The sequence below is a fragment of the Suncus etruscus genome, chromosome 17 (genome assembly GCF_024139225.1).
Source record: "Suncus etruscus isolate mSunEtr1 chromosome 17, mSunEtr1.pri.cur, whole genome shotgun sequence".
In the NCBI taxonomy this organism is placed as follows: Eukaryota; Metazoa; Chordata; class Mammalia; order Eulipotyphla; family Soricidae; genus Suncus; species Suncus etruscus.
This window is the reverse complement of record NC_064864.1, coordinates 44,660,179-44,798,899: the sequence shown is the minus strand read 5'-3', so window position 1 is coordinate 44,798,899 and position 138,721 is coordinate 44,660,179. Positions and strand designations below refer to the sequence as shown.

The 138,721-nt window shown below is 50.6% G+C and overlaps 7 protein-coding genes and 1 non-coding gene across 10 annotated transcripts; 3 read left to right on the top strand and 5 right to left on the bottom strand.

Annotated features, from left to right (window-relative positions):
• Positions 1-22,096: 22,096 nt before the first annotated feature.
• KAZALD1 (Kazal type serine peptidase inhibitor domain 1) lies at positions 22,097-24,593 on the bottom strand. Its single transcript, XM_049764398.1, has 5 exons — positions 24,049-24,593; positions 22,894-23,054; positions 22,667-22,814; positions 22,452-22,546; positions 22,097-22,272 (listed from the first exon to the last, which is right to left on the bottom strand). Exons 1-4 carry the CDS (start codon positions 24,554-24,556, stop codon positions 22,452-22,454), a joined length of 912 nt encoding a protein of 303 aa, XP_049620355.1. The 5' UTR covers positions 24,557-24,593; the 3' UTR covers positions 22,097-22,272.
• A 29,307-nt stretch (positions 24,594-53,900) lies between these two features.
• SFXN3 (sideroflexin 3) lies at positions 53,901-62,335 on the bottom strand. 2 transcript variants are annotated; one of them, XM_049764319.1, is made up of 11 exons: positions 62,248-62,335; positions 60,914-61,077; positions 59,389-59,563; positions 59,012-59,106; positions 58,616-58,691; positions 58,379-58,464; positions 57,646-57,773; positions 57,434-57,483; positions 56,110-56,159; positions 55,358-55,405; positions 53,901-55,098 (listed from the first exon to the last, which is right to left on the bottom strand). In XM_049764319.1, exons 2-11 carry the CDS (start codon positions 61,072-61,074, stop codon positions 55,002-55,004), a joined length of 966 nt encoding a protein of 321 aa, XP_049620276.1. In that variant the 5' UTR covers positions 61,075-61,077; positions 62,248-62,335; the 3' UTR covers positions 53,901-55,001. The 2 variants fall into 2 exon arrangements, with proteins under 2 accessions (XP_049620276.1, XP_049620275.1); XM_049764318.1 differs by having other exon boundaries at positions 62,252-62,319.
• A 2,140-nt stretch (positions 62,336-64,475) lies between these two features.
• PDZD7 (PDZ domain containing 7) lies at positions 64,476-92,608 on the top strand. Its single transcript, XM_049790831.1, has 16 exons — positions 64,476-64,779; positions 74,817-74,957; positions 75,291-75,465; positions 77,178-77,354; positions 77,459-77,606; positions 78,929-78,989; positions 79,281-79,673; positions 80,202-80,399; positions 82,707-82,757; positions 83,513-83,688; positions 88,737-88,828; positions 88,945-89,036; positions 89,122-89,193; positions 90,690-91,286; positions 91,597-91,697; positions 92,016-92,608. Exons 1-16 carry the CDS (start codon positions 64,557-64,559, stop codon positions 92,229-92,231), a joined length of 2,913 nt encoding a protein of 970 aa, XP_049646788.1. The 5' UTR covers positions 64,476-64,556; the 3' UTR covers positions 92,232-92,608.
• A 793-nt stretch (positions 92,609-93,401) lies between these two features.
• Positions 93,402-104,209, bottom strand: LZTS2 (leucine zipper tumor suppressor 2). Of its 2 annotated transcripts, none has more exons than XM_049790856.1 (5): positions 104,118-104,209; positions 97,133-97,582; positions 95,909-96,568; positions 94,715-94,972; positions 93,402-94,154 (listed from the first exon to the last, which is right to left on the bottom strand). In XM_049790856.1, the coding sequence occupies exons 2-5, from the start codon at positions 97,538-97,540 to the stop codon at positions 93,471-93,473; spliced, it is 2,010 nt and encodes a 669-aa protein (XP_049646813.1). In that variant the 5' UTR covers positions 97,541-97,582; positions 104,118-104,209; the 3' UTR covers positions 93,402-93,470. The 2 variants fall into 2 exon arrangements, with proteins under 2 accessions (XP_049646813.1, XP_049646814.1); XM_049790857.1 differs by lacking the exon at positions 104,118-104,209 and adding an exon at positions 101,547-101,635.
• Positions 104,210-108,483: 4,274 nt separating this feature from the next.
• Positions 108,484-108,616, top strand: LOC125995568 (small nucleolar RNA SNORA51). Its single transcript, XR_007491067.1, has one exon. It is a non-coding gene; the product is annotated as a small nucleolar RNA SNORA51 (small nucleolar RNA).
• Positions 108,617-108,623: 7 nt separating this feature from the next.
• TWNK (twinkle mtDNA helicase) lies at positions 108,624-113,647 on the bottom strand. The gene is made up of 6 exons (XM_049790855.1): positions 113,618-113,647; positions 111,681-112,925; positions 111,277-111,517; positions 111,011-111,118; positions 110,632-110,773; positions 108,624-109,261 (listed from the first exon to the last, which is right to left on the bottom strand). Exons 2-6 carry the CDS (start codon positions 112,921-112,923, stop codon positions 108,965-108,967), a joined length of 2,031 nt encoding a protein of 676 aa, XP_049646812.1. The 5' UTR covers positions 112,924-112,925; positions 113,618-113,647; the 3' UTR covers positions 108,624-108,964.
• Positions 113,648-113,750: 103 nt separating this feature from the next.
• Positions 113,751-114,725, top strand: MRPL43 (mitochondrial ribosomal protein L43). The gene is made up of 3 exons (XM_049764360.1): positions 113,751-113,921; positions 114,005-114,111; positions 114,207-114,725. The coding sequence occupies exons 1-3, from the start codon at positions 113,791-113,793 to the stop codon at positions 114,437-114,439; spliced, it is 471 nt and encodes a 156-aa protein (XP_049620317.1). The 5' UTR covers positions 113,751-113,790; the 3' UTR covers positions 114,440-114,725.
• A 578-nt stretch (positions 114,726-115,303) lies between these two features.
• On the bottom strand, positions 115,304-128,850 carry SEMA4G (semaphorin 4G). The gene is made up of 16 exons (XM_049790834.1): positions 128,752-128,850; positions 125,661-126,108; positions 125,420-125,568; positions 125,121-125,183; positions 123,156-123,254; positions 122,951-123,044; positions 122,689-122,802; positions 122,333-122,511; positions 122,081-122,250; positions 121,475-121,619; positions 121,159-121,381; positions 120,729-120,844; positions 120,423-120,601; positions 120,216-120,277; positions 116,468-117,564; positions 115,304-116,320 (listed from the first exon to the last, which is right to left on the bottom strand). Exons 2-15 carry the CDS (start codon positions 125,782-125,784, stop codon positions 116,696-116,698), a joined length of 2,586 nt encoding a protein of 861 aa, XP_049646791.1. The 5' UTR covers positions 125,785-126,108; positions 128,752-128,850; the 3' UTR covers positions 115,304-116,320; positions 116,468-116,695.
• Positions 128,851-138,721: the final 9,871 nt, after the last annotated feature.

The window sequence follows — 138,721 nt, the reverse complement described above, 5'->3', positions numbered from 1 at the left end:
ATTCCTCTTGTGGGTATCTACCCCCAGAACTTAGAAAGACATTCATCTAAAAGGATGTATGCACACTGCTATTCACTGCAGCATTAAGTACAATAGCTAAGACTTGGAATCAACCTAGATGTCCAACAACAGATAATTGGATGTGGTAATATATGCAATGGAATACTACATAATTGTAAGAAATGATGCGGGGCCGGCGAGGTGGCACTAGAGGTAAGGTGTCTGCCTTGCAAACACTAGCCAAGGAAGGACCGCGGTTCGATCCCCTGGCATCCCATACGGTCCCCCCCAAGCCAGAGGCAATTTCTGAGCACTTAGCCAGGAGTAACCCCTGAGCATCAAATGGGTGTGGCCCGAAAAACCAAAAAAAAAAAAAAAAAGAAATGATGCAATCATGCAACTTACATCAACATATTTGGAATTGCAAGATATTATATTAAATGAAATAAGCCCGAAGAAGGATAAATACAGAATGCTATCACTTATATGTAGTATTTAGAATATTTGCATGAAGAAAAACAATGGTCTAAATGGTAGTTGTCCCAAACACTGTTGGCTCCGGAGTATATCGAGGAGAAGGAAAGAAACTGAGTGGGAGAGGAGAACACAAATATGAAAGTATGGGGGTCAGAGGCTAAGTGGTTTCAGGTGCATCCATAGTGTTAAAAGAAGAACAAAATTAAATATCCAAGCCAAAGGCAATGGAATCAAGAAACCCAAACTTTAATACTCTAAACTTAAAATGGGACTGTTATACTGGCAGGCTGGGTGGTAAGAGGGTGGTATAAAATGCACCTGGGGAACATTTGTAGAGGGAGGTCTACACTGGTGGTGGACATAGCCCTTGATTCTTTGTATGTCTAAAACCCAACTATGTAGAACTTTATTTATTTTGTTTTGTTTTGTTTTTTGGCCACACCCAGCGGTACTCAGGGGTTACTCCTGGCTCTGCATTCAGAAATCGCTCCTGGCAGGCACAGGGGACCATATGGGATGCTGGGATTTGAACCAACATCAGTCCTGGGTCAGCTGCTTGCAAGGTAAATGCCCTACTGCTGTGCTATCTTTCTGGCCCCCATATTAGAACTTTCTAAATCACAATGGTTTCAATAAAATAAAATAAAAAAGGGCCCGGAGAGATAGCACAGCGGTGTTTGCCTTGCAAGCAGCCGATCCAGAACCAAAGGTGGATGGTTCGAATCCCGGTGTCCCATATGGTCCCCCGTGCCTGCCAGGAGCTATTTCTGAGCAGACAGCCAGGAGTAACCCCTGAGCACCGCCGGGTGTGACCCAAAAACCAAAAAAAAAATAAAATAAAATAAAATAAAATAAAATAAAAAAACTATGGTATGGCAGAAAAGACTGCTCACAGGCCTAAAGAACAGGATTTGTATGTGGAAGCCCTGAGTTCAATCCCCATTATCACATGGTCGGACTGAGCACATCCATGTATTGCCCCAAAACAAAGTCAAAACAAAATAAAATATAAAGTATAAAGTAAAATATATAAAGTATAAAATATAAAGTAAAAATGCAAAAGACCAAGGAAACACATTGTTCACATGGGTTCACTTGGATTCCAGGAAAGGGGGAAGATGGGTTTTTTTTTTTCTTTTCATGCTATGCTCATTCAAATTGTCTGAGGCCAGTTTTAATTTATAGAAGCACTTTTATATTTTTGTTTGCTTGTATTTTTTTTAAAAGGATATACTAGTAGTACTCAGAGCTTACTCTTGGCACTGTGCTCAGGGTTCACTCCTGGTGGTGCCTGGTGGGCCTCATGGAGTGCTGGGGATGAAACACGTGTCAGCTGAGGGCAAGAAAACTGCCCTACCTACTGTACTATCTCTCTAGCCTCAAAAGCACACTTTTGAAGTGAAGAACGAGAAAAAGACTTTTTAAAAGATGAATTAGAAAGAGTCTGAGAGGGGCCGGAGAGATAGCATAGAGGTAAGGCGTTTACCTTTCATGCAGAAGGTCATCAGTTCGAATCCCGGCGTCCCATATGGTCCCCCGTGCCTGCCAGGAGCAATTTCTGAGCACGGAGCCAAGAAAAACCCCTGAGCACTGCCGGGTGAGACCCAAAAACCACACACACACAAAAAAAGAGTCTGAGGATGGGGCATGGGGTTTGGGGAGACCCCATGTGGAAGGCCTTTTTCCTAACTTGGGTGCGCTGGGAGCCTTGATAGGCCCCCAGCCTTCCCCGCTTCTGCCCCCGGGCTCCAGGACTTCTGGGGTGGCAGCCCAGGCGGCCAGACAAGGTGGGTGTTGGGGGGGTCCCTCCTGGATGGGGTGCCAAGCTTTCCCCGCCCTTCCCCCAGCTCTAGGTGGGAAGGGCACAGGGTGTAGGGTGGACAGATCCTGGCTTCCGGCTCTCTATCCATCCTCTCTTGAGCTGGAGGCTAGCTCTAGCCTGCATGGGGTTTGGGGAGACCCCATGTGGAAGGTCTTCTCCCTAACTTGGGTGCGCTGGGAGCCTTGATAGGCTCCCAGCCTTTTTCTCTTCTGCCCCCGGCCTCCAGGCCTTCTGGGGTGGCAGCCCAGGAGGCCAGAAATGGTTGGTCCTAACTTGGGGTGTGCTGAGATTTGCTCGGTTGCGCTAAGTTTGTCACTGGCAATTTCTGACCACTCTGCCTATGGAAAACCACTCGGGGGCTAGTGCCCCCGTGCGCACTGCATGTATTAAGAGTATTTCTTTTTTTTTTTTTTTTTTTTGGTTTTTGGGTCACACCTGGCAGTGCTCAGGGGTTATTCCTGGCTCCAGGCTCAGAAATTGCTCCTGGCAGGCACAGGGGACCATATGGGGCGCCGGGATTCGAACTGATGACCTCCTGCATGAAAGGCAAACGCCTTACCTCCATGCTATCTCTCCGGCCCGTATTAAGAGTATTTCTTATCTTTATGTTATATTTTGCGTATCCAGAATGTCCATTTTGTATTCTGCTTTTTCCCACACCCCTACAAAGCTCATTTTTACTCCTTAACTCTCTCACCCCCCCAAACATCACTAACCCACATTACTCTTTTTAACTTCAGTACTGACAATCCTAATCACAGACCAAAACCGTTTATTGTGTGTAACAACCCCAAACTGTTTCAAAAGACATAAAATGGACACGTATTTCTTTAAAATATTTTGTGTTTTTTTCTCTGACAGCTATAAGTCTTACTAAATATTCTCTTATAGTGACGATTCTAACCATTTTTTATCTTCTCTTTATGAGCTGTTCAACAAGGAATTTTGGTGAAAGAGTCCCCAGTTTAATGCTTATTATTGAACCATGTCATAGGAATTGTTGGACTTGTTCTTATGGCCCCCATATGCACCAATAACACCACGTGGCATTGCTCCTTTTTTGCATAGGCACATTAAAATGGAAAAATACTATACATACAAATAAGATCCTATCTAATGCAGATTGGAACACACAAATCTTGTAGTGCAAAGGGACCTTACACCCTGAACATTGACATAATGACCTGGCACAGGCCTCAGAAGAAAAGGCATTTTCCATTCACCCCTGAACCAGGGAAGCCATCCATGAAACATCCAGGTTTGTTTTTAACATCACCTGGAAGCAATCCTCTACCACGGAAGATCCTACCACTGTTCAGACATCGACCTGCTCAAAAGAGACTTCTGTTAACACTGAGAAGACTTAACAACAATGACCTGCTTACAGGACAGGGCTCTCTGCATTGCCCTTTAATGGTGAGGTGAAACGAGAGGACGCTCCACATCCTGACTTCAATGTAGGATACGCAGATTCCAGGATCTTTAATACAGAAACATGATACCAACAACAGAGACTGTGTGAAAAGTGTGTTGGCACTACAGACAATGTCTTGGATTGGACGATCTAGCTTGCCTGGCGCCTAGAGTTGGTCTTATGCCAGGAAACTTCAGGGGTAGGGTCTCTTTGTATTTAGGCCAAGGTTATTCCTTTCCATGCCCCTCATATTTTGGTGGGCCTATCCAAACAACAATTGCCACTCTAACACCATTTTTACTGTGCTCCTTTGACTCTAATTCTTAAAAAAAAAAAAAACACTTAAAATTTGAGGTTAACTTAAGCTAATATGCATGTACATGGAAATGTAAAAAATACTATGCCTCTAATGTTTAAGGAGTTACGTAAGTTTTATGGCTTTAGATTGCCTTGTGTGCTGTTAAGAAATATTATGTGTTACAATCTGGGGACTTGAGGGACAAAATAATTGTACATGGATTCTGTTTTATTTATCTTAATGTTCTTTGGCTGAAAGTTCAAAGTTAAGATATCAGCAAGGGGACTTCTTCTGAGAATTATGTTATGGGTGATTGTCCTTCCACTGTCACTTTACCTTGTCCTCTTTCTTTGCATCTTTGTTCTCATAATTAAAAATTAAAAATAAAAAAATTTAAAATAAAATGGAAAATAAGTAATAGGCCCTTAAAAGACAAGGGAAAAAATGATAACAAATGAATAGCAGTACTTTGCATAGGTGCATCAAAAGGGAAAATGGAAAGAAAAAACTTCAGGCCTAAAAACAGGGTGTCCTTACCCAAAGAGTCAAAGAACCAACTACAGGCTCCAGACAAGATAATGTTATAATCCCCCAAGTTAATTTTTTAAAGTTCCCAAAAGGTTTGCCTTTGTAGTATAGATGACATAGCCGGAATTCAGAGATCAAGATTGTACGAGACAATCTGAGTGTCACAAAGTAGTTTCCAGTCAGAGATCTTTTTTTTTTTTTTTTTTTTTTTTTTTTTTAATTTTTATTTTTATTTATGAGAACAAGGGTGCAAAGTAAGAGGACAAGGTAAAGTTACAGTGGAAGGACAATCACCCATAACATAATTCTCAGAAGTCCCCTTGCTGATATATTAACTTTGAAATTTCAGCCAAAGAACATTAAGATAAATAAGACAGAATCCATGTACAATTACTTTGTCCCTCAAGTCCCCAGATTGTAACACATTATAATATTTCTTAACAGTACACAAGGCAATCTAAAGCCATAAAACTTACGTAACTCCTTAAACATTACAGGCATAGTATTTTCTTACATTTCCATATACATGCATATTAGCTTAAGTTAACCTCAAATTTTAAGTGAGTTTTTTTAAGGATTAGAGTCAAAGGAGCACAGTAAGAATGGTGTTAGAGTGGCAATTGTTGTTTGCATAGGCCCACCAAAATATGAGGGACATGGAAAGAAATAACCTTGGCCTAAGTACAAAGAGACCAGACCCCTGAAGTTTCCTGGCACAAGACCAAGTCTAGGCTCCAAGCAAGCTAGATCGTCCAATCCAATACATTGTCTGTAGTGCCAGCACACTTTTATTTTTCACACAGTCTCTGTTGTTGGTATCATGTTTCTGTATTAAAGATCCTGGAATCTGCATATCTTACATTGAAGTCAGGACGTGGAGCATCCTCTCCTTTCACCTCACAATCAAAGGGCAACACAGGGAGCCCTGTCCTGTAAGCAGGTCGTTGTTGTTGTTAAGTCTTCTCAGTGTTAAGGGAAGTCTCTTTTGAGCAGGTCGAAGTCTGAGCAGTGTAGGTCTTCCGTGGTAGAGGATTGCTTCCAGGTGATGTTATAGACCAGCCTGGATGTTTCGTGGATGGCTTTCCTGGTTCAGGGGAGAATGGAATATGCCCTTTCTTCTGAGGTCTGTGCCAGGTCGTTATGTCAATGTTCAGGGTGTAAGGTCCCTTTGCACTACAAGGTTTGTGTGTTCCAATCTCTATTAGATAGGATCTTATTTGTATTTATACTATTTTCCCATTTTAATGTGCCTATGCAAATAAGAAGCAATGCCACATGGTGTTATTGGCGCATATGGGGGCCATAAGAACAATTACAATGATTCCATTAACATGATTCAATCATAAGCATTAAACTGGGGGACTCTTCCACCAAAATTCCTTGTTAAACAGCTCAAAAAGAGAAGATAAAAAGTGGTTAGAATCATCACTGTATAAGACAACATTTAGTAAGAATTATAGCTGTCAGAGAAAAAACACAAAATATTCTAAAGAAATACGTGTCCATTTTATGTATCTTGAAACAGTTTGGGGTTGTCACACACAATGCACAGCTTTGGACTGTGATTACGATTCTACACTACTGAAGTTAAAAAGAGTAAACTAGGTTAGTGATGTTTGAGAAGGGGTTAGAGAGTTAAGGAGTAAAAAAGAGCTTTGTAGGGGTGTGGGAAAGCGGAGAATAAAAAATAAACAATCTGTATACGGAAAACATAACATAAGAATAAGGAATATTCTGAATATATGAAATACATAAAGTACGCGCGGGGGCGTAAGCCCCCGCGCGGTTCTGTAGTTTTTGGATGCCTAGGAAGAAATCTCTCACCCCCTCCTCCCAGGGCCGGATTAACCAGGCGTGGCCCTGAAGACCCGCCCGGTGTGGGGGGAATCATGCTCTCCTGGACAAAGTGGTCAGCCCAGGGTCCTATGGCTAGCTGTCCTGCCCAGAGCCCCCATCATACCAGTCAAAAGCCCACGAAGTCCTGGCATGTGGAGTGCTCTGGTCCCAGCCGAGCCTCTGCAGTTGTTGGCTGCCCAGGGAGGAATTTCTCACCCCCTCCCCCCAGGGCCCGATTAACCAGGCGTGGCCCTGAAGACCCGCCTGATGTGGGGGAATCTTGTTCCCCTGGACTAAGTGGCCAGCCCAGGGGTCCTATGGCTAGCTGTCCTGCCCAGAGCCCCCAACATACCAGGCAAACACACCAAGAAATCCTGGCATTCGGAGTGTTCTGGGCCCAGCTGAGCCTCTGTAGTTTTTGGATGCCTAGGAAGAAATCTCTCACCCCCTCCTCCCAGGGCCGGATTAACCAGGCGTGGCCCTGAAGACCCGCCCGGTGTGGGGGGAATCATGCTCTCCTGGACAAAGTGGTCAGCCCAGGGTCCTATGGCTAGCTGTCCTGCCCAGAGCCCCCATCATACCAGTCAAAAGCCCACGAAGTCCTGGCATGTGGAGTGCTCTGGTCCCAGCCGAGCCTCTGCAGTTGTTGGCTGCCCAGGGAGGAATTTCTCACCCCCTCCCCCCAGGGCCCGATTAACCAGGCGTGGCCCTGAAGACCCGCCTGATGTGGGGGAATCTTGTTCCCCTGGACTAAGTGGCCAGCCCAGGGGTCCTATGGCTAGCTGTCCTGCCCAGAGCCCCCAACATACCAGGCAAACACACCAAGAAATAATAGTTATAATCCCCCAAGTTAATTTTTTAAAGTTCCCAAAAGGTTTGCCTTTGTAGTATAGATGACATAGCCGGAATTCAGAGATCAAGATTGTACGAGACAATCTGAGTGTCACAAAGTAGTTTCCAGTCAGAGATCTTTTTTTTTTTTTTTTTTTTTTTTTTTTTTTTTTGTGGTTTTTGGGTCACACCCGGCAGTGCTCAGGGGTTACTCCTGGCTCCATGCTCAGAAATTGCTCCTGGCAGGCACAGGGGACCATATGGGACGCTGGGATTCGAACCGATGACCTCTTGCATGAAAGGCAAACGCTTTACCTCCATGCTATCTCTCCAGCCCCCCCAGTCAGAGATCTTAAGGAGGTGATGCAAGGAAGTCTGCCTTGCAGGCAGGATGAAGTCAACTTCCAAGTTAGAACCAGGATGGCAAGAAATCCCATTTTAGGGCAAGAAGATGTCACAGTTCTGAGCCCTTTCCTGGAAGATGGTTAATTCTTGGAGAAAATGCAGATCACCATGACAGATCTGAAAATAAGGTACAAAATTCAGGGGTATTCGATTTCTGAGAAATGGGAGTTTAAATCAAATGACCAAGACAAGATGTTTCAGGTGGAGAACTTCCCTGTTTCAAGAAAAATTTGAGGTTCTATTCTTAATGAATAGAAACTCCTTTCTGTACCTATAATTTTTCTGATTTAATGCATCCAGGCAAAAACCTTGCCATAAAATACAAAGGAGACTAAATGAGAAAATGATGACAAATCAATAAGTAATAATAATTACAAGAGTATTTTAAGACTTGGATTGCCCTTATACTGAGCTGTGCATGTGTATACCTCTTACACTTCAGTGATGATTATTAAATCTGTTGAAGTTTTCTCTAAAAAAAAAAAAAAAAGAGTTTGAGGATGGGGGCCAAAGAGATAGCATGGAGATAGGGCATTTGCCTTTTATGCAGAAGGATGCAGTGGTTCGAATCCCAGCATCCCATATGGCTGCCAGGAGCAATTTTTGAGTGTAGAGTCAGGAGGAACCCCTGAGAGCTGCCAGATGTGACAAAGAAAGAAAGAAAGAAGAAAGAAAGAAAGAGAGAGAGAGAGAGAGAGAGAGAGAGAGAGAGAGAGAGAGAGAGAGAGAGAAAGGGGGGCCGGGAAGGTGGCGCTAGAGATAAGGTGTCTGCCTTGCAAGCGCTAGGGTAGGACGGACCGAGGTTCGATCCCCTGGCATCCCATATGGTCCCCCCAAGCCAGAGGCAATTTCTGAGCGCATAGCCAGGAGTAACCCCTGAGTGTCAAATGGGTGTGGCGAAAGAAAGAAAGAAAGAAAGAAAGAAAGAAAGAAAGAAAGAAAGAAAGAAAGAAAGAAAGAAAGAAAGAAAGAAAGAAAGAAAGGAAAGAAAGAAAGAAAGAAAGAAAGAAAGAAAGAAAGAAAGAAAGAAAGAAAGAAAGAAAGAAAGAAAGAAAGAAAGAAAGAAAGAAAGAAAGAAAGAAAAAGAAAAGAGAGTCTGAGGAGGTAGTTCAACAATAGGGCACTTGCCTTGTCCATACGAGGCCCTGGGGTTCAACCCTGGCACTACAGAGATAGAGGAGAGAGGGGGGGAGAGAGAGAGAGGTTAGATAGGAGACCAGGGTGATCATATAGTGACCATAGAGTGACTATACGGTGATGGAAATCTTGCCTTGCATGTCATAAACCCAGGTTAGATCCCTGGCATGCCTGAACCCACCAAGAGTGACCCTTGAGTGCAGAACCAGACATAAGCTCTGAGCATCACTGGATATGACCCAAAAACCAAACAAGCAAACAAAAACCCTAGAGGATTCTCTTCAACTTTTTTTTTTTGGCCCTTGATTTTGTGTTGCTGGGGGTGGACCCCCAGGGCCTCAGATGTGCAGGGCAAGAGCACTGAATCACCTCCTTGTCCTGGTCATGGAAGTTCTCTTTTGAAGGAGGAAGCAGGTAGAAGTGGAATGGGGAGGTGAGGGTGGAAAGAGACAAAGGGGGAGCCAACTGAGTTGGGTTCCTGCTTCTGCACAAGGTGAAGAAGTTCTGGCCCAGAGCTGTTTAGGATGGAGAGATCAGAGGACAAACTTACACCACCAAGAGATGCTTTCCAACTGGGTAGGATGTGGGCCCTCAGAGGGGACTCCCTGGTGGGGCTGTCTGTTCCTTCACTCCGCCCTCTCCCTCCCTGTCAGGGGGCTTCTGGTCCTTTCTCCCTCATCCCTCTCACAACACCCTACTCCTGGCATACCACTCCCTGCACCCTGCTTGATGGGTACTTTCTTTTTTTTAGTTTTTGGTTTTTGGGTCACACCCTGCAGTGCTCAGGGGTTCCTCCTGGCTCTACACTCAGAAATCGCTCCATCAGGCTCAGGGACCATATGGGATGCTCGGATTCAAACCACCATTCCTCTGCATGCAAGACAAATGCCTTACCTCCACTCTCTCTCTCTCTCTCTCTCTCTCTCTCTCTCTCTCTCTCTCTCTCTCTCTCTCTCTCTGGCCCCTGGTGGGTCCTTTTTTGGGGACTAACTTTGGGCCATCATACACTCCTCCCACTTCTGGCTTTTTTTTTTTTTTTGCTTTCTTTTTTTTGCGGGGGGCTTTGGATTTTTAGGCCACACTTGGTAGTGCTCAGAGATTACTCCTAGCTCTGACCTCAGAAATCACTCCTGGCAGGCTTGGGGGACCATATGGGATGCTGGGAATCAAATCTGGATTCATCCTGGTTTGGCCACATGTAAGGCAAATGCCCTAATGCTGTGCTATCACTCCGGCCTCTGGCTTCTTTTTCTTGTAACCAAAATCTATAGTCAGCCTTTCGTTTGGGGTACCCTGGCTCCCAGTGTCTAGATGATTGGGTTCTAGAGAGGCTCCACACGAGGGTGGGAGGTATGTGTTTGAGTGTGTGGTGAGTGTACAAAAGTGGGGCGAGCAGGTGTGTATCTGAGTGTGTGATGAGAGCGCAATGGGAGTATTGTGTGTGTAAGACTATGGTGTGTAGATGTATGTTCGTGTGCATAGTGCACCCTGGTGTGCAGTATTTCCCCTCCTCCCTACCGTTTGTATGGCTTCCCTGCCCAGGTCCCTGGCCCAGGCCTTCTGCCTCCTGCACTCCTCAGACCTGCAGACAGGCCCCTTGGTCAGACCCTGAGGCTGACGGCTGACAGATCTGACGAAGCTTCTTGACGAGATGACGAAAGAGAGGTTGCTGTTTTCTGCTGCCCAGGGGACAGGCAGAGCCGGTCTCTGCACCCCCAGCCCTTCCCCATGATGACAGCACCATGACCAGAAATCCTCAGGCTCCTCCCCAGCTGTCTCAGCCCAGAATTTTGTCTCCAGGCTCTAAGCCCACCGCACCCCACTCTACACCATGCCAGTCACTCCCTCTACTGTGTAGACACGTCCTCTGGTCCCACGTCAGTCTGGACTGTTCAAGTCCAATGAGCCTTGGGTCACTTGCCTTCTGCAGGTGCTGCACAGCCCTGGCACCCCACTGTTGAGTGGTAGAAAGCTAAAGCCCAGCAATGTGCTGGCATTTGCCAAATTGTCATTCGCAGCAGCAGCCCCCACAGCCCCCTTGCCCACAGTGATGCAACACTAGAAAAATCTCACTCCGCCAGCCACTGTCCCCCCACCCAAACACATGCCCAAGGCAGCTACAGGACAGCACTCCCAGTGTAGCCTGCTGGCCCCTTCCCCAGAAAGAGGAAGAGGTGGGGGAAGGAGAACGTGGGGGGGGGGCTTTCATCTCTGCTCCTGCCTTTCCCTCCTCTCCCACTTCCTTTTCCCTACTCCCCTCCCCCTTCTCTCCGCAGCCCTGGCTGAGGCTTCCAGCTTTGGGGGGAGGCAGGAGAGGTTAATTATTGCTCCCCGCCCCCACGCCCCCCCACAAGATGTATCTGACTGTCAGGAGGGGTGACAGATGAAGACAAAGTACAGGTACAGCTCGGCTCCGGGAACCGGCCTCCTTGTACCAGCCAGGGTGGGAGTGGAGGGGCGAGCAGCTGAGTTTAACCCCTCCAGTTCCCGCGCTGCCACATTCGGAGAAGGCTGAGAAGACCAGGATCACACCTGAGTCCCAGTCCAGAGCCTGGGGGTGGGGAGGACCTGTTGGCTCCAGCCCTCTGGGGCAAGAGGGGGTGGTATCTGACCCAGCTGCAGAGCCAAGGTTGATCTGTGGCCAGGGGACAGGCAGGCCAGCAAGATACAGGCAGCTTGGGAGGAGTGAGGTGAGGAGAGGGGTTCAGGGTGTATTCCTGATCCCTCCACTTTGTCCAGTACAAGCCCCTTCCCCAGTTTGCTGACCCTGTTTCTAGGGTGCCTGTGTGTGAGGATGTAGCAAAGTGGAACCTGGGTGCCTGTGGTGATGGAACTCAAAGAACTTGAACCAGGAGGTGTACAGGTGTATAGGTGGGGATGAGGGGGACACAAGGGTCCACCAGAGGGCCTGACTTGAGAGTGGCAGCACTTAGGAGAGAGCCAGAAGCACTTACAAGAGAGCCAGGGCCTGAATAGGGTGTCTGCATACAAGCAGTGAGGAGGCTAGAAGTGGAAGGTGCAGACAGGGTGCGTCTTCCTGCGGGCCCCTCGAGGGCCAGAGCACTGGTGTGTGAAAATGATGCTGGTGTGAGCGTGAAGATAACTGTGAGAAGTGTCCGTGCACATGTGCGCCTGTGTGTGCATGTTGTGTTGGGAATGTGTGGGTATGAACTAAAGGTATATACCTTTAGTGGGCTGTGTGGGTATATACGGATTGTGTGTTATTATGTGGGACTGTGCAATGTGGGTGTATGCATTGTGGAGCGTGTGTGGCGTGTATTGTGTGGCATGTGATTGCGGGTGTACGTATTATGGGGTATGCATTGCAATTGTGCAGTAGGTGACTGCACACTTAGGGTGTACACATTGTGGGATGATTGGGGTGTGGGTTGGGGGTGTATGCATTGGTGGGTTTATATTGTGGGAGCTTGTTGCAAGTGTATGCATTATGGGGTGTGTGTTGTGGATTGTGTGTCTTAGGTGTATGCATTGTGGGTGGGTGTTGTGCATTGTGTGTTGCAGATTTATGCATTGCGGGGTGCATATTGTAGGCTCGTGTTGCAGGTATATGCATTGTGGGGGTGTATATCGTGAGCTGTACATTGTGAATGTACGCATTGTGTGGGTGTTGTGGGCTGTGCGTTGAGGTGTGCACCGTGGCAGCTGTGCCCTTGATATGCTCACATGTACCCGCCGAGTCTGCTGCCTCTCCCTCTCCCTGGCATCCCTCCCTTTCCTGACTCTTCTCTCTCCATAAGCAAACGAGGTGAAATAATTACTTTTCCATTTAAATGCCCCATGTTCAAGCCAGAATGAAAACAAAGTGATTTAATAAAATTGTCTTTAAAAGGGAAAAGAGGAAAATAAACGTCTGCTCTGCTCCTCTCCCTGGCGTTCAGGGAGGCCCCGAGCCCTTCAAAGTTAATTAAAACAGGAACTAAAATCACAGAATCGCTTACCAGCCCTTTTCCCTGTCTTGGCCTTAAAAGGTACCACAGCCTGGAGCAGCCCTGCCTCCTGCAGGCCCGGCCTGGGGCCCCTCGGTTCTCCGGCTTAGCTTCTCCCTGCAACCACCCCTCCGGGCCTGCTGGGTGCCCTGGCCTCAGAGCTGCCACATCTGAAGGGAAGCCGCCCCGCTCCTCCCAGTCATTAGAGGCCAGGACTGACCATTTGAAGTCCTTGATGGATACCGCGCCCTTCAGACGCTTCCGGCCTCAGCCCTGCCGCCCCTCGGGTCTCCTGAGTCCGCAGCTGCTCTGAGCTTTATCTGTCTTCACTGACCCCCGGCCCGGTGCTCAGCCCCGGCCCCGCGCAGTTCCGGAGGCTTCCGCCTGGCCTGTCTCTGTTCCCCATCACAGGCCCCACTGGAGCTTTGGCCCTTCAGCAGCCCAGATAAAAGAGATGGATGAAGGTGAGTTTGGGGGGCGTCCCTCACGCAAGCCCAAAGTCCTGGGTTCTGACAGGGTCTCCCCCAGAAGAGTTGGGGTGAGGGTGTTGCTGGACCAGCTCTCTAGACGCTCCACCCTGCTTGTCCCCAGGTTTGTTCCCTGGAAGCTCAGTCCTACGTAGCCCAGCCCAGCATCAGCAGCTCAGGCAGAGAGATGGAAAAATCCTTCACTTGTTGAACGCGATTGTGCTGCAGACCTTTACCTACAAGACCTCAGATCCTTCCACCCAGAGCTTTGTCCTGTTAGCCAAAGACTAAGGGCAGGGGAGAAGGAAGCTGTGAGGCTTGCCCTGGGCTGCATGTAAAAGGCAGTATAACAGATATGAGCTTGTACAGCAAATGCACACCTCTTATCCGGAACCCCAGAGTCCTATTTCTGCCCCCAAAGACCATCTGGGCCCCACAGAGACTCTGCCTCCAGCACCACTGTACCCAGAATTTAACCACTTTTGCTACTGGGTCACATTGATGGACCGCATGGGGGAACTGGAAGCTGGAGGGCAAAGCTGGGTCCCCAGAGGGCCCTGTAGGACTCAGCCAGTGAGCTGAGAAGGGGAGGCAGGAGACATCCCTACTGTCCTCACTCCCCCTCCTCCGTGTCAGAAGAAGGTTCCATGCAATCCCATTAATAACCTGGCTTCCCCTCCCCTCCCATTTTGAGACCCTTCCAAGAATCCTTGAGTTCTTCCTTCCTCCCCAGCTGCAGTACTAATGGGGCAGACATGGTAATGGGCTAACATGCCACTGAAACTGACTGCACAACTGGCCACCTCATTCAGATCATTCAGGGACCCTAAAGGTGTGGAATGTTAATAATAAATCCTGCTTGGGGGATGGAGAATGCAGCAGCATCCATGGCCCTCAAGCATTGGAAACAACCCCTGGGCCAAAAGCACTGGGCTAGGAGTAGCTCCGAAGCATTACCTAGGACTGTCTCAAGAACAATTTTTTAAAACCAGTCAAAGGGACTAGAGCAATTGTACAGTGGGTAGGGCACTTGCCTTCCACCAGTGAACCTGGATTCAATCCATGTCTCTATATGTCCCTCTGACTCCTAAGCACAGAGCCAGGAATAACCCCTGAGCTCTGGTGAATGTGGTCCAAAATAATCACACACACACACACACACACACACACACACACAAATGGGGGATGAAGTAATAGATCAACAGGTAGGGTGTTTGTTTGGCAAACACCAACCCAGGTATGATCCCTGCCATCCCAAATGGTCTCCCGAGCACCACCACAAATAATTCTTGAGCACAAAGCCAGGAGTGATCCCTAAACATCTTTGGGTGTGGCCCAAAAGCAAACAAATAAATATATCATCAAAGATTCCAGTGGGGAAGAGGGGGTTTCACAGAAGAGAAATCAGTGGTCTGAGCACATTCTTCTTTATTCTAAGGAATTACTTTATTTAAATACTGTGGTTACAAGGTTGTTCATAACACAGTTGGGTTTGTTTTTTTTTTTTACAATTTCAAAGTTGTTCATGATTGAGTTTCAGTCAAACAAAGTACAACACCCTTCACCAGTGAACATATCCTACCATCAATGTCCCAAGTTTCCCTCATACTCTCCCACCTTTCTGCCTTCTGGGGCAGATATTTTTCTTCTCTCTCTCTCTCTCTGTCTCTCTCCCTCTTCCTCTCTCTTTTCTTTATCTTTCTTTTGGACACTGTGGTTACTGAAGAGGTATATATATATATATATACCTTGTATCCAATATATATATATATATATATATATATTAGTACCCAGTTCTTGTCCAGAGTGATCACTTTATTGTAATTGTCATTGTCATAGTAATCCCTTCTCTGCCCTAACTGCACTACCCTGCTATTTGTGGCAAGATTCCTTCCATGGACTGGTCATCCTTGCCCTCTTTTCTATTGTTTCTGGATACTATTACCAACTATAGTATGCATCTTATTTTTTAATATCCTACAATGGAGTGCGATCATTCTATGTCTGTCCCTCTCCCTCTGACTCATTTCATTCAGCATAATAATCTCCAAATACATCCATGGATTAGCAAGTTTCCTGAGTTTATTTTCCTAACAGCTGCATAGTATTTCATTGTGTAGATGTACCACAGTTTCTTTAGCCACTCATCTGTTCTCGGGCACTTGGGTTGTTTCCAGATTCTGGCTATTGTGAATAGTGAGCACATTCTTTACGTGCAGGAGTCTTGGGTTCAATCCTTGGTACAACATGGCATCCTGAGTACTGAGCCAGGAGTAGCTCCTCCGCTCTCATCACCCCACCACACAAAAGGGGAAAAAAGCAGAGAGAACAAAGTCATTGAGAGAACTGAAGAAATTAGCAAACTGGATGCTGAAAGGTACAAAGGCCAATCTCTAGCCTCCTTCCATCAACTACCTGTACTATTAAAATAGGAGCCCATGAAACAGAACCTAAGCAGTTAAGCCCATAACCAGGGAATCTCTAAATTCATCAGAGAAGGACTGAAGCCTCTCTACCTCTCCTTCCAAAACACAGACATGACCACATCACCTAATAAACACACATCAGAAACTTCTAGAAGGATTAATATATCCCAGATACCTTGTATCCAATGTATTGTATATTGAATATATTGTATCCAACTTGTATTCCAAGTTTTTTTTTAACAGTTTAAGCCCTACAAGATAAGGGGCATGTTTTTCTGTGCCCCCACCCTTCAATTCTATTGTACATTAAAAGAACAACATTTGTTGGGGGTCTGGAGAGATGGAAAAGCAAGTAGGGTGTTCGCCTTACACACAGCCAGCCCAGATTTAATCTCTGACATGGCTTATCACCTGAACACTACCAGGAGTATCCCAAGTACAGAGCCAGGAGTAACCCCTGAGCATTATTGGATGTGGCCCCAAAACAAACAAACAAACAACAAAGGTTGGGCTGGAGTGCTAGTAGGTAAGGTGTTTGCCTTGTCCTGCAACAGTCAACCTCTTGTACAGTCAACCTGTACAGTCAATCCTGGGCACCACTTATGCTGCACCTAATTTACCAGGAGTGGTCCAGGAACACAGAACCAGGAGTCAGGCCTGAGCACCACTGGTATGGGCCAAATAAATCAACAACAAAAATTATGTGGGACTGGAGCAATAACATAGCAGGTAGGTGTTTGCTTTGCACACAGTCAACCGGGTTCGATCCCCAGCATCCCATATGGTACTTCGAGCCTGCCAGGAATCATTTCTGAGCTTGGGGTCAAGAGTAACCCCTGGGGCCAGCAAGGTGGTGCTAGAGGTAAGGTGTCTGCCTTGCAAGCGCTAGCCAAGGAAGGACCGCTGTTCGATCCCCTGGCATCCCATATGGTCCCCCCAAGCCAGGGGCAATTTCTGAGCGCTTAGCCAGGAGTAATCCCTGAGCATCAAATGGATGTGGCCCGAAAAACCAAAAAAAAAAAAAAAAAGAGTAACCCCTGAGTGCCACCTAGTGTGGTCCAAAAACAAAAAATTACATTGGGCAAAGGAGGTAGTTGTTCAGGTTAAACAGACCACATGCCTCCATGCCTGATTCCTGCTATCATATGCCTCCACACCAGAGCACTACCAGTATCTATCTAATTATCTCTGGTAGTTCCTGAGTACCACTTAGAGGCAAATTGTTGTTGTTGTTGTTGTTGTTGGCCCATACCTGACTTGCTCAAGGCTTACTCTGGGCTCTGGACTCAGGGCTCACTCCTGGTGGGACTCAGGGGTGCTGGGGATAGAACCTGGGTCATCTTTGTGCAAGGCAAATGCCCTACCTGCTATACTATCATTTCAGTCTCAAGGCAAAAAAAATTTTTTTTTTGGTTTTTGGGTCACATCCAACAGTGCTCAGGGGTTACTCCTGGCTCCACACTCAGAAATTGCTCCTGGCAGGCTCAGGGGACCATACGGGATGCCAGAATTCAAACCACCGTCCTTCTGCATGCAAGGCAAACACCTTACCTCCATGTTATCTCTCTGGCCCCAAGGCAAATATTTTTTTAAAGGGAAATAATTTGGGACTGAGTGATAGTACAGTGAGTAGGGATCTTGCCTTGCACACAGCCAACCAGGGCTCAATACCTGGCACCCAATAAGGACTCGTAAGTTTAGGAGTGATTCCTGAGTGCAGAGCCAGGAATAAACCCCGAGCACTGATGGGTGTGACCCCAAGACTAAATTTAATAAAATAATTAATTTTAAATAAAAGGGAAATGTGTTGAAACAATGACAAATAATGGAATGTATACATGCAAATAAGCCTAAGAATATTGAGATCTATACATGTAACATTAGAGTCATATCTGCAGGTGCATGTCTAGTCTCATACACATATACATATTATATATATATATATATGCAACTGGATAATACACATAGGTAGCCAATATTGAAAAGTACCTACAAAACCAGTACATCCATGTCATGAACAGTTGAACAGATGTGTATAGCTACTGTGAACGTTATGGAAACCACATATAAATATGGAAAACACATATAGATATCACACTGATATGTCACATAGAGACTGCACTCACGTGTGCTCCGTCACAAATGTAAGTGAATCAAAGAGCCTTTTTTTTTGGGGGGGGAGAGGATCACACCCGGCAGCACCCAGGGGTTACTCCTGGCTCTATGCTCAGAAATCGCCCCTGGCAGGCTCGGTGAACCATATGGAATGCCGGGATTCGAACCACCGACCTTCTGCATGCAAGGCAAACGCCTTACCTCCCTGCTATCTCTCCGGCCCAGAGAATCTTTTTTTACTTAAATTTCCCAGTCGGTTTAACAGTCCCAGAGCACCTGGCCCAGGCCTGATGACACACCCCAAACTCTCCACCAGATGGCACTCTTCCGCCACTCCCTCCCTGTAGTACCCCGAATTGCCAGAAATGTCGCTTCTTTCGGCCCGGGAGCTCGACTTGCGGAGCCGAGAGCACCTTAGCGGAGCAACCTCCGCCTACCAGCCTGCCACAGAGCGATGAGCGTGTCCTAGATCCTCAGAGTCTGCAGTAGATCTCGACTTTTCCAGGTGCCAGGCCCGGCCCTCTGGCTTCCAGGTCGAGGGGGCTGACTGCCTTTCGGGGCTCTAATTAAGACTCTGCAGCGCCCGCTACAGCCGCTGCTCAGCGAGCGGTGCTCGGAGTCCCCTTCCCCACGACGGTCGGGCCTGGAGGTCCCTGGCGCGTCCGCACACACGTGGCTCCTTTCCACCCGGCCACGCGTGGTCCTCTCCGGTGAGCCGCACCAGGGCCAGGGCTGCAAAAAGACAGGAGGACCCTCGTGGTAAACTGCACGGTGGGAGACTGATCCGGCTGTGTGTGTGTGGGTGGGGGGGGGGGGAATTGAGCCCCGCGGGGCACCATAACACTTCCTACCCCGGTCTGATCGTGACCCGTTTCTGGCTCCGAAGAAAGTGCATTGGCTGGGGCTGGAGAGATAGCATGGAGGTAAGGCGTTTGCCTTCCATGCAGAAGGACGGTGGTTGGAATCCCGGCATCCCATATGGTCCCCTGAGCCTGCCAGGAGTGATTTCTGAGCGTAGAGCCAGGAGTAACGCCTGAGTGCTGCCGGGTGTGACCCCCCCCCCAAAAAAAAAGAAAAAAAAAAGAGCATTGGCTCATCCTCAGGACACTTTACTTTATATTATTTTATTATTTTATATTATTTATTATTATTATTATTATTTATATATTGGTTTGGGATCACACCCAGCAGTGCTCAGGGGTTACTCCTGGCTCTAGGCTCAGAAATCACTCCTGGAGGGTTGGAGAGGTAGCATGGAGGTAATATGTTTGCCTTGCATGCAGAAGGTTGGTGGTTCAAATTCCGGCATCCCATATGGTCCCCTGAGCCTGCCAGGAGCGATTTCTGAGCGTGGAGCCAGGAGTAACCCCTGAGTGCTGCCGGGTGTGACCCAAAAAAAAAAAAAAAAAAAAAAAAAAGGAAAGGAAAGAAGGAAGGAAGCAAAGAAGGAAGGAAGGAAGGAAGGAAGGAAGGAAGGGAGGAGGAGGGGAGGGAGGGAGGGAGGAGGGGAGGGGAGGGAGGAGGGAGAGAGAGAAAGAAAGAAAGAAAGAAAGAAAGAAAGAAAGAAAGAAAGAAAGAAAGAAAGAAAGAAGGAAGGAAGGAAGGAAGGAAGAAAGAAAGAAAGAAAGAAAGAAAGAAAGAAAGAAAGAAAGAAAGAAAGAAAGAAAGAAAGAAAGAAAGAAAGAAAGAAAGAAAGAAAGAAAGAAAGAAAGAAAGAAATCACTCCTGGCAGGCTCGAGGGACCATATGGGATGCGGGAATCGAACCACCGTCCTTCTGCATGCAAGGCGAACGCCCTACCTCCGTGCTATCTCTCCGACCCCAAATATTATTTTTTTTCTTTTTTTCTTTTTCTGGTTTTGGGTCATACCCGGCAGCGCTCAGGCGTTACTCCCAGCTCTGCGCTCAGAAATCGACCTGGCAGGCTCGGGGGGACCATATGGGATGCCGGGATTCGAACCACCGTCCTTCTGCATGCAAGGCGAACGCCCAACCTCCGGCACAGGACACTATTTACAATCCCAGGGTGGGAGGAAGAAGAGGGAGAGGGAACCGGACCTCCCCCGCCACCGGGCCCGGGCCACCCGGATCTGCTGTCCGGAACAACCTCGCGTCGCCGTCGGGTGCGGGTGCGAGCGACGACCAGCGCGGGGAAGGCTCGGAAAGCCGTGGGGAGGCGAGGCCGGGAGCTCCGGCAGCGGCTCGGCCCGGCCCGGCCCCCGCGCCTCCTCCCTTCGCCTCCCGCGGGAGCGGCGGGAAATTATTTATTAAAACGCCGCCCGCGCTCTCATTTATTTGCGGTGAATAATCCTCGGCATCTCAGCGCGTTTATTAAACCTTTCCCGTCCCCGCATTACTTTAATAATAAATCGCGTGTCACTTTCCAGCGATGTTATTAAAGCCGTCCGCGGGAGTGGAGGGGAGAGAAGGGAGGACTCGGAATCGGCTCCGCCTCTGCCGGCTGCGGGGGCCTTGATGCGGCGGGTGGGGGCCGCGGAGCGGGAAACTGAGGCTAAGCGGAGACTGCGTGCTGACAGTCCTGCAAGGCCGGCTGGCGGGATGCTCTGGGACGCGGTGGAGAGTCGGCTCCGCAGGTGGGTGCGGGAGAAGAGGCCTGCCCGCCAGGGGGCACCCCCGAGCCTAGTGGGGCGGTAGGCACAAGAGAGCCAACATCCAACACATGCCAACTGCGGGGACCCAGACACATTCCCCCTTTCTCTTATATTTCCACAACACCGCCCACATCTGTGTTCCTACTTCTGAGGTCACCTTGGAAATTTGCTCTAAGAAACCACCTGGCTAGGGGGCCAGAGAGGCACTAGGAAGGCACTTGCCTTGCATGCATGTGACCAGGGTTCCATTCCCAGCACCACATATGGTCCCTCCAGGTCCTGCCTGGCAAGAGTGATTCCTGTGCAAAGAGCCAGGAGTAAGCCCTGAGCACAGCAAGGTGTGACCTTTCTCCAAAATAGAGTCCACTTAAGAAGTGGGGTGCTGCTGGAATGCCAGGATGGGTTCTCCTCCACCTTAGCCACAGACATTGTCAAGGTGCCGCGGTTCCTGGCTATTCCCTTCCAAATTGGCCCAGGACAAGCTCAGACACTCAGCCAACTACCATTTCTGCCAGGTGGCACCAGCTCTATCCCCATGGGCCCACAGGTGCTGGGTCTGGGCACTTCAGCTCCAGATTCCTGAGTAAAAGGACACCGCCATACCCCAGTCCCAGAGTTCAGTCAAGAGTGCGTGGAACCTTTACTATATTTTTTCACTCTTATCCTTTAAGAAAAAAAAAATACAACTTACTGAACTTAAAAACAAATAATTGTAGTAGAATGCCTGTCTCGAATATAGGCAGGGGATGGGAAGGGGGGAGGGGTAATGTTACACTGGTGAAGGGGGGTGTTCTTTTTTTTTTTTTTTTGGGCCACATCCGGCAATGCTCAGGGGTTACTCCTGGCTGTCTGCTCAGAAATAGCTCCTGGCAGGCACGAGGGACCATATGGGACACTGGGATTCAAACCAAGCACCTTAGGTCCTGGATCGGCTGCTTGCAAGGCAAACGCCGCTGTGCTATCTCTCTGGGCCCGGGGGGGGGGGGTGTTCTTGTTATGACTGTAACCCAATTATGATCATGTTACTTAAATAAAAAATATATTTCAAAAAAAAAAGAGTGTGTGGAAACTCAGCAGAGCAAAACAATGCAGCTCTAGGTCTCCCAGTCCTCACCACTGGAGGGGTCCCAATTGGGTCAGGTGAGGAAATGACTCACTGCCCAAGATTTGGGGTTTCAGAGGGAAAATGAGTAGATTACTAAGAGGACCCTAGGGGGAGCTTGCATGTAAGCAAACCCAACTCCATCTGCTTTTATATTCTTAGATGGGATTCTCTTAGATGGATCCCCCCAATCTACTTGTGGAAAGGACCAGTGTGATATGAACATAGAACGGCAGGTTCATCTCCAGACCAACAGCATCTGGGAGGGGATCCAGCTTCCCAGGCACCTGGTAGGCACCTGATAAGAGTAGGACCTGAAAGTTCTGGAAACCTAGAAGGGAAGCGAAATGCAGCCTTCAGTACACACCTCTATGAAACATGCATATCCATGGGTCTGTATACTGAGCTCTTTATTAGGTGCTACTGTGCCTCATCCCAGGCAAGTCACTGTCCCTGAGAGTCCCAGTATCAGATGAGGGGCTTGGCTTAGGCCCCTTCCCCAAGGGCAGCAGAACAGATCAATGGTGAACCACACTCTAAAAGGTTGTGCTCTGCGGTGCACTCCTGGAGTGGTAACAATCAGAGAGGGATGAAGTTAGGAAAATGTGGTCTCTGGGGAGAGGAGAAATTTCTAGAAAATGAGTTTTGAGGAAGGGTACACTGAAAATGGGCAAAATTAGGGATTTTTCAGGAGCTCTGGGGAAGGCAGTTGGAGGGCTAGCTGAGTGGGGATTGTACTCAGGGCAAACAGAGAAATGAGGAATTCCCTCTGCAGCTCCTCCAGTCTCTACCAGCCTAGCACCTACAGTAGCTGTGGCATTCAAGCCACTGGTCTGCTCAGTTTCTGCAAGACACCTGTGAACAAGGCATCTTTTGTTCAGTCCCTTTGACATATCACTACCATTTATGCCTCTTTTCTCACGCCATCCAACTTGTTTCCCCACCACCACCTCCATGAGCTCCCCTAAAGCCACTAAAGTGATCTGGGAAGGGGCCTTTCAGGGTGAATACTGGCGCTCTCACCCAGCTCTGACCTAGTAGTAGTCCTCGCCTTCTTCACTCTCTGCTGCCTCCTCAGGAAACAGGTGTGGATGGAGCCTCTGGGGAAGACTTGTGGAGTTCAGCTGGTCTGCAAACAGATGGACCAAAGGGAGCAGGCAACATCAGGGCTGGCAATGCCCACCTGAGGGAAAGGCATGCCTGTGGGCCCAACACCAGCTCCTCATTTCAACCTTGAGGTGCCACTTACCTGGGGTGAGCACTGTCAGGCTGGCAGAAGCCTCAATCTGGCCCAGGGTATTTCGAGCAAGACAACGATAGGTGCCCTCATCAATGGGCCGCACAGCCTGGATCTGAAGCCATCCGGTCACCTCAAACCTCTGAGGGCCCCCCCTAAACTGGAGCCAGAGGAGTCAGTCAGGCTCTTCTTGAAGGGTGGGCCAGGCTTCCTGGGGAAGCTCTGATTTCTATTCCTACCTGCACAGAGACGTGGGGGTCATCCCCAGGCAGTGGGATGTCCAAGCCGTCCTTTCTCCACTCGATGGTGGCCATGGGATAGGCAAACACTTCACAGCCGAACATCACATCCTGCCCGGTCATATTCCAAATGTCATAGGGAGGTGACAGGATCTGGGGCTCTGGGGTTGGGAAAAGTAGGAGGCCTGAGAACAGGGCAACACACCCTGCCCTCCCTACAAACACCTCATATTGAACCATGGGAAAGGTGTCAGGGAAGAGAGAGTGGACAAGGTAAACATATGGTCATAAACACAACCTGTACCACAAATTTGGAGACTTGCAGGTAAGTTACACAAACACTCAGTTATAGCTATAAGCAAGCAGCCACAGTGTCCCTACCTGCCCCGGTGTCCTCACTCAGCCCTCCAGCCCCCTCACACTCCCCATCCTGAGCGTCTGTAACCCACACCTCCTTCCTTTCACCTAGCCAGTCCCCAGAGGCCCCCAGAGCTGGCTCCCCTCCCCACCCATGGAGCTTCCACGTGGCAAAGACCAAACCTGAAACCTGACCAACCGACTGGGCAGCAGGCTGAAAGCCTGGTGGAGCTGAGCCAAGTGTGGGGGAACCCCAAAGAGTGTTTGTTTTCCTCCCACCCCACTCCACTCACCCCACAGTCCAGCCAAACCAGACACTCCAGGGGGGTCAGGAAGTGGGTTACAAATTGCCAAAGAAAACCTGAGGCCTGAGCAGCCTGCAGCTCCCTGGGGTGGAGGTAGGAGCTGGAGTCCCCTCCTTGGCTTCCCCTCCCTGCCCCAGCAGAAGGGGGGGGGGGCCTCTTCGGGAAAACGGCTTGCTCTGCAGGATTGTCTTTCACAGGAACCCGAGTTTCCCTGCCCGGCCTCCAGCGACTGGGGAGTCTGGGAGTCGCTTCCAGCTCTAAGCTGTGAGGCCAACCTTACTGGCGCCAGGCCAGCCCCCCAAAAGCTCGCTCTCTGCCAGAGGGAGGGGGTGGCTCCTGCGTGCCTTGGCGACAAAGCCCAGGACCCACGAGCCTCTGTCATTGGGCTCCTCTTCCTTAACCTCGTAGGTCATCGATGCCGTCGAGGGGGAATACAGCCTCCGAGCACTCCAGAAAGCAAGCAGAAGAGCCCCCCCCCCCCGGATGTGCGTACCGGATTCACAGGGCCCGGGATGCGCCACCGTGAGGTTGGCGTCGGGCCGAGCGCGGGCCGCCTCCTGCAAGCGGCAGATCTGCGCGTAGGTGCGGCCGTCGGAGCCGCAGAGCGGGCGCTGGGAGCGGCAGGCGCACAGCGGCTCGGGCACCTCTCCGCGGCTCAGGTCCCCGCCGGCGTCCAGCCGGCACTCCAGCTGCTCGCCACAGCGCCCGTAGAAGTGGGCGCTGGGGTCCAGGTCGCACAGCTGGCCCTCGAGGTTGGCGCATTCCCAGCAGCAGCCGCACGCGTCGCGCACCCGGCCGGCCAGGCAGCCCCGGGGCGCGGCGCACTCCTCGGGCCGGCAGGGCGCGCAGCCCTCGCCCTCCGCCAGCAGCCGCAGCCAGCCCCGCCGCAGGTACTCCGGGCCCGGGGACGGCCGGGCGCCGGCCGGGGGCGGCGTTGGCACCGCCAGCAGAAGCAGCAGTAGCGGCGGCAGCACGGAGGCAGCGGCGCGCGGCTGTGGCATGGTCAGCTGGCAGCTCTGCGAGCAATCGGGGCATCGGCGAGTGGGTGGCACTGCAGGAGGGAAGCCAGGTCAGGGGGGGTCGGAAGCGCCTCATTACGCACGACCTTAGTATTGCTCTCGCCCCTGCTCTCCAGGCCTCAAGAAGACAATCACGGTGAAGAAAGGAAGACCCTCGAGGGGGGCATCCCGTTATGCTAGGTGACAATTTTGGGGGGGTGTTGGGTCACCCCCGGCAGCGCTCAATTAGGGGTTCCTCCTGGCTCTATGCTCAGAAATTGCTCCTGGCAGGCTCGGGGGACTATACAGGATGCCGGGATTCGAACCACCATCCTTCTGCATGCAAGGCAAATGCCCCACCTCCATGCTAACTCTCCGGCCCCGCTAGGTGACAATTGATTGGAGATGTTCTGGGGGACCAGGTTAGGGGAAGGTGAGAGGAAAGAGGAGTAAAACACGCTCAGGAACTGCTCGAACCCCATCCACCCCCAAAGCCACCACTGCCACCGCACGTCTTCCTAAGTGATGCTTCCTGCCCTCGAGGTGCATGGGAATAGATGGAGAAGCAAAGACTCGAGATTGTTCCTGGGAGGCAGGAAAGTGGGGTGACTGACACCTCAGGCCCAGGGTGCTCACCTAAGTGTCCAGAACTAAGCCTGGTGAACAGCCGGAATGTCCAATCCGCAAAAGCAAGATGTGGGGCAAGCGGAGGGGAAAGAGTCGGCGGGCCCGCCCGCCCGCCCACCAGGCCACCCCAACCCTGCTTCGAGGATCTTTAAGAACCCCCTGAACTAGACCTGAACTAGAAAGCGGCTCCTTCGCCCTGCCTTCTCCCCGCCCCTCGAAATCGCCCCACCTCCCTTTCCCTAGTCCCCAAGACTGCCAATTTTATCTCAGACCTCCCCGCAGCCTGGGCCCGAGTCACTGAGAGAGCCGAGATGCCGAGATGCCGTAACCGGACACCCAGGCTGGGAGTGGGGAGGGGTGCAAGGAACCCAGAGAGAGTTTGGGGCGAGGGGGGTGGAAAGCTTCAAGAGCGCGGCCTGGTCCCCCAACTTCTTAATGCTCCCAGGGGCCTGCAAAAGGAAGGAGTCCTAGATCGACACCATCTCCCAGCAAAAACTAGCGTTGCTGGAGGCAATTGCATGTTTGTCCATCCAACTTGCCCACCAAGGCGCCGGCTAGAGACTCGATGCTTACATCTGTCTCCCCACATCTGGCTCTTCCTCCTCTCTCTCCCCCATATCCGGCAGGTGCCTCAAACCCACAGAAGAGGGAGGTAATTATAGAGGTTCGGCCTGAGCAGCAGCTGCAGGGAGAGGCGGGGAGAAGGGGGGAGAGTTGGGATTATAGGTTGGGGTTCTGCTAGGCCGGCAGTGCCAGAGGCATTGGGTTTTGCGGCCACCAGAGCCACCGTGGCACTTTCTGCACGAGTGGGGGCGGAGAGCATTCCTGGAGGCCCGCCCAACCAAACGGGGGGATCCGCCAGACTCCGCCTAGCCGGCCCCAAGAGTTAAAGCAAAGCCACACACCAAGGCCCCAAGATTGCCAAGAGGCAGCCGAGGAGGGGCATGGCCTCTCCTGGCCCCGCCCAGAAGGGCTCGCGGCCTCCAGGCACCGGAAGCGGAAGGCGGGGCCTCCTCGGCCTCGGGAGTGCAGAGGTGGAGGGTCGGCTGCACGCGCGCTCGATCCTGACCGAACGGAAACCTCACGCGAAGTCTCGCATCTGTCGCGATAATCAGAAACAGGAAGTCTGGGAACGGGAAAAGTCGGAAAAAGAATGGGCGGGGCTACCTGATTGATTGATAGGTGCGGGCCAGCTCTGGTCCTTGTCTTTGGGGGCCTGGTTTAAGTGGCCTTGGGGACAAAGTGATCATGAGAGAATTGATGAAGAGGGATTTGCAATGACCGCTCTTAAGAGAGCAATCTCTGACTCATGCTTATAAAAATGCCTTAGATTCATCGATGATTCAATCATTTTCAAAACTATACTTGCTTGCTGCAAGTATATTGCAGCAAGGGGCTTTCTTTTGAGAATTCTGTTTATGGGTGATTGTCTTCCTACTGTAACTTCACCTTGTCCTCTTTCTTTGCATCTTTGTCTCCATAAATAATATATATATACTTGCTACTGAACTTTTGCTTCTTTTTTTTCATCTCTTTAGTTTGTCTTTCTATTCTTTTAATAACTGCCTTTTTTTTCTTCCTGAAACAAATGTATTAGGATCAATTGTAGCAACTGTGTGACGTATTTTCTTTAAATTAAAAAATATATGCCTTGGGGCCGGAGAGATTACGTGAAGATAAGGCGTTTGCCTTGCATGCAGAAGGTTGGTGGTTCGAATCTGGGCATCCCATATGGTCCCCCGAGCCTGCCAGGGGCGATTTCTGAGCATAGAGCCAGGAGTAACCCCTGAGCGCTGCCAGGAGTGACCCAAAAATCTATATATATATATATATATATATATATATATATATATATATATATATATAAAAACATATATATATATATGTATATATGTATATATATGCCTTGTTGGGGCCAGAGCGGTGGCTCAAGCCGTAAGGCGTCTGCCTTGCACTTGCTAGCCCTGGACAGACCTTGGTTCGATTCCCCGGCATCCCATAGAGTCCCCCAAGCCAGAAGCGATTTCTGAGCACATAGCCAGGAGTAACCACTGAGCATCACTGGGTGTGGCCATAAAAATAAAAATAAAATGCCTTGGAGATAGTGGATACTGGATTCCAGAGCAGCCCAGGAGTTCCACGAGTTGTTACTGTCTTCTAAAGCTGGGGCCCAGTCTTTGAACCGGCGGCTCCACAAACCTATAACTTAATTGTTCACTTAATTTATTTAAGTGTAGCCACTGTTTACTTTCAGTCTTTGCTATACTTAAGCATCTGGTATTATGAATCGTGCCCAAATCACGACTTGTAGCTTGTGCATACAGCCCTGCGTCTAGCAGCCTATGAATTCTCGGTAAATATTTGTGGATTCAATGTGAAAGGCTTAATGTGAAAGTCAAGTTTAATCTGGATTTTCTGAGTCGCTGATGGAGAAAGCTGAATAGACAAGGAAAGAGTGCCCTCTGGTGGGCTTGTGGGTAGTAACGAGCCGGTGACAAGGAACAGGTAAACTGATGTCGTCTTCAGGAAATCTGCTCTTATGTTTGTTCTTTTTTCTGTTTTTTCTTTTTTTTTGGGGGGGGGCCACACCCAGTGACGCTCAGGGGTTACTCCGGGCTATGAGCTCAGAAGTTGCTCCTGGCTTGGGGGACCATATGGGACGCCGGGGGATCGAACCGAGGTCCGTCCTAGGCTAGCGCAGGCAAGGCAAGCACCTTGCCTCCAGCGCCACCGGTTTAGGGCCACACCTAAGCATAGATGAAGGCAGTCCCTGCCTCTTGGCTCGGCAGCTGGAGTGGGAGTAAGGGAAGGTTGTCGCACCCTGACCTTCCAATGCAAAGCACGAGCTCATCCATTTAAACAATATCTTCCTGTCCAAGAGTTACTATTATTATTTTAATGGGGGGGGGCACACTTAGCAGTATTCAGAGCTTACTCCTGGCTTTGCACCCAGGGATCACTCCTTGTGGTGCTCAGAGACCACATGTGGTACATTTCTCTCTGTCTCTGTCTGTCACTGTCTCTCTGTTTCTGTCTCTCTGTGGCAGAGATTTTCCTTATTAAAGACGTTCCCCAAGAAGCACCACATATTGTTAAAAATTCTTTTAGAAGAAAGTTGTTTGCTTAGGGCATCATTTCAAAGTCTAGATACATTCTCAGAGTCTCATCATCCGGAGCTTTATCCATTAAGGCTCCACTATTGGCATCATACTGTATAGTTGGAATGTTTGAACAGGCTGTAGAGAGCTGTTGGGCCACAAGAAAGATGTGATCAACATCATATGAGTGTTTCAGGGAAAGAAGCCAGGTGTTGGCATCCTTGTGTCTTCATGAAAAAGACCAAATTCACATAAAAAAAATGGGTAAAATTTAAAACGTGTTGAAAGAAACCAGAGTGATAATATAGCAGGTAGGGCACTTGCTTTGCATGCAGCCAACAGGGGTTCAATCCTGAGCACCACCATAAAAGAGAATGTAATTTATTTCCATTGTGACTTGTAGTTCAGATGTTGGTCTGTAGATCACACCTGCACTTTCTTTCAGACTCCTACTCATGAAATTAAAAAAGAACTGTGAGGGGCCTGAGAGATAGCAAAGCGGTGTTTGCCTTGCAAGCAGCCGATCCAGGACCTAAGGTGGTTGGTTCGATTCCCGGTGTCCCATATGGTCCCCGGTGCCTGCCAGGAGCTATTTCTGAGCAGACAGCCAGGAGTAACCGTTGAGCACCGCCGGGTGTGGCCCCCCCCCCCAAAAAAAAAAAACTGTGATCAAAGTTCATGTAAAAGGCCTGAGTTCTATTCCCAGCACTACATGGTTCCCTGAGTATTGCTTGGTAAAGTTCCTTCAAACACACACACACACACACACACACACACACACACACACACACAAACACAGTGAGAGAGTAAAAGAGAGAAATAACTGAAATATAATGACAAACAAGTACAAATGAACAATTTAAGATGAAGTGAGGAAAAAAGTGTATTTATGGTAAGAAATTACTTGGGAGGATCCACAAACTCTAACCTATGTCTATATAAACCCTCTTTTGATGCAGCTGGTGAAATAGTGGAGTTACAACTTGAAAGAAGGAGAGAAGTGAAACAAATTACCTTACCAGAGTGACTCATTAGGTAGTTACAGAGAACCTGCTCTTCCTTTGAACATTAGAAACAGTTAAATCAGAGAAGGTGGGATACAGATAATTAAGACAAAACACTTTAAGGCTACCTACTACGAAAATTAGATGAATTTGGCCAGAGTGAATGTGTAGGTAAACAATATTAAATGAAGAGGAAAAGTACATGGATACTGACCACAAATGTGAAAATTATCAAAGTGCTTATCCATAAATAAACAGCCTAAGAGAAGTTGGAGTGAATTGGTTGAATTTAATGCTATTTATTTTGTCAATGCATTTTTCTTTATCTTTTTTGGTTTTTGGGTCACACCTGGCAGAGCTCAGGGGCTACTCTGGCTCTATGCTCAGATATCACTCCTGGCAGGCTCGGGGGACCATATGGAATGACAGGATTCGAAAAACCATCCTTCTGCATGCAAGACAAATGCCTTACCTCTATGCTATCTCTCCGACACCCGTCAACGTATTTTTCATAATAAAAATAGAGGTTATTTGGGGCTGGAGAGATAGCATGGAGGTAAGGCGTTTGCCTTTCATGCAAGAGGTCATCGGTTCGAATCCCAGCGTCCCATATGGTCCCCGTGCCTGCCAGGAGCAATTTCTGAGCCTGGAGCCAGGAATAACCCCTGAGCACTGCCGGGTGTGACCCAAAAACCACAAAAAAAAAAATAGAGGTTATTTTAATAGGTAAATAAGGAATGTAGGGACTGGAATGATAGTACAGTAGATAGTATGCTTGCCATAGTTGTGGCAACACAGATTTGATCTCTGGCATCCCATATCACCAAGCACTGCCAGGACTAATTCCTGAGTGCAGAGCCAGGTTTAACCCCTTAGCACCACCAGGTGTGATACCAAAACAAAAAACAAATTGAAAAAAGAAATGTAGGGGCTGGAGAGACAGCATGGAGGTGGGGCATTTGCCTTTCATGCAGAAGGTCATTGGTTCAAATCACAGCATCCCATATGGTCCCTCAAGCCTGCCAGGAGCGATTTCTGAGCATGGAGCCAGGAGTAACCCCTGAGCACTGCCGGGTGTGACCCAACCCCCCCAAAGAAATGTAGAAAGTTGGAATAGCCAGGATGAAAATTATGCATTATAATTCAGTTAGAAATAATGTTATCAAATCAAAACTAGTTTTCCCCACAAGACTAGACATCTGGAATACTTACTATAAGGTAAATGGAATTAATTTTAAGCCATACAGAAAAGGACCCAGGAGAATGCTCAAAGGAGCACATGCAGTTGACATGGGTTTGAGCCCTGACACTGCCAGGAGCAGTCCCTGAGCACCTCACTGGGTGTAGCACCTGGGTGTTCTCTGAACACAAGTAAAAATAGAAGAAGTTTGTTTTGCATGCAACCAACTCAAGTTCGATCCCTGGCAACTGATATGGTACCTTGAGCCCACCAGGAATAATTTCTGAGCACAGAACGAGGGGTAACACTTAAATGTCACTGGGTGTGGCCCAAAAACCAAATATATGTATATGTAAGAAGTAAATTTTGTCTTTGGGTCTTGTTTTGGGCTACATCCTGTGTTACTCAGGGATCACTCCTGAGGAAACCAGATGTGGTGCCAGTGAGGATTGAACTGGAGTCACCCACATACAAGACAAGCACCCTACCTGATGTACTATTGATATGCTCTTAAGAGGTAAATTTTTGTTTTTGGGTTATACCTAAAGATCCTAGGAGGCTACCATCAACACAGTGCTCAATTACTCCAGGCAGTGCTCACTATGGGATGGAATCCAGGCCTACTGTATACAAAGCATGCACTCCAATCCCATTGAGTTGTCTCTCCACCTCTTTTGTTTGTTTGCTATTTTTTTGGGCCATACCTGGCTCTGCACTCAGAAATTGTTTCTGGCAGCTTAGGGGACCATATGGGATGCCAGGGATCAAACCCGGGTCTGTCCTGGGTCGTCCACATGCAAGGTGAATGCACTACTGTTGTGCTATCACAGCCCCAGCTCTAGAGATGAAGTTTAACTTAAATTTTAGACCTCTAGATTTTTTGGGATGGAGGGTAGGGCTCTGAATTTTTCTAGTGCATACAAACTGTGAAGTTTATGGGAATTAGCTACATTTTGGTTTTTTTTTTTTTTTGGTTTTGTTATATTTATATTTTTTGTCTTATTTTTGGGCCACACCTGGTGGCGCTCAGGGGTTACTCCTCAGAAATTATTCCGGGCAGGCACAGGAAACCAATGAAACACTGGTAATCAAACCCAGGTCGGCCACATGCAAGACAAGTGACCTACCACTGTGCATTCACTCCAGCTCCAGAATAACCACATTTTGAATTGATCAACTTATTTAGACACATTTATTCTACACTTTTTTTTGGGGGGGGTCACACCTGGCCGTGCTCAGGAGTTACTCCTGGCTCTATGCTCAGAAATCGCTCCTGGCAGGCTCGGGGGACCATACAGGATGCTGGGATTCAAACCACCGAACTTCTGCATGCAAGGCAAATGCTTTACCTCCATGCTATCTCTCCAGCCCCTACACTTCTTTTTTAAAATATCTTTATTTAAACACCTTGATTACAAACATGATTGTAGTTGGGTTTCAATCATGTAAAGAACACACCCCTGGGGTCGGAGAGATAGCATGGAGGTAAAGGCGTTTGCCTCGCATGCAGAAGGACGGTGGTTCGAATCCTGGCATTCCATATGGTCCCCTGAGCCTGCCAGAAGCGATTTCTGAGTGTGGAGTCAGGAGTAACCCCTGAGTGCTGCCGGGTGTGACCCAAAAATCAAAAAGGAACACCCCCTTTCACCAGTGCGACATTCCCATAACCAATGTCCCAAATCTCCCTCCTCCCCACCCCACCCCCGCCTGTACTCTAGACAGGCTTTCTACTTCCCTCATTCATTCACATTGTTGTGATAGTTCTCAATGTAGTTATTTCTCTATCTGCACTCATCACTCTTTTTTTGTTTGTTTGTTTTTTGGTCACATCTGGCAGTGCTCAGGGGTTACTCTTGACTCTATGCTCAGAAATTGCTCCTGGCAGGCTCAGGGGGCCATATGAGATGCCGGGATTTGAACCACCGACCTTCTGCATGAGAGGCAAACGCCTTACATCCATGCTATCTCTCCGACCCCTATTCTACAATTCTTAGGGATTTTTTCTGTTTTTAATTTCTTTCCCTCCTTTGAAGTATGACAGAAAAGCATGTAAAATATTCATATATTCATGAATTATTACAAAATTAATACTGTTCATCATCCAGATTAAGAAATAGTACATTGGGGCCAGGGATAGCACAGAGGGTAAGGCATTTTCCTTGCACATGACTAACCCAGGTTTGACTCCCGGCATCCTGTATGGTCCCTCAAGACTGGTAGGAGTAATTTCTGAGTGCTGACAGGTGTGGTCAAATAAATAAAGTAAATAGTACATTGGGATAGGGCTGGAGCAATAGTACAGCATACAGCCAACCAGGCTCAGCCTTAGAACCCCATATGGTTCCCTAAGTCAGCCAGAGTGATCCCTAAATGAAGAGCCAGGAGTAAACTCTGAGCACCTAGGCCCAGTGCACCTCCCCAAAACAACCAATCAAATAAACAAAAAATGAGGCCAGAGAAATAAGATGTTAGGGCACTTGCCTTGCATCTTCCACCCAGGTTCAAATCCCCATGACCACATTTGGTCCTCTGTGCACCATCAGGGGTCACTCCTGAGCACAGAGCACTGAGCACCTCCAGATGTGGACCAGTCTCCTCTGTGAAAAAATAAAATTAGGAGCCAGAGTATTAGCACAGCGGTAGGGCAATTGCCTTGCATGCAGCTGACTCAGGATGAACCTGGGTTCGATCCCAAGTGTCCCATATGGTCCCTTAAGCCAGGAGCAATGTCTGAGTGCATAGCCAGGAGTAACCCCTGAGCATCACCGATGTGACCCCCCCAAAAGTTTAAACTTTGCAAATACTAACAGAAACTCCCATCAGTGGCTCCAGGGGTGGCTCAGTGACAAAAGCACCTGTCTTGCAAGCCTGATAAGGCTGAGAGTTCAAACCTCATTGTATTCCTATGCACCCCTGTAAATATACAAACATCATGAGCAAATGAGTGTCCCTTCCCAATCATTTAAACAATTAGCCACAGCAAAGTGGGAGGGTTTTTTTGGGGGGGTTGGATCACATCCGACTCAGGGTTACTCCTGGCTCTATGCTCAGAAATCGCTCCTGGCAGGCTCAGGAGACCATATGGGATGCCAGGACTCAAACCATTGTCCTTCTGCATGCAAGGCAAATGCCCTACCTCCATGCTATCTCTTCTTCCCTGGGAGGTTTTATTTGTTTTTGTTTTTTGTTTTTGTTTGTTTGTTTTAAGTAATGCACCAACAAAAAGAAATCACAAGCAGAATTGCATGGAAGTAAAATTATATGCCTGATGCCTGTTCAGGAACAGTAGTACAAACCACAGTGTCTAAAAGGGGAGGGAGAGAAAGAGAGAGATAGTGACAGAGACACAGAGACAGAGAGACAGAGACAGAGACACAGAGAGACAGAGACAGAGAGATAGAGACAGAAACAGAGGGGAAAAGTGTCTGTCATAGAGGCAGGCGGGGGAGGAGGGTCAAAGTGTTAAAATAACTGGGGAAATTGGAGACTGGAAACTAACACTGGTGAAGGGAATGAGCGTTGGAACATTACATGACTGAAACTCAACCATCAACATATTTTTTAACTGTATCTCACAAAGAAATATTTTTTAATTTAAAGAAGAAATTCTCCCCACCACCACCAAAAGAAAAAGAAAAAGAAAAAAAAAAGAAAAGAAATTCCCAGCATATTTCTTATTTGATTTTTATATAAATTGGAGTACAGGCTCAGCGCAGAAGCATACAAGCATATGGTCACAAGTTCAAATCCCCAGAGGCCCACAAGTACATCTGGCCATCCTGGCAACTACGGTTGAAGCCTGGTAGCTCTGTTTTCTGTGATCCCTGGAGCACCAATGATTTCTAGCCAGCCCAAAGCCAGATGTGTGTCAGCACCACGAGAAAGGAGCCTGACTCTGGAGAGCACTGCAACTAAAACGGCCAGAAAGCGTAATATGGGATGAGCCTGTGTGTGAGCTCCACAGCCATAGCTGGTGAGCCTCACCTGAGTGTGAGGCTTCCCTCTTTTTTTTTTTTTTTTTTTTGGTTTTTGGGCCACGCCCGGTGACACTCAGGGGTTACTCCTGGCTATGCGCTCAGAAGTCGCTCCTGGCTTGGGGGACCATATGGGACGCCGGGGGATCGAACCGCGGTCCGTCCTAGGCTAGTGCAGGCAAGGCAGGCACCTTACCTCTTGCGCCACCGCCCGGCCCCAGAGGCTTCCCAAATCTGTGTGCACGCATCTTCCACTGCCATGTGACCCCTGGGGAACAACATAACGTGTGCACATCACAGCTAAGCATGTGTGCGGCCATCGGTCACAACATTAACTAATAAGGAAAGGTGGAGGAGGTGGGAAGAAAAAATAAATAATAAGGGCCAGAAAGATAGGGCAAAGCGCCGGTATGAACACCTGTCGGGGATGTCACCAAGCCTTCCTTGTCCTTGCCTACGAGGCTCCTTGACCAGAGGAGGCCCCGCTGTCTCCAGCAGGAATAGGCTCTGCACTCTGCTTAGCTGCAAAAATCCAGCAAAAAAAAAAAAAAAAAAAAAAGATTTTGGGTCAGCAGCACTCCTGGCTCTAAGCTCAGAAATCACTCTGGCAGGCTCAGGGGACCATATGGGATGCGGGGATTCGAACCACCATCCTTCTGTATGCAAGGCAAACGCTCTACCTCCGTGCTATCTCTCTGGCCCCAGAAATCCGGCAATTTAGCCAAGGCCTCAGGGGATGACACAGGGGAGAGTGACTGGAGAAAGGGGCTTGTCCGGGAGCCTTTAATCTGGGCCAACCAAAAGTTCAGCCGCTTCACCTGGCCGGGCAGATAAGAGACGCCTTCCGGGGAGCCGGAGAGATGGCATGGAGGTAGGGCGTTCGCCTTGCATGAAAAAGGACGGCGGTTCGAATCCCGGCATCCCATGTAGCCCCCCGAGCCTGCCAGGAGCAACTTCTGAGCGTAAAGCCAGGAGTGATCCCTGAGCGCTGCTGGGTGTGAACCCCCAAATCTTCCCCCAAAAGACGCTTTCTGGGGCGCGGCCCGATTCGGTTTTGCTGAGAACAGAAGCCCAGCGGCCTGGCGGGGATCCCGCATCCGAAGCCTGCAGCGCCCCTGGCGGGGACGACGGAGTACTCGGCCCGCAGGTGGCCGCGGGGGGCGAGTAGGCGGGCGGCGAGCGGGCTGGGCCCCCATCCCACCTGCGCGAGGGCACCCCGCCCGGGGAGGAGGGGCGGGAGTTCGAGGCGGGTCGGATTCCCAGCCAGCTCTCGCCTCGCAGGAGGCGGCCCATTATCCCGCGTCGTTAAAGAGCAATTAGATGGAAATTAAGCCGAGAACAAGTATTGATTATCTCATTAAGACCGGGGGAGCCCATTCGGTCGGGGAGAGTTAGCCGCCGCTCACCCCCATTACTGCAAGGTGAAAGCCTGCGGTCATCAAAACCCAGGAAGGATCGATCTTGCCCCCCCCCTCCTAGAGTGAGGGAGAGGATTCTAGGTGGGTGTGAAGTGGACAAAACCCCTTTGGTCTGGGCACTCGCTCTTTACTTCTCTGCATTTCCTCACCCCAGTTCACGATCTCCCCAATGAGGGTGAAAGTGTAGGGTGACAGGGGAGAAAAAGACCAGAGACTCAATTCCCTGCAGGGCTGAAAAGTGTGCACCCCTGATCTCATACCCAAGGAAGAACATCTAGATTTGAGTTAATGGAAAGAATTGATGCTGTTGACAAGTTCAGGGTATTTCCTGAACCCCAGACATTTTATCCTGGAGGCAGGTCACCACCAATATGACCACCAATGCCTAAGGAACTGGAACCTCCCTACTGGTGCCCCAAAGCTCAGGATTTAGACAGCTCACAGAATAACATAATTCGAATCTGTACTCTACTGGACCCTGGTAGAACCATCAAGAACATCCTGGGTTGGGGATGGGGGTCACATGATATGACCTTTAGAGGTAAACACAGCTTATTGCATCACTGCTTTGCTGTTCTCCAGGCTTTGTTTCCAGCTGAGTAGGGACCTCAGGCAAGTCACATTGCCCCTGCAGGCCCCAAAGTCCTCAAAGATGTGTTTGGAAGGTCTCAGACACCAGAGTTTTCTGCTGCCAGAAGCTGTCAGTGGAAAAGACACAGATGCTGCACACCATGCTCCCGGCCTGACCTGCAGAGGCTTGAGGCCCGGAGGGAGAGAAGCACTGAACTCATCATCAGGGAAACAATAAGTCTCAGTTCTGCTAGGGATCAGAAGGAAGCATGCAGGTGCTCTGAGGAGCTAGAAGGGAGTAGGCTTACACATGGAGATGTTTCAGTGGTCAATTAATAAAGCAAATAATTAAAATAAAACAGAGATAAATACAGCAAGTAAAGCACTTGCCTTGCATGCAGCTATTCTGGGTTCAATTTCTGGCACCCTAAATGTTGCCTACAAGACTGCCAGCAGTGATCTGTGGGTGCAGAGCCAGGAGTAAGCTTGAACATCATAGGATGTGACCCCCAAAACATACAAAATAAACTAAAACAAAAAAATCTAAACGAAAACACTAGAGAAGCAGCCTGTTGCCCATCCTTCCTTTCAACACTATTACTGAAGGTGAGCAAAAAAAGACTCTTCCTAATTCTAACCCTAACCCTGTGGCCCACAGCTCGTGCAAGAGACACACACCCATGAAGTTTCCCCACAAATAAAGGCCAAAGCACAACAGGACAGGTATGCTGGAAAAGATGGCCAGAGGGGAAAAAGAGGAGGATTTGGGTTGAAGTAACAGCACAGCGGATAGGGTATTTGCCTTGCACATAACCCACCCCGGGTTCCATCTACGGCATCCCACGTGGTTCCCCGAGAACCGTCAGGAGTGATTCCTGAGAGCAGAGCCAGGAGTAATCCCTGAGCACCGTCAAAAAAGGGAGAGGGAAGAAAAAATAAAAAAGGAGGAATTGGGAGGAGTCGGAGGTCGAGGAACCTCCAAGGGGACATCCTGTAAGACGAACGGTCTTTCCATCAATCAAGTCCGTGGGAAAGCTGGGGGGCGGGGGGGGGGTCCCATGGAGATGGCGCGCCTTCCTACGTCGTTGGCCAAGCCCCTGCTTTATCTTGCAACGCGCCCTGGTCCAAGACCGAGCAGGGAGGAGGGATCTGGGTCTCCAACCCTGCCGACCCCGTCGCGGGGCTCACCTGACAGCCTCGAGGGCTGGTGGGGGTTCGGGGTGCGGCCGAGGCGGCGGAGGTAGGCTGGGCGGCGGCAGGTGGTGGGTTCGGCCCGCGCTGGGTTGGCCAGCTCGGAGCGAGCAGCGCGGCGGCGCTATCTGGGCTCGTCTCCCTGCCCCGGAGCGGGGCAACTATTAATCTTAGTTGACGGTTTCTAATGTCCTAATTGGGAGGTGGGGAGAGCTGCCCGGTCCGCCCTAAAGGTAGAAGCGGCTAATGGGCCTCTTCATCACCGCCAGGAGCGGGGCCCCGGCGGAGCTCGAGGCCCGCCGCAGGTGAGACGCGGAGCTGGCGGCAGCCCTTAATGAGTCGGCCCGGGCTGGGGCGCAGCGCGCGGGGCGGGCTCGGGGAAGGGTCAGCGGCTCATCAGGAGTACTGTTGGGGGGCCTTCACCTGAGCAGTCTCTCGGGGCTCAGTTGGGTGGTAGTTGGGAGACCCGAATATATCTGGGAATGGGGAATAGGGCTACCCAACGCTGGAACGCGGAAAGCTGCAGGCCCCGCAGAACGTTTGCGCGTCTTCAGCTGCGTCCGGGACGCAGATTAAGGGCCTGTGAGAAACCGGGCGCCAAGCCGATTTCAAGGATTCCATATATCCAGGGTGCTTTGTCTTCCCAGAGCCTGCCCTGTTCCCTCCTCGGTGACTCAGTTTCCCTAGCGGGAGGAGGCGTTTGTGAGCCTCTCCCCGCCCTCCTGCCCCCCAATTCTCAAACCCGTCCTCTCCTCCAACTTGGGCAGGCGGAGCTGTCGCTCACCTAGACCCTCCTTTGCCTACTCCCTCGCCGCCTCCCCTAAGCCCCCCACTCCGGGCCGGCCCCGACTGCTGGTGGGGGTGGAGTGGAGTGGGGGGACAGAGAGAGGTGAGGCCCAGCTTAGCCCCGCCGGCGCCGCTCGTCTGGCCTCCCCTGGGACATCCCCAGCGTCCTCCAGCCCGGCCCCGGCCCCTCCCGCCCCCGCCACCGCATCAGAAATATATTGTATTCTCACCTAATCCTGTTCAATTACAGCATAATAAAACACATAATAAAAACCTAATTCATTTTTCTCCCGCGCCCCCCATCTCCCGGTATCTTCTGGCGCAGGATTAAAAATTTGTCTTCATGTTTGTGGCACCGCAGCCCCGGCGCCTCCGCATCTTTAATGTATGAGCCGGGGAGCTCGGGACCCGCGGCTCCTTCTGCCTTCGCGCCGGCCGGGCGCCCGCCAGTCACCCCAGGGCGCCTGCCTGCTCTCTTTCCTGGGTTTGGGGTGGGGAGCGAAGGAGAGGTAAACTGACCCCAGATTTGCTGCGGTGAAGGGGGCCCCTTATGCGGGCCCTGGCCTCCGGGGATAAGTCACCGTAGGAAGCCAAGCTCTTGGGGAACCCTGACACACTAGAAGGACCCCTCACTGTCCTTGGCCTCCATTCTCAGTTTGGTCTTCTAAACTGGTCTTCTAAACTGCCGGCCGAAGCTGCTCAAGTTTCCAGGTCAATAGCGCCATCCCCAGTCCCTAGAGGGCTCTGCTCGGGTCACAAGAACAGTCACAAGAACCCATATCACTGAACAAGTCATTCCCAAGAGGAATTTTTAAGGGGCTGATAGTATAGAGCGTATGTGTTGCAAGAGGTATGCTTGGCATCCCATATGGTCCCCAGAGCACCGCCTGAATGCTGATTCCTGAATGCTGAGCCAGGTGTGGTCTCCCTCCTCAAAAAAGAAAAATTTTAAGAATCCAAAAGAGAAAATTTCCGCAAAGGCACAGTAGGAAAGAAACACTGGTGAGCTTGCAGAGAGCAGGTCCCAAATACAGCCAAGTGATTTTTTTTTCTCATTTATTTAGGGCAGAAATCTTCTAATTATTTGCGTGGGAAGGGGCACCCAGTAATGCTCAGGGGCTACTCCTGTGTGGGGTTCATGGAACTGGGTCTGTAAGATACAAAGTGTGCTTGCAGGTCTTTGAGCTCTCTCCCTGCCCCACTTCTTTTTTTGGTGGTGGGCGGGTTTGAGCCATATATGACTGTGCTCGGGGCTTTGTCCTGGCTCTGTGCTCAAGGATTAGTACTAAAAGTGTTTGGGGGCACCATATATGGTCCCAGGGATAGAATGGGGTTAGCCACAGGAAAAGCAAGTACCTTAACCCTTGTACTATCTCCCTTGTGCACCCTCTCAAACCTTTTATCATTTGTGGAACCCTTTCCTTCTTAGTAATCTATCACAAAATTCTAAGTCAAAGACATTAGCAATTCCCAGTAAGTAGGTTTGAACAATTATATATGCACACAAAATATATTTTGGGGGGCACATCTGGCGCAGTACTCAGGGTTTTTTCCTGACTCAGGTGTCACTCCTGGTAGGCTTGAGAAATTATATGTATGATATGATGGAGATCAAACCCAGGTTGGCTGCATTCCAGGCAAGTGCCCTACCTGCTGTACTATCTCTCTGGCCACTGAACAATTTAATAAGTATTTGTCCTGTTTTCCAAAAAATGCACATAAACTGGAAAAATAGAATTTATTCTTTACATATTATTATTTATATTATATATAGTCATAAATCATATGTAATTTTTCAGTTTTCACACCTGGTAGTGCTCAGGGCTTACTCCTCCCTCTGTAACTACTGTAATCCCTCTCCATCCCTCATATTACTTTTTTTTGTTTTGGGGGGCACACCTGATGGTGCTCCTGACTCTGCACTCAGGAATTATTCCTGGTGATGTTCAAGGGACCATATATGAAGCTGGGATTAAATCTGGGTTGGCTGGCTGTATTCAAGGCAAGCCTCTTACCCACTGTAATCTCTGCAGCCCTTATTTTTATATTTTATTCTCTCTTCCCCACCCCTTCATTGTTATTTGGGAATCATATCTGGCAGTGCTCAGGGGTTACTCCTAGCTCTACACTCAGGAATCAATCCTGGTGGTGTTCAGGGGACCCTGTAGGATGTCAGGGATCAAACTTGGATTGGCTGCATGCAAGGCAAACACCTTAACCACTGTACTATTGCTCCAGCCCTGATGCACACATACCTAACCACAGTGCTCACACATTTTTGCTATGGTGCTTACTACATGTCAGGTAACAGTGCTCACATGGTAGGCTGTGGTGCTCAGCAAGATCTGCCCTCTTTTTCTTGTGGAGCTTGCACGTTTGCAGGAACTAAACTCTTACTTGAGGCACAGAAGTTATAGTTATGGGGTTCCCTGTGATCGTTGCATTGCTCAGACACACTTGCTTGCCAGGAGTTTTTCTTCCTGACTTTGGTACTAGTATTTCTTTTGATTCCCCAGTAGCAATGCCTGAGGTCACCACTGGGGTTGCACCCATTTTAAAAGGCTCACACATATCTAGATGGCTGCAGTATGACTAAATCTTACTTGTTGCAGGAATCACAGACAACAGAGCTGCATCCACTTGGCACATGTAGGGCACCGGGAATTTGAACTTGTGACCATATTCTTGCAAAGCGAGTGTTCTACATCCCTGTACTTTTCCTCCAGCCCACCCCCAAATACTTTTCTTTTTATTATTCTTTATTTTATGCTTTGGTGTCTCACCTGACTGTGTTTAGGGTTTTCTCCTGGCTCTGAGCTCAGGGATCACTTCTAGCAGGCTTGGTGGCGACAATGTGTAGTGATGAGATTCTAACCTGGGTTGGCTGCGTGTGTAAGGTAAACACCCTCCCTGCTCAAAGGCACTTTTCCTTTGTGTGTGTGTGTGTGTGTGTGTGTGTGTGTGTGTGTGTGTTTGGGTCACACCCGGCAGTGCTCAGGGGTTACTCTTGGCTCCATGCTCAGAAATTGCTCCTGGCAGGCATATGGGACGCCGGGATTCGAACCGATGACCTTCTGCATAAAAGGCAAACGCCTTACCTCCATGCTATCTCTTCGGCCCCAACTTTTCCATTTTATCTATTTGTGGGGGTTGGGGAGGGTCAAACCCAGATTTTCTCCATGGGGCTTGAGAGATAGCACAGTGGTAAGGCATTCGCCTTGCACGCATCCAACCCAGAACACACGATGGTTGGAATCCCGGCATCCCATATGGTCCTCCATCCAGCCAGAAGCGATTTCTGAGCACAGAGCCAGGAGTAACCCCTGAGCATCACCGGGTGTGACCCAAAAACCAAAAAAAATTTTTTTTTTCTCCTGAGGGGACCAGAGCAATAGCCTTGCACGCAGCCAACCCTGACGGATCTCAGTTAGATTCCTAGCATCCTATATGGTCCCCCAAGCCTGCCAGGAGCGACTTCTGAACACAGTGCCAGGACTAACCCCTGAGAGCCACTGGGTGTGATCCAAAAACAAAAACAAAAAAACAAACAAAAAAAAAACTCCAAGAATTTCTCCTGACAGTGTTCAGGGGACCATATCTGATGCCTGGGATTGAACCTTGGGTCAGTTGCATTCAAGGCAAACACTCTACCCAATCTAGGGGTCTCAAACTCAATTTACCTGGGGGCCGCAGGAGGCAAAGTCGGGGTGATCCTTAAGTGCAAAGTCAGTAGTAACATTGAACATTGGGGGGTGTGACCCAAACAACTAAAATAAAACAAAACAAAAAAAGATTCCTCTAGAGCAGGGCCACAAAATGTTGTATGGAGGGCCGCAGGCCGCGTGTTTGAGACACTATCTATTACTCTAACTACACAGAGGACATTTTAAATCCTGATGTAACTCCCTGGGAAAACATACTTTCCTGTTTTCCAGGATATAAATCTTTTTTTTGTTTGTTTTATTTTTTATTTTTTGCTTTTTGTTTTTGGGTCACACCCAACACCCGGCAATGGTCAGAGGTTACTCCTGGCTCTTTGCTCAGAAATCACCCCTGGCAGGCACGGGGGACCATATGGGATACTGGGATTTAAACCACCGTCCTTCAGAATGTAAGGCAAAAGCCTTAGCTCCATGCTATCTCTCCGGCCCCAGGATATAAATCTTTAAAACTGTGAATCGGGGCTGGAGAGATAGCATGGAGGTAAGGCGTTTGCCTTTCATGCAGGAGGTCATCGGTTCGAATCCCGGTGCCCCATATGGTCCCCCGTGCCTGCCAGGAGCAATTTCTGAGCCTGGAGCCAGGAATAACCCCTGAGCACTGCCGGGTGTGACCCAAAAACCAAAAAAAAAAAAAAAAAAAAAAAAAAAAAACTGTGAATCACTGTTTCTTTTGTGAATATTTTAAAAGTTGTTTTTTTTTTTTTTTTTTTTTGGTTTTTGGGCCACACCCAGTAACGCTCAGGGGTTACTCCTGGCTATGTGCTCAGAAGTTGCTCCTGGCTTGGGGGACCATATGGGACACCGGGGGATCGAACCGCGGTCCGTCCAAGGTTAGCGCAGGCAAGGCAGGCACCTTACCTTTAGCGCCACCGCCCGGCCCCTTAAAAGTTGTTTTAAAGAAAACTGAGAACTAGTCTGTGAGTGACCTTATAAAGGGAAATATATAGTGAGGCCTATATTGAGTATAGGCCTCTCACTTTGAGAGTTCCAGTTCTAGTGTTCAACCACATATACTGAGACAGGAGTGAAAGAGACACTTTCACAGGTGTTGAGGGCAAATGAAAGTGAAGATATTATTGTTTAGAGTTTCAGATGCACAAAATGAAACCACGTGTTTCACCACATGACAATATACTTAACACTACTGAGTGAGTTGTGGTGAATTTATAGGTCAATGAGAGAAGTCACACAGAGGCTGGTTAAAGAGCTTGTCTGGCATATGCTAACCAAGATTCCATCTCTGGAGCAACCCCCAGCCCAGAGCCAGTAGCTCACCAGCTTCTGGGACCCAGGCCCCCGCCTCCCAAATTTATAGATCAGCATAGCAATTTTCACTCCATAAGGATACTCTTTCTGGAAGGAGCTTCTTTTTTTTTTTTTTTTTTTTTTTTTGGTTTTTGGGCCACACCCGGTAACGCTCAGGGGTTACTCCTGGCTATGTGCTCAGAAGTTGCTCCTGGCTTGGGGGACCATATGGGACACCGGGGGATCGAACCGCGGTCCGTCCAAGGCTAGCGCAGGCAAGGCAGGCACCTTACCTTTAGCGCCACCGCCCGGCCCCTGGAAGGAGCTTCTTGTCCTTATTATATAACAGCCTACTGGGGTACTTTTCCTGATCAGCATAGCAATTTTTACTCCATAAGGATACTTTTTCTGGAAGGAGCTTCTTGTCTTTATTACATAACAGCCTACTGGGGTTGTTTTCTTTTTCTTTTGGTTTTTGAGTCATACCCAGCAGTGCTCAGGATTTATTTCTGGCTCTGGACTTAGGGATCACTGCTGGCAAGGTTTAGAGGAGTACATATGATGCCAGGGATCAAATCCTGATTGGCTACATGTAAGACAAGTGACCTACCAGGTATAATCCCAATAACTGGATATGGGAGAGGGGAGAATGGGCTATACAGAAGCCCAGACTATGCAATGTTTCACCTACTTTTTTTTTTTTTTTTTTTTGGCTTTTGGCTTTTGGGTTGTACCTGGCAGTGCTCAGGGGTTCCTCCTGGCTCTACACTCAGAAATTGCTCCTGACAGGCATGGGGGACCATATGGGTTGCTGGGATTTGAACCACCGTCCTTCTGCATGCAAGGCAAACACCCTACCTCCATGCTATCTCTCTGGCCCTCACCTACATATATATATATATATTGGTTTTTGGGCCACACCCGTTTGACGCTCAGGGGTTACTCCTGATTATGTGCTCAGAAATCGCTCCTGGCTTGGGGGGACCATATGGGACACCAGGGGATCGAACCGTGGTCTGTCCTACGGTAGCGCTTGCAAGACAGACACCTTACCTCTAGCACCACCTCTTCGGCCCCTCACCTACTGGTTTAAGCAGCTCATAAGAAGGAACTCACTTGAAGAGTCTGAGGCCTGTAGTTCTTGTGTGAAGAGAAAAAGATATTGGGGGAGACACACACAGAGAGAGAGAGAGAGAGAGAGAGAGAGAGAGAGAGAGAGAGAGAGAGAGAGAGAGAGAGAGAGAGAGAGAAGCCCAGGAAACTCCCTCTTTGGGGAATGATTCAACTCAGCAAGATTCTACTATATCACTGTTCCCAAGGGCCCAGTGTTCCCCACCCCATCCTTGCTCATCTGTGGAAATGACTCCCAAGCTCAAAATTCAGAAAACAGCCCCTGAGAAATAACTACACTAACAACTAGCATGACAATATTAAAGAATGAGAGAAGTAGAATACCTGTCGAGAATATAGACAAGGGTGGGGGAGGAAGAGGGGCATTGGTGGTGGGAAAGTTGCACTGATGAAGGGGGGTATTCTGTTTATGACTGAAACCCAACTACAATCATGCTTGCAATTATAGTGCTTAAATAAAAATTTTATATAATTTTAAAAAAATGAAAGAAAGAGTGGTGGGAAAAAAATGAAAGCAAGGAAACAGTCCCTGAGCACTACTGATGTGGCCCCCAGACAAAAATAAAATATTCCTTCAAGGGGCTGAAGAGATAGCACAGCAGTAGAGCATTTGCCTTGCAAGCAGCCAATCCAGGAAAGAAGGTGGTTCGAATCCCGGCATCCCATACGGTCCTCCGAGTCTGCCAGGAGCGACTTCTGAGCTCAGAGCTAGTAATAACCCTTAAGTGCCACTGGGTGTGACCACCCCCCAAAAAAAATTCCGTCAAGATTCCAAGCAGGACTAGAGATGTCCTCAAGACATGGGGAACACTAAGAAATGCCTGCCTGTTGATACCAACAACAGCGAATCTACGAAAAATTTTTTACCAAGACCACAGAGAATGAATCAGGGGTTGGACAGCCTAGTATGCCTAGAGCCTTGAGTTGGTCTTATGCCAGAAAATTTTAGGGGTAAGGTCTCCTTATATTTAGGCCAAGGTTTTTCCCTTCCATTTCCACCATATTTTGCTGGGCCTATGCAAACAACAATTGCCACCCACACCGTTTTTACTGTATTTTTTTAAACTCTCATCCTTTAAAAAAAAGGGGAGGGCAGAGAAATAGTATGGAGGCAGGGCATTTGCCTTGCAAGCAGAAGAATGGTGGTTCGAATCCTGACATCCCATAAGGTCCCCCAAGCCTGCCAGGAGCAATTTCTGAGTGTAGAATCAGGAGTAACCCCTGAACGCTGCCGGGTGTGACCCAAAAACCAAAAAAAAAAAAAAAAAAAGCTTACTAAACTTTCTTTTTTCTTTTTTTTTTTTTTGGGGGGGGGGGCACACCCGGTGTTGCTCAGGGGTTACTCCTGGCTGTCTGCTCAGAAATAGCTCCTGGCAGGCACGGGGGACCATATGGGACACCGGGATTCAAACCAACCACCTTTTGGTCCTGGATCAGCTGCTTGCAAGGCAAACACCGCTGTGCTATCTCTTTGGGCCCTTACTAAACTTTCTACTAGTGCTTTAATGAGTTCATTGGTGATTCAATAATTTTCAAAAATATACTTGCTACTAAACATTTTCTTCTCTTTCTCTCCCATCTCTTTAGTTTTTCTTTCAATTTTCTATTTTTTTCAATCATGTTGCTTTTGGTCTTCCCGAAACAATTGTATTAGGATCAGTTATGTCAACTATGTGATGTATTTTCATCAATAAATAAAAAATATTATTAAAAGACTCACAAAGAAAGGGAGAGAATTAGCAATTAGAATTAGAAATGAAAATAGGGAGATCACTACAGATAATACAGAGATCCAAAGGGTAATCAGAGACTACTCTGTGCCACAAAACATGAGATCCTGGAAGAAATGGGAAAAAAAGAAAAGACATTATTGTAATAATAGAGATGAGGGCCCGAAAGACCGGTTCACAATATAAAGCTCACCACAAAGAGTGGTGAATGCAATTAGAGAAATGACTACACAAAGATCTACCATGACGATGTTGATGAGTGAGAGAAGCAGAATGCCTGTCTCGAATACAGGCAGGGAGTAGGGGAAGAGGGAGAATGGGGACATTGGTGGTGGGAACTTGCACTGGTGAAGGGGGGTGTTCTTTCTATGACTGAGGCCCAACTATAAACATGTTTGTAATCATGGTGCTTAAATAAAGATTTAAAAAAATTAAATTATATGCAAAAAAATTAAGAAATGCCTACCTGTGTCCCTGCAGGCCTGCAGGCTCTATTTACACAACAGCCTACTTCCATAGCTCACCTTGAGGTTAGCTAACCTGAGCATGGGATGCAGAAGCAGGGAGGTGGCACGGGGAAGGCCACAGAGCTAACAACCTTACAGGCCGCTGGGGTCGGGAAAATTTAGTGAACCCTAGGGGAGGGCTGGACTGGAAGAAAATGGCACTTGCTTCTGACTTGAAAGGCACCAGATCCTACCCAGCAAGGCTAGTCTGATGGCCATGAACCTGCCCCTCCTCAGGCAGGAGTTGACTTGAGTCAGAACCTGAGAAAGAGGCCAAAAATCCCTTCCTATGTTTGGACAGACTCTAGCCAATTTTTTTTTTGCTAAAAGTGCAGGTGGGGAAAGTGAGTGTGGTTCTCCTTCTTAGTCTTGACCATGCAGGGACTCTGGGTGAAGCCAGGGAGCAGAAAGCTCCCAGAGCAGGATCCTGAAGCACTAGAGGAAGAAGGGGGCCAAGAATGGAGAAGACTATACCAGGGCATTTGCCTTGCATGTAGTTACCCTGGGTTGGTTCCCCATCACTATATAGGATCCCCTGAACCTGCCAAGAGTTGATCCCTGAGCAAAGAGCCAGGAGTAGTAGCCATTGAACACTGCCGGGTGTTCCCCTCATCCCCTCAAAAAATAAATACATAATGATATCACTTATATGGTATTTAGAATAACTGCATGAAGAAATGCAATGGTCCAAATGGGAGTTGTCTCAAATACCCTTGGCCCAGAATATAATAAAGAGAAGGAAAAAAACTGAGTGGAGGAGGAAAAAAGCACAAATATGAAAGATGGGGACCAGGGACCAAATGGTGTCAGGTGCATTGGTGAAGATAAAAAAAAAAAAAAACACTTACCACAGCTTTAAATTGTATTGCAAAGCAATAGTCATTAAAACAGCATGGTATTGGAATAAAGACAGACCTTCAGACCAATGGAATAGACTTGAGTATTCAGAGGGCAAAGAAAGCCTTTTCAACAAGTGGTGTTGGGACAACTTTGGTCAGCCACATGCAAAAAAGCAAACTCAGACCTCCATCTAACACTATGCACAAAGGTCAAATTGAAATGGATTACAGACCTTGATAACAGACCCAAAACCATAAGGTATGTAGAAGAAAATATAGATAAAATACTCCATGACATTGACACAAAAGGCATATTCAAAGAGGAAACAAATGGAAGCAGATATAAACAAATGGGACTACATTAAACTGAGAAGCTACTGCACCTCAAAGGAAATAGTGACTAGGACACAAAGGCCATCCACTAAAAGGGAGAAACTATTTACCCAATACCCAACAGCTAAGGGGATAATATATAAGAAACACAAGTTACTAAAAGAACTTAACAAGAAAAAATCATCTAACCCCATCAAAAAATGAGGAGAAGAAATGAACAGATACTGCATCAAAAAGAAATACAAATGGCACATGAAAATTAATGCTCCACATCATCAATCATCGGGGAGATGCTAATCAAAACAATAATGAGGTACCATCTCAAGCCACAGAGACTGGCACACATCACAAAGAACAAGAAAAATCAGTGATGGTGGGGAATGTGAGGAGAAAGGAACTCTTATTCACTGCTGGTGGGAATGCCCTCTAGTCCAATCTTTATGGAAAACAATATGGAGATTCTTCAGAAAACTGAAAATTGAGCTCCCATATAATCCGGCAATACCACACCTAGGTATATACCCTAAGAACACAAAAACACAATACAAAAATGCCTCTGCAATCCTATGTTTATTGTAGCACTATTTATAATAGCCATAATCTGGAAACAACCAAGATGCCCAACAAGAGATGAGTGGCTAAAGAAACTGTGGTACATATACACAACGGAATACTATGCAGCTGTTAGAAAAAATGAAGCCAGGGCCGGATAGCATGGAGGTAAGGTGTTTGCCTTGCATGCAGAAGGACGGCAGTTCAAATCACAGTGTCCCATGTGGTCCCCTGAGCCTGCCAGGAGCGATTTCTGAGCGTAGAGCCAGGAGTAACCCCAGAGCACTGTGACCCCCCCAAAAAAGAAAAGAAAGAATGAAGTCATGAAATTTTTCTATACGTGGATGGACATGGAAACTATTATATTGAGTGAAATGAGTCAGAGGGAAAGAGATAAACACAGAATAGACTCATTCAACTGTGGGATTTAAGAAAAATAAAAAAAATAAAAATTAAAAAAAAAAGAAAAAGAAAAGACTGGGTCAGAGAGGTGGCGCTAGAGGTAAGATATCTGCCTTGCAAGCACTAGCCTAGGACTGATTGCAGTTTGATCCCCAAACATCCCATATGGTTCCCCCAAGCCAGAGGCGATTTCTGAGCACATAGCCAGAAGTAACCCCTGAGCATCAAACGGGCATGCCCCACCAAAAAGAAGAAAAAGAAAAAAGAAAAAAAAAGACATTGTAATAACACCCAGTACAATAGAGATGAGGGCAGAAGGAACAGCCCATGATATGAAGCTTACCATAAAGAGTGGTGAGCACAGTTAGAGAAATAACTACACTAATCACTATCTTGACAATGATAGTGAGAGAAGTAGAATGCCTGTCTTGAAGACAGGCATGGGGTGGGAGGAGGGAGGTGGGGGATATTGTTTGCGTGAAGATTGAACTGGTGAAGTACATTTTATGCTGAAACCCAACTACAAACATGTTTGTAACCATGGTGCTTAAATAAATATACTTAAAAAAAAAACACATTAAAAAAAGAACAGAAAAGGGGTCGGCGAGGTGGCACTAGAGGTAAGGTGTCTGCCTTGCAAGCGCTAGCCAAGGAAGGACCGTGGTTCAATCCCCCAGTATCCCATATGGTCCCCCCAAAGCCAGGGGCAATTTCTGAGCACTTAGCCAGGAGTAACCCCTGAGCATCAAACCGGTGTGGCCCAAAAAAAAAAAAAAAGCCAAAATCTGTAACAATGGAATCAAGAGACCCAAACTCTAACAGTATAAACTTGAAATGGGGGGCCAGAGAGATAGCATGGAGGTAAGGCCTTTTATGCAGAAGGTCATTGGTTCGAATCCCATATGGTCCCCTGAGCCTGCCAGGAGCGATGTCTGAGCCTGGAGTCAGGAGTAACCCCTGAACGCTGCCGGGTGTGACCCAAAAACCAAAAAAAAAAAAAAAAAACCAACTTGAAATGGGTCTGTTATACTGGCAGTGGGGGGGGGGGGGGCAGAGGGCGTAATATAGAATACTCTGGGAACATTGGTGGAGGGAGGTAGACACTTGATTTTGGTGTGTTTTTTGGTTTGGTTTGGTTTTTGGGTCACACCCACCGGCGTTCAGGGGTTACTCCTGGCTCCCTGCTCAGAAATCGCTCCGGGCATGGGGAACCATCTGGGATACCGGAATTCAAACCACCATCTGTCCTGGAACAGCTTCATGCAAGGCAAACACCTTTCCGCTGTGCTATTGATAAGGTTGGGAATTCCACACACACCCCTCTAATGACTCCAAGAGGTAGAGACCATGCAAAAGTAAGGGGTTTTATTATGCCTGGCCTAACATAAGCCAAAGGATGAGGGCCTCAAACCAGATTTAACAAGCCTTTATATAGCTTACAGTAGGGTGGTCCATTTCAGGGAGTACTGTTTGCCTTTCATGCAGAAGAACAGTGGTTTGAATCCCGGCATCCCATATGGTCCTTTGTGCCTGCCAGGAGCGATTTCTGAGCATAGAGCCAGGAGTAACCCCTGAGCACCGCCAGGTGTGACCCAAAAAACAAAACAAACAAACAAAAAAAAAATTGTCACGGGCAAGTTCTTGGGATTTAGGAAGGGGTGGGGTCCTCGTGAAGCTCAACAGTTAAAATGTATCTTTTGGTCAGGAAGCTGCAGAGAAAAATTATTTTATTTCTTTTACCTTTCACTATCTCTCTGGCCCCAATCACAATGATTTTAATTAAAAAAAAATTTTTTTAACGAGGTGTCAAACCCAAATGCTGTTTTCTGGGAGAAATTCCAAGTATGTAGAGGCAGTTTGGAAAAAGTAGGATTTGCTCTACAAATTCTTTGAAGTTAACCTAAAACTAACTCTGTTTGGGGGGGGGGTTGTTTGTTTGTTGTTCTGGAGTCATACCCAGTGACACTCAGGGGTTACTCCTGGCTCTCTGCTCAGAAATCGCTCCTGGCAGGCATGGGATACCAGGATTCGAACCGTCTGTCCTGGAACAGCTGTATGCAAGGCAAACACCTTTCCACTGTGCTATCTCTTTGGCCCCAATCACAACGATTTTAATTTAAAAAAAATTTTTTTAACAAGGAGGTATCAAACCAAATCTGTTTTCTGGGAGAAATTCCAAGTATATAAAGGCAGTTTGGAAAAAGTAGGATTTGCTCTACAAAGCCTTTGAAGTTAACCTAAAACTAACTCTGTTTGGGGGGGTGTATGTTTTGTTTGTTGTTTTGGGGTCATACCCAGCAGCACTCAGGGGTTACTCCTGGCTCTGTAGTCAGGATGAACTGGGGTACGTCTGGGGTTAGCTGCACGCAAGGCAAATGCCCTACTGCGCTATACTATCGCTTTGGCCACTGTTTTGTTTTGTTTGTTTGTTTTTGGGGAGGTTACACCCAGCAGCATTCTGGCTCTTTGCTCAGAAATTGCTTCTAGCAGGCTCAGAAAATATACAGGATGTGGAGAATCGAACCACAATCATTCCTGGGTCTGCTGTGTGCAAGGCAAAGGCCCTACCACTGTGCCATCTCTCTGGCCCATGGCCACTGTTTTAAAAACTCGTCCATGGAGTTAGAAAGCAGAAGGCTGTTTTCCTAACTTCCACCCATTCCCCATTCCTTCCCCCCCCCTCTTACTCTCTCTTCTTGGGCTCAGTCTTACAGTAATTGTTATAAAATGTTTTATATGATTCCACAGACATTCCTGTCCCCCAGCCTCAAATATTTTTATCTTTTAAAGATTTTGTTTTATTTTGTTTTGGGGCCACACCCAGTGACATGAGGGGTTACTACTGGGTTACTCAGAAATAGCTCTTGGAGGGGCCAAAAAGATAGTATGGAGGTAGGGTGTTTGCCTTGCATGCAGAAGGATGGTGGTTCAAATCCCGGCATCCCATATGGTCCCCTGAGCCTGCCAGGAGCGATTTCTGAGCATAGAGCCAGGTGTGACCCAAAACATACAAACAAACAGAAAAAAAAAAAAAAGAAATAGCTCTTGGCTTCGGGGGTGACCATATGGACACCAGGGATTGAACCCAGGTCTGTCCTGGGCAGCCGCATGCAAGGCAAATGCCCTACCACTGTGCTATTGCTCTGGCCCCTTATAAAGATTTTTCTAGTAAAAGCACAAGGTCTTTGTTTCTGCTTTTAGTCTAGCTGGCAATTCTCAGGGCTTATTCCTAGTGGTGCTCATATGTGGTGCTGAAAATCAAACCCGGATTGGCTACCTGAAAGACAAGCACCTCACCACCCACTGTACTCCCTGGACCCTCAGGGTTTCTTTTCAAGGCCACAACTATTAACTGCAGAGGCTCAAGACAATTTGATTGGACTGGGTGGGAGGTACTAATTAGGACAGAATATAATTGAAATATTTGCCTTATCCAAATTTCATACTTTATCACAAATACGAATCTTTGTTTAGACTACTTTGAGATTTGAAATTCTCTAGCCTGGAAACTCTCAGTGGTCTTAGTAAAAGGTCTGTGTGCACTTTCTTGGGGGTCTTTTTGTTTGTTTGTTTGTTTGTTTGTTTTTTGGGCCACACCCGTTCGATGCTCAGGGATTACTCCTGGCTATTCGCTCAGAAATAGCCCCTGGCTTGGGGGTACCATATGGGACGCCGGGGGAGCAAACTGTGGTCCGTCCTATGTTAGCTCTTGCAAGGCAGACACCTTACCTTTAGCGCCACCTTCCCGGCCCTGGGGGTCAGTTTTGCTAGTGGGTGAATAAACTGAGTCCCAGAAGAAACTACTCAGCAGTGTCAACAGGAACTGGTGGCCAGCAAGTGAAGAAGAGAGATTCAAAGTCACCTAGATAGAATCCACCTAGACCTGGACCTCCTCGTTATGTTGTTTTGGGTAATGTTCTTAATGTATTTAAACCTGTGTCTTGGTTAAAAATGGAAACATGATGTCAGCCCTTCACAAGAGAGGTGATGGAGATAGAAATGATAATAATGGGGGGTGAGGGTTATAGCAAGCCTGCTTGGGTCCTGGGTTTGATACCTGATACCAAGTATGTACGTGCATGTACATACACAAGAAATAAAACTATGCTTCGGAGATAATTCCATTGTACAATCTGACCCCCATTTGTTTGTTTGTTTTTGGTGTTTGGGGTCACACCTGGCAGCGTTCAGAGGTTACAACTGGCTCTACGCTCAGAAATCGCCCCTGGTAGGCACGGGGGACCATATGGGATGACGGAATTAAAACCACCATCCTTCCACATGGAAGGCAGACACCTTACCTCCAGGCTATCTGGCTATCTCTCCAGTCCCCTGACCCCCATTTGATCCCTGACATTACATAGGCACCCCTGAGTATCCATCACCAGGAGTGATCCCTGAGTGGAATCAGGATAAGCCCTGAGCACTGCTGATCTAAGACCCTTCACCATCCCCCCAATAAAGATGAAAGGCAGCTATAATCTGCTGTGTAGGAACTTTCATCCGCTACACATATCAGTGGATGAAATGAACCTCTGGGCTCATTTCCCCCTCAAAAACAAAACAAATTCCCCCCTCCCTTGTGCAGGAGGGAATGGGAGACTCTGGGATAAAAGTGGGATAATATTACAAAATGACCTCTGCCAGCCTGATTCTGGTGTTGTTTCCATGGTGGTGCAGAAGGGCATGGAGGGTATGCTGATATGCTAACTTCGCTGGCAGAGCTGGGCAATCCTGAACCTTCCTTTCTCCAGAGGCTACCAAGTCATGCCTAATGCCCAAAGGGAACCAAGAAGCCCAGAGTCTGCCGGTGCAAAGCTGTGTGATCAAAAGAAGCAAAGTGACCAAGGAAATGAAAACAGGAATCCACCGCTTTAGGAACAGAGAAGAAAGCATGCTACACCTCTACCCTAGGACCTGGTAAACGGATTCTCTAATCTCAGAGCGCCCTCTGCTGGGGCTAAGGTCCCAGACTTTGTAGGGGGGAAGTGAAGTCTGGGTCACCTGGGCTCTCAGAACATGGAATCAGGGTCTAGAAGTAGGCAGTTTTTCCATTTATTGAGTGATAAGTGTTTTAGCTTCCATTACAGGTGGCAGGTGGTTGTAAAAGCAGGAAGAGCTGATATCCCCCAATGGACCTCTTCACCCAATCCACTCCCTCCCTCAGGTAGTACCCTGGATGGAAAGGAAGGGCAGCTCCTCCTCCAGAGGGTGGAGGTGATAGGAACAGGGCCAAACATCAAGAAAGAAAAGGAGTAAACATGAGTTGAGTTCTGCAGAGTGTTGAAATGCGGACTGCCCTGTATTAAAACTGTACAGCTGGGGCCCAGTTGCCTTCCAGGTGTTCTAGTCACCTTCAGATGCCACAGGCGGGTAAGCACCATCCCACAGCAGGTGTGCTCTGTCAGAGGTTCCCCAGGAGCTCTGGAGTGGGAATGCTGGCTCGGCCTTTGGGGCTTACGTTGGGATAGGAGGGTGGAGTGTTTCTATTTGAGGTGTTGATATCAGAGCAGACAAAGAAATCTTCGGTTTGAGCCTAAAGATACTCACATGATCATTGGGGGGGGGGTAGGTGGGAGGTTGGCAGAAACAGGCCAGGACACTCCTTTGTTCTGGACCTATAATATCCTGTGAGATGTTGGGGAGAGCCCTGAGTGTCCCTCAGTCTCGTTCTTGAGATCCAGGGGCATGCTCTGAGTGAGGAGTGATGGTACTGTCAGAAACAACTTGGCTGGTGGAAGTGTTTCAGAGAGGGAAGAAGGCCTGTCACCTGAATAACAGGTGGCAGGTGGCAGGAGGCTGGGAAGGGAAGACAAAGGCAGGCTAGGCCAGATGTCTGCCCCTGGCTTCCTGGAGGGTATGTACACATGCAAATACACACACACACAAACACACACACACACACAAATACACACATACCATGTACATATCTGTGTAACCTTACAGGAAGAGGAGAAAGGGAAATGTGGCCTGCACCCTGAAACCAGAGAGGAGAGAGAAAGATTATGGATGCCTCTCCCAGCCTAACAACTGCTGGTCTCGATGGCTGCTCCACTCTGCCAGGTCCTAGACAGAGGCAAGGCTCCATTAAGTGGTCGCCCATGGAAGTCAGGGAGGGGAATGAGGACTCTCACGCTCCTTCAAAGCCCCTTGTTGTAGTAAGCCACTTCAATGCTGGGATTTCGCTCATGTATCTGAGCTCTGAGCTCTGGTTCCAGCCTGCTGACATGGATGGAGCTGCAAAAGAACAGTAGGGCAGGCTCAGTGTGCCCAGGATCTGCCCTGCGTAGGCAAAGGGAACACTGATCCTCCTCCCAGGTCAAAAACTCCCCTTGGATTGCCAAAGGGCCCAGTGTGCCAACAGTACTCCACCCCCAAATCTGCTGTGTACAGCCTGGTTTCTGCCATGAACACATCAAGTGACTTTCGGGTCAGCTGGTTACCAAGATGGGGAGACCTGCCCGGAGCCTTCAGTCAAGCCTTCTATAGCACTTACCTTCTCTGGGGGAACAGGGCGCAGCACAGGGGCGTGGCAAACACCAGGCTGGGGGACAGAGTGTTGGAAAGGTTTGTAAAGCTGTTCCCCCTGATGGACCCTCCACCATCTCCAGAGAGCGCCAGGTTTAGAGATTGATGAAATCCTGCCTGGCACTGGAATCTGGCTGAGGCAAGAACCACATTAGCTGGAGCCCCCCTCAGCCAATAAGTAGCTGAACCAAGAATAAATGTGCATAGAACTCCAGACTGGTTCTCCAAAGTGTATTTCCATGGTTTCCTTTTATAAACATGAGAACCCCTTTATCCACTCTCTTGGCCACTCAGGGTACCACCAACATGTATGAATGAGTAATGAACAAAAATCTTATTTACTTATTAATTTTACTTGGGGATTTTGGGTCACATACTCAATCTGTATTCAGGAGTGATTGACCACATGTAGATTAAAAGTAAAGTCTATCTGTGGGCCTGGAGAGATAGCACAGCGGCGTTTGCCTTGCAAGCAGCCGATCCAGGACCTAAGGTGGTTGGTTCGAATTCCACTGTCCCATATGGTCCCCCGTGCCTGCCAGGAGCTATTTCTGAGCAGACAGCCAGGAGTAACCCTTGAGTATCGCCAGGTGTGGCCCAAAAACCAAAAAAAAAAAGTAAAGTCTGCTCCTATACTATCTCTTCAGTCTGAAAACAAACATCTTAAAAGCAAGACAAAGGCCACTCAAGCCCACCCCCAAGAAGTACCTGCACACTTACCAGAAGCCCACAAGCCCCACCTGCAGGGGTGCTCCCAGCCAGGGACGACGCTGTAGGGAGACAGACAAGAGAACGGAACCTGGCCTTTGCCCCCTAAATCCCACCCTATTCACCCACTTTTTTCCTTTCTCCCAAATCCATAGCCAACTCTGGACATCTAGATTCCCCTCATTCCAGCCAGACCTGTATGACAACAAGCTTTAGTGCCTCCTCACCTGGTCTGGCCTCCCTTTGCCCATTCTTTGCCCCTTTTGCTCCCCTCACCTATCTATGAGCTATTTTCTTTTTCTTTTTCTTTTTTTTTTTTTTTGTTTGTTTGTTTGTTTTGGTTTTTGGGCCACATCCAGCTGCGCTCAGGGGTTACTCCTGGCTCTGAGCTCAGAAATCACTCCGGGCAGGCACAGGGGACCATATGAGATACGGGATTTGAACCACTGTCCTTCTGCATGCAAGGCAAACGCCCTACCTCCATGCTATCTCTCCGGCCCTCATTTTTTTTGTTTTGTTTTGTTTTGGTTTCTGAGTCACATCCAGAAGTGCTCAGGGCTTACTCCTGGTTCTGTACTCAGGGATCACTCCTAGCGATCTCTGGGGTCCATATGTGCTGTCCCTTTCCCAGCATAGTCCCTATCTATACCCCTTTCACTCTCTGCTGAAGCAATAAGGATCACCACTCTGGGTTCCTCTAACTGGGAACTCAGCTTAACAAATAAGCCCATATGGGCATTTCTGTTCTATGCTTCCCCAGCCTAGTCGGCATGTGTAAGCCTGTGTGTCACTTGGTGAGGAACAACACGAGCATGTTGTGACTAGAGGAGTTTATCTCTGGGAGTGTCAAGGCCTAAGTGAATTGTTTCCTCCTTCCTTTTTTTGTTTGTTTGTTTTTGTTTTTGTGTCTCACCTGGCAGCGCTCAGGGGCTACTCCTGGCTCTATGCTCAGAAATCGCCCCTGGCAGGCTCGGGGGACCATATGGGATGCCAGGATTCGAACCACTGTCCTTCTGCATGCAAGGCAAACACCTTACCTCCTTACGGCCTTATCTCTTCGGCCCCCTATTTCCTTCCTTTCATGATTTCCTCTGCTCTTAAAGCTCCTCACCCCAGTCCAGATTTTTGGGGTTTTTTTGGTTCGGTGTCAGGAGTCAAACCCACGGCCTCACACACACAAGAAGAATGCCATTCTGTTGAGTCACACCCTGGCTTATTCCTGCCCAGCAAAGGGAGGAGGAGGTGGCAAGTCTTAATCTATTAATTGGAGGCCAAATAGGAGAGAGGGCACCTAGTTACATTTCCAGCCAAGGGAGGTGAGGGAAGCCTTACTTACCTTGAGAAAGTCCTTCTTCTCCAGAGTGTTCATAATCACAGGTGGGATGGCTGAGGGAAGGAATTGGAGGGGATTAGTGGAGTTACTCGGGATCTTATGAAAGGAGTGGCTTCCTCTCCTCTGCAGAGTTTCACAGCCCCTAGAATCCTCAACCCCCAGGACTTCTACTTTCTCTTAGAGCTGTTCAGACCCCAAGTGCTACCCTGGCTCACCCATAGCTGGAATTGCCATGCAGATTCTTGAGACGACCACCTGGAAGATCCCCTGCTGGGCAGCAGTCACAGAGTGGCCCAGCCGCTGACCAGCCTCATCTGTTATTGGGATACCCACCTGCAACTCCCTGGGAAAAGAGAGAATGGGTTAGACCTATAAGTTCCTGACCAGTTCTTTCCTGGAATCCCCTTTTATAGTCTATTATTTTGTTATGTTCTGCTTTTGGAACACACATAACAGTTCTTAAGAATCACTCCTGGAGTTGCTCAGGGGACCCTATGTGGTACTGGGGTTAAAAATGGGATTCACTGCAAATAAGACCTTAACCCCTGTGCTAGCTCTCCAGTCAATCCTCAGATAGTTAAGATTCAAAGGCTGCTTCTCCCAGACCTGGATCCCAACCTAAGACTGAGGGCCAGAGGCTTGAGTGTTAATACAGTGGGCAGGTAGCTTGCCTTATATGCTGTCAACCTGGGTTTGAGGTTTGATCCCCACCATCCCATATGGTCCCCATGCATGCCAAGACTGATTCCTTAATGTAGAGCTAGGAGTTATCCCTAAACATTGCATACACACACACACACACACACACACACACACACACACACACACACACACCAGGAAGAAGTGTTCCCACTGTGGGCTCATATGTGGGGTGAGCTAAGCCTCATGTATCCAGCAGCATCAATGAGGCTCCCCTCATTGGTCTTGGTCTCCCCTGAAGACACTCACCTCTGCCTCATGAGGGGGATATTGATGCAGTTGGCAGCAGCCACAGCAGCAAAGGGCACGAACCTGCCCACTAGTGGAGGCAGGTGCTAGGGAGGAAGGAAGCCATTGAGGGGCCCTAAGGGCCAAGAAAGATAAGAGAGATGGGAGCAGCAGGTTGGGGGAAAGTCTGGTGCAGGGATGGGGAAGGAGGATGTAGAGAAAAGGCAACTAGAAGTTGCATGGTAAAGGGGCTTTTACCTTGGTGAGTGACTTGAGTCCCAGAGCTGTGGCCACTGCCCCAGTCGTGGCACTCACATACGCTGTCCCCAGCTGCCTGTGGGAGGCAGGACCAAGGGGTGGTATGTAACCCAGAGGGGGGATCCTTCTACCAGGGACAGGCTGAGTCCAGAAACCCCAATTTGACAGGAGGCATGGGACAGAGGCCTCACAGTGGAATGTAAACCCACCCTACCCCAGGATCCAATTGTCTGGAAGCCCCAATCCCCTGTGCGAAAAGGAGCAGTGGGTCCCCCAAAGCAGAATGCCCCACACTCAGGCCAGGAAGGTAAGGGAGGGGCCTTCCTGCAGAAATGGGTGAGAGCAGCAGAGATGACAGTCCCGGTCCTGCTGCAACTTTCTGGGGACTTGGCTCACCCCATGCTGATAGGAGCATCACCGCTGCGGTTGGAGTAGTTGACGATGGCGTTGAAGGACTGATTGACCCACTGCCAGAACACCACGGTGGGGGTCTTCCTGATGGAACAGAACACTTATTTCACCCCCTTGTCAGAGTCCTTCAACCATCATGAAACCCATAAACTTATTCCCATACTCCCAAGGGACCCCCAGAAGATAAGGATCTGCCCTTGTGACACCCACTGAGTCACAGACACCACTAAGTCACTGACCCACTCAGGATGAAAGAACCTGTGGCCTGAGTGCAGAAGAACAGAAGGATTAGGGAAGCGGCTCTCCTGGCCTGCTGGCCCAGAGAGAGGACACCCAGTCCTCAAGCCCCCCACATGGGAGACATGCCTGTAGAATGTAAGCATGCAGCCGGTGATGGTCATGTTCATGGGCACCTGCGCTGACATTCGGCCGATCAGGACCAGCTTCTCCCCCGTGTCGGGGTGGAAGGCAGAATCATACACATACTTGGCACGCCACAGCTGGTCTTCAGTGAGTCCTGGGCTCACCACGCCGGCCCTACAGAGGTTGGCAGAAAGCAGACAGGACATTTTAGAGAGCAAATCTCCCCCTCCCCAAAAACCCATTGGGGATCCAAATCTTTATTTATAGGGATCCAGGAAACTTGGGGCCCAGTCTCAGAATAAAGGAGCTTCTTTTATTTATTTATTTATTTTTTTATAAAGGAGCTTCTTGTCTCAAAGGGAAGAGGTCAAACTTCCCAGAAGTGAGGGGCCCTACTTCTACTTTCTTTCTAGTCATTTAAAGAAAACTGCACTTTGGGCTGGAAAAGGGATGGTAGTCAGGGCATTTGCCTTACACACAATCGACCTGGGTTTGATCACCGGCACGGAAATGGTTACCAACCCTACCAGAAATAATCCCTGAAATTAGAACTAGGAGTAAACCCTGAGTATGGCTTAGTTTGTGTTCCCTAACAGAGATAGAAATAAAAAGAAAGAGAGAAAAAGACATAGAAAGAGAGGAGGGAGAGAGAGGGAGAGAGAAAAAGAGAGAGAGAGAGAAAGAGAGAGAGAGGTTCTCTTTTACATATACACAAAATGCTGCTGGGTTCTGGATAAAGTTTGTTTTCTCAATAGTAAAACATGGATGTGGAGGTGCATGAAAGCAAGAAGGATACCTTCTTTCTTCCTTGGAATTTTGAATGGTTCTACGGGGATTCCAAAAGGGATGCAGACTCCAAAGACTAGTGATTTCTAATCTTGTCATAACTACAGACCAGTCCTAGTCTGCCAATCAGCAGGTGAAAACCATTCTTCTTTTTGTTTGTTTGGGGTTTTTTTTTTGTAGCCACTCTTGACAGCCAAACACTGCAAGGCTCCTAGCTCTGCACTCCAGAATTTCTTTTTTGTTTGTTTGTTTGTTTATTTGTTTGTTTTTGGGTCACACCTGCCAGTGCTCAGGGGTTACTTCTGGCTCCACGCTCAGAAATCACTCCTGGCAGGCACAGGGACCATATGGGATGCCGGGATTTGAACCAATGACCTTCTGCATGAAAGGCAAACGCCTTTCCTCCATGCTATCTCTCCGGCCCCCACGGAATTTCTATTGACAGTGCTCAAGGGACCATATGGAGTGCTGGGGATTGAACCCTGGTGGGCACATGCAAGGCAAGCACCTTACCACTACTGCTCTGGCCCCTTATAGGGCTTTTGACATATACAACATCCCTGACCTTAACCATCAATTATACCTTCTCAAGTTCAAATCCTAAAGTCCTTTCTTCCATTCTGTGCCACAAGAAACCACAGGAGGACTGGGGATGAGAGTCCTGAGGAGTCAGACAGGATCACCCTCCACACTGGGGAGACAGGGAAAGAATCCCTAGGGCCCTGGGTCAGAGGTCACCTGTAGTTCTGCACGATATTCCGGGAAGCTTCTAGCTGCTCCGAAGATAGTAGCAGATTCCGGGGATCAGTAACAGTGAAGAAGTGCCGGGCTCTGCCCAGGAAAGTGCTTTGGTCCCATCGAGGTTCCTGGATGTTAATATCTAAGGGCAACTCGCCCATTTTCTGCAAAGCAGGAACCAGGATCAGAGGCCTCCAAGCAGGAGGTCCAACGGTTCAGCTGGGAACCCTAGCCAGTTCCCAGGACCTACTGCCAATCCCTTAGAGCTCAAGGTGACTTCAGATAGGTAAGCAAGGGGTGGGGGAGGAGCTGTTTTCCAGCCCTTGTCCAGCAGCAGCACAGGAGGAGGGTAGGGGTGAAAAGCCAACAGCAAAGCAGATCTTTCATGCTCATGCCGGCCGGGCCAGTGAGACTTTTTCACTTAGGTATGTGGTTGATAAATGATGAGCCAAAAGCTCAGCTCCTGCTCTGTGTGCACAGAACTGTGTGACATGCATGACACATACATGCTCGCAGCTGTTCTCAGCCCCAGCTGCCTTAAGACCTAATTACAACTTCCCCAGGCTGTTAAGAAAGATGTATAAAATCATCCCACACCCTGGCCCCAGACAGGAGAAAAGCCAAGGCTCATTGGCCACGCCTGGATATATATCTTCCAGATCTCCAACAGGGGACACAGGCCAACCCGGGATGCACACCAGTAGGTATGCGCCGGCCTCCATTCTAGACCCTTTTCCCTCCACCTCCTCTGAACCGCCCAAGATCTTCCCTCTTTTCCAGCAGAACTGGCCCAGACCCCTCCAAGCACCTCCTGCGAACTTCCAGCTTCCAGAAGGGCAGGCATCAGCATATGCACAGAGCACAGAACAAAGCCAGACCAGTCATCTGGCTATGTGGGGCAAAATCCTGCAGAATGACTAATCCTCTCCAACCACACTTACTTCCTCCCTCCCAGGCAGGCACACCCTCCCCTCCTCACATACTCACACACACAAAGACACAACATACACACCCTCTACAGATACACAACAGGGGTGGACACGCCCTGCATACCCTGGCTTGCAAAGACCGCTATTTATGCGCGCGCAAACACACACACACACACACACACACACACACACACACACAAGAATCCATCACTTGCAGCACTAGAGTGTAGGAGCAGCCCCACCCTAATCCCCCTCCTCCACCACCCATGCCCCAAAGACAGCCTCAGAGCTGGAAATTCAGAACCCGAAAGGTAAGGGAGCATGCTTCAAGCAGCCTCCTATTCCCCGATCTTCAACCCCACAGCCCTAACTCCCCACTCGCCCCGCACAGCCTGCTGCACTCACGCACTCCAGCGTCCTGGGGCTCCTACGCTCCCGGCCTTAACAGCTGTCAAATCCCGCCTTCCTCTCGGCTCTGCCGACTCGCTCCCGCCCATCATTTTACGTAAGAATGACGCAGTCAGCTGAGGGGCGGAGCTAAACGAGAGCGTCGGTCCGGCGTGCTCGAGGATTGGCTACTCAGGGCCACGCCCCATCTCGGCCCTTTAGAACCCGCCCCGGCGCTGCCGCCGGAGCCATAGGAAGGCGAGGATCTGTGTTGGCCACGCCCCTAGAAAGAAGGGCGGAGGCGAGGGCACAGTGCCCTCTGCTTGCAGTCCCCTGGCTGACCTCGGGAGGCACCCCGCCTCTGCTGTAAGGGGTCCCCGGGATGCTGGTCTGCGGGGCCTGCCGCGCCCAGGCAGGGAGGAGTGGTTCTTGGATGAAACGCCCCCAGACTCGGGTTACCGCCCGGCTTGTTTACTTGGCTGCTTGACATAGGTCTTGCCTACTCCACCTCATTATTTGCACCCCCATTCTTCTCTGCCTATGCCCCTCCTGTGCCTAGGTCCCCCAACGCTTTTTCTCTTCCCAGGCCTGCTGTGTTACTGATCAATTATTGCACCCCACCCTAGGGTGTGACCTGGTGATAGTATATTTCTTACTTGGTATTCTGCTCCCACCCTAGGGTGGTACCTGATTCTTGTCAATAAAAGCAAGGGTCTGAGGAAGGCAGGGGCTCATTCTTAGGTCTTCTTCCACTGAGCTGCACTCCATTTTAGGAGCAGAAGCTTTTGTGGTTTGAGTTCTTTGCTTGAGTGCTGGATTTCCTGACCCCATTCTTGTACCTTTTCACTGTGTGAATTATTTTCTGCGGAGCTCTACAACTAGAACTGTTCCCCCTGATTTAATCGGACAGGGGAATGGGAACTGCCTTTTCTGTCTGGGAGCTCGGTGGGAATCAAACCTTAACCAATCTCCTAGAGAAATTGACACTTGACAGGCCTTCTCCTTTCTCCCTAACTCCACTAGATTTGAAAAGTTCCCAATCTCCTTATACCACCACCAATCTGTGCCACCAGACATTAATTAGCTCCATTTCCTTCCCCGGGTGTTTTTGGAAGGTAGAAAGCTCAAGGCACCTCTGTTCTACACCCAATACATGAAAAAGGAGCTTCCACCCCTTGGGTGCAGGGCCCAGCCTCCCCTTTGCACCCTGTGATCTTGCCATTTCTGGGTGGCCTGAGTGGCACTCTTTTTGATGGGGCTCGCCAAACCTGCACCCACAGCTCTCCTGTTTCCCCGTACTGTCCCCCAGCCACACTCCTGCCCAGGGGTCACTATCCAGGAGATCTCAGTGGTGACTGTGGAGCAGTGTCTGGAGAAAAGGACTTCTGGGTTTTCCCAAGGCTGAACAGGGGCAGCTCCAGTGGGACGTTCCTGTCTAGTGGCCACGATCCCAGGGGGGAATCCACAAGCCGAGTAGGTCAGCCAAGGGAGGAGGTGGGTCCCCCTAGCCAATAGGAGCCTGGGGCTGCTCCGGCCCGCCCCATCCAGGTCCTGGAGCCGGCGGGTTCCCCCACTGCTGCAGTCCGCGCCCCGCGGGCGGGCGGGCGAGGCCGGCAAGGGCCCATTCGGAACCAGGTGACTGATGGGTGGGGTGGATGGAACTGGGCTAGGAGTACTTCTGGGTCCCAGAGTGACTCTAAGGGAATGAATTGAGTCCGGGTTTGGGGCAGGATGCTGGGGGGTGGGGGTTGTCAGTCTTCCCAGCAGCTCTGAGAGGGGTCATGCGACCACTGAAGGGGAGGCAAGGGAAGATGAAGAGCGGCAGGGAGCTAGGGAATCCCTGGGGCCACAGAATGTGGGACCCTGGACGGCATCTCCCTCAGTCCTGAGCCCCAAGAAAGGTGGTGTAGAACTGTTCTCACCCCAGCGTGGGTGCAAAACACCCCAGCTCCTCTCTACTGAGAGCAGTAAAGAGGGAAGGAGATATTGGGGTGAATATCGCTGAAAGCCCACCAGCTAGCTATCTGGACAGCGATTCTTGGCCAGAGATAGAGAGAAGGGGAGGCCCCAACGCTTGGAAGGACAGAATGCACAAGGCAGGGAGGCAGCAGAGGATGGGAGTTCTGGGGGTTCAGAGAAGGCCTCCCCACTCACACACTTCCCCAACCTCTGCTCTCTCTGTGCAGGTCTGGACCAACCATGGTGGGGTGCTACGGTTGCTGAGACATTTCCCCACACAAGAGAAGGCTTATGGAGCCCAAAGCCCACCAGAGCCGGCCCCTTCAAGACTAGGGGCTCCTTCCCACCCTAGGGTGCTACGCAACAGCATGGCGCAGAAGTTCGTGGTGGGTGAGCCCCAGGGCCCCGGAGACCTGAGCTCCAGCTCTCTCAGTTCCCTCTCCTCCCACTGCCACCTGCCTGGCGACTCCGTGGGCTCCGCAACACGATACCTGCTGAAGAAGCAGCAGCGGCTGCTGAATGGGCCCCCGCGCGGAATCCGAGCCTCCTCGCCCATGGGGCGAGTCATCCTCATCAACTCCCCCATCGAAGGTGGGGCCAGGGAGCAATCGGTGAGGGTGGGGGACAGCGGGCACCGAGCAGGTGGTCATAGACCCCTCTGGAGTCTATAGGGTGTGGGGTGTGGGTTTCTGGAAACCCAGGTCTTTTTTTGGTGGTTGTTTTGTGGTGGGGCGGGCACTCAAGAGTTGGGGGAAAACCCGAGTAGTGTTGAAGTTCCTGGGAAGGCACCTGGAGCTCCTGCATGCAAAGCCTGCTCTCCAGCACATGCTGGCAGACAGATTAAAGACTTCAGGTGCAGAAGGAAGAGAGTAAATATGGGGCCGGAGAGATAGCATGGAGGTAAAGTGTTTGCCTTGCATGCAGAAGTTTGGTGATTCGAATCCCGGCATTCCATATGGTCCCCTGAGCCTGCCAGGAGCGATTTCTGAGCATAGAGCCAGAAGTTACCCCAGAGTGCTGCCAGGTGTGACCCAAAACAAAGAGAGAGAGAGAGAGAGAGAGAGAGAGAGAGAGAGAGAGAGAGAGAGAGAGAGAGAGAGAGAGAGAGAGAAAATGTCCCAAGAGAAGTGTGACTGTGGAGGGCCAGGAAGGCATCCTGGAAGCTGGACCCTGGAGGAGAGGAAAGCTGAATTTATGAATTTATTCCTTAGCACCATCTCATTTACACCTACTACCTCACATTCCATACTGGCCCTGGTCCTGCTGTAAAGGTCCTAGAGAAGTATAAGGTTTAATCTTCACCTTCCAGAAATGCTAGTGAGGCTGAAGAGATAGCTCAAAGGGCTGCAGTACATGCTTTGCATGCTTGGGTGGCCAGATAGTACAGCAAGTAAGGCACTTGCTTTGCACACAGCTGACTCAGGTTTGATTTCCTGAGCTCCTCCAGGAGTGATCTCTGAGCACAGATCTAGGAATCACCCCCAGAGCACTACTGCATATGGCCCCAAATTGAAAAACAAAACAGGAGGCCCAGGTTTGATCTTTTTCTTCTTTTTAATTTTTATTGTGATCAAAGTGAATTACAAGTCTTTCACAGTAATATTTAAGGTTCATACTGACAAAGAATGAGGGCCATTCCCACCACCATTGTTGTCCTCCCTCAACCCCTATTCCCAGCATGCATCCCATACCTCCCCCCCTCTTTGTCCCTTGGACTGCTAGTGTAAGAGGTCTCCTTTGTGTATAACTTGTTGTAGATTGGGTATTGATTCTGGTGTCTTTGACTTTGGGTGTGATGCTTAAATCTGATCATTTTTTATTTCCACTCAATGTTCATACAACTGTTGTTCCTAGTACTATCCATTTCCCCCCCTCATGTTATGAGGGAGAACAAGATGATTCAAGTTCTGTGGTTCTGTTGAAAAAAAGAAAAGAGGGCCCAGAGAGATAGCACAGCAGCGTTTGCCTTGCAGCAGCCGATCCAGGACCAAAGGTGATTGGTTCGAATCCCGGTGTCCCGTATGGTCCCCCGTGCCTGCCAGGAGCTATTTCTGAGCAGACAGCCAGGAGTAACCCCTGAGCACCACCGGGTGTGGCCCAAAAAACAAAAAACAAAAAACAAAAAAAAGAAAAGAAAGAAGAGAAGGGGCCGGGCGGTGGCGCTAGAGGTAAGGTGCCTGCTTTGCCTGTGCTAGCCTAGGACGGACCACGGTTCCATCCCCGGCGTCCCATATGGTCCCCCAAGCCAGGAGTGACTTCTGAGCGCATAGCCAGGAGTAACCCCTGAGCGTCACCGGGTGTGACCCCCCCCCCAAAAAAAAAAAGAAAGAAGAGAAAAAAATAAAAAAGGAAAAACAAAAACTAAAAACATCAGGGGCTGGTGAGGTGGCGCTAGAGGTAAGGTGTCTGCCTTGCAAGCGCTAGCCAAGGAAGGACCGAGGTTTGATCCACTGGTGTCCCATATGGTCCCCCAAGCCAGGGGCAATTTCTGAGCGCTTAGCGAGGAGTAACCCCTGAGCATCAAACGGGTGTGGCCGAAAAACAAAAAACAAAACTAAACTAAAAACATCAAAAGCAAACAAACAAAAAACAAGCAATGACAGCAGCAGCAACAAAAAAATTATCACCAAAACCACAACCACAAGAAAGAAAAGAAAAAAACTGAGAAGGTCTGGTAGGGCAAGGCTTTGTGGTTCATTTTTGTTTTGTTTTGTTTTGTTTTGCTTTTTGGTATAGGCATAAGACTATTGGGGACAAATTTGATCTTCAACACCTCATGAACTGCCAAACACCTTTGTATCAACCTCCGAGTACTGAGCCAGGAGCTGTCCCGTTAAGTACAAAACTAAGAGAAAGAAAGAAAGAGATGCCAGTGCAGGTGGACTTAGAGCAGAGTCCCCAGGAGAGCTGAGTGTAGAAAAACAAAGGCTGGCTTCAAACAGCAGGGAGATGGAGGGGCAAGTTCTTAGGGGACACCTGACTGCAATGACAGGTGTGAGGCGACAAAGGCAGATCCTAGTGAAGGTAGAACCTTGAATGCCAGAGGGTAGAGGGTGGAGGGTAGCTCAGCTGGGCCTCCTGGGCAGGACCAGATGAATGTCTCCTGTTCGCCTCTGCTCAGCCATCAGAACCTGCACTCTTGGCTGCTTCGCACACTAGACTTTTCAGTCCTTACCCTTTCCCCTCAGCCAGCTGAGCACCTCCCTGCCCTGCCAGGGTCTACCCAGTAGCCCAGCCTGCTCCCTCTTCCTTCGTCATCCTTGGCCTGACTTCACAGTAGCAGCAGGAAGTGCTTGGGGCCACCACTTGTCATTATGGTCACAGAGTAGAAGTCCCCAGAGGAACTTGAGGCCTGGAAGGGAAGTTGAAGCCCAGCAGTGCCACCTTTATCAGCCCCACTTTATTAATAACTATCCTAGCCTCATTCTGGCTGAATAAGGATTCAGGACTATAGATTTTTTTGTGTGTGTTGTTGCTGTTGTTGTTGTTGTTGTTTTGGTTTTGGGGACACATCCAACAATTCTTAGGAGTTATTTCTGCCTCCACATTCAGGAATCATACCTGGCAATGCTCAGGGGAGGGGACCTTATGGGATGCCAGGGATCAAACGCAGGTCTGCCATGTACAAAACAAATGCCCTACCTGCTGCACTATTGCTCTGGCCTCAGTGCTATGTGCTGACAGAGAACCACCTCCATGGTAAGGAGATGGCTCAAGAAACTGGAGCAAAAGCTTTGGGGATTCTTTTGGCTTGTTTGTTTGTTTTTAGTTGGTTGGCTGGTGCTCAGGAATCCTTCTTGGCAGGCTCAGGGGATCATATGGATGCAAGTGATTGGACCCAGGTCAGCCAAGTGCCTTACCTACTGTACTATCACTCTGGCTCCTGAAGCACAAGTTTTGAATGTCAGAACCCTCAGCACTGCTGCGAGTGGTTTATAAGCAAGCAAACAAAAGATCCTCTTGTAGAAATTCTGAGATTACAGGTGCAGCTTGCAGAGAGAACAGCTCCTACTAGCAGCTGAGGTCTGGGCTATGGCCCTGACCAGCTGGCCCCTGGCCTATCTAGGCTGACCATCTCTGAGCCTCAACATCTCCTACTTCACTTCAGCCTGGAGTCCTCCGGCAAGTTCTTACCTAGACCTATGCAAGGCCTTAAGTGCCCCAGGAGAGAATGAGTGGGAAGTACAGGGGCACATGCATCACTGCGTGCAATCCCACAGCCGCCCCCCCAAACTCAGCTGAACCAGAGAAGCTCCAATAGCTTCAATCTAAACCCACCCTCGCTATTTGTCTCATTCATTACTCATTCATTCATCTACCCACCTACCCCCTCTTTTTTTTCAAAAACTACTTAGCGTGATCCCTGAGCACATAAACCCTGAGTGTGCCCCAATGCCCTGCCCCCAAAAACTACTTAGCAAATACCAAGCACTGTGAAACATAGTGGTGATACATAATTTTGAAAGAGAAGGAAGGTCAGGGGCTGGGGAAATAATTGAAGTGGCAGAACATGTGCCTAGTATGCATGAGGCCCTGAATTTAATTCCTGTACCACTAAACCTGAACCTGAATACCCATGAGTGTGGCCACTTTTTTTTTTTTTTTTAAAGAAGGAACCATGAAGGACTGAGCACAGATTTTGCAAGCTGGAGGTCTGGGTTTGATCCTGAATGCCTTATGGTTTCTCCAGAATCCCTGGGAGATCTCTGATCTCTGAGCCTCAACCCTAAACACTGCAAGCTGTGGCCCAGAAAGGGAAAGAGGAGGTTTAGTGGCTAGAGATGTCATACAATGGATAAAGGACTTGTCTTGCATGAGGTTGGTCCCAGTTTGATCCCTGGAATTATATACTCTTCTAAGCACCTCCATGAATGACCCACAAGCACAGAGCCAGTAGTATTAACTGAGTATAGGTGAGCCTGACTCAAAAACCTCCTCCCCCATCCCCCTAAAAGAAGATGCCTCCTGTGACTGAGCTAGAGAGAAGTGATAGAAAACAGAGAGTGAGGGTTTGAGTGGTGGTGCAATGGTAGGGCATTAACCTTGAACGCGGCTGACCTAGAATGGAGAACAGTTCAATCCCCGAGGTTCCATATGGTCCTCCAAGCCAGAAGCGATATCTGAGTGCATAGCCAGGAGTAACCCCTGAGCGTCACTGGGTATGCCCCTCCCCCCCCAAAAAAAAAAACAAAGAAAGAAAACAAAACAGAGAGTGAATCACAATAAGTCAAATAAGGGCCCGGAGAGATAGCACAGGGGTGTTTGCCTTGCAACCGATCCAGGACCAAAGGTGGTTGGTTTGAATCCCGGTGTCCCATATGGTCCCCCGTGCCTGCCAGGAGCTATTTCTTTTTTTTTTTTTTTTTTTTTTTTTTTGGTTTTTGGGCCACACCCGGTAACGCTCAGGGGTTACTCCTGGCTATGCGCTCAGAAGTCGCTCCTGGCTTGGGGGACCATATGGGACGCCGGGGGATCGAACCGCGGTCCGTCTCCTAGGCTAGCGCAGGTAAGGCAGGCACCTTACCTCCAGCGCCACCGCCCGGCCCCTCCAGGAGCTATTTCTGAGCAGACAAAAAAAAAAAAAAAAAAGAGAGAGAGAGAGAGCTGGGTGAGGCTCTGAGATGAGAGGAGAGGAGGGTTCTCAGGTTTGAAGAAAACACCAGTTTTGCTTGGTTAGGCTGTTGGGTTCTGTCCCCAAAAAGAACTGGTAATTCTTTTTGTTTTTTAATTATCTTGATTGAGGAAACTCCTGGTTTGCAAGAGTGCAAGTGCAAATGCTATTTAGAAGTAGAGAACTTGGTGAGTCTATAGGAAGCCCATGATCTCCATACTGAAAAAGTTCCATGGGACCTGCTGAGAGTCTGCAGGAGGGGCCCTCTCTAGGCGGGTGTTTCAGGAAGGCTCTCTGAGAGAGTAGCCCAGCAGTTGAAGGTCCAGGCCAAGGATTACAGAATTGTGAGCCTCAAAAGATCAGGAAGGGAAAGCAGAGGTGAGGTGAAGGGAAAGAGATAGGCACAAAGGAACCCAGGAAGTCTTCTTGAGTTTTTTTGGGGGGTGTATAGTTCCTTCTAGAGAAGTAGAAAAAGGGGTTGAAGTATTCAATCAAGGAGCCAGAGACTCTGGAGTACAGCAAGTAGAGAGTTTGCCTTGCACTTGCTGATCTGATTTGGTCCCCGGCATCCCATATGGTCCCCTGAACACCACCAGGAGTAATTCCTGAGCACAGAGCCAGGAGTAACTCTTGAACATGACTGGGTGTACCCCCCCCAAAACGGGGGCATAGAGCTAGCTGGAGCATGTGCCTGACATGTGGAAGGACTGGGCTCAATCTGCAGGTTGGCATGGTCCCCCAAGCAATTCCTGAGCACTGCCAGCTGTGGCTCAGAAACCAAAGTCAAAACCACAACGAATAGGGGCCAGAGAGATAGCATGGAGGTAGGATGTTTGCCTTGCATGCAGAAGGACATTGGTTCAAATCCTGACATTCCATATGGTCTTCCATGCCTGCCAGGAGTGATTTCTGAGTGTAGATCCTAGAGTAACCCCTGAGCGCTGCCGGGTGTGACCCAAAACAAAACAAAACAAAAACCCCACAACAAACAGAGGCTGATGAAATTATTACAGGGGGTAAGGTACTACTGTCTTTGCATGCAGCCAATCCCTGTTCAATCTCTGGCACTACCTACGTGCCATGACTATCACCAGGAGTGATCCCTGAGCTCAGTCAAATGTGGCCCCCAATGAAAAGACCAGACAAACATAAAGCCTGAGGATTGACAAGGGAAATATTTGATTAAAGCTGCAGCCTGTGGGAGAGCTGGGTGGCCAGGCCAGAACACTGGAACTAAGGAGTCAAAGTTTCCATCTCTTGGGCTCAAAACCCCATATTTGGGGCCAGGAATATGATTCAGGGTAGAGCACATGGCTCAAATATGCAAGGCCCTGGGTTTGGAATCTCTAGCATTAAAAATAATAAAAACCCAACTGTCTATGCCCCATGTAGGGGCAATAGAACAAAATCTCTTGACCAGTGAGAATATAGCACCTGGGCTCACTGGAGCAGCCAGAAGCCCCAGGATTTCCCTTGTCTCAGTCCCACTTTATCCTGGCTGTCCTTGAGGATTTCTTCCTGAGCTTTCCAGGGCATGCACTGAATCCTGATTTCCCTGATACTATGACAGTGTGTGTGTGTGTGTGTGTGTGTGTGTGTGTGTGTGTGTGTGTAAGAGAGAGAGAGAGATGGGGAGAGAGAGCGAGAAGGGAGTGAGAGAGAGAGAGAGAGAGAGAGAGAGAGAGAGAGAGAGATCCTCTCAGGCATCAGACATTAGAGGAAATCTTATTTCCCTATTCCTTATACCATATATATTTAAAATAAAATGGGAGGATGGGGGGCCGGGTGGTGGCGCAAGAGGTAAGGTGCCTGCCTTGCCTGCGCTAGCCTTGGCCGGACCACAGTTCGATCCCCCGGTGTCCCATATGGTCCCCCAAGCCAGGAGCAACTTCTGAGCGCATAGCCAGAAGTAACCCCTGAGCGTTACCGGGTGTGGCCCAAAAAACAAAACAAAAAAAAAAAAAAAGGGAGGATGGACTTTTAGTTAGGAAAGAGACCATTTCGGGTGGGGGTACCATATATATTTTCAAAATAAAAATGAGAGGATGAACTCTCAGGCTGGGAAGAGAACAGTACTTTTTACCTACTTGTTTACTTTTTTCTTGTGTGTGTGTGTGGTTTTTGGGTCACACCCGGCAGTGCTCAGGGGTTATTCCTGGCTCAGAAATTGCTCCTGACAGGCACGGGGGACCATATGGGACGCAGGGATTCGAACCGATGACCTCCTGCATGAAAGGCAAATGCCTTACCTCCATGCTATCTCTCCGGCCCATACTTGCTTACTTTTAATGGCCTCTTGGCCTCTTCCTTCTTTTATTGTGTAACTGTGGTTGCTACCATACTAGGCTTCTGATTAGTTCCTATAAACGGTGACAATTGAGTCCACTGTCTTAAGCTAGTTTGTTTATTTTTCCCACTTTTTATCTTTTCTCCTCTTTGTGAACTTTTCAATAAGGTATTTTGGTGAAAGAGTCCCTCTCCATCTTTCCTTCCCTTTGTTATTTGTTAAATAAGGAAGTTTGTAGAAGTGTCCCTCCATATAATGTTTATATAAGAACCAAGTCAAGGGGCCCAGAGGGATAGCACAGCGGTGTTTGCCTTGCAAGCAGCCAATCCAGGACCTAAGGTGGTTGGTTCGAATCCCAGTGTCCCATATGGTGTTCTGTGCCTGCCAGGAGCTATTTCTGAGCCTGCCAGGAGCTATTTCTGAGCGGACAGCCAGGAGTAACCCCTGAGCACTGCCGGGTGTGACCCAAAAACAAACAAACAAACAAAAAAGAACCAAGTCAATTGGATGTTGGACTTGTTCTGGCATCCCCATAGGCACCAATCTTGCCATGTGATACTGTTCTTCCTTTGCATAGGCACATTAAAATGGGAAATTATGTACAAACACATTCTTATAGAGATGGGAACACACAAATTTTCTTAAACGGTGACAATTGTGTCCACTGTCTTAAGTTAAATTGTTTATTTTCCCCACGTTTTATCTTTTTTCCTCTCTGTGAACTGTTCAATAAGGAATGTTGGTGAAAGAGTCCCTCAGTTTAATGCTTATGTTTGAACCAGGTCACGGGGATTGTTGGACTTGTTCTTGTGGCCCCCTTATGCACTGATAACGCCAGATGACATTATTCCTTGTTTGCATGGGCACATTCAAATGGAAATGTTTTTGGTATTGTTTTTGGGGCACATCTGGTAGTGCTCAGGGCTTACTCCTAACTCTGTCTCCTGGCAGTGCTCAGGATTATATGAGATGCCAAGGATCGAATCTGAGTTGACTGTATACAAGGGCCATACCCACTGTACTATATTTCTAGCCCCTGTTTTTATTTATTTATTTATTTATTTATTTATTTATTTATTGGTTTTGGGGTCACATCTGGCAACGCTCAGGGGTTACTCCTAGCTCTGTGCTCAGAAATCGCTCCTGGCAGGCACAGGGAACCATATGGGATGCCAGGATTCAAACCACTGTCCATCCTGGATCGGCTACATGCAAGGCAAATGCCCTACCATTGTGCTATCTCTTCGGCCCCGACTTATTTATTTTGAAGAAGCCTCCCAAATGGTACTCAGGAGGATTAGGGACCCCACCAGAAATTCTCAGATATACAGGGTTTGACATACAGGTGTTAGACTGTTCAAGACCTATGGTATAGAGGGTACTCTAGAGTCACTCAACAGTACTGGGGCTTCCAGGACTTCCCCTGGCCAATCTTGGGGGACCAGGTGGTTCTGGGACTTGAACCCAGACCAGGCACATGCTAGATACCCTTACTGCTGTCCTCTCTTTTGGTCCAGAGAGTGACCTAGTCAGGATAAGCTCCCTTTCTCTCTGGATCCCAGGGCCACTCCAGTCCTTACACTTTCCCAGAAGACCTCTCCCCACTCCTACCTCTCATCAGTACTCACCTTCTCCCCCTCTCCACTTCCAGTTCTCCCATCTCAGTATTCCCCAAATCCTTCCCTGCTCCTTCAGTCCTAGGGCACTCCTCCTCAGGCTTCCCCAGACCTGGGAAAGACATGCCTGGCTTCAGCCTTTGCTGTGACCTGCTGTCACCTGTCTTGCTGTTTCTCGCCTGTGTGCTCCTAAGGCCCTCCGCTCCAAATCCCAGTGATCCTGCCAGTACATTCCCAGCAGGAGCTTATCAGGTCTCAGTTCACTTGCCTCCAATGATGAGCAGCTCCCTATCTGTCCTGGAAACTCATTCCACTGTCTGACAGCTGAAGATTTTGTTTTGGTCTGGTTTTGGGGAACACACTCTGTGTTGCTTGAAGGGAATCTTGGTGCTTGAGCCATTCCCAACAGTGCTGTGGGGGCCAGGTAGTGCCGGAGAGCTAAGGGACCTCCAGAACTGGTTATTTATTTATCGGCTCAGTCCATACAGTTTCTCTCTCTCCAGTCCTAGCTCTTGTTTGTTTTTTTGCATGTTATCAGGGCCCCACACATGCAACATTAGTTATTACCATTGAGTCACATCCCTACATCTATTGTCGGGTTTAACATAATTTTTCCTTCTGAAATCTGCTTCTATCTCACTCCACTGCGAGCTTTGTTCTGTGTTTTGGGTGACATAAGCAAAACCATCTGATGCTATTCCCAGAATAGCTTCGCAGCTATTTGAAGCCAGAGGGCCATTCTCCTGTGCCGGAAGCTAAAGAACCCAGACTCACTCAGCGGGGCCCACAGACCCTCTCCTCTGTCCCCCTGACAGCACCAGAGTGGCGGGTTACAGGAGTCTGATCATGAGAAGTCTCATGTGCATATGAGACATAGGCAAAGACCCCTGTGTGCTAAGGAAGGAGAGCACTGTCTTCTGGCTGAGTAATCTCTGGCCAGCTTCATGCCAGCCCTGGCCCCAAAACCCCACACAAACTCAGAAACTGGCTGCTCTCCCATTTAGCCTGCAGCATTTGTGCCCAGCAAGCAGCCTTTGAAAGCCCCCCAGTCAAGGATCCCAAGCCTCCCCAGGGCCAGATGGGACCTGAAGCCCTACTTCTGTGCACCCTACAGCCAACAGCGATGAGAGCGATGTCATCCACGCTGTGCGGGTGGAGAAGAGCCCAGGTGGAAGGCTGGGCTTCAGTGTTCGAGGAGGCTCCGAGCATGGCCTGGGCATCTTTGTCAGCAAGGTGGAGGAGGGGAGCAGTGCAGGTGCGTGGGTCCCAGGGTGGGATTCGGGCTCAGGATGTGACCCTTACTTCTTTCCTCGGTGCAACGTGGGGTACTTTGGTCAGGGATAGAGGGAAAGACCCTTAGGTGATCTTAGGGCAGAGTGAGCTAACATGGGATATTCTGAACTTATATAGGGGGGGTCCCCAATCTCTTAGAGGAAGCTCACTTGTACCCTAAAGAGTCTAGTCTAATGGGGGAGGTTCATCTCAGTCTGAAGGGGGGCACATCTGAGTCTGATGGGGGAGGTTCACTTGTAGGTGAGGAGACTTCTCCCTCCCAAGTGGCCCACGCCAGCTGCCCCTTCCCCTGCAGAGCGGGCTGGCTTGTGCGTGGGGGACAAGATCACAGAAGTGAATGGGTTGAGCCTGGAGAGCACCACCATGGGTAGCGCTGTGAAGGTGTTGACAGGAAGCGGCCGCCTACACATGATGGTTCGTCGCATGGGCCGTGTGCCAGCCATCAAGTTCTCCAAGGAGAAGACCACATGGTGAGAATCCAGCTGCGCCCCTCCCCAGGTCTGACAGAAAGGAGAAAATGTTGTGTTGCTCCTGGCCTCTCCACAGCAGTTCTTCTGCCCTCTCTAACCCCAACCCCTAAAAGGTGGCTTCTATGAATTCAGGAACAAAGACAGCACCTTTTCCTCAGGTCCTGGAAAGAGTCAGAATGGGACCTGGCACATAGTATCTGCTTACTAAAAGGAGACGAGGGGGAACTGAGTGATAACCCAGAGGGCAGGGTTCAGTTCTAGGCCCCAGGGGCCCTAGCACCACTGAGTATAGCCCTGGTGACCTTCAGCACTATGAGGGAGACACCCACAAAAACAAAGGGGGTCAGAGCAATAGCACAGAGGATAGGGCGCCTGGCACAGGGCCTACCCTGGTTTGATTTCCAGCATTCATATGGTACCTGAGCCCACCAAGAGTAATTTCTGGGGGCTGGAGCCATGGCACGAGCTGTAAGGTGTCTGCCTTGCACATGCCAGCCTAGGACGAATGGCGGTTCCATCCCCCCCGTATCCCATATGGTCCCCCAAGCCAGGGGCGATTTCTGAGTGCATAGCCAGAAGTAACTGCTGGGTGTGACCAAAAAACAAAACAAGGGGCTGGAGAGATAGCATGGAGGTAAGGCATTTGCCTTTCATGCAGAAGGTCATCGGTTCAAATCCCGGGCATCCCATATGGTCCCCGTGCCTGCTAGGAGCAATTTCTGAGCATGGAGCCAGGAATAACCCAAAAACCACAAAAGAAGAAAGAAAAAGAAGAGAAAGAAAGAAAGAAAAGAAAAAGAAATAAGAAAGAAAGAAGAAAGGAAGAAAGAAAGAAGGAAGGAGGAAGGAAGGAAGAAAGGAAGGAAGGAAGGAAGGAAGGAAGGAAGGAAGGAAGGAAAGAAAGAAAGAAAGAAAGAAAGAAAGAAAGAAAAGGAAAAGAGAAAGGAAGGAAAGGAAGAGAAAAGGAAAGAAAGAAAGAAGAAGAAAGAAAGAAAGAAAAAGAAAGAAAGAAAGAAAGAAAGAAAGAAAGAAAGAAAGAAAGAAAGAAAGAAAGAAAGAAAGAAAGACAAAAACAAAACAAACAAAAAAGAGTAATTTCTGAGTGCAGAGCCAGGAGTAACCCCTGAGCATTTCTGGGTGTGACCTCAAGACAAACAAACAAAACCACAAGGGAGGACCAGGGACTAGCACGATTGGCACTTACCTTGTACACAACCAACCCAGGCCTGATCCTGGTCCCCACATATAGTACCTGGAGCACCCCAAGAGTGATCTCTGAACACAGCCAAGAGTAAGCCCTGAACACTGCCAGATGCTCCCTCCCACACACAAAAGTAAAAAACAAAGCAAGCAAAAACAAACAAAAGTAAGGAAGGGGGGCTGGAGGGATAGCACAGCAGCAAGGCATTTGCCTTGCATGAAGCTGACCTGTGACAGACCCTACTTCGATTCCCTACATCCCATATGGTCCCCCGAGCCTGCCAGGAGAGACCAAAGCCAGGAGAACCCCTTGAGCACTGTTGGGTGTGACCCCCTCCGTCCCCCCCCCAAAAAAAAACAAAAAAAAAAAAACAAGGACGAGAGCCCAGCGCCATGTGCTATATTTGAAGAAATCTTTGACACCTTCAGAAGCCTCAGGGCCTCAGAGTCCACCTGTGTCAGGGCTGCCCGCATTGGGGATAGGCAGGGCAGAGGTCCTGGCTCTCTTTCAGGGTGGACGTGGTGAACCGGAGGCTGGTGGTGGAGAAATGCAGCTCCACTCGCTCGGAAAGCAGCTCAGAGGACGGGGCGCGGCGCATCGTGCACCTCTACACCACCTCTGACGACTTCTGCCTGGGGTTCAACATCCGTGGGGGCAAGGAGTTCGGCCTTGGCATCTACGTGTCCAAGTGAGTCCGTGAGGACCTGGTGGGGCGGGGGAGCGGCGGTCCCAGGAGGCTGCAAGGGGCTGTGGGGGCTGCAGGGCCCTTCCCAGACTGCGTGTCTCCTCCAGGGTGGACCATGGCGGGCTGGCTGAGGAGCATGGCATCAAAGTGGGGGACCAAGTGCTGGCGGCCAACGGTGTCAGGTTCGACGACCTCAGCCACAGCCAGGCCGTGGAGGTGCTCAAAGGCCAGACCCACATCATGATGACTATCAAGGTGGGCAGAGCAGGGGAGGGGGCGCCCCAGCCATAGAGCACTGGGTGGGGGGGAATTCCGGCTTCTTCTCCCCCAGGCAGGGCACGTGGCAGCTACCAGCCTCACCGGAGCTGTCTCTCAGGCCTGCACCCCAGTGGCCTCAGGCAGAGCCCCTTTACCTGAGGGCTGGGTACTTGAGCTCCAAAGAAGTGTCCTGGAGGAAAGGGCGGGAGTAGTGGTTTTGGGGGTGGGCATTCTCAGGACACAAGGCAAAGAGGGCTGGAGCCAAAGATTGGATTTCAGGGGAGGTGGCTGGATCCATTATTCAAGTGGGGCTTGCACTTGCCAGGAATTGGGTTCTTCTCTGCTGCCTGCTGGGCAGACTCCTTCTCCCCCAACATTCAGTTCTGGCCCTGCCAGTCCATTTCAGCATTCAGCACCCCACCACCTGGGCCCCTACCTCTGTCCCCCTTTCTTTTCCCTTTTCTCCCTTCCTTCCTCTCTGTTGATCCCTGTCTGCCTCTCTCCCATACAGCCTCTTATTCACTCATTTCAGGAAGCTCCATATGCTCAAACCAGGCTACCTCACTAGACAGACATGATCTCTGCTCCTGGGGCAGACAGACATGTAAACTAACTACTTGCAGGCTGGACGTAGCTCCAAGGATCTGACTCAAGAGAGCACTGGAGGGCCAGCGCAGTGGTGCAGGCAGTAGGGCATTTGCCTTGCATGCACTAACCTAGGAATGACCTCGATTCGACCCCCCGGCATACCATAAGGTTCCCCAAGCCAGGAGTGATTTCTGAACGCATAGCCAGGAATAACCCTGAGCATCACCAGGTGTGGCCCAAAAACAGAATCAAAAATAAAAACAAAAAAAAGAGAAAGAGAGGGGCCAAAGAGGTAGCACAGTAGTAAGGCATTTGCTTTGCAGGCAGCTGACCCAGGAGAAACAGTGATTCAAATCCCAGCTTCCCATATGGTCCCCTGTGCCTGTCAGGAGTGATTTCTGAGCACAGAGCCAGGAATAACCCCTGAGCATTGCCAGGTGTGACCCAAAAACAAACAAAAAATAGAGAAAGAGAGAGAAGAGAGAGAGAGCACTGGATGGGGGCATCAGGGCAGAACTATTCTCTGGAAGGGGAAGGAGCTAGTTAGAAGAGGTGGAAGGAGGGAGAGATCACAGGAGACAGAACAGCGAACACAAAACCCTTGGGCTTTATAAAGGCTTGTGGCATGGATAGAAACAGCCAGTGTCCCACTGTTTCCTATTTTGGGGCCTTACCCAGGGATGCTCAGGAGTTACTCCCAGAGCAGTGCTCTGTCCACCTTGCCCTTCCAGGAGACTGGCCGGTACCCTGCTTACAAGGAGATGGTCTCTGAGTACTGTTGGTTGGACCGATGTAAGTGCTCAACCCTGGAGGTTGAGGGGAAAGGCTGAGCCCCTGATGGGGTCCCTACTAAGTGGGTCTGAGATCCAATCCCTGGAGAAGTTGAGGTTCTGCTCCAGACCCTGGGGATCTGAGTCCAGATCTGGGACTGGGTGGTTCTGGATTCCTGGACGAGCCTTGCCTCCCACCCTGGGCTGCTGCCTGGAGCTGTCCACCCCACACCCCTTGGGTTGGTGAAATAAGCCAGCAGGACCTAACACTGCCCACAGGTCTCCTGAGGTGCTGAAATCCCTATGTTCGCAGTGAGCAACGGGGCACTTCAGCAGCTGTCCCCCGCATCCGAGAGCAGCTCCAGCGTTTCCTCATTTGCCTCCAGCATCCCCTACAGCTCGGCCGAGGGCTCAGGCTCCCTGGCTTCTGATCGCATGGACGTGTGTCTGGGGCCCGAGGAGCCAGGCTGGGGCCGAGCAGACACCGCCATGCAGACGGAGCCTGATCTGGGGGGCCACGTGGAAACCTGGTGCAGCATGCGCCCCACGGTCATCCTCAGGGACACAGCCATCCGTTCCGAGGGACCCGCATCCACCCGCCGCCTTGATTCTGCCCTCTCTGAGTCCCCCAAGACTGCCCTGCTGCTGGCGCTCAGTCGTCCCCGGCCCCCCATCACCCGCTCGCAGAGCCACCTGACCTTGTGGGGTACGTGGGGTGAAAGCGGTTGCTGTTCTTTCCACACCTCATCCCTCTCTTGCCTCACAGCTTGTCCCGGCTGCAAACCTCTTTGTTTTGGGCCTTAACGGATCCCTAGCCCCAAATATTCAGAATCAGCTCTGGATTGGGGGCCTCAGGCTCCAAAGCCATCTTCAGTCCCAATCCCAGGTCCTGTTAGCTTAGACTCCAACCCAGCCTCAATACTGCACACACAGGGGAGAGCACACATGCATATATGTACATATATGGGGCCTTACCCAGACATGGCTACACATGTGGATATGGACAACTGTGCACAGACATAGATGCACCATATTTCTCGATGGCAAGTCATCACAGCCCTGGTGGGGAGCTATAGAGTTGGGAGTGGCGCCCATCCACACCCATCCCTGCCCTCTCACAAGGATGTGGAGTTCGTCTGCCCTCTTCTCTCTGCTCCACTCCGCACTCCTGTCCCCTTCTTCCTTCCCTCTGCCCACCCCTCCAGCCCTCTCGGATGCTTCCTCCTGTCTGCAGAAGAGAAGAAGCAACGGAAAAAGGAGAAGTTGGGGTCCTCTGGGGAGAAAGGGGCCTTGCAGCGCTCCAAGACGCTGATGAACCTCTTCTTCAAGGGAGGGCGGCAGGGCCGGCTGTCAGGGGATGGGCACAGAGAGGCCTGGACACTGGATTGCCGGAGCCCCACCAGGTCGCGCCCTCGCCTGGACATAGAAAAAGGCAAGTGCCAGGGTCAGAGCATGGAAATTTGATTAGTAATTCTGGGTTCAATTTTGCATCCCCTCTTATAGTGGTGAGTCTGCTGTAACTCCCTGAGATGTGAAGTGAGATTACCAATGTACATCTTTGGCTTTCCCTTCCTTCCTTCCTTCCTTCCTTCCTTCCTTCCTTCCTTCCTTCCTTCCTTCCTTCCTTCCTTCCTTCCTTTCTTCCTTTCCTTTATCCTTCCTTCCTTCCTCCCTCCCTCCCTCCCTCCCTCCCTCCCTTCCTTCCTTCCTTCCTTCCTTCCTTCCTTCCTTCCTTCCTTCCTTCCTTCCTTCCTTCCTTCCTTTCTTCCTTCCTTCCCTTCCCTCCCCTTCCCTTCCTTTTCTTTCTTGTCACACTCAGTAGTGCTCAGGGCTTACTCCTGGCTCTGTGCTCGTGATCACCCCTGGCAGGGTTTCAGAGACCATATGTGGTGCCAGGGATCAAACTAGGGTCACCCATGTGCAAGGCAAGAGCCCTCCCCATTGTACAACTTCTCAGACCCATCAGACCTATTTCCTTAAACCAGAGGATTCATGTCTGCAAGTTAGCTCCTTCCTGCCCCCGCACAGAAACTATAGCCTCATGTTCCAACTTCCCAGAAGGGAGTTGAGTCTCTCCAGGCATGTGCTCCCTGTCCTGAGACGATGGCACTGTAGAAACTACTTTCCAAGAGCATCTGGGCTCAGCGCCGTGGCTCAGAGAAGCACAGACCATCCCAGCTCTAGAACAACCTTTCAGCAAGGCCATGTCTAGGTGAGGAGTCAGGCAGAAAGGCCTGGCTAGCCTTTGTGCCTGACAGGGGCTTCCTGAGGCCCTTCACCAAAAGCCTCTCTGCTCTGTAGGAGTGGATGAGCAAAACCCCTGCACTTGTCTGGGCAGAAACTCAAATCACCTTTGAAAAGTGTAACTTGGCTCGTCTCTGGTAACAAGGTGACCTCCGGGTGTGAGCTGCAGACATCTACCCTCTTCACCCTTGGCTTCAACTCCCCTGGCCTGGCTCCAGTGCCCGTGGGCCACAATGGGCAATGTGGAGTGAGAGCCTTGCCTTAAATTCTTCCAGCTAGAGTCTCGGGCTCCTGTCAGCCCTGTCAGGACAATGCCCAACAAATTCCCATGTCCTGGTGTAAAGAAGGGGACCTTGGGTCTCATGCACAGAGAATGGGGCGGGGTGTGTCTCCTGGGAGATCTAGGTGCTGAGTCCAGAAAAGTGAGTGGATGTTACACAGCAAAAACAAGTCATGAGCCGGGCGATGGCGCTGGAGGTAAGGTGCCTGCCTTGCCTGCGCTAGCCTAGGACGGACCGCGGTTCGATCCCCCGGCGTCCCATATGGTCCCCCAAGAAGCCAGGAGCAACTTCTGAGCACATAGCCAGGAGTAACCCCTGAGCGTCACAGGGTGTGGCCCAAAAACTAAAAAAAAAAAAAAAAAAAAAAAAAAACAAGTCATGAACAGAGACCTGGGTCCTGTCCCCTTGGGGTTAAACGGTTTGCCCCAGGGAAGACATCCCATCACATTGCTCCTCCTTCAGCCGCTGCCTCGCACAGTCAGCCAGCCTTATTTCCTCCTGCCACCTCTCTGGCCACTCCTGACTGGCCTTTTCTCTTTCCTGTGAAGGCAGTTGCTTCCCCAAGCTTTATCCTTGGGTTCACACCACCATATGTTTGCTTGATGACTGTAAGTGACATGGAAGTCAGGTGTCACCCTCTCTCTCTCTCTCTCTCTCTCTCTCTCTCTCTCTCTCTCTCTCTCTCTCTCTCTCTTGGGTCACACTCGGCAGTGCTCAGGAGTTATTCCTTCTGCATGCAAGACAAATGCTTTATCTCCATGCTATCTCTCTGGCCCCATCACCCTTTCTCGATCTCAAACCTTCACTGAACTGCCTCCCCATGGCTTACACAAGAAGCCTTGAGACCGAGCCTGACTTTGTAGGCTCTGATACTAGCCTCTCCCATGTTTGACCTCCCTGCTAGCCGGATCTAGCCATTTTTTTTGTTTGTTTGTTTTTGTGTCACACCTGGCAGTACTCAGGGGTTACCCCTGGCTCTATGCTCAGAAATAACTCCTGGCATGCATGGGGACCATATGGGATGCTAGGATTTGAACCACCTTTCATCCTGGGTCGGCTACATGCAAGGCAAATGCCCTACCACTGTGCTATCTCTCCGGCCCCAGGATCTAGCCAGTTTTGACTCCCATCTCCCTGCCCTCCCAGCCATCTCACCAAGCCCTCTTTCAGGTGAGGTGTACAGGCCTGCCACTAAACATCTTTCTTTTTCTTAGCAGGGAGCGTGGGGCCTGTGCAGAAGTCTGTGACCTGGAGACTGAGACGTGGTAATCCCCTCTTCCCCAAGGCTGGTTTTCCCATGGAGCTGCAAGTAGGGGTGCATGTTTGGGAGAGTCAGGGGCTGTAGCCACATTCTTTGATTTAAACATGGGGGTGGGAAAGTAATGAAGAGGGCAGTTAAAAAGGACTGGACTCAGTACCTGAGTCATAGTACCATGGGTTGGGCCCTTGCCTTGCATGCAGCCAGTCTGGGCTCAATAATTGGCATCTCAGGTGGCATCCCTGACTCCCTTGAGCACTGCCAGGATTTTTGCTTAGTGCAGAGCAAGGAGTAAACCCTGAGAATTGCTGGGTGTAGTTAAAAAAGGGAGGCAAGAGCAGTGGCACAGACCATAAGGTGTCTACCTTGCACACACTAGCATAGGACTGACCGCAGTTTAATCCCCCGGCGTCCCATATGGTCCCCCAAGCCAGGAGCAATTTCTGAGCACATAACCAGGAGTAACCCCTGAGTGTCACAGGTTGTGGCCCAAAAACCAAAAAAAAAAGGGGGGGGGGAGGGACTGGACTCTGCGTACTAGGAAAAGAGAAAACTATAGAGAAATCCCAGAGCACCTGGTGGAACTGGGACTCCTAAAAACAGACTTGGGGATGATGATGGCGCCTGGCTTGGTGCCCCACTAGGATCCAGATCATGGAAATCAGCATTAGGGCTTCCTGGGGGGGGGCAGTTTTGCTAACTGATCTCACTATGGAAAATCCCCATCTCTGCTCCTTAATCCCCTCTGCTTCCGCCCTGCAGACCGGGAGAGGGGCCGTGCCCTGTTCTCCAGCAGGCCCGCCAGCCCCTGCAGCCACCTGCCTGAGGTAGAAGAGCGGGTGCAGGCCTGGGAGAGCCGCAGGCCCCTGATTCAGGACCTGGCCAGGCGGCTACTCACTGAGGACGAGGTGTTGGCTGTCACCCGTCACTGCTCCCGGGTGAGTTTCACCTGCTGCAATCTGCCCCAGTTGCCAGAACCCCGGGGACCCTGGAGACTGGCAGTCTTCAAAAGCACAAGTGACCACTCTCTTTTTCACACACACGTCACTTACATACATGCTCACGTACATATGCTCTCATACTCACATGTACACTTTCACACAATACTCACACTTACATATATACTCACATACATGCACACAAAAATCTACTACTGTTGCCCCATTTGTTGGGTCCCATTTACTCCTTTGTTGATTGAGTATCCGCAAAGAGCTCCCAGAATGAGAAATTGATTCCCATCCTCTTGTCCCCTTTTGGGGACAGACAGGAGGGTTAAGGGTTAAAAGGTTGGGAGAAGAGAGTCCTTTGTCAGCCTGCTGCTAGCTCCAAAACACACCTTCAGCCAGCCTGCCAACTCTGCCAAAAGACCCTGAACACCTCGCTTCTGAACTATTTATTCGGCTCTAAACAGCGCCCCCACCTGGGAGGTCAAGGTGGGACAACAGGCAAAGAATAATCTTTTTTTTTTTTTTTACTTTTTTTTTGGGCCACACCCTGTGACGCTCAGGGGTTACTCCTGGCTATGCGCTCAGAAGTTGCTCCTGGCTTCTTAGGGGACCATATGGGACACCGGGGGATCGAACCGCGGTCCGTCCTAGGCTAGCGCAGGCAAGGCAGGCACCTTACCTCCAGCGCCACCGCCCGGCCTTTTACTTTTTTTTTAAATATATATTTTTATTTAAGTAACATGATCATATTTGGGTTACAGTCATAACCAGAACACCCCCTTCACCAATGTAACATCCCCCCCCTTCCCATCCCCTGCCTGTATTTGAGACAGGCATTCTTTTCTTTTTGTTTGTTTTTTGTTTTTTTGGGCCACACCCGGTAACGCTCAGGGGTTACTCCTGGCTATGCGCTCAGAAGTTGCTCCTAGCTTGGGGGACCATATGTGTCGCCGGAGATCGAACCGCGGGTCCGTCCAAGGCTAGCGCAGGCAAGGCAGGCACCTTACTCTAGTGCCACCGCCCAGCCCCGAGACAGGCATTCTACTACAGTTATTTGATTTTAAATTCAATAAGTTGTATTTTTTTTCTTAAAGGGTAAGAGTAATATATATATATATATATATATATATATATATATATATATATTAAAGTGTGATAGTGGCAATCGCCGTTGTTTGCATAGGTTCAGAAAAGTGGGGAAAATGAAAAAAAATCCTTGACTTGATTACACAAAGGCCTCATCTCAGAAGTTTATTGGCATAAGACAAACTCTGGGTTCCAGGCATACCAGTCCATCCAACTCCAGTCATTCTCAAGGTCCCAGTGAAACTTTTTCACACTTTAGCTATTGTTGGTATCAGATTCTTATATTTAAAGACTCTGGATTCTGTGCATTTCTTTTATCGATGTCAGGCTGATGTGGAGCATCCTCTAGTTTCAGCAAAGAATAATCTTATGGAAATATTGTCATATACAACATGCTACCATTTGTGCACACACATACATGCTTATACAATGCTCTCACTCACATACTCCCACATACATTCATACAGACCCACACTGCACACAATACTCACACTCACACATGCTTACACATACATAACACATACTTTCTCACAGTCATACACTTACACAATCAAGTACTCTCACGTTCACATATATAGAAACATGCCCTCACACATGCAAATAGCATACCCCATGTGCATATTTGTGCACATACGCATAGTCCCTCACACATATAGACATATCCATATATTTCCATACACATATTCCTACTTGCAGATTCAGCACTCATACTGAGCTATGATTCATGCACATACACTGATCTGTGAAGGAAGGAGACAGACAATATTAGATCTTAAGTCCTGATAGCATGAAACCCATGAAGTTATGTGAAGAAGAAAGTAACCCAGAGGCATAACTTAGTTTCTGATCTAGGGACCCCCTGGGGGTCTGATATTTAGGCTGATAAAGATGGGAGTCCTTGTAGTCATTTGTCTCTGAGCACCTTTAAATTCCAGCCTGTTCTCATGTCTCCAATGCTGCCATGACAGTCTACTCACCCGGGCCAGGCACCACTATCCCCTCCCCACACCATCCCTGTGCTTGTCCCCATCTCACATTGAAACCTGGGAGCTAAGGGAGAGCTTGCATGTAGTGAAACATTTGGAGTCCACATGTGGGGAGCTGCTGGCAGATTGGAGCGCCCTCTCCTATTCAGTCCCAAGAACCCTGGGTTCCTGTGATGGGGTCCTGTATGCCAGGTGGTCTGAGGAATGTCAGGAATCATTTGTACTCCCTTGAACCCCTTCATCTTGGTCAGGGTGGACATCTGTTGTGTCTGATGTTGGTGATATACACAAATATGTCTGATAGTTGTGATATTGTGAAAGTCTGTGTAACCAAACTGTTGGAGGGCATGCGTGTTTGTATATATCACCTGGGATTGAGCTTTCTGAATTCCTCCATCCCTTAACCAAGGCTAGTGCAGAGAGCTGCAGGTAGATCCCGGCCCCTGAGTAGCAGTCTTGGCGCACCGCGCTTTCGTCTTTCCCCGCTAGGTGGTGCTGTGCGTCTCACTGCAGCGTGCCTGCAATGCTAAACTCTGACCACTAGGTGGGGCTCATGCATCTGTTTCTCCCCAGTCTTTATCCCTTGCTCCTCCCACCCTGCTGTGTGCCCCTGGCACCTAGAAGCAGGCACCCCCATCAGCCCAAGTCCCTCTCACATAAGTCACCAGACCGTAGGGGGGGAGGTAGAGCCGTGGCCCAGAGATTAGTAAAGCACTCCTCAGGACTCAGCTGTTCCTCTCTGGTTTTGTTTTTGGGTCACACCCAGTGGTGCAAAGAACTTCCTCCTGGTTCTGCTCTCAGGGATCACTCCTGACAGGGCTTGGGGAAGCATTTGGTGCTGGGCATTGAACCCAGATCAGTCACGTGCAGGGCACACACTCTATCCACTGTCCTATCACTCCAGCCTTGTGGGACTCAGCTAGACTACTCTCTTCCCTGTGGCACCTGCTGCAGGAGTCATTCACTTCCCATCCTCCAAGCCTTCTCATGATCCCCTTTCCTAGGGCAAACTTTATAGAACTAGCCTCTTATCCTCACACCCTGCCTGCGCCCCCAAGCACTACCTGATCAGTATTATTGGCACATTACCATCTTCCTCTAGTCACCAAAGAGGTGGAGACAGGCTGCAAACTCAATTCTAGGGGTGCTTGTTGCATTATAGCCACAACCTGAGAAGCCCTATACACGCTCTTTTGTGTACAGTCAAGTTACCACTACCCATTGCTCCAGATCACCACTGAGTCCCACTTTTGTACTGTTCCCTGCATCTGTCCTCAAGTATCAGTGTAGGGGGCAGTCAGAGAGAGCTCAAAGGGCTGAAGCTCATGCTTTGCATGCAGGGGGCCCGGTTCAATTCTTAGCACTGCATGGTCCTACCAGCACTGAGCTGGAGTAGCCCCTGAGCACTGTCAGGTGGACCCCCATCCCCCACCCACACACAAGCACAAAGAATCAGAGAGATAGTACAGAAGGTACAGCACTTTTCTTGTACATGGTCAGCCATCAATCTCTGGCATCCCATACAGTCCCCCAAGCAATGCCAGGAGTGATCCTTCAGCTGATGCCTGGTAATAAGCCCTGAGCATGGTTAGTATGGTCCCTTCCAAGCAAAAACTATATATATATATATATATATATATATATATATATATATATATATAGCTATATAAAGGGACCAGAGAGATAATTTATCAACTAAGCTACTATTCTTGCACACAGCTGGCTTGTGTTCAATCCTGGCACTATATATGGTCCCCTCTCTTTTTTTTTTTTTTTGAGCAGTCAAAAAAACAATAATGGGATGGATCTATCATTTAGGGGTTTTTACTTTGCACTTGACCAGTCCGGGTTCAATCCTCAGCATCCTATATGCCCCCCCAGTGCATAGCCAGGTATAACTCCTGAATGCAAAGTTGTCCATGTTGCACAGCAGGCTCCCAAACAAAGCAAAAAAAACAACAACAACAACAACAAAGAACTATCACAATCATTGTAAATTGTACTGATTGTACTCTCCAGCCTCACTGCCCACTGTCAGTATTTCTAAGTTGACCGGGGACATCAATTTACCCCTCATTCCCACTAATATGAGTTTCCAAGGATCTGGAACATGTTGTATCCTCACTGTTCAGTCTAGGATCCGGCAGTTGTGGGTGTTAAATGCAGGTATGTGGCCTTGAAGAATATGTGTGGCAGTTTATGTGAAGTATTTATGCCCATATACAAGGGTACGTGTGGCCTCAGGTGTATATGTGCATCCCTGCAGCTTTGCCTGAGGTTGCGGCCACACATAGTTCAGATCTGGATGCAGACATTTATTGCTGTCTTGCTGTGACTACCAGGGCATGCTGTGGCTGGGTGTCGTATGTCATAGCTCCCTCTGACCACCAGGGGGCGGTGTGCTGTCAGGGAGGGTAATTAATATCCAGGGTTCCCTTTGCCTGGATGTTGGTAGGGTGTGGCTGGTGGTGTCTGGCTAGTACCAGGCAGAAAGACCTCCACACTGCTGGGGACTGGTTAGACACTTTTGTAGGGCTTTCGTCTTCCCCTGGTTGCCCATTCTGGGCCTGAACAGAGTCTAATGCGCAAGTCTGTGCAGCCCAGCTACCAACCTGGCAGCTCCAAGGCCTTCTGCACAGTGGGTGGGGAGAGCAGGCAGGAGTCCTTGGAAAATAGACCAGAAGGGCCAGATTTCCCAGGTGCCAGTTGCTCTCATGTTTCCTCCTCTGTAGCCTGGGCAAAGTCCTCCTCCCCTCAAGCCTTGCTCCGCACCTGGAAAAGGGATGTGTGAAAGGCTCGAGAACTTGGCACAGACTGAGTGGCAGAGCTCTCTTTGCCGGGCCTCACAGTCACTGCAGGGTTCTCCCTGGCCACCAGCCTAGGACTGTTCTGTGGAAGCTGGGGCGGGAAGGATGTCCTAATCAGAGGGGTCTCCCTCCTCAGTATCCTGTGTTCCTTTTTTCACAGTATGTGCAAGAAGGTGGCGTGGAGGACCTGGTGAGGCCACTGCTGGCCATCCTGGACAGGCCCACCAAGCTGCTGCTACTGAGGGACATCAGGTGGAAAGGGGCTGGGAGGGGGTCCAGGGTATACTACCCCCACCTCCATAGCTAATCCTTGCCCACCACTCCCCATGTCCATGGTGCACCCCTCCCCGCTTGTTCTAACTCCCCAGGAGTGTGGTGGCCCCCACGGACTTGGGCCGCTTTGACAGTATGGTGATGCCAGTGGAGCTGGAAGCATTCGAGGCCCTCAGGAGCAGGGCAGGTGCGCTACGGGGGGCCTGAGAGGCCTCTGGGGGGTTGTCCCTCAGCTAGGACATGCCTCTGACTGGTTTGTTCTCTCCAACCAGTGCGACCTCCTGCTTTGCGGCCAGCCCGCCAGGACACACCACCCAAGAGACACCTCATCACACCTGTGCCTGGTCAGTGTATTCCAGGGCTCCGGGAGGGACACCTTGGGGCCTTTCATTCCTGCCCACATGGGGCCTTCGGCCTCTGAGCTCTATCCTCTGATGCAACCAGAACTGCTTCATCCACACTTACTCACACAAACATATATACACTCATATATGTATTCATGCTCATATACACTTACTGACAAACACACGCACAAACACACATGTACATATACACAGAGCCTGGCCTTTCTTTCACAGGGGCTGGAAAGTCTGTTCTAGTCTCATAGTTTTGCTTTTGATTTTTTGGTTTTGGTTTTTGGGCCATATGCCTGGCAGTGCTCAGGCTTCACTCCTCCTGGCCCTGCACTCAGGAATTACTCCTGATGGTACCAGAGGACCAGATGAAATGCCAAAGATTGAGCCTGGTTTAGCTGTGTGCAAGGCAAGTGCCTTACCCACTGAGCTATCACTCCTGTCTTTCTTTTTTTTTTTTTTTTTGGTTTTTGGGCCACATCCGTTTGACGCTCAGGGGTTACTCCTGGCTATGCACTCAGAAATCGCCCCTGGCTTGGGGGGACCATATGGGATGCCGGGGGATCGAACCTCGGTCCGTTCCTTGGCTAGCGCTTGCAAGGCAGACACCTTACCTCTAGCGCCACCTTCCTGGCCCCTCCTGTCTTTCTTTTTCTTTCTTTCTTCTTTTTTTTTTTTTTTTTTTTGGTTTTTGGGTCACACCCGGCCGTGCTCAGGGGTTTCTCCTGGCTCTATGCTCAGAAGTCGCTCCTGGCAGGCTCAGGTGACCATATGGGACACCGGGATTCAAACCATCGATCTTCTGCATGCAAGGCAAATGCTTTACCTCCATGCTATCTCTCCGGCCCCATACTCCTGTCTTTTTAATCTCATTCTTTGTGACAACCTCTGAGAAGGTACCAGGTTGGTGTGAGAGCAGAGCTTCCTCACACCTTAAAATAAAGATGGGACTGGAGAGAGCTTGCAGAACTAGGTTCCATCCCGAGCCCACGTGGTCCCCCAGCCCTGCCAAGAATGGTTCCCAAACAAAATTAAACTAATAAGATAGGGGCCAGAGAGATAGCATGGAGGTAAAGCGTTTGCCTTTCATGCAGGAGGTCATCGGTTTGAATCCTGGCGTCCCATATGGTCCCCCGTGCCTGCCAGGAGCAATTTCTGAGCCTGGAGCCAGGAATAACCCCTGAGCACTGCCGGATGTGACCCAAAAACCACACACAAAACAACAACAACAACAAAAAAAAACACCAAAAAAAAAAAAAAAACCTAATAAGATAGAATAGTAAGTATTGCAGCGAAGTATAAAATACTCTTTTAAGAGACCATGGCCCTCTCTGTGGGTGTGTGGTTCCCAGGCCCAGCTCTCCCTTAAAGGCCTGAGGCACAGAACTAGGGCTGGGTCGGCCCCTGTCTCCACAGACAGCAAAGACGGGTGTGGATCCAGGCTGCGCTGGACTGGGGGTGCTGTCTGACCTGGGCCCCCTTCCCAGACAGTCGTGGCGGCTTCTATCTGCTGCCTGTGAACGGTTTCTCCGAAGAGGAAGGTGACAGCGAACTGAGGGAGCGGCTGGAAGACCTGCAGATGTCCCCTGGGGCCACTGCCCCACGCAACCCCCAGAAAGGGATCCCTCCTCTCCAGGACGTGCCAGTAGATGGCTTCACCCCGCGCCGGAACACCTGTACCCCTTCTCCCCAGCCACCACCCGTGGCTCCCCGGCCACAGAGGCCCAACTGGTTGCTGACTGAACCCCGAGAAGATGCTCCTTCTCCTTCTCGGCAGAGCCGGAGTCAGGGACCAGCCCAGAGCCGCAGCCGAAGCCGGGGCAGGGCCAAGTCCCCCGGAAGAAGACGGTCCCCTTCCCCAGCGCACACCCCGCACCCCAGCACGGCCAATGGCCGCTATCACAAGCCTCGGAAGGCCAGGCCTGCTCTGCCCAGGCCTCTGGATGGGCAGTCAGGTCAGGCAGGGGACAGTCCAGTGGCCTCTGAGAACGGAACTGTCAGGCCAGCAGCAGAGGAGGCGGCCACACAGGGTTCCATGGGGGAGTTGAGGACAGTCACACTGTCCAAGGCCAAGCAGTCTCTGGGTGAGTTCAGGAGGCACTGTGCCTGCCAGGGTCAGCACTAGGGTGTGGGTGAGGTAGGTGGGCTTGGTTTTTTGTGGGGGAGAGTGGGGCAGAGTAATTAGGACATCTAGGCCTGGGAAAATAATCTGAACATTGGTGCCACTGGGGAATCTTAATTTGGTGCATCTGGAGGACTTGGGAGTTGATTTGTTACTTGAGTAGTTAGAGACTGAGGGTTGATGACCCTGACTTTGAGGTCCTGGGTTTCTCTGGGGGTTCTGACTTTTAGAGATATCTGTGTATTCTCATCCTTGCTTCTTCCTCTCATTAGGTATCAGCATTTCTGGGGGCATCGAGTCCAGGGTGCAGCCTGTGGTGAAGATAGAAAAGATCTTCCCGGGTGGGGCTGCTTTCCTCAGTGGGACCTTGCAGGTGGGTGAGGAGCACCCAGACCCCACTCATCAGGGCCCTGCAGAACTTGGTGGTCAGGAGGGCCTGTTCCCCTTGCAGTCAAGTGAGAAGGTCCCTCCTGCGGGCCTGGGCCTGTGGGTGACTGTTGTTCCACCCTGGCCCTGGGGACAAAGGGCCATTGTCTGAGCCCCACCCTGCCCCCAACAGCTCCAAGCACAACAGTCTTCATTGTCCATCCCTTCACCCAGATGGGGGGTGTCCAGGGCTGGAGGTGAGAGGTTAGAGAGTGGGTGGGGTGATCTGAGGTCACAGGCCGTCACTTTCCCACCCCCATCCCAGGCTGGCTTCGAGCTTGTGGCCGTGGACGGGGAGAGCCTGGAGCAGGTGACCCACCAGCGAGCCGTGGATACCATCCGCCGGGCTTATCGGAACAAGGCCCGGGAACCCATGGAGCTGGTGGTCAGGGTCCCTGTGCCAGGGTCCCTACCCTCTGGCTCATCAGTTCTCCCTGATGAGTGTCCAGCAGCTGACCAGCTCCCACCCACTGGCCCCTGATGCCACTCCGGGTTGCATCCTCCCTGGGTCCTTGCCTCTTCCACCGGCCAGGCTCCTTCCCATGGGCGTCCTGTCCTCCCCAGGCCACGCCCACAGATGCCAGCTCCTCCCACGAGTCTGCTCCCTCTTTTACTGACCTCATCCTCCTGGGACCCTTAGACTCCTCCTGTCCCCTAAGCTCCACACTGCTGGCTATGAGTTCCTGCTTCCTTCTTTCCCATCCTCACTAGGGCTCTGCCCTCCCAGATGAAGAAGTGAACAAGGACAGATCTCTGAGCATGCCCACTAGCCCCAGCCTCCCACTGGGGGCCTGCAGCTGGGGAGTAGCACTTTCTCAAGAGCCCCTCTGGATTCCCTCCAGGCACCAGGCCACATGGACCCCCAGGTGGAGCCCTCAAGGGCCCCCTTCCCATCTGCAGTGTTCTGCTTAAGGAAATGGGTAGAAGGTTCTTCTAGCTCCTTAAACCTTAACAGGTCACGTAGTCCCTAGGACCCTGGACTTTCTACTGTCTGTAGAAGTGTCTGTCCTTTCCTCATCACCTTCCACCCCCAAGCCCTCCATGAAGACTGGGGAATAAGCTGCAAATAAAGGGGTGGAGGGGGAGACTCTTAAGAAGTTTCCACTTTTTACCCAGGACACTCACTTTTTTTAACAAAAAAAAAAAAAAAAACTTTTTTAATTTTTTTCTTTGGGTTTGTACAAGAAATTTACAGTGTGAAAATATACAAATGAAAACGAGGCCATAAACCCAGGTGTGGGGAGGGGCCACTGGGTCACAAACACAAATAAAACAAGATTATTTCTGAGTTCTTCCTTTGGTCTGACTACGGCGCCTCACCCAGAAGGGCTTCAAGCTGAAACCTGGAGCTCAGAGCCCAGTCTCAGCATCGGCCCTCATCGTGGGCACGGGGCAGGCACATCTGGAGCAGCTGGCGCTATCTGGCTTCTCTGGCTTTGGAGGATGGGGAAGAGATTGTGGCAATGAGGGAGCCTCTCTCTTCTCAGCCCCCTGGCTGGATAGGCTGGTGGGAGTCTGGGGTGCATGGGGTGGCATGGTGGCATTGGCAGCAGCAGAGGTGAATGGGTGAGTAGGAGCTCTGGATGCCCATGAGCATGGGGGACCACTGAGGGGTCTGATCTTGCTCATTCAAGTCAGAGGCCAGCCCCCAGTCTGGACAGAGGCTGAGGCCTGGACCCCAGGGCACAAGTGGCTTTGGGGCCCGCAAAGCTGGGATACCCTAGATTTCCGTGGCAGTAATCTCCTCCAGGCAGATGCAGGGGGTCGGCTCGGCCAGGCCCAGTTCTGCAAGCTCCCGGGCCTCCAGTTCCAGGCTGAGCTGTTGCAGTTCCTGCTCCAGCTGCCGGTTGCGCCGGTACATCTGGATGTAGTTGTGCTGCAGCTGCTTCTGGTACCGGATCACCTGCTCCTTCTCCGCTTGCCAGGCCAGTCGCTCTCCCTCGAAGCTGTCCCTCTGCTCCTCACCCCGGCGCCGCTCTCTCTGCAGCTCTGCCCGTAGCCGTTCCACCTGAGCCCGCAGGCTGCCACCAACCCCGGCAACTACCCGCTGCACCTTGGCCTCATCACTCTCTGCCAGCAGGAAGGGGTCCGCACTCCCTGATGGCGCAGGAGGCTCCCGCAGTCCAGCCGCCTCGGTGTCCAGCTGACCAGCCTTCTCCCGCAGTCGCTCAGCCTCCTGGCAGTGCCGCTGCAGCTCCTGGGAACAGGCCTCCAGCTCTAGCTCCCGAGCTTGGGCCGCTTCCTGGAGGCCCCGCATCCGGCCTTCACTGACCCGCAGTGCTGCCCGGGCTTCTCGTAGCGCCACCCGCAAGGCCACCAGCTCACTGCCTTTTTGCACCAGCTCCGCCTGAGACTCCTTCAGTTGCTGCTTCAGCAGGGAGATCTCGCCTGACTTCTGGCACACCTAGGGGAAGAAGGGTGAAAAGTTTATCTCCATGGGAAAGGTCTTGAACACATGCTGGGCATTTGGAGTTCCATCACTACACCCATTTATAGATTGGAAAATGTAGGGATATGCCCAAGGCCCAACAGTTAGGTGGTAACAAGTCAAGTGGAGACAGACCCAGATCTGTCTACTTCAAAGCAGGTCTCTGCAACCATCAGAAGCGCTGCAGAGCTGGGGACCAGGAGCAGGTTTTGCAGGAGTGGCACCACTGGGAAAGTGGCACCACTCTGCACTGCCAACAAGTGTGATATGGGGTTCACTCCAGCACTCGAAGGGTCTGCATCCTTGTCTCTAGGAGTATTAGCAGTCTACTGCTTAGACAAGATACTCCATGACATATACTCAACTGGTGGCCAGAGCACCCTCCTGATTCAGGTCTGACTGGGAGGCAGCCAACAGGAATACCACTGGTTATGTGAACACCAGACCAGTTGGGAGACCCCCCCCCCACCCAGAAAAGCTTGATTAGGGATCCCCATCTTGAAGAGGGGACGAAGGGAACACACGCCCCAGCCCACCTCCCACTTGGTCTCCTCAAGCCGAGGCCCGAGCTCCCGCTGCTCTCGCTCGAAGGTGGCGCAGCGTCGCTCCAGCTGCTCCCGCTCCTGCAGCAGTTGTGCGAAGTCGTCCTGCAGCTGCCGCTTCTCTTGCTGCAGCTGGAACACCTGCAGTTGCAGCAGCTGCTGGGCCCGCTGGGCTCGTTGCGTCTGAACAGTGCCATCCTCCCGTAGGGCCTCACGTTCCCGCTGCCAGGGCCGTGGTCGCTCCTCGGACACCTGCAAGCCAAAAGGCAGCTCTGAATCCTTGCAACTCCCCCAAGCCTTGACCCCTGTCTGCCCCCCAAGTCCCCAGTCACTGACAGCTCTGGTAGCCTGCTGACCTGGGCTCAGGGAGGGAGACTTAATTAAACAAGGCTAAAGGGGGCTCAAGTAGTGAACCCTGGTAGTGCTCAAGGGACCATATATAGTATTCAGGGATCAAACCAAGGTCAGCTGCAATGCAAGGCAAGTGCCTTAACCCCTGAATTATTTCTTAAGCCCCCAACAAGATTTTTTGTTTGTTTTAAGGCCATACTTGAGTGTACTCAGGGCTTAACTCTTGTCTCAGCAGTCAAAATCTATTCCTAATAATGCTCAGGGGAACATATGAGGTGTTGGGAATAAACCCAGATTGGGCTCATGTAAAGTAAGGGTCTATCTGCTGTACTATCTTTCAAGTTAGTCCTGGTGGCAGTCAAAGGATATAGGATACCCAGGACACCCAAGATAGAACCTGGGTCGGCTGCATGGAAGGCAGCGCTAACTGCTAAACTATCTCACCGGCCTCAACAATTTTTATAACAAAAACAACTCCAACAGCAATGTCAATAGCATGGTGCCAAGGAGACAATAGTACTTCGGCACCTTTGCCTGAATGAACCTCCAAGAGACCTTTTCAGGACATGAGAGGCTCAGTCTGGTTAAGGTGTGCACTCGTGAACACGCTGGGCTTGATCGTGGTATAGTATTTTGTTTCTGGGCCACAACTGTGGTGCCTAGGACCCAGTCTCAGTTCATTGTTTGAGGGTGGTGGGGATCAGTCCCCAGTTTCTGTCATAAAAAGCCTGGTTCAGACTCACTGAGCCCTCTCCTGCCCTAGGCCTTTCCAGCTCAGTGCAGTGGGGATGGGGTCAGACAGGATCCCCCACACCAGCCCCCTCCCCACCGCCCCACCTGGCACATGGCGGCCTCGCTCTCATCCAGGCTGTCCCGCAGCTGTTGTAGCTGTGCCTCACGGTCACGGTCGCGTAGTTTTCCTTCCAGGACACAGTGCAGCAGGGCCTCGTCTGAAGGTGGTGGTGGGGGCGGGGGTGGGAGTGGGGAGCGTTCCCCACAGGAGCTGCTGTCTGGGGAGGCTCGGGGAGCACCGCCTAAGAGCCCCCCGGTCCCCCGACCTCCCAGGGAGCCTGTGCTTTTGCTGGAGGAAGATCGGCCACTGTCCGAGTGGGAGGGCCCAGTTGGGGCCCCTCGGGTGGGCCCTGGCAGTGCTCCTCGCCCAGGGCCATGGGAGGGTAGGTGCCCGCCTGGGGAGTGGGTGGCTGGCTCAGTGCCCCCAGTGCTGTAAGTGGGCAGGCTGGAGAGTGAGTTCCGGCCGGAGTCAGAGAGTGTCCCTGATGGGCAGCCGCTGGCCCAGCCGCTCAGTGCCAGGGATTTGTCAGCAGCTGAGGAGGAGGAGGAAGAGGAGGAGGAAGCAGGTCCCCCAAAGAGCTGAGTGAGGCTCCCTGACAGTCCGGTGGCCCGAGGACCCAGGAAGCCAGGCACGGACGCCGCCCCTCGAGGTTTGGGCAGCACTGGCTTGAAGGCTGTGGGGCGGATCAGGATTTTCTCCATGTTCTGAAATGAGGAGCCACGTGACACGAGGGGTGAGGTGCCCCATCGTTCAAAGCCCTCACACCTCCACCCTCCCGTGAACGGGGATTTCAGTCCTCCTACTTAGTGACAGTGACAACCGTTCCTACTTCCTATAAGCCTCCTGAGGGCCAGCACTGTGTCATGCCAAGGAAAAGGCGTGTTTTCATCATAACAAAAGCCATCAGAGCTGTGAGACAAACCCCCCATGTTACAGAAAGGGAAGTGGGGCAGAGGTTCAAGGCCTTGTGCAGAATGGTGCATCGCAGCGGAGCCTCAGGGGCATGCCAAAGTGCCAGGGCTGGGGGTCCCATGCGCACACCTTCTGGCCAGGGTTTGGCTCTCAGGACCACCCTGGGGCAGTTGACCTATGGCCCTGCTTTATAAACATGGAATCTCAAGAGAAAGATGAATGACTCCCCTGAGGTCACCTGGCTAGAATCTACCTGACAAAGCAAGCCTGGGAAATGGTCTACACCTGCTCCCCTAAATAAACTTCTAGCTTCTCCAAGTGGATTCACAGGCCCCCAAGAAGAACTTTATTCTCACCTTCTCCAGCTTTCCAGAGACTGGGATAAGCTTGGGTGGGGGACCACGCAGATGAGCATCATGGGCCCGCTGCTCCCGGGCATCTTCAAAGTCACTGCTGGGGCTGGCAGGGGACTCAGTCCGGAAGTCCTCATTGATATAGGTGAAGGTGGTGGTGGGGACAGCCTTCCTGGGGGGCACAGCTGGGCACAGTGGCTCCTGTGCATCATAACCACCCCTGAGCAGCCCATCCTGCTGGCGGAAGAAGGAGGGCCCAGAGGGGCCATTGTGGCGGGGATGGGCTGGGCCTCCAGGGCAGGGCCGGCCTGAGATGAGGCTGCTCACGCTGCCCATGGCTGGAGTGTGTGGGGCTGTGGTGGCCTCAGGGGCAGGTTCCAGGGGCACAGGACGTGTGTGCACGATGGCCATGGCAGCAGGGGCTCAGGCCTGGCCAAGGGCCTCCCGGGGAACCTGCGAGCAGGACAGTAGAATCAGTATTCTGCACAAGACCCTTGGTTCCTCTCCTGACTGCCCCCAACCCACAACCCAGCTATTTGGTTTGGTTTTTAGGCCATAGAGGATGGTGCTTAAGGACCACATGGGATCTGTGCCTCAACCACTGAGCTCTCCCCAGTCCTCTCCCACTCTCCTGGAGTCCCAGGCCAAATAGTCCTTGACAACACTAAGGAGCCTAAATGAAAGGAAACAGAAGAGAGCCAGGAGGACTGGTCTAGGGTAGGAAGTTTGCCACAAGGGGGGCAGTGAAGTTAGGGCAGAGAAGGAACCACCATGATAAGAATAGTTGGAAACATCACTCTGAACAAGAACTGGGTACAGATAGAGATAAAATGATATGCAAGTAACACTACTGCAAATAGCAGAGTCTAAAAGGAAAAAAGGGGGGGGCAGAAAAATGTCTGTCATAGAGGCAGGCAGGGGCAGCGGGTGAGGGACTGGGGACATGGTGGCAGGAAATGTACATGGGTGAAGGGATGGGTGTTGGACACTGCATGACTGAAACTCAATCATGAATAACTTTTTTTGTTTGTTTTTGTTTTGTTTTTGGGTCACACCTGGCAGCTCTCAGGGGTTACTCCTGGCTCTATGCTAAGAAATCGCTCCTGGCAGGCTCTGGGGACCATATGGGATGCCGGGATTAGAACCACCGTCCTTCTGCATGCAAGGCAAATGCTTTACCTCCATGCTATCTCTCCAGCCCCTAAGAGTCTATTTTTTTTGGGGGGGGGGTCACACCTGGCATTGCTCAGGGGTTACTCCTGCTTCTATGTCAGAAATCATTCCTGGCAGGCACAGGGGACCATATGGGATGCCGGGATTCAAACCACCATCCTTCTGCATGAAAGGCAAACGCCTTACCTCCATGCTATCTCTACTGCCCCATATGAATAACTTTTTAACTGTGTATCGTATGTTGATTCAATTAAAAATTTATAAAATAAAATAAAAAGATGCAGCCAGAGCGGTGGCACAAGCAGTAGGATGTTTGCCTTGCACGTGCTAACCTAGGATGGACCGTGGTTCAATCCCCTGGCATCCCACCCATATGGTCCCCCAAGCCAGAAGTGAGTTCTGAATGCTTCCAGGTGTGGCCCAAAAAAAAGCGGGAGAGAGAGAGAAGAGAGAGAGAGAGAGAGAGAGAGAGAGAGAGAGAAGGAGAAGGAGAGGGAGAAAGAGGGAGAGGGAGAGAGAAAGAGAGAGAGAGAGAGAGAGAGAGAGAGAGAGAGAGAGAGAGAGAGAGAGAGAGAGAGAGAGAGAGAGAGAGCGTGCGCACCTGGATGCCAGTACATATTTCTTCCAGGCAGTGACCCTCCTAGAACATGCCTAATTCTGGTCCAAACAAGGCCAAGGAGTGAGTCTCTCAAGCAGGAATTGATAAGGAAGTGCTAAGCCTGCCGGTTATTCAGGGCCCTTGGCAGAGGAGACTTAGGCCCCAGTCCCAACCACACATAAGCTCTGACGCCTGGACAGGGAGGGAGTCTTTCTTCCTGGCTACTGGCACAGGCCTCTGGTCTCCGGGGACAGGTGGCCTCCTTAGAGGGCAGTTGAGCAGAGACAGTCTTAGGGACGCAATCAGCAACTCAGAAGGTAATTAGGGAACAAAGTGCCCAGGACAGGCAGTGCCCAGCTTCCCCCAGCCAAGCCTCAGTTTCTCCCAGACAGTGAGGCGGCAAGGGAGGAGCTGGCCAAACAAGAAACTCAGAGCTCTGGGGCCAGATAGTTCAATGGGGTGAGCACATGTGGTACATGTAGGAAGCCCAGGTTCAGGCTCCAGCTCTACCTATGATCCAAGCCCCACTTGGATTGACTCCTTTTCCCTACAGCAGGGGCAAAGTCAGAGCATTGCTGCGTGTGCCTCAAAAGTAAACAATAAAAATAAATTTAAGGGCTGGAGCGATAGTAAGCAGGCCACTTGCTTTGCATGCAGCTGAGTTTGATCCCCAGCACCCAATACGGTGTCAGGAATACTGTCAGCAGTGATCCCTAATCACAAAGCCAGGAGTAACCCTTGTGTACTGCCAAAAAAAAAAAAAAAAAAAAAAAGAAAGAAAGAACTCAGGGGCCGGAGAGATAGCACAGCGGTAAGGCATTTGCCTTAGACGCAGAAGGACGGTGGTTCAAATCCCGGGATCATATGGTCCCCAAGCCTGCCAGGAGCAATTTCTGAGCATAGAGCCAGGAGTAACCCCTGAGCACTGCCGGGTGTGACCCAAAAACCAAAACAAAAAAACTCAAAGCTCTTAGGGAGCCCAACTTCCAGAGTGCAAGCAGTCTGCAGCTTCTTTCCAAGAAAACTCCTAGTCTCCCTGTACCAACAGTCTTGCCTGAAGGAGTCCAAATAGGCCAAATGCCAACGTTTAGGAAGCCATGGAGCTAGAGTTGCCCAGAATAACCTAGAGTAACCTAAGGGGAGGAGAGAAGCTGTCAGCTCAGACAGCTGTTCCAAGATCTCACTTGCCCAGAATCCAGAGAAGAGGGCTGCACCGCCCAGACCCGCTTCTTCCTGAAGGGAACAGCCGGCTGGTTCCCCCGGAACTCCCTCCCCGGGGCTGAGGCACCAGCACACAGGCATCTGCTGAAGTCATCAGGCAGAGCAAGGCCAAGTGGCCAGCAGGCAGGGGGAGGAGAGGGCACTGCTGAGTGAGACCCGGCCTGGGAAAATGGGGAAATGAGCTGTGTGTGTGTCTGTGTGTGGAACACTGGGACGGGACGGAGCTGGGAATCTGGGAGTTGTGTATACAGAGAGGGTCCCCAGCAGAACATCTGTGCAAGTTCTCACCGCACCAGCGGGAGATGGGACAGAAGACAGATGTTCAGTGCGTGATGCGGAGTTCACGGGTACATGGGGTGTAGAATGTGCGAGTCTGTTAACAGGTGAGTGAATGGGGACAGGCATGAGGAGCTGGCCTGGCTGGTAGCCTGATTCAGGGTCAACCAGAGAGCGGGTGTGTGTGTGTGTGTGTGTGTGTGTGTGTGTGTGTGTGTGTGTGTGTGCTTGGTTCTGGTGACTCTGGGTTGGGGAGAGGGCAGGAGATGCACATTATCTGACACAGTTGCCTGCACTGCCCCCACCCTTTCCTTAAATTCCCCTTTCCCCAAGTCAAAAGACTCAGAACTACTGAGGTTCAGATGGAACTGGGGCGCCTCCTGGCAGAAGCAATAGGAGGCCTTGAGCAAAATGAACGCCCCCCCTACAAGTCCAGCTGGGCATAGAGGAGAGGATGGGGTTAGGGGCTTCTTGAAAGGCTCACGGGGGGCTGGCACCTGCCTGCCTTTCCCTGCTCCAGCGTGTGGAAAGTGAAAAGTGTGGGAAGGAAGCAGACAGACCCCGAGAAAGACGAGGGAACCCAGAAAAGCGGAGACAAAGACTCGGCGAGGCCCCGCGGGTCAGGCCCACAGTCGAGACGGCGGCAGAGCCGGGAGCCGGCCGAGCGGAGCGGGGTGGCCAGCAGAGCCCGCCCGCCCGCCCGCGCCGGGAAGGAGGGGCCGAGGCTCCATTTTGAGAAGCGCGTCCGCGAGGTATGCAAGGGGGCCCCCCGCGTTCTCCCCGCGCCCCCGGGTCCCGGCCCGGGCTGGAGCTGCGCTGAGCCGGGAGACCCGTCTGCCGCGCGATCCGGGCTCCCGCAGGCCCGCTCTGGAGGAGCTGGAGAGTTGGGGGGAGAAAAGAGTCTCCCCGCACCAAACTCCAGAAAAGCAGCCAAGCAAGCGGGAGCGAGTCTGGGATCACGAGTTTTTCCACTCGGCCGCAGGAAACGGGGCCCCCCCGCCCGTCTAGCGTCCAGATCACCCCGCCGCGCCCCGCTTCCCTAAAAGTGGGGGCGCCCCGGTTGTGGCATCCAGGGAGCCCCCGCCGCCGGGCTCCACCGCGCGCGCGGGAGTTGGGGTGCTCCCCAGTCTGCCCATCGGCCCCCCTCACCTCGGCCGCGCCGCTCCATGCTCGGCCCCGCGCCGCCCCCCGCGATGCGCTGTGCTGCGCTGCACGGCCCGCGCGCGGCCACTCGCAGCGCCGGCCGCCCCGAGCCCGGCCAGTGGGCGGCGCCGCGCGGAGGACGGGTCCGAGGGGCGTCCCGCCCCGCTCCGCCCCCCGGGGCGCCGCACCCCGCGTCACGCGTGGCCGGTGGGGCTGGAGCTGGGGTCCCTCCCGCCAAGGGGGGCTTGCAAAACGCGCTGTCTGTCCGCGCGCTCGGCCGGCTCAGGACTCAGCGGAGGGCGCAGGGTCGTCCCCAAGACTCCGGCCCGGGCCCCGGGGCCGCCGGCAGCTGGTCATTGTGTTGGAGCACAAAGAAGCAAGCAGGCGCCGCCCTTCTCCCAAGACGCGCGGCTCAAGTCGCCGTCTCCTCGCCAAACACCCGGCCCGGATTCAGGGTCCGCAGCAGGAGGCCGAGGTCGGCCGGCCGCCCCCGCCCCCCGCTCGCCCCCAGGCCCGGCGCCCCGGCACAATTCCCGGGCCAGCCGGCGCGCGCCTGCTCCACCCCCCGGCGAGCTGGAAACCGCCCGCCAGGCCCGGCGGAGTGGCAGAGGACGCGCCACCTGGAGGCCCGGCCCGAGAGCGCACCGCCGCCCCTTCCAGCAAGCGATCGATCCGGGCTGGGGCCCGGACTCCCACTGACCCAACATCATGCATGACCTCTCTGCCCCAGCACTACTCTCCCTAGGCTCCCTGGCCTGCCCTCGGAGTCGTGTGCCCAGAGAAGGATGGAACACTTTTCGGGTGGTGCCCGGCACCCTAGCAGTCACCAGGACAAGCCGGTCTTAAGACCGACAGCCCCAACCTACACCGGCCTAGACAACACGCCACTGTTTTCTCGAGGTCACAAACAACCTCACGCTTGCAAACAACGCGCTCTTTTGAACACCCACACGACCTTTCCCACATTCGGGCTCACGCAGCCGGGCGCGGTGCGCACGTGACGCCCGACTCCCCAGAAGCAGCTTTTCAGGCCGGTTCACACTCGGGGCCCTCGCGCCTGCCTGGTCCCACGGTCCGGGCCCACGCCTCCTCGCCCAGGGCCCCTCGCCACGTGCAGCAGCCCTTGGCATCGGCACGGGCCCAAAGGCCCTCCTGGCCCTAAGCATCTCCACCGCTGGGTCTGTGGCGCGCACGGCCCCCTTGGCCGACACTGTCTGTGGCCGGCCCAGACGGTGTCCGAAGGGTCAGACCTGGCCGGGTCAGCTGATGGCGCGCTCAGCCGCCGCCGCCGCCCGCCCTCTCCGGGGCAAAGCCGGCCAGAGCTCGGCGCTGCCCCAGGAAGGAGCACCGGCCCCCCTTTCCAGGCCACAGCCCTGGCCGGCTCTCAGCTCTATTTTTAGCCCTCTGGAAAGGGTTGTTTTTCCTGCTTTTTTTCCTTGGAAAGGGACTCGAGAGCCCAAGCCAGCCTCGGGGCTCACCCCAGACCCTCGACCTTCAAGAACAAGAACAGTTCGAGCCCCCCTCCTGGAGAGAGTGAGGGACCCCTTCCTGGGATTTGCCCCCATCACAGCCTCCCGGGCACCAGGAGTCGCCTCTTCCTGGCAGCCTGCCCACAGCCCCGGCAGCATCTGGGCTCAGCGTGTGCCTGGGTTGGAGGCGGGGCGGGAGGCCTCGGGCTTCTTCTGCACCCCCTGCTCCCCGGGTTGGGGGTTGGTTGGCAGCCCACTCCGGCGTTGCGGGAATGTTTCCGCGGGTGCATTCCTCAGCGGGCTCCTCCGTGTGGGTTTTCTGGTCCTGGGCTGGGGGAGGAGGAGCTCCAGGCGCTGCATGGAGCCGGGAGTGGGAAGAGAGGACCCCCACCCGCTCCGAGACAGCGTCTCAGCGAGCAGAAGGGGAAGAGGGGCGTCCATTCCAGCGCCCCCATTCGATCCCTTCTGAGATGGGAGAGAGACACCAGGAAGGTAGAGGGGAGCGGCAGGGGCCAGGTAACGTCTCCCGGACTCCAGGGGGCGTTCTGCCGCCAATTCTGAGGCCAGCTTAGCACCTCAGAGGCGGAGACAGGAACTCAGCCCGACGTGAGACCCTGCAGACTCAGCTCACCCGGCGGGGCGCAAGGGAGAGGCCGGTGCACGGTCCCCGGGGCTGTGGGGCTGTCTCGTGCCCGACGTCTGTTTACGTCTCCGTCCTCACCTGCGGGAGGCCGGGCCGAAGGAACTTCCCGAGCCGGCCCACCCGGCTCGCCTCTGCACGGGGCGGCCTTGTCACCCGGCCCGTGTCGTGTGCCCCAGTGGGGGCGACACGCCTTTGCGGGGTGCGCGCGGGCCGGGGGCGCCGTTCGGGGTTGCCCCGGGATCTCCCTGGGCAGGTCCCTAAAGTGCACGTGTGACCGTGTCCCGTGCGCGCCTGGGTGGGCCCGCGAGTGAGTGTCCCTGTTTATAGACACTTCGCTGCACCTCCCGGAGGGAACGGTCCTCACCCGCAAGCCCCCAACTCCACGGGCTTCTCCAGCGCTCGAAAAGTTTAGCTCTGGTGCAAAAGATGTACGGGAGGCTGCAGCTCCCACCCCCGATCACTCACCCCGCTCCACCTGCGCCGTCGCTCCAGCGTCCCCTAGGCTGCTGCTTCTCCAGCGCGGTCACTTCCTCGCCGCAGATCCGCCCGCTGCTCCCCAAGCCCGCTCCCGGCTCCGGGTTCCGCGCGCCGGCCCCGCCGGCCTGGTGGAGCGGGCCGGGGCGGGGCGGCGAAGGCCGCGCCCCCGACCCTAGAGGGGAGTGGTCTGCCCCACACCCCCTCGACAGCCAACCCTAAGCCCAGCCCTGCGGAGGCTCGACGGTTGCCCGAGGCTGCCCCTCTGGCCCCTGGTTTGCAGTTTGCAAGATGCAAACGGGGACTAGCTGCAGGGGGGACAGAGCTGCACCCCCCCACACACACACCCAGCTAGCTGCCCGCAGGCTTCTCCGCGCCTGGAAGCCCGGTCGGGCCCACTCCTCAGAACTAAGGGAAAGCCCCTGCAAGCAGACAAAGGAGGCTCAGGTTTCACCCAAACAGACCCCACCCCCCTCAACACCCGCCCAAGGCCAGGCGGCCCACGCAGAACCAGCTCCTCCCCTCCCTGGAAGAGGTGTCTGGCCAGGTGAGCAGGCCTGCTGGTTGCGGGTGGGGAGGCACCCCTTCCCCGCACCCCTCATGGCTGAGCTTCCCTCAGACTCGTAAAGTCCCACCCACAGGCACAAACAGGAAGTTGGCCGGTTCTGGAGGGAGGCACTCAGCTGCCCTCCCTCGGTGACATCCCGGCATCCCGTGGGCCAGCAGATGGTGAGGTCTACAGGTATCTGGGCCATATGGACAGCGAGCAATCGGGCTGCTACAGGGCCTCCACACCCACTGAGGTCTAGAAGCTGCTCAGCGTAATCCATACTCAGCAGCACCCTACCCTGCCAGGCTCTTCCATAGCTCCCAGGAAAATGATTTTTTCTTTTTTCAACACACCTTGTAGGGCTCAGGACCATGTGATTGATGCCTAGGACTGAACCCCTGCCACTCACATGCAAAACACAAAGTTCCAGCGCTATGAGCAATCTCTCCTGCACTCTCATGATTTTTGTTTTGTGTCATACACAAGTGGTTTTCAGGAAATATTCTTGGCTGTGCTCAGGAACAGCCCTTGGCAGAGACCAGGGATTGTATATATATGGTGCCAAGTACCAAACCAGGGTAAGCAGCATACAAGATCTTACACACCTATTTCTCGGGCCCCATCTTGGGATTCTTAACATTCAGACTGAATGTTTAGGCCATTATTCCCAATCAACTTCAACTACATGCACTGAGACCTTCCATAGGGTACAGGCAGCCCTGCTACTTTCCAGACTCCAGGGCTCTTGAACATACTTTGGGCTAATCTTGTGAGTTTAAAACAGGTGTGGAATGGAATGTTTGTGTAGGGGGTGGGCAGGGAAGCACTGACTTTCCCTTGCCCCTATCATTCTGGTTCTTGCTATGTGTTCAAGGTATCTGCTGGAAGGGTAGAGAAAGACAATTGAGCAGTATTCATCAATCCCTGAGAATACAGAAGACCTTCTGGGGATCAAAATGGGGAGCCCATGTCTTGGTAGGTAGAACTGACCTGGTGGTGCACATCTGGAAGGCATAGCTTCTGAGTGCTGTAGACACTGGGTGAGGCCTAGACCAGCCAGCGGCTGGGAATGATTACTGTGGGATTAGGAGGCCTGGCTCCAGCCAGTCTGGGAAAGACCCCCAAGAAGGGAGGCCCTGGAGCAACAACTCTCCCTCCCACCCAGAGACAACTGTAGCCAGAACTTCTACACAACAGACCAGAGACCCCCTATCCTTCCACAGGATCCCCCCCCCCCAACCTTTGCAAAAGGCTTCTCAGATTCCTCACATCTCACCACTCTTGCAAACAAATGAAAGGGAAACTGGGACTTTATATCATAGGAATTAAGGATATTAGCATTTGGGAATGTCACAGACTCTCTGAATTCTTTTGGTTTCTTCTAAGACTTTCTTCTAAGACCCAAACACTAAACAAAAAGAGAACTCCTGTATCTCTCAAACCCCCAGAATTTGAAGGGCCTCAGAGGCTATGTATGTATACAAGAATTAAGATTCTGTATTTGGAGGGGGTTATCTCAGCTCCATGCTCAGGGTTGCTCCTTACAGTGCTTGTAGGACCCTAAAATGTTGGGGGATCAAACCCAAGTGTCTTACAGGCAAAGCACATGCTTAGTCTGTTGAGCTGTCTCTTGGGCTCAATGCTGTGTTTTTATGTCACACCAGGAGTTGCTTACTTAGGGAACCAGATGGGATAACAGGCCAGCCACATGATAAGAAACGTCTTAATTACCGTACTGACTTCAAGGGTCACTCTTGGTGGGGTTTGGAGGACCGCATAGGGGTCCTAGGGATTAAACCCAGGTTGGAATGTGCAAAGTAAATGCCCTACTTGCTGTACTATCAACCAAGTGATATGGCCCTGTCAAGTTATATATATATATATTATTTTTTTTTTTTTTTTTTTTTTTGGTTTCTGAGTCACACCCAGCAACGCTCAGAGGTTACTCCTGGCTCTACATTCAGAAATCGCTCCTGGCAGGCTCGGGGGACCATATGGGATGCCTGGATTCGAACCACTGAACTTCTGCATGCAAGGCAAATGCCTTACCTCCATGCTATCTCTCTGGCCCCTAAGTTCTATATTTTTAATGAGCCTCAGATGCTCAAACCTGTCCAGGAGTGGTGATAGGTAGGAAAACAGATGGAAATTAGCTAAGATCATATAAGCCCAAGGCCGAAAAGATAGCACAGTGGTAGGGCAGGGCATTTGCCTTGCACGCAGCCAATCCAGGACAATTTGTTTGGTGGTTTGATTCCCTGCATCTCATATGGTCCACTGAGCCTGCCAGGAGCGATTTCTGAGCAAAAGAGCCAGAAGCGCCGCTGGGTGTGAGCCAAAAACAAACCAACCAACCAAACAAACAAAAAACATCTAAGCCTGAGTCCACAATACAAGATGCCATATCACATGTATTGAGGTGAGCCTGGGCCACACCTCAGCCAGGGGTCACAGGTAGCTCCCTCAGGGAAGGTAGTTAAAAGTACTATCTTTGGGGAAGTGGCTTAAAGGGCTGGAGAATATGCCTGGCATCTCCTATGCTGTTACATCTTGGCATTACCTGGTCCTGATGTTTCTGCGCATCACAGCTTAAAGCTTGAGCCTATTCTGTTGAGTCAATTAGTATAGGGGCTGTCTCCATCCCACCACAGGTGGGTTTTGTCTCTATTCAAAGAGAAACGCTGAAGATATAGTTCAGCAGGAGACCCCAGTTCAGTTCTTTCTCTCTCACTGCCTCCCTCTCACAGAGTTAGGTCAAAGGGCTAGGGTACATGGAAACAGACATAGGTTTGATCATAGATATCACATGATCCCTAAGCACTGAGCAGGGAGCAATTCACTCCCCAACCCCCAACACCATGGAGTGGAGCAAATAAAAAGGCAACTGTTCCGTTTTCTCTAGGCCGAAAAAGCATGCATGTATATACATGTGTGTGTGGGCCTTTTAATGGCCCCACTTCCCTGAGTATGCAGCTCAAATTCTAAAAGCGTGGGGAGGGACCCATACATATCCAATTTAGAGGAAAATCCAACTAGACTGGGGAGACACCTGGTGGACAAGTGAAAAAAAGCACAGAGACAAAGGCAATGGAAAATTTTTTCTTCAGTAAAACCAGAAAAGGCTCTTAATGAAAGCTTAACTACCCAACTCCTCAGCAGAGGAGGCAGCATATGATAAACTAGGGTCCAGACGGCAGGCACCGTGGGGTGACAGCTGCCTTCTGAGGCTCTTAGCCAGCTTCCCATCTTTGGGGCCCTGCTGTCACTGGGCCAAGCACCTAGGGTCTGACTGCTCAACTCACAGTGGACTCTTGGGAATGGGGTGGAGGAGCCTGGCAGTACCACCTCACTGCCTACACTTGGATAGTTTTGTTTTAGGGCAACACTGGCAATGCTCAGGGGTTAACCCTGAGTCTAACCTCAGGAATTACTTTTGAGGCAATACTTGAGGACCATATGGGATGCCTGGGATGGAACCTGGGTTCAGAAACATACAAACAGGCATCCTACTGGCTGTGCTATCACTCTAGCCTTGAATTCTGACAGGAAGTTTCCCATTCTTCTCCAGCAGAGGGTCCTGATCCCTCTGCTTCAACTTGTTCATTCCCATCTCAGTTTCTATAATTCTGCTCATATGGATTTCTCCTGATGCTTCCAAGCCCAATTCTAGCTCTTTAGCTCACAACCTAAACAGTCTCTGCTCAGATATACCTTTTCAGACCCTAACTCTAATCTGGTCTGTGAACAAGGTTGCACTGGTGAAGAATTTTATATATATATTAAAAAAAGAAAAAAAAGAAAAGATAAGGCCTCCCAATTCTTACCATAGGCTGTGTTCTTTACACTGACTGTATAGAAAAAGGAGGTACAGTAAATGCACCCCATATACACCTCAACCCAGGCCCTTTGCCTGGTCTGTATTGTGAATTGGGGGACAAAAAATAAAATTAAAATAAAAAGGTTGCATTTCTGGTTTCCTGTATTCTTTACTCTCTAAAACTTTTAATTTGTTCATTGCCTGGACAAATGAACATGGAACCAAAGACTGCAGGTTTTAAGGAATCAGATCTTCATTTGTCTTGCAACACTAATCCCAGGATTTAGAACAATGCCTGGAACACTGTACAGAATTCTCACCCTGTGGATATTGCCCTAGGCTGGACCCTAGCTACATGGCAGAGGTGTCTGAATTAGAGAGACAAAAGAAAGGCCAGGCCCCAGCCTAAACTGCCAGGCTTATATCAGTATCCAGCTCTGTACTGCCTTTACTGTGAAGGGATGGCAGAATCTAGCTAGTAGGGGTTGGAGCCTGGCCTGAAGCAGCCTCAGAGTTCTGAGCCATGGCACCCTTTTTGCCAGAAGAGGGCTTTTTGGTCACTAGCCCATTGTCATCTTTGACCTTCTTGAGTCGGGCTTTGCTCTTTGGCGGTATAGAGAAGGTGAGAGAATTCTTGTTGAACTCAAGTGGAAAGACACCTACAACTCCATCAAAGCGGTTCTTGGACACCTGCAGATAGCGTTTTCCTGGCCCAGTTACCAGCTTCCTGTCCTGCAGGATCAGAACATTGTCGGCTTCCTGGCTTGCCTGCAAAACGGGGACAAAAAAGAGAATAAGAGGTCAGAAGCAAAAGGAAAAACTGAGGCCTACGAGTCAATACAGGGGTGAATGAATTTGCCTCGCATGTAGTTCACCTTGTTTTGAAGCCTGGTATCACCTACAGCCCCTCAGCAGCACCATAGGTCACCCCTGAGCAGAGCCAAAAATAGTCCCCGAGTACGAGAGCACCACCAAGTGTAGTCCAAATGAACCTCCCCTCCAAAAAAATGGGAGAAAGAAAAAGTACTTCTTCCATTATTAAAACTCTGAACTATTTTGCACAACACTAGGGCCACCTGAGCCTGTGAGCTCCATAATACGTTTGCCACCAAATTCTCCCTCTACTTCTAACACTTTTCCACTGACCCCAGCTTCTTCCGACTCAGTCTAAACGTCCTACATTATCAAAGACCACTTTTTTGCTTTTTTTTTTTTTTTTTTGACATATCTGTGATGCTCAAGAATTGCTTACTCCTGTCACTGCTGGCAGTGCTAGGCGACTGTACGAAATGCCAAGTATTGAACATGGGTCAGCCGTATACAAGGCAAGTGCCCTACCCGCTGTACTTTTTCTAGCCCCCAGAAAACTCTCAACCCCCATATAGCAGTACCTTCTTTCCACTTGTTAGTTTTTCCTTCAATTTGTTCTTCTGTGGTACAGTTTGTGTTCCACAATTTAAATTCCCTGTGCTCTGCCCAGCTGACAAACAACGCACTGTGTGCCCTACTGAAAGCTTCAGGATAGGGCTCATCTCCCTGCCTCAAAGGCAATCCCAGTTGTTTACCGCCTATTATCTGGCAAACATCAGCTCTTCCTTTGATAGCAACCTCTCTAAGAAGTCTCCCCAGGTCCAAGGCAGACTCTTACATCCCTAATACAATGCTGTATTATCATTGTTTTGAAAACAATGAACTGTAAACACTTTTTCTCTACTAAATGATATGAGTCTGTAGGGGGCAAAGAACCAACTACCATCAGCCTCTGCTTAGTACATACATTCTTCATATATATTCCTTTTTTTGTTTTTTGGGTCACACCGGTAGCGCTCAGGGGTTACTCTTGGTTCTGTGCTCAGAAATCGCCCCTAGCAGGCTTGGAGTCCATATGGGATGCCAGGGATTGAACCCAGGTCCGTCCCAGGTCAGATGCATGCAAGGCAAACGCCCTACCACTATGTTATCACTATGTTATCACTCCAGCCCCCTTTATAATCTAATGCACCAGAGGCAACTGCCTTATTTATGCCTCTCCCAAATGGACAGTCAAGAAGATTTAAGGTAACAGGGAGGCCATCCCTAATAACATCATATTGTACTCTCTTCATTCTAAACTGTGGGATCCACTAAAGGTCACTTACTTTGGCTGAACCAAATATGGATGCTGTCTGCAGTTCCTTATCATCATCCTCCTTCCGGGGATGAATGACCAGGGTCACGTGGCAGTTACTGTCTGTTGCAAATTTCCGAAAAGCCCCCACAATGTAATCTTGAGCTGCAATCCTGCACCCACCCCAACAAAGCAGAGGTTACTGAACGCAAGAGGACAAGAGCATGCATAGACTCGATTCATTCTCATCCTCACACCCATCAGCACCCGATTTCCCTTTATATAAGGACATATATGAAGGCCCCCTCTCCCACTGCCACCATAGCTCTAATGATAAATATCTCAGAGATAGTCTGTGTCCAGGCACAGGGTGAAAACAAGTGGGATCCCAGGAGATAAAAGAACATCACCTGTCTGAAGACAGCTGCTCATGACCCATCATGAACTGGAGATTATCAATGACCACATGACAAATGTCATAGACGTAGACTGCATGCTGCATTGTGTCTATTACTGTCCTGAGAAGGAGAACAGGCAATAATTCCAAGAGTTATTAGTAGTTTCCAGACCATGACAGAAATGTTTTTAGTACCCTGAAAGCTGTTGGGAGGTGGGGTAGGGGTGGTCCATCCTTTTGTTCTTCTGTCTTTGAAAATCCCAGGCCTGGGAAGCTCACCTGATGCTCTGCTGTCCGTGAAAAGTCATGAAATACAGGGGCAGGTCCTCAAAACGGTCAGCCCACTCATCATATTTGTCCAGCTGCTCTTCTAGTCGCTGCACAGCAAACTGGGTCAGCATGACCCGAGCTAGTCTCACGTTGCTGATCTCAAAGCTCCCCCACAGCGTGTTCACCCCCTGGGTACACAAATCCAGGGCATACTCACTGATGAATGTGGTCTTTCCACTGCCTGTTGGCCCTGCAAAGGGATCAAACACAAACGAAGTGAGGAAAAGAAGTTCCACCCTTGAAAGTCAGGCACAAAGTTGAAAGGGAATGTCTCTGCTTCTATGTTTGCCTTGGTCCAAAACCACCATTTCTGTCACCTGATCCTACCCCAGCAGCGAATGTCTCAAAGTTACCTGTGAAGACTGTCAGCTCGCCCTTTCGATGTCCCTTCAGGAGACGGTTAAGGTCTGGGAAGCGACTCCAACGGATACCCGCTACCTGCTCCACATTGGACAGTTCTCCTAGCACCTCTTCCCGAAGCTGGCGGAAAGATATGATTGACTTGTGCCAGGCAGGCAGGGCCGAGCGCAGAATGCGAGTCAGATTTAAGCCTAGGTTCAGGGCCTCCAGGGGACGAGGCTGCTGGTCTCCAGGGCGCACCAATGAGCATCGCTTGGGGTTTAGTTTTCGGGCAAACAATTTGGCAGCTTCCCAGGACCGAAGGTCATCCCCCAGCCAGAGCACAATCCTTCGAAACTGTTCGAGATAAGGGAGCAGGGCAGGGGGCAAGCAGGCTGTCCCTCGGGGGAGAGCCAGAGTAGGCAGGCCTGTGGACTGACTCAAGGCCAGACTGTCCAGTTCACGACTGGTCAGAACCAACTCCACATCTCGACGACCAATCAGTGGTAGCCCAAAGAGATTGCAGTAGGCACCAGGCCGGGGAATGGTGGTTTCCACGTAGCGTACATCTTCCCCCTGGCTTTCAGCCCCCAGGAGCTTCAGGCCCCGTAACCTCAAACTTCCTGGGGAGAACCAAGGGAAGACAAGGCTGCGGGCCGACCGCAGATAGCGCACACTGAAGCGCCTGAGCGTGTCATCTGTCACTTTGCTGAGGCCAAACATCACCCGAGCCAACTGGGCTTCCTCCTTCTCGGGCAGCTCCCAAAGGGGTACGGCACGCTCCCAGATCCTTAGGACTTCATCACTGTCCTCAGCAGCAGTGGATTCGCCAGGCAAGAGCCCTTCTCTGGCCCCATCCCCACGACCCTCCACACTGGCTTGGAAGTCCTCCCAGCTCCCTTCGGCGAGGCTGATCATGCAGAGAAAACGGCCTGTGGTCTTGTCGATGAAGAGGCTGGAGGAAGCAGGAGCTGCAATCTGATCCTTGAGCTGTGAGTCCCCCACAAAGGGGCTGGGTGCCCGCAGGCAGCTGTGGCCGTCCTGGAAGGGGATGCCGTGTGCCTTCAAGTACTGGCGGATCTCAGTGGTCGTGATGGGCAGCGCGGGACCATCCAGAGCCGGGAGGGCCTCCTTCCGATACCGGCGGCGCGGGGGGGCGGGGCCCAGACTTCTGGGCAGGCCCCTCCGCCCCTTCCACTCCCCACGGAGGGGCAGCAGGACGCGGAGGGGGTGACCCCCGCGCAGAAGAACCCACATTCCTAGTCAAACGGAGGACGTCACGTGAAACGCTCTAGGGACCCGAGAGGGGCAGCCTTCAGAGGTCAGCCGGCCGCAGCGGCTGCAAGTGGCACCCACCGAGCACTTACTAGGGAGCGTTTTCTCGCCCAAATCTCCCACCTAGTCCATCTCGACGCTTCTGGGGACTTGGCAGCAGCGTGTCCCGCCCTGGCTCTGCGATCCCTTCCACCCACTTGCACCTAATCGAGGTCTCTTCCCAGGCTCAGGCCCCCCACGTTGTCTGTCATCTCCCTGTAGCCCCAGCCCTTATACGGGGCCACCCCGGCGAGCTCACATGCCCACCCTCCAGCAGCATCCTCTCGGGGGACCGGGCCTCCAACTCTGAGTGCTGCCCTTTTTTTTTTAAGCTTTTGGGTCACACACGGCAGCGCTCAATTAGGGGTTCCTTCTGGTTCTACGCTCAGAAATCGCTCCTGGCAGGCTCGGGGAACCCTATGGGATGCCGGGATTCGAACCACCGTCCTTCTGCATTCAAGGCAAACGCCCTACCTCCATGCTATCTATCTCTCCGGCCCCTGTCTCTGCCCTTGACGAGCGCGCGCTCCTAGGCGCCCTTATTTTTCCAGCACGCCACGCGTCTCATCCACGTACTGGGCCCTAAGGTCCCCGCTGGGTTCGGCCCTAGCTCCGTGGCACCCCCGAATCCTCTCACCGCGCTTTCCCGCGTAACGTGGACCACACAGGCCCGCGCCCCACGCCGTGACCCCGGAAGCAAAACTTCAGCGCCCACGCGTGCCCCGGAAGCGGAAGTGGCCGCGCTAGCCCCGCCCTCCCCCGCAGATACGCGCGCAGAGCGGAAGTCGGGTGGTTTCCGTCCGCGGAGCCATGACAGCGCGGGGCACTCCGAGCCGCTTCCTCACCAGCGTCCTCCACAACGGGCTAGGGCGCTATGTGCAGCAACTGCAGCGCCTCAGCTTCACGCTCAGCCGCGACGGGGCCTCGTCCCGCGGCGCCAGGTGAGCCGATCGCGGGGTGGCGACGAAGGTGCCCGGACGGCCCGGCGGCCCAGGGGCGCTCACGCGTCTTGGATCCCTCCTAGGGAGTTCATGGAACAGGCCGTGGTCGATTTCGCCCGCCAGAACCCCGGGGTGGTCCTGTACGTGAACCCGCGGCCGTGCTGTGTGCCCAGAGTGGTGGCCGAATACCGTGAGTGGAGGGTGCACCCGGGATCAAGGGGGTAAGGGTTGCTCCCGGGGCGGGCGTCGCTGACCTCCTCGCTTCCCTCTCCCCGCAACGGCCAGTGAATGGGGCGGTGCACGAGGAGAGCCTCCACTGCAAGACCCCGGAGGAGATCAGCGTCCTGGTGCAGAAGCTGGCGGCCCGCTCCGGGCTGGACGTGATCCGCATCCGCAAGCCCTTCCACACCGATAATCCCAGCATCCAGGGCCAGTGGCACCCTTTCACCAACAAAGCGTCAGCACCGGGTGGGCTTCGCCCCCGGGAGCCCCCGATCCCCGCCCAGGTGGTCCCGTGAAACGGGAACCCGAGCTCCCCTGAACTTCAGAACTTTTCTTTGCCCCCCCCCCGAAACCCGGGGGTGACTCCTCAAAGATTTGACAGACGACCTCTAACATCCACCCAGTTGGATTGGTGATTTTGCAACATGGTGAAGCTGCTGAAGTCTCTGAAATTTCATTTCTATCAGTTCTGAACCAAGGCCCTGGCGCCAGAGGCTGTGCCTTTTGTGTGTGCTTGTGTGTGTGTGTACCTCTAGGAGGCCAGAAGACAGGTTCAATAAATGGCCCCAGGGCCGCACTTGATGCTTTCTCCTAGCATGTGCCTGTATGAGTGCCACCCATATGTCATTCATTCTCAAACACATCCTCAAAAACCCATCAGGATAGCTGCTATCAAGGATTGGGTCTGGGAGAGTTTCCTGGGCCAATTCCCTGGAAGCAAGCTTGTCCTTCTGTGAGATGAGTTCTTGGCTTCTGAGACAGGTCCCCAAAGGACCAAGAGGTAAAAGTCTAGAAATCTTTGGGTTTTTTTTTTTTCCCCCCCCCCCTGGCCACACCCAGCAGTGCTCTGGGTTCACTCTTGGCAGTTTCAGGGGACCATGTGTGGTGCCAGGGATTGAACACTGGTAGGCTACATTTACGACAAATGCCTTATCTACCATCATTCCAGCCCCTTCATGAAATTTTACATTTGATTGTAATTCTATCCTCCCTAATATGACCCTTGGTAATGAGACCCCCAAATCAAGGCCCATGCCCCTCTCCAGGGCAGCCAGGATAGAAGCACAGTATTCCATTTTCCTCAGAAAATGCCTTGATAGGAAGCCGAGCAAACCTTATGGCTAGGAAGGCCAGTGTAGAGCAAGAAGACCACTCATAGCTGTGGGAGAAAGAGGATATTTATTAACCAACGGGTTAGGAGAGTTGGGATAAGTGGAGCCAGAGCTCCCCACTCAGGCACGTGCCTGTTCTGCCCACTGGGCTTTTCTAAAGAAGGGTCACTTTCTTCACAATAAATACATTCATTATATGGGAGAGGAAGGGTGAAGGGCAGTAAAAATCCGTGGGAGTCCACGTTCTCAGCTACAAAAATAACAGTCATCCTCACCCAAGGGAAATGGGGAGCTCAGTCAGGATTTGATTGTCCCTTAAGGGCCTGGAAGCTTCAGAGGCCCTTGGACCCTGAAAGTGCCCCGGTGAGGTAGGACAGGGGTGGGAGCCAAGCATCCAAACTCCCAGCCTCTGCCCTTTGCATAGTTCCAAGAACGGGCTTCATGTGCCAGGTAGACATCAGGTCTCCCTCTGCTCTTGTTAGGGGTAGCAAATGCGTGGTTCCCAAAAGGGAGGCTGGCTCATTGAGTGCAGAATTGGTCATCCGTCCTCAAGTGTCTGCAAGGACAGCTAAATCGAAGAGGGCTGTCCCTCTAAAATGTCCAGGGGTCAAACGTGAAGACCGCAAAGGAGGCTCAGAAGGTGCATGAGAGAGAAAATGTGTGCACGCCTGTGAGGAAGGGGCATGCCTGGAGCTGTCTTGCTACTCAAGAGTGACCAAGAGGCTTGGGGAGGCTGATTTACAAGGGCTGCCTATAAAGGAAGAATGGTGCAGTCTGGCCTCCCTCAGCTGGCCTTTCCCAAGCTCTTTGCCAAAGACCACATAGGGCTGGGTCTAAGGGACTAGATAGGATGGGATGTGGCAATAGGAAAATGGTACCCAAAGTCCAGAAAAAGGAATGAAACACAAGAATTGGGGGTTTGGGAGGGGGTGCTGCAGCCCAGCCAATAGACCTTTCACTTGTACGTGGGGATGTACGCAGGGCTCAGGTGGCTGGCAGAGATCTTTCTGGTTTCTGGGCCATACAGATAGTGGTGAAATTGAGGCCATCTGGACCTGCAGAGCCCTGCATGGGAGAGAGGAAGGCATGAGTTTGCCTGCATGAGTATGCAAAAAGAGCAGGATAGTGGGGTCCTCTCCTCGGCAAGTGCTAAAGCAGGAGGAGTAGGAACTGGGACAGGTTTGGCAGAGCAGGTTCTGAGGGAGCACCTACCTCTGAGGAGCACCGGTTGGCCTGGGCTGCTCATAGGTGGGTCTCTGAAGGCTGAGGAGGGGGCTTTGGCTGGGCTGGACTGGCTAGCCCTACAGGGACATCAAAAAATTGGGAGAAGTGCTTGGAATGGGGCACGAGGAGGGAAGGTGACTGTTGGGTTAGCAACAGCCCAGCCTGGGACAGATAGGCTGGTTTAGAAGAGGGTTTTTTGTTCCCGGGCGGTTGGGCTCAGACAGAGCTCTCGTCCAGGTTTTCTACGAGGTGTGTGTGCTTCCTCTTCTCCAGGATGCGGCTGAGCTCCTCAGCAAAGGAACAGGGCCCTGCTGGTACTCCATTGTTGCTTTGCCTCAGGAGCACATAGCTGTTCCCATTCATTCTGCGCAGCCGGCTGGGCAGAGCTACCAGCCCATTAGTCAGCTCAGCAGGTGGCGGCGGCGGTGGAGGGGGTGGAGGTGCTGGGGCTCCCTCCCCAGGAATGATTTGGAGACAACTGCCTTCTATGCCCCCAGTCCCCTCCCCATCATCACCCTCATCTTCCTCTCCGGGACACTGGCCTGAGACTGTCTGCAGCTGCACAGCGGAACCCCCTGCCCGGCCAGCTCGACCCAGAGAGTATTTTCGCCGATTACCTCCTCTGCCTCCCCGTAGACAGGCCACATAGAGGAGGGAGGAAGCCAGGATAAGGCAGAGGCCACCAAGTGCAGCAATGGCAAGCACATAGAACAATCTCACGTCGGGTGCCAGTTGTACCCCAGGCATGGCAGGGGCTTGTGGAGCTGATGCAGGAGCTTTTGAACCTGTAGCAGGGACTTGTGCAGTTCTGGCAGAAGGCTGCTGCACCGTGAGGTTGTAGGATATCATCAGGTTGCGGAGGCCATTCTCTTCAGCATAGCAGTCATACTTGCCACTGTGCCGGGGCTGTGTGTCTATCACCAGCAGTCCATCCACGCCCACACGGTAGCCATTCTGCCCATCTCTGAGGCCCACAGTCCCGTTGATCAGCCACAAGGCCCGGGCCAAGTTGGATGGTCGGTCACAGGGCAGAAGGACATCATTATCCTTGAGCACAGAGCGGGTCTTCAGTGGTGGTGGCGGCTCTGGAGGAAGGAGGGAACAGAAGGAACTGTTAGTTCCAATGTCACCTGTTCCAGAGAAGGCATTGGAATTACAAGTCAGATGGTTTACTGGTAAGGCCTCCAAACTGAGCACTGACTCTAGAGAATAGGTGACAATGGACAAGCCTCCTCTCTGTGCTCATGCTCCAGCTTAACGTTAGCATGGCTTTTCCAGGAGGCACAGTGCCTTGGGCCCATTCCCTGGAGCTCACACTCTCCTCATCCTTTTTTTTTTTTTTTTTTTTTTTTTTTGTGGTTTTTGGGTCACACCCGGCAGTGCTCAGGGGTTACTCCTGGCTCCATGCTCAGAAATTGCTCCTGGCAGGCACCGGGGGACCATATGGAACGCCAGGATTCGAACCGATGACCTTCTGCATGAAAGGTAAATGCCTTACCTCCATACTATCTCTCTGGCCCCAGTAGTTTTAATTCCTGCCATCTGCCAGTGATTCCTAATCTCTACGTCCATCACCGAGTTCTCTTCTGAGTGCCAGACTTCAGTGTCTTCATGTGCTGCTGGGTGCACGTCAGGACTCTTGGACAAGTCACTGGAAGCCAAAGCTTCCTTCCCAAACCACACCAGCTCCTTTTTCCCTGAACTATCATTGCGAATCAGCTACTAAATTATTTAAGGCAAGAAACTGGGAGTTCTTTGCCTGCTTCTTTCACTAAGCTCTTATATATCAGATCCCAAGGTTCTGCGTCCAGCTTCTCAGGCTTGTTTATATCTCCTTTCCAAATTCTGGCCTTCTCTTTCTCATCTAGTCTATTACTGTAGCAGTGGGGTGGCCATTAATCTGGGGGCCAGAGTGGTAGCACAGCAGTCGGGCATCTGCCTTGCATGCAGCCAATCCAGGACGGATGGTGGTTCGAATCCCGGCATCCTGGTCCATGCCTGCTAGGAGTGATTTCTGAGTGCAGAGCCAGGACTCAGCACTGCCTGGTGTGGCACAAAAATGAAAGTGGGCCGAAGTGATAGCACAGTGGTAAGGTGTTGGCCTTGCACGCGGCCAACACAGGACAGGCCCCAGTTTGAATCCCGGCATCTCATACGGTCCCCCGAGCCTGCCAGGAGCAATGAATTCTGAGTGCAGAGCCAGGAGTAACCCCTGAGCACTGCCGGCTATGACCCAAAAGCCAAAAAACAAACAAAAAACCCAAAATAGTAATCTGCTGAAGAGATAGTATGATGGTACACACTTACCTTGCTTGTGACCAACCTTTGTTCAATCCCTGGCACTCCATGAGAACTACCCGGAGTGATCTTTGAGGGCAGAATCAGGAGTAAACCCTGAGCACTGTCAATTGACCCCCCCTCCAATTTTTTTTTTTTGATTTTTGGACCACACCCGGTGCGCTCAGGGGTTACTACTCCTGGCTATGCACTCAGAAATCGCTCCTGGCTTGGGGGACCATATGGGACGCTGGGGATCAAATCGTGGTTAGGTCCGTCCTGAGTCAGCCACGTGCAAGGGAAATGCCCTACCACTACACCATCACTCCCGGCACCATCCCCAAATTTTTTTAATTGTAAAAACAAAACAGAACATTAAGCTGCCAGCTTTTTCTTTCTTTTTTTTTTTTTTTGGCACACCCGGCAGCACTCAAGGGTTATTCCTAGCTTTGCACTCAGAAATTGCTCCTGGCAGGCTTGCGGGACCATATGGGATGCTGGGGATCGAACCCGGGTCCATCTGGGTAGGCTGTGTACAAGGCAAACACCCTACCGCTGTGCTATTGCTGCAGCCCCTAAGCTGCCACGTTCTGCCTATTGTTCCCTCTACTTGGGTGTCATCCCCTTTCCCAAGTCCTGTGCTTGCCTGGGCTTGGAGAGAATATAAAAGTGATCAATCAAGAGCATAAATTCCCTCTGTCAGATTATTTAGAGTCAGCTTCATCACACCAGACCCTGCTGATTATTTTCTCTGTTCCTAAGACAGTCTGCTTAGGGGAATGGGAATAATGACAAATATTGACAATTCTTTCTGAGGGAATTGGTGGAATTAAGGGAGATTGTGTGTGTTTGATCACAGATATATCAAGTATGTTAGAGATGATTAGTCACAATTGCTTTTCTTTCAGATATCAGCTCATTAATCTTCCTTAGGAAAAAGCCTGTTACCCTTATAAGCTGTTGCCATAATTATAATTATTTTTCCTGTTACCAAAATAAACAGAAATATGAATGTGATCATTTAATTACCTCTATCCTTCCTCAACTATATATACACCTATACTATAAGCTTCAGGAGCTCCTGAACACCTTTCTATATTTGGGGAGGGGTGTCACATCTGGCAGCACTCGGGTTAATCCTGGCTCGTTGCTCAGCTCCTGGCAGGCTCAAGGACCATATGGGATATGCTGGGAATCGAACCTGGGTCTGTCCCGAGTCGGCCGCATGCAAGGCAAATGCCCTACGGCTGTGCTATTATTGCTCCTGCCTTTCTGAACTCCATCCTGATTTATTTGAACAACATGTGTCTATTGAGTGCTTACTCTGCTGGACTCGATTGGGTCATCCTTTTTGAAAATACAGATACAGTCTTTCCAATACCTTTGCCACTGAAGGTAGTGAATGGCAGAGAGGATGGGCTGTACAGCCAGCTTCACACTTAACCACCAGTTTGCTCACCTGTCTCTGTGTGGCCTTCACAGCCATGGTTTCCTCGCTCTATATCCTGTATCAGTGCTGTGCTGGAGAGAGACATCGGGACTAATCAATAAGGGCATGAGCTTTGTGTCCTCAATGGAGAGGTCAGCAGGGCTGGTGCCAGCCTAGCCCCCCTCCTAGAGTGGCAGCCCTGTCCTTTCAATAATCTCTTGCTTTTCTCATCTCTACCTGCTACTTGTGTTGAGTTTGTTGGGTACAGTGGCAGTAGCTGTGCAGGCGTGAGTGCTGGGGTCCCAGCCACAGTAGGGGTCCCGGGCCAGAATGCAGTCATAGCAGGAGTGATAGCGGGAGCAGACGAATAGTGGTAGCTGGATGACTCCACTAGAGCCCCCCACATAGAGGCTATGCTGGAAGCCAGAGAGAACAGCTGGTTAGCAGCACCTCCACACACTCCAGTTCCCTTCCAGACAGCTTCTTACACCCTCCCTCCCTAATCTGCCATGGCAGTATTGAGGGTCTCAAATCAGGGGTTACCTGCATTGGAGAGATGACCAGATTCTCCACAGACTGGGGCTCCTTGAAGACTTGTATCTCTTCAATAATGTGCACTCCAGAACCCAGGACCACGGCCTTGTGGATCCAGCCGTCAGCTGGTATGGAAAGGGCAGAGGGTCAGAAAATGTCCAGCAATGACATTTTCTCTCTGTTTCCTGCATCAGCCTAATGATAGGAGGCCAGAGACAGGACTTGCCCAAAAACTGGGCCCACAGGACATCTGAGATTTTGGCTAATCACAGCTGGAATTACTGAGTTTGAATGGCACTGGTTGGTGACAAGTCATCAGCCCTCAAGAAGCAATGATGAATATCCACTGAAGAATGGTCACCCAGGGGCTAAAGATGGATAGGGACCAAGGACTCAGGTCAGCTGTCACCAGAAGGCTCGAGTCAGGAATTAAACGCACCTGTGCTTAGGAAGAGCAGGTCATAGGTGGTTCCTGCAGGCGTGGTGACAGGTGTTCCGATGAGGTGTGTGTAACGCACGTTGCGCTTGAGCAGGAGGGGCCGTCCACGTGTGGGTGGCACTGGCCGTGCCATCAGTGGGTGCACCCTCACAAACTCCAGGACTGTGCTCGGCAGGTCCTGTGATGAGTTGTAGCCTTGGCTGCGCAATGAGTCTGTGATGCACTGGGAGGGGGCAGAGGCAGACCTCAGGACTCCACCCTGGGCAGGCCCTCCTTGCTCTCTCCAGCTCCTATACACTCAGCTCTGTGCACTCACCGAGCCAGGCCGGGGCTCTGGCACTGCGCCTTCATAGAGGCCCCAGCGTCGACCATTATTCTGGTACTCCAGGTAGGGGCCTGTGAAAACAGCCTGCATATCAGCCAGGTCGTAGCGGCAAATCGCTGAGGCCTCCAGAGTCTTCCTGGGGATGGGACAAGAAGGGGCTAAGTCACACTGAGTGAAAGCTGCCCCATCACCTACCAAATCTTGAGTCCAATGCTGTTCTGGCCAACCCCAGCTCCAGACCCTCAGATGGCTACTGTGACTGCTGGCCCTTGGCTAGCCAGACATGGCTAGAGTTCTCCCCGCAGCCAATCCTCTCAGTAGATTTGTTTGTTTTTTTTTTTGTTTGTTTGTTTTTGGGTCACACCCAGCAGCGCTCAGGGGTTACTCCTGGCTCTATACTCAGAAGTCACTCCTGGCAGACTTGGAGGACCATATGGGATGCCCGGATTCTACTACTGTCCTTCTGCATGCAAGGCAAACACCCTACCTCCATGCTACTTCTCCGGCCCCCTCAGTAGATTCTGTTATCCTCACCGACCACTGCTCCAGTTCCATACTGCCCCCAGTTCCCTGTCTCCCCACTGTCCCCACACTGACCACTGTGTGCTTAGCATGAAGACTGCATAGAAGCGTGTGCGGGCTGCTGTATCAGCATCCAGGCTGCAGACACTGCGCAGCGTCTCGTACTGTGGAATGTGGCAGAAGACACGCGCCTTTAAGAAGGAGGTCCACTTCTTCTGCAGAATCTTCTTCCCTCCCATGTCTCCCTGGGGAGACAGAGCATAGGGTGAGGAGACAAAACCAGAGGTTTGACCTCTATTGCCTTGCCCTGACTGGGGTTTTACTCACCTTGCACACACGGGCCACACGGGCCACCCGGTTTATACGGTGGCTGCTGCGGCTCTGAGGAAAGTTGACATATCCTTCATCAATAGCTCGCTCCATGAAGAAGTAGTAAACCTTGTCATCATCACCCACTGCACTGGCCTTGCTTTCCAGGACCAGGACGGAGAACACAAACTCTGCATCTGTGGGTCAGGCAGGTCAGGGGGCTTCTGAAACAGGCCGAGGATCCTCCCTACTGCCACCACCTCTCGTTCTACACAGGCTCACCTGGGGGGCTGGGGGTGGGATGTTCAACTGCCCGGGGAGTAAAGATGAAATAATCCCCTGCCCCCCATCATCCTGTGCCTCATCCTCCTAACCAGTGAGCCAGCGCATCGGCGCCTCCTCTGTTTTCAGGGTATACTGGTGGCGGCTCCGGCGGATGTCAGGGATGCTCTGGAATTCGTACCGGGTGCCTATATAGAGGCCTCCATCTGCATTGGCAGCAGGACAGATAGGAAGATACAGATTACATACAAGGCACATAACACACAGGGCAATGTCCTAGTCATTCTATCCAAGCCCCACAAACGACATGATTGTGGAGACTAGGGCCGGGGGTGGGGCAGAGGATACACTCACCGATGATGAGGCCTGTGAAGCCACGGGCTGGGTCATAAGGACACCTCTCCCTCCCCTCCTCAAAGCTGGCTGGCAAAGTGAAGGCTTCAGCATCCTGGGGAATGAGCAGCCAGGGGTGAGGGGAAAGAAAGGCAGGGAGGGTGTTACCCTGGATCAGACCAGTCTGGGATCAGAGCAGCAAGCGGGGCCAGGCCAAGGGACTCACAATGGCGGCACAAAGGGGCTGGAAGGCATGAGTCCCGCAGACATAGAAGTGGGTGGCATTGAGCCGCTGAAGGAAGCGCACGTGGTTGAAGCACTCGGTCTGTGGGGCAGATGAGGAAGGCTCAGTTCCTGGCCTACTTTCAGGTGTCTTCCATTACTCTAGTTTGGTAGTCTTGCTCTTTGCCAATCCATAGTATAAATAGTTTTCTTTTTTTGTTTGTTTTTTTGGGTCACACCTGGTGGCGCTTAGGTTATTCCTGGCTCTGCATTCAGAAGTCGCCCCTGGCAGGTTCCAAGGACCATATGGGATGCTGGGAATGGAACCGGGGTCTGTTCTAGGTTAGCCACATGCAAGGCAAATGCCCTATCGCTGTGCTATCACTCTGGCCCTGCATAGTTTTCTCAAAGAACCTGTGGGGCCTTCTTTTTTTTTGTTTTTTTTTTTTGGGGGGGGTGGGGGGGGACTCACACCCGGCGGTGCTCAGGTGTTACTCCTGGCGGCTGTCTGCTCAGAAATAGCTCCTGGCAGGCACGGGGGACCATATGGGACACCGGGATTCGAACCAACCACCTTAGGTCCTGGGTCGGCTGCTTGCAAGGCAAACGTCGCTGTGCTATCTCTCTGGGGGCCTTCTTATTGCCCAGAACAAGTAGTATTCCCGGGAAATGCTGTCTTTTTGGCCTCCTGGGGACATGACCCCTCTTGCATCCTCAGAGTCTTAGATTGTCAGATGCCCTCTGCCAGCTTCTGTATCACTTTCAGCCCCCTCGCATCCTCAGATTCTTTATCACATCTTATCAGCAACATGCACCCCAAACCTTTCTCCACTTAATAGGCCACAGAAGCATTCCCAGTCACCTTGTCTGAAAGCACACTCACCCCTCCTCCCTGGCCTGCATCTTCTGTCCTGAACCTGTTTCTCTAGTCTTCTGCTCCTTTCCTCCATTCGTCCTATTACTCGATTTAGAAACCAGGAGGCACACTTGCTGATGCCCATTCCTTTACTATCTTACTACTATTTCCATGATTCTTTGTCCTAAATGTCCCTTGACTTGGTAGGCTACCTTTCACTCCCCACAGCCCTAGTTCAATACTGTTGTCACCTTTCCTCAGACAAAGAAGTGACCACCTGACAGCTTCCCATCCTTCACTCTTTATAAAAACTTTATTTGCGATGCAAACATATAAATTCAAAAGCTAGAAAGGGATATGTTGCAAACCAGAGTTTTCCTTTAATCCCTCTTGGTTTCAAAAGGGACTGCTGTTCCCATTGTCTGGAGGTTCCTTCCAAAAATATTCTACCAATCGGCACATTCCTGCAACCCACTTTTCAAGGCATATTTAAAAATAAATAAATAAACCAGATCATGTTCACTGCTGTATGAAAAAATCTTTCACCGGAGTCTTGAACAGAGACCACAAGCTTCCAGGCATGCAAGTAGAGAACCCAGCCTCCTTTCTGCTTTCTTTTTTTTGGGGGAGGGGGCACACCTTGCAATGCTATGCAGTTACTCCTGGTTCACCACTCAGGAATTGCTCCTGGCAGTGCTCAGGGACTATATGGGATGCCAAACAAGGAGTTTGAAACAGGTCAGCCTGTGTGAGGCAAACGCCCTATCCTGCTCTCTGAACATCTTTCCTTGTTAATGAATCCTGCTGCCTTTTAATTTTGTAGAGTTTTTTTGAGAAGAGGTAAGATAATAGCTGTCAGCAGCGATTACTTACTGTCATCATGATTATTATTTGAGAGCCCAGAAAAATTAAGATACCACCATAGGGAAAGCTAATAGGTCACCAGATGTTTGGATTAGAATTGCTGCACCCAGGGCCTGCGCTGCAGTAGCAGATGCAGTGTTATAGGTGCTGCAATGGACAGTTGATTTGTTCCTATCTGTGTCTCCACCAATCCTGACATCCCCAGTTGTCGGGAGGAGGAAAGGAGCTGGGGACTGAGCAGGCACTTACAAGGTTGTTTTTCCCTTTCAGTTGACATATACTTTGCATCTCTGGGGAGACTTCCCAAAGGATCTGGAGGGAGGGAAGAAGAGATTAACAGGTTAGCTCCAACTCCCTGCCTGACCTTTCCTTTTACCTGATGGACTAGGGAATAGGGAGACTGGGGTGGGTGAGTTTCCAGAAGATCATATGGGACACTCCCTACCCCTGGCTGGGAAGAGCAGTATGCTCAGACCATCAGGCAGTGGAAAGCTAGCAGGGTTTCCAGGCTGGAAGCCCTGTGGGAAGCTCAGCCTCTGGAGACTGACCTCTTTGTGTGTCCCGTCTGAGATGTTCTGGGTGTTGAGAGAGAACAGGGCCCCTCGGGCCCCCACCAGCAGCCGAGCAGAGCCCTCCTCCAGCAGCAGGGTTGAATAGTTCAGGGCTGGGCCCTTGAAATATGGAATCCCAACGAGCTCTGGAGAGAGTTGGAGCTGTGAGCCAGGCTCTGGGGCTTTCTCCTCACCCCACTCTGGCTCCTGCAGCCTTTCAAGGTTGTGGGGCTCTAACCGTCATGGGAGATGGTCAGTCGCGGGATAGCATCCAGCTCCCTGGAAGATCTCCGCAGCGAGGGGCCGGCAACTGCTGTGGCTGTGAGGAAGCTCAGAAGGAAGGGCCAGAGCCTCCCCCACATCTTCCTGTGGAGGCCCAGACCCACAGAATCCCAAGGGGAGAGGGGGTAGGGGGTAAATGGGAAGAACAGTCACAGGGGTCAAGGTCCAGGGAGGTTATTCAGGTCAGGGGTCATGAGGCCAGGGCGGGTCCGGGAAGTGGGGGGTCAAGGACTTATAGGATGGTGTGGCCATGGAATCCCGGGAAAGTGGTCAAAACATGGGATGGATCGTGGTCTTTCTGCATCCAGTACAGCAGTGGGAGCTGGTAATAGATAGGCTGCAGGTGGCTGCTGAGGTCACTCCGCCCCCGTAGAAGGGCTTGTCCTGGTTCTGAGTTCTGTTTTCTGAGAAAAAACAAAAACAGGAAATAAAGGTCTTTAATCTGTGATGAGTGGAAAGTAATGGGCTTTTGTTGGTAGTGGTGGTGGGGAGTTGCGGGGGAGAAGGGCACACCTGACAGTGCTCAGGGATTACACCTGGTAGTGCTTGGGAAACCTTATATGGTGCTGAGGATTGAAACCAGGTCGGGGAAATGCGAATCAAGTGCCCTATCCATTGTACCATCTCTCTGGCCCCAGATGGATGGTTTTCTCCTTGGACTTTAGCAGCTTCTGAAGTAAGTACCCTAGCACTCCCAGCCAGACTGGCCCAGCCATTCTGTCCAAATGCAGGAAGTGGTTAGGATTACTCTCCTTCAAAGACTCCGCCAACTAACTCCAAAAGAACAGAACAGCCCTCCAACTGCCCTCATTGCATGGAAAAGGCAGCTCTGCCTCTCAGCAGCCTGCGGGGGTGTCTAGGGCAGGAAAGCCTGGGCAGAGACATTTAATGGGCCTTTGTTTATTTTGTCCAGTTTCCCCATTGTTTTTTTCTCTTCCCTGTCCAGAGCGCTCCCTCTGGAATTTTTCTTTAATCAGACACTACTGCTCAGCAGCATTCCTCTCTTGGGGTGCACATCTCTGCCCAATCCCTGTGAGTCTACACTACACCCTCTGGTTAGGCAGCTGCATGTACCCCTACCTGCAGACAGCACTCTCAGACATTGGAGGGAAGGGCATCAGCATCTCCTCCCCATACTCCCACCCACCTCTGGACACAGATGAAATGTCCCTGCAGGAGATGCTAAGTGTGCAAGGCCAGTTAATGGAGACATGATCAAGGTGAAGATGGAGTCCATGAGCCTTGGCTATCTTCCATGAAGGTCTGCAGGGAGGCTCTTCCCCAACTTGGACCCTCCTTTAGGTTATTTGGAAACGGGGTGAGGGCACATAAAGGCCTGATCTGCTAATGGCTCCTGGGCTGGGCCAAGGTGGGAAAAGCCCAACCCACCAAATCTCATTGTCGCCCACAGACAGAGCCAAAGGGGCCACTGACAGTCACTCCCTTCCCTTCCAGGTCAAATATTAACTAGTCGGCCTTGAGGAGAAGGGAGGGACCAGGATTTGGCCTGAGGAAGAACAGACATTTGGAGCCTTGATTTTACAGGGGAAGGTCAGCCCTGAGCCTAGAACTCAGAATGTGAGAATGGTGTGAGGATAAAGGGGGTCCTTGGACTACAGACATCAGCTTCCGGTTTGGGGACAGGGGCAGCTGGTGGGAGCTGGCAAAGTGCCTCTGCTCCAGCAGTCACCCTGAATTCACACCTGTTTACTTTTGAAGGCTCCTATTTGCTTAGTGCAGAACGGTGTGCAGTGTGCAGGAGGGAGCCCTATGGCCAGGAGGACTCAGTTCTAGGATTGGCCCAGAGGAACACACCCAGGTGAGAGGAGCCACTCATGAACGGCGCATGAGGGCACACACACAGTTTTGCGCAAGAGTTCGGGAGTAGGGTGCAGGGACAGTGAGGTGCATATCTTGAACCCACGAGGGCTGCGAACATGGAACTCAGTTAAAGCATACACATGCACGAGCAGTTTGCGCGGGCCCGGGTCAGCCGTGTGTGCACAGATCCATCATATGAAGGTTGTGCGCACATGCCCATTCATTCAGCCACACACAGGACAACCCCGAGTGGCACAACCGTGCACTAGAGGGGCCTGTACACAAATGCATATAGGGCCGCGTTCACAATCATGGTCACGGAGGGTCCAGTACATGTGAGTCACACAGAGCAGTTACATTCATCTATGAGGAGGTGAGCTAGCATGCATCTCCACCCGGCTCTCTGCAGCTCAGCCACAGCCACTGGAGGTGAGAGCCAGAGCCCTCCCCCACCTCTCCTACAGTTCCAACCCCAAGACCAGCTCTCAAGCATTTGTGCAGGGTGGGGGGAGTGGAGAGGAAGCTTCTGACTCTGCTGCTCCGGTAGAGCAGGGAACTCAAACCCCTTCGGTAGCCCACACTAGTGTCCCACGTGGGAATCAGGTAGGTGGGCCCAGGCCCCATCTCACCTGTTGGGAGGGAAGGAGGCTAGGAGGCTTCATCCACACCACACCTCCCACCCCCAGTTCCTCCCCAGGACCAACCCCCTTGGTCTCCGATCCCTTCCGAGCTTAAACCTCAGGCAAAAGGAATCGAAGAGCGGAGACCCCCTCTTTCCTTCCCCCAGTGTTGGATCAGCAGGCATCACCTTCACCCCGACGGGTCCGTCCACCTGCCCATCATCTCCCGCTGCCCTGCAGGACAGCGGTCTCTCCCGGCCTCGCCCCCTCTCCGTCTCTCGCACCGCCCGGACGCCTCGCCTGCCTTCTTTCGGGCTCTAGGACGAGCTCTCCTTCGATCCAGGATCCCGGCGGGAGACCTGACCCAGATCCTGGCGCTCACGGATCGCCTCGCGGCCCCCGCCCCTCGACCCACGCCGCTCCGTGGCTCCGCGGCGGCGGATCTGCGCCCAGCGCTGCCCAGGGCCTGCCCACGCCCGGCCCCCCTCGAGCCGGGATGCGGGACCGCCGCGGCCTGACCTCGCCTGCAGGGCGGGCGGCCGGGATGCGGGGAAGGTTGGAGCCGGCCGCGGGCCTGCCGCCGCCATCCGCACTCCGCGCTCTCACCTCTGCGCTCCGATCCCTCCCGGGCCATGGAGACGGTGACGCGCGGCGCGGCGCGGCGGCCCCACGGCACCAGCTGCAGGAGGAAGGGGCCTTGGCCGAGCCGGGCGGGGGTGGGGGGCGGAGCCGGGCCCCGGGGGGCGGGCCCGGGGCGCTGGGCTGACAGGGTGGGGCGTGGGGTAGGGCCCTGCGCTCCCCTCTGCCTCCACCCCGCACAATGGAGACCGTGGACGCCAAGGCTCAGCAGCCCCGGGCCATCTGTCAGCCCGCCCTCTCCCCAGCCCCCAGTCCCAGCACCCACCTGCCAGTGAGCCCAGCTCCCCCCTGCATTCCCAGACCTGCACTGTCAGGTGCAGATGGCACGTCAACTACCCTGGGGGGGGGGCTTTGCCCTGCCAACGGGCCCCCTGCCCTGTCCTCTTAACCTACATCTGCTCCCAGTTAGGGAGTGGAGAGCCCCCGCACGTGAAGACCCGTGTGGGCATAGCCTCCATGTAGACACGGTTTTCCTGGCTCTCCAGTCAGGTCAGGGTTTCTCCTGCCTGCACCTTCAGTTTGAGTTTGAGCAGGCGAGCGGACATGAGTCCGAAGAATAGAGTGACCGTGCTACCAGAAGTGCACACAAAAAACTCTGTTGTCTTTGTTCTTCCTGGATTAAATAAGCCACAGATATTTGCACCTGTCCAATTAAACCTTAGTATCCCAGTGTTCTCCTCAGTGCACCTGCTTTCCTTCTCCACTCACTGTGAACGTTCTATTCCAGATCTTTCAGTTCTCCAAGACAATACTCCAAGACAATGACTCTTCCAGTCCTTCTAGTTTACTCCACAGCACCCTAGTGAAACTTGAGAATTAGCTCCCAACTCCTTTAGCTCAACTGGGATGGTCCTCCCAGGCCATCTTTACCCTGTAGTTTCCTTTACCTCAACTCTTTAACCCCTCTAAAATTTCAATTGAACCCATGCACTAGCCCATGATCTGGCCTTATCCAGGACAATATTGATATAGACCCAAACCTGGTGGTGCTCAGTGGCTCTTCCTGTCTCTGTAATCAGGAGTGACTCTTTTTTTTTGGGGGGGGCACACCCAGCGGTGCTCAGGGGTTACTCTTGGCTGTCTGCTCAGAAATAGCTCCTGGCAGGCACGGGGGACCATATGGGACACCGGGATTCGAACCAACCACCTTTGGTCCTGGATCGGCTGCTTGCAAGGCAAACGCCACTGTGCTATCTCTCCGGGCCCAGGAGTGACTCTTGACAATGCTCCAGAGCCAATATTCAGTGCAGGGAATTCAAACTCAGTTCACAGCTAACTCAGCCACAAACATGGCAAGTGCCTTACTTTTAGCATTATCACCTCTCTTGCAGGGTAACTGACTCTGATGTGCATGAATCTGAGCTTTGACAGGGAGGGGGGGAGCAGATGGATGACACTGATATGACAGTGGGCGAGTAGGATTCAAGTGATTGTCATAATGGAACTCAAAGGCTCCTGGGAAAGACACTTTATCCCTTGTTTCTGAATTTCCCAAAGCTTAGCTTGGCATTTCACCACATACAATTTTGTTTTTCAGGCTGCAATGAGTGCAGATTGCTAGACAGAAGGGCCCACGTTACACTTCCACCTCCCCCAACAATGCAAATAGGATGTCTGCGTATTGTGGAGTGAGTGTGGAATGGGAGGTGGCTGGAGAAGAAATGCGTAAACGTACATACACTCTTACAAAGCTGGAGCAGTAGTACATGGGTAGGACATTTACCTTGCACACAGCTGACCCAGGATTGATCCTCAGCATCCCATATGACCCCCCAGCCTTGCCATGAGTAATTCCTGAATGCAAAACAAGGAGTAAATCTTGAGCACCATGGGGTGTGGCCCCAAAACCAAAACCAAACAAGAAAACAAAAAAGAATGCCATTAAAAAAAATTGTATCCTCATCCTATCCTGAGGAATTAAGTAGTCTCATTTTAGAGATGGGGAGACAGGCTCGTTAGGTAACTTGCCCGGAAATTCATTGTGTGATTATAGGGAAGACAAACAGGCCTCGCATTGCCCCAGAAAAGGGGTGCAGGGTTAAGTCTAAATACATTATGACAACAACTAGATAGCATTTTGATCAAAATGATAACAAAGGCAGAAGTGTGTACCTAAGTTTGTATATAGATAGACACTAGAGAAGTCGCAGAAGGAGGGGGCATGAGCTGAGCGAGGACAGCGAGTTTGGTGTGAAGAGATGGGAACTTTCTTTTTCTTTTCTCTTTTTGGGTCGAACCTGGCTGCACTCAGGGGTTACTCCTGACTCTAGGATGAGAAATCGCTCCTGGCAGGCTCGGGGGACCATATGGGATGACGGGATTCAAACCACCATCCTTCTGAATGCAAGGCAAACACCTTACCTCCATGCTATCTCTCTGGCCCCAGAGATGGGAACTTTCTAATGGGAAAGGGAAGTCAGTTAATAGGAAAAGAAAACAGAAGAAAATCCTGAAAGCAGATGGATTTCAGTCAGAAGTCCCAGTTGAGGGGCTAGAGCAATAGCACAGCAGTAGGGTGCTTGCCTTGCTTGCGGCTGACCATGGATGAACCTTGGTTCGATCCCCAGTGTCTCATATGGTCCCCCAAGCCAGGAGCGATTTCTGAGTGCATAGCCAGGAGTTACCTCTGAGTATCACCGGGTGTGGCCCTAAAACCAAAAAACCAAAAACAAAAATAGTCCCAGTTGGTAAGATCAACAAAGAAAGAAAAAGATGATAAAAAAAATAGGGGCTGGAGAGGTGGCGCTAGAGGTGTCTGCCTTGCAAGTGCTAGCGTAGGATGGAGTGTGGGATCCCCCAGCGTCCCCCACAAGCCAGGAGCGATTTCTGAGCGCATAGCCAGGAGTAACCCCTGAGCGTCAAACGGGTGTGGCCCAAAAACCAAAAAAAAAAAAAGAAAGAAAAAAGAAATAGGCAACTGGAAGGTGTGAAGACTGCTAACTCTGCATGACCACAGGAAAGAAATGAAATTGCAGGGCAGTGCATGAGGAGGTAGGCTGAGTGGCACAGAACCTCATGTGGTGAATAGGCCAAAATGACTTAGTGGTAAGTTCAGCATCTCTCATCTGTATGCAAAGAGGCAAAGCCTGAAATGCCTCTGAAATGGCCAGATGGGGCACAAGAAATAGTACAGTGGGTAGGGCTCTACCTGCATGTGGCCAAACTGGGTTTAATCCCCATTATCCCATATGGTACCCCAAGCAACACCAGGAGTAATACCTGAGCTTAAAGCTTACAAGTAAGCCTTGCACATTGCCAGGTGTGCCTTTCCCTCCCCCCAAAACATGTGGTCCAATGGGCAGACTCAGGGCCTTGAACATTTTCAAATGAACAAAATGTATAAATCACACTGGAAATGAGGAGTTCTAGTGTGGCATTGTGAAACTGTATCTGGGAAGTTATTTCAGTGCCTCTGATGATGCAGTGATCACAGCTCACTTCTCTCTGGGGTCTGCCCAGCAAAATCTCTGAAACTCATGATCGGATATGACTGTAATTAAGAGTACCTTCTAGAGGAAGTCCCTTTAGTAGACAATACTCAATACTCATCTCTACAAGTAAAGCTGGTAAAAGAGAAATGGGAATACTGATAGTGAAAGAGACCTGAAGTGCAAGCCAAGAAATGAATCCTACCCCAGCCATGACTGTATAGGATGGGGCGCAGGCAGATCATTAGCTTGCTCTGCATCCTTAAAGTCACCACCTGGCTGCTTCCTTCAATGTGGCTGTGACAAGATCCCATTTGAAAACCTTCTAGTGTATTTCACAGATACAGCACAAACGTGGGTTTTGTTTTTGCTGGGCTATTCTCCCCAACTTCACTGTAAGAAAACTATTGAGGGCAATACTAAGTGTCTTTATCCCTCTCTACATCAGTGTGTTCGCTCCAAGCTTTGAACAGAGCAGTTACTCAACTATAGTACTGATGGTAGGTGAGAGCTCCTGGCTGGTAGGCACGGGGGACCACATGGGCCATGGGGATTCGAACAACCACCTTAGGTCCTGGATCGGCTGCTTGCAAGGCAAACGCCGCTGTACTATCTTTCCGGCCCCCCGAAGCATTATTTCTGTTCCTGCTTTGCTGTTTCCACTGCTGGAGACTTGCCCAGAACTTTCCCTTTAGGTGGCGTGATCTTTACTTGGTCACATATACAGCTGAGGTGCTTTAGTACGGACGGTCAGTAGCAAACTGTGGTCTCACACTTTTCCACTATACCTCTTGGAAGCCTGTTTTACCTGTTGTTTCCTCCCAATCAGTTGTCTTGGAGTCAGACCCAGAGTTGGGCCTTCTTGGTTTGCTTTCTCTAGATTAGTTTGGCAAATGTTTAGCAAGGAAAAGGGCAAGTCAGAATGTGTCCACCACAAATGCTGGAAAAAAATCACCAAAAAAGATTACCCCTATCCTTGTTTAGCAAACTGAGTTTTAAATAGTCATAAACAGCAAGAAACCTCTGGTGCTCTGAAATAGAGTATACACATACACACAATATTAGGAGTTATGGTTTGTACCACACTCATCCTGACCCCTATTTCTCCCCTATAGTTTGCTCAGATGTTAGTGAGCTTTATTATAAAGTGCCTTATAATCAATTATATATTTTTGAGTAAGAGAAATTTATTTCTACTGTTTTCATCATTGAAACTTTCTTTTTTGGGGCGGGCAACATCTGGTAGCACCCAGAGCTTATTCCTGGCGTTGCTCTTAGGGATTACCCTGGCAGGGCTCAGGAACCATGAGGTACAGAGGATTGTGAACAAGTATCCCAATCACTATACTCTCTCCCACCCCTACCAACGAGATGAATTTTTGTCACATAAGAGACTTATGTTAGGGCTAAATGATAACAGTATTTACTAATGTTTTTTGGTATCTAATAGAAACTTTGCTAAGCACTTTATGTATACTTTATACATAGCTCACATAGCTCTCACAAACCCTGAGCAGAAACTATAACTCTTCCTTTTAATAAAGAAATTAAGGGTCAGAAAGATTAAGTGACTTGCCAAAGATCAAATGTCTGGTATGGAGAATCCAGGATCTTGCCAGGACTGTGGGCAAGGCCTAAACTCACAGTGCGCTGTTGCCTGCCTCCTAGTGACACCTTATGGCAGCATCTCTTCGATGGTCCGGCCTGTCTCCCAGAGGAGGAAAGAGCTCGAAGGAGGCCTTCTAACAAGATTATCAGAAGAAACAGGCAGGTTCTGGAACCTGAGGCTGTTAGCAACTATGCCTAGCCCTTCTATGAGGTCACAGGAAGTTTGGCATTTTCAGAGCTGTATCTGCCTCTTGAAGAAGTGTTGCTGAGTCCTGAATCTGCTTGGCCTCCTTCCCCTTTGTAGGCCTTGGGTCTAGAATGAAAGGTCAAGGGATTTCTTTCCAGTCTTCTACAAGAAGTTTTTTTTTTTTTTCTTTTTGGGTCACACCTGGTGCTCAGGGATTACTCCTGGCTCTGCGCTCAAAAATTGTTCTTGGCAGGCGTGGGGGGACCATATGGGATGCTGAGAATCGAACCCACATCCATCCTGGGTCAGCCATATGCAAGGCAAATGCCCTACACAAGCTTAGACTCATGGGAATTCTTTTCTATTCACCACCAAATTCCTACCAAATAAGAGTGCCTACGGGCCAGAGTAATGATAGTACAGTGGCACATGGCCAACCCAGGTTCAACCTCCAGCATTGAGTACAGCCCCTGAGCACTACCAGGAATAATCCTTGAGCATCACCAGGTATATTATATACAGCTCAAAAAAGTTCCTTACATGTAGAACGACACAGAAATGATTTAATGAGCATAGAGAATAAGGAAATACTGGAATAAGATTACTAAATTCCTGACTGCGAAACATTCAAATTTCAAGGGGGAAGCTACACCCAGCAGGTTATTCCAGCCTGGGTATTCCTGGCTCTGCACTCAGGAACTGCTTCTGGCATTGCTCAGGGACCTTACGGCATATGGAGATCAAACCCGGATCAGATCTGGTTAAAGCAAATGCCCTGCCCATTGTACTATTTCTCTGGCCCCACATACAGCAGATTCTTAATTGGGCTATATAAAAGTGAACAGTGTACAATTATTGCTTTATATATTCCAGAAACAAGAGACATCAAAGTAAAAGCCTGATGTAGAACCCAATGAAGAGGAAGAAAAACCAAAGTTTAAAAAACAGAGAATTCTCAATTTGACTGGCTTAGGAAAAAACAAAACAAAAAACCCAGAGAATTAAGGGACTGAAACATTTTTGGATACTTAACTGTACCCACTCCCAACAAATACTACCAGTACCAAAGATATTCAAACAGAAAAAGCCATTTTAATCACACATATACATTCATAGGACTTTAAACAAAATGTAATATAAAATATAAAAAAAACCAAAACCCCACAACAAAAAAAAATTGCATTTACTTGTAAACTGCTTAACAGCTGGTGGGTTGGCTGACAGGGCTGCCCAAGAAAAGCAAAAGCAGATATAATGAGGTACATTTTCAATGAATAACCACCACAGATCATGTGAACTGCTCTAGCAGCCCAGTCACCTGTACCCCAATCTCGCCTCCTTAGAGACAAACCAGGGCAGTCCTCCCATGAATTCTCTCTAACTCAGTTACTTGTTAATGGGTTATCTCTGATATTTTATTTTTGGGCTACACCTGGGTCAGTGCTTGGGGTTAGCTTTTGGCACTGCTCAGGGGGCCACGTGGTGCTAGGGAGTGAATCTAGGCCTTTGGCCATTTGCTCTATCTCCTGGGTCCTAAAGTTTTGCCTTTTTTTTTTTTTGGCCATACCTGATGACGCTCTGGCTATGCACCCAGAAATCGCTCTTTGCTTGGGGTACCATATAGGACACCAGGATTCGAACTAGCATCTGTTCTGGATCAGCTGCATGCAAGGCAAATGCCCCACCATGCTATCACTCCGGCTCAAGTTTTGCTTTTTTTTTTTGGCTTTTGGGTCACACCCGACAATGCTCAGGGGTCACTCCTGGTTTTGCACTCAGAAATCGTTCCTGGCAGGCTCGGGGGATCATACAGGATGCCAGGATTTGAATCAGGGTCCATTCTGTGTTGGCTGCATGCGAGGCAAATGCCTTACCCCTGTGCTATCGCTCTGGCCCCCAAGTTTTGCCTTTTTTTTTGGGGGGGGGGCACACCCAGTGATGCTCAGCAGTCACTCTTGGCTATGTACTCAGAAATCGCTCCTGGCCATATGGGACGGCAGGGGATTGAACCTCGGTCCGTCCTAGGCTAGTGTGTGCAAAGCAGACACCCTACTGCTTGTGCCACCGCTCCGGCCAAGCTTTGCTTTTCTAAATTTAAAAATTACATGATTTAAAGACTTCACAAATTATTACTGGTCTCTCCCTGCCAACTATATTTGGCGTTGACAGAAATAAAAATAAAAACAGCCTGGGTAACATCACACCATTTTCTATCTTTTATATCTGGGGAGAATTTTGTGAAGTCAAAGGTGAGCTATTACTTATACTTCAAGTTGAAAACAAAAATGTCAACCTTCCAAAAAGGACTAGGGGCACCACTGCCACCAGGAGATTGAAAAATGTACAAATGCTATTTTACTTTACTGCTACATAGATATGTTTGTGCATGGAGAGCCTCTTCATTTAACATAATATAACTAATATTATATTTTTGGATACAAGAAAAGCAGTTTAGAAAAAGCAAACAGTTACTCACAAAAGCATAGACAGATATAAGTACCTTAAATTTCAGCTTGCAATAAGGGTAATAAGTTTGACATACACATTCAGAAAATAAGAAATTAATGATTTTTGGCACAGGAATATTGTCAAACACACCACCATTCAGTGCAAGCTTTGTTTGCCAAGTCCCTAAAATGACCTGACATTTTATGTGCAACAAATATTTTCTCCTCCACTATCATCCCATTCACTGAGCAACAGCAGCAGGAGGGAGACAAAACAGGGGGACTCAAGAGGGAGAAGGATAATACTTGATTTGAGAGAAGAAAATTATGGGCTAGTTGTGCCAAAAGAGAAATTTTATGAGAATCCAAATGCAAATACTGACTGGTGGAACCTGACCCGGAGACTTAAGACATCTACCAGAGTCATAAATACAAGGGCTCAAACTAGAGGTTGGCCACTTAATTTAAAGGGACAGATGACATATTCTTCTCTAATGGTGAAAGACAAAAATAGATTTTTCTTATTGGAACTGCTAAATAAAAATGTATCAAAGTGGCTTTAAATTTGATGGGCAGTTATCTGCAATATAAAAGGATCACTTCAAAAAAAACCTGAATAACCCACTTGTCCCCCCGTCAATGTACACGATTAGAAAATATTTACACACTGTAATTACAAGCAATATAAGCAGTATTTTATACTTTGAGATTTTGTACACTTTACACAATGCAAAATGAGAAAAATATGAACACTTATAAAATTACAGACAAATAATGTATCTACAGAATATTAAATTACAGAAAGTGAAAGCCCCCACTGTTGGCAGACAGATGCCAGAGTTTCAAGCCTCAGTCAAATAGAACTCTTTATATCTATCTTATTAACCACAGTGGCATTTTCTAACAACACCCGTGAGAGGTAGTATCAAGATAATATTCTCTTACTAGTAAACTCAACACAACAAAACTTTTGTCGGTCTGGCTCTTGGCACCTCATTCAGCCAGGGTCCTTTGAAACTGGATTTACTTGGCTTTCCCTGTGAATTTTCGAACGGTCCGACGCTTGATAAGGGTACAAGTTACTGATAACTATTTTAAATGATAAATTTAAGAGATCTGCCTTACTTCTAGGTCTCAATTTAGAGGTAGAGTTATTAAAAAAAAAAAAAAAAGTCCAGATCCCTTTCCATCCATCATCTTTCCCTTCTACAACCGGAGACATCAAGGTGCTCAGGAGAGCAATGTCATCCATCCAATAAGGTGGCATTAAAGTTTAAGAAAAAAAAATTTGTCCTAAAAGGACACTCAGGCAACAAAAGAAAATAATTTTTTTGTTAGCTAGTAAGAGTCTAACACTACAGGAAAGGCTCCAAAGGGCCTTGGGCTAATTCCAGCATGTGCACTTCTAACCGTTTAAACCAAAGGGCTTTCCAGTGTTTTAAGAACTTAGAGCAGCTGTGGTTTTCAAGTGCAATGTTAGAAACAAGCATGTGCAAGCACACACACCCTCCCCCCAGTGTTCTCGCAAATAAACACTACTCAGTTCTCTGTCAAGGTATACTTAGAAAGTAAGTATTTGGATTTGCACAGATATTTAAGCTTTTACTTTGATAATATGGCTAACAGGGCTAGAATTCTAAAATTTAGCCAAGAACATAAGATTTAGTCAGCTTTTTAAATGAGTATGCACGTAAAAGAAGTGTAAAACAAATTGCATTACAATATTTGGCACAAAACAAAGCCACTATATTGTAGAATGAGCTCTTTTCCTTTCAGGAGATCACACAGAATATCCAAATGTCTGTTTTCCAACTAGTTAAGTGTATTTTTTTCTTTGTTTTTTGGCAACACTCAGTTGTGCTCAAGACTCACTCTTGGTGAGTTCAGGGTCTGCTGGTGCAAGGCACATACCTTATCCTCTACTATATTCTGGCCCCCGTTTAGTGTAGTTAATAAACTTCAAAATCTTAAGTAATGGAAAATTCAGATTGAAAACTCCCTATGGTGTTTTTTTTTTTTTTTTGGTTTTTGGGTTACACCTGGCAGTGCTCAGGGGTTATTCCTGGCTCTATGCTCAGAAATCACTTCTGGCAGGCTCAGGGGACCAGATGGGATGCAGGAGATTGAAACCACCATCCTTCTGCATGCAAGGCAAACACCCTACCTCCATGCTATCCCTCCGGCCCCATGAAACCTCCCTATGGTTTATAGGAGCCCCCGCCTTTTTTGTCCACACCAGTCAATGCTCAGGGCTTACTCCTGACTCT

Coding starts and splice junctions, on each gene's coding strand:
- KAZALD1 (XM_049764398.1), bottom strand. CDS start 24,556: ATGCCACAGCCGCGCGCCGCTGCCTCCGTGCTGCCGCCGCTACTGCTG. Junction 23,055..24,048: donor TCCCGGGCCCTGTGAATCCG/GTACGCACATCC, acceptor TCCCAACCCCAG/AGCCCCAGATCCTGTCACCT. Junction 22,815..22,893: donor ACCCCCACGTCTCTGTGCAG/GTAGGAATAGAA, acceptor CTCTGGCTCCAG/TTTAGGGGGGGCCCTCAGAG.
- SFXN3 (XM_049764319.1), bottom strand. CDS start 61,074: ATGGGCGAGTTGCCCTTAGATATTAACATCCAGGAACCTCGATGGGAC. Junction 58,692..59,011: donor GATGCTCCTATCAGCATGGG/GTGAGCCAAGTC, acceptor TGCCTCCCACAG/GCAGCTGGGGACAGCGTATG. Junction 57,774..58,378: donor ATCCCCCTCATGAGGCAGAG/GTGAGTGTCTTC, acceptor CTCTTTTCCCAG/GGAGTTGCAGGTGGGTATCC.
- PDZD7 (XM_049790831.1), top strand. CDS start 64,557: ATGGCGCAGAAGTTCGTGGTGGGTGAGCCCCAGGGCCCCGGAGACCTG. Junction 83,689..88,736: donor TCACCCGTCACTGCTCCCGG/GTGAGTTTCACC, acceptor CTTTTTTCACAG/TATGTGCAAGAAGGTGGCGT. Junction 88,829..88,944: donor CTGCTACTGAGGGACATCAG/GTGGAAAGGGGC, acceptor CTAACTCCCCAG/GAGTGTGGTGGCCCCCACGG.
- LZTS2 (XM_049790856.1), bottom strand. CDS start 97,540: ATGGCCATCGTGCACACACGTCCTGTGCCCCTGGAACCTGCCCCTGAG. Junction 96,569..97,132: donor TCTCTGGAAAGCTGGAGAAG/GTGAGAATAAAG, acceptor TCCTCATTTCAG/AACATGGAGAAAATCCTGAT. Junction 94,155..94,714: donor TTGAGGAGACCAAGTGGGAG/GTGGGCTGGGGC, acceptor TTCTTCCCCTAG/GTGTGCCAGAAGTCAGGCGA.
- TWNK (XM_049790855.1), bottom strand. CDS start 112,923: ATGTGGGTTCTTCTGCGCGGGGGTCACCCCCTCCGCGTCCTGCTGCCC. Junction 111,518..111,680: donor CGAGCTGACAGTCTTCACAG/GTAACTTTGAGA, acceptor ATCCCTTTGCAG/GGCCAACAGGCAGTGGAAAG. Junction 109,262..110,631: donor CCATATTTGGTTCAGCCAAA/GTAAGTGACCTT, acceptor CCCGTTTTGCAG/GCAAGCCAGGAAGCCGACAA.
- MRPL43 (XM_049764360.1), top strand. CDS start 113,791: ATGACAGCGCGGGGCACTCCGAGCCGCTTCCTCACCAGCGTCCTCCAC. Junction 113,922..114,004: donor GCCTCGTCCCGCGGCGCCAG/GTGAGCCGATCG, acceptor GATCCCTCCTAG/GGAGTTCATGGAACAGGCCG. Junction 114,112..114,206: donor CAGAGTGGTGGCCGAATACC/GTGAGTGGAGGG, acceptor CGCAACGGCCAG/TGAATGGGGCGGTGCACGAG.
- SEMA4G (XM_049790834.1), bottom strand. CDS start 125,784: ATGTGGGGGAGGCTCTGGCCCTTCCTTCTGAGCTTCCTCACAGCCACA. Junction 123,255..125,120: donor TGAAAGGGAAAAACAACCTT/GTAAGTGCCTGC, acceptor TCTGCCCCACAG/ACCGAGTGCTTCAACCACGT. Junction 120,602..120,728: donor TGGTCATCTCTCCAATGCAG/GTAACCCCTGAT, acceptor TCTGGCTTCCAG/CATAGCCTCTATGTGGGGGG.